General features: G+C 39.8%; 1 protein-coding gene across 1 annotated transcript; it reads left to right on the top strand.

Annotated features, from left to right (window-relative positions):
• Nucleotides 1-33,209: 33,209 nt before the first annotated feature.
• LOC149246652 (chloroplast stem-loop binding protein of 41 kDa b, chloroplastic-like) lies at nt 33,210-110,365 on the top strand. Its single transcript, XM_089457991.1, has 10 exons — nt 33,210-33,494; nt 33,594-33,746; nt 67,372-67,458; nt 67,712-67,802; nt 69,161-69,215; nt 69,317-69,377; nt 69,493-69,714; nt 69,862-69,978; nt 109,665-109,754; nt 109,851-110,365. The coding sequence occupies exons 1-10, from the start codon at nt 33,327-33,329 to the stop codon at nt 110,028-110,030; spliced, it is 1,224 nt and encodes a 407-aa protein (XP_089314117.1). The 5' UTR covers nt 33,210-33,326; the 3' UTR covers nt 110,031-110,365.
• The last annotated feature ends 33,814 nt before the right edge of the window (nt 110,366-144,179 follow it).

The raw sequence follows: 144,179 nt of genomic DNA, 5'->3' as shown, positions 1-144,179 counted from the left end.
GGGTACACTGATACGCTCCACAACTATCGTGTGTATTTGCTAGACAATCGCAAGACTGTTGTGCGATGGGATATCAAATTTTAGGAGGAGAAAGCCATGAAGTGTTCGCTTGAGAGGGAGCCACACTTGCATGCAGATGAGGAGCTATTAGTTCCTAAAGATGAGCTTCAGGATGTGGATCAGCCACAAGATGAAGTTCATGGAGTGGAAGAGACCACTCATTCAGCGCCAACCATCAGAGAGCGAAAGCGCACTACAGAAGCTGAGTGATTGGCTCAAGATGCAGAGAAGGTTGTAGGACCACCTACAGCACAGCGCAGACAGAGACAGTCACATGATCGGTACACTTGATACATGGCTCTTGTGAGCAAATGTGTCATGACTGAGCCATCCTCTTTTGAGGAAGCTGTGGAGGATCTCGCATGGGTAGATGCCATGGTGGAAGAGTATGATTCGATTGTCAGAAACAGTGCATGGGAGATTGTCCCAAGATCGGAGGGGAAATCAGTGGTGGGTTCGAGATGGATCTACAAAGTGAAGTAGGCAGCTGACGGGAGTGTGGAGAAGTACAAGGCAAGATTTGTTGCCCAAGGCTTCTCACAGATAGAGGGGATCGATTATGAGGAGACCTTTGCACCTGTCGCAAGGTATTCTTCCATATGGACGATTCTTGCTCTCTCAGTACAGATAGGGTGGCACATCCATCAGATGGATGTGAAGACTGCGTTCCTCAATGGAGTCATTGAGGAGGAGGTGTACATAGAGCAGCCCGAAGGTTTCGAGATTTTCAGCAGCGAGTCGCATGTGTGTAGGCTCAAGAGAGCGTTGTATGGTTTGAAACAAGCACCTCGTGCTTGGTACACACGAATAGACAGTTATTTCACTGGACTTGGATTCTCCAAGAGTGAGGCGGATCCTAACCTATACTAGATTTTGGTGGAGGGTAAGTTGCTGATCATTGTACTTTATGTAGATGATTTGATTTTGATGGGAGATGAGTTGTCGATACTTTCATGCAAGGAGGATCTTGCTAGAGAGTTTGAGATGAAGGACTTGGGCCTCCTTCATTATTTCCTGGGATTGGAAATTTGGCAGCGCAGTGATGGACTATTTGTTTCTCAAGGTAAGTATGCTCGAGAGATACTGGAGAAGTTCAACATGCATGGTTGTAAGCCTGTCGATACTCCTCTTCCTGGAGGTTGGAGGAAGGAGGATGCTACTTCAGTGGAGGTAGTGGATGCCACTGTTTATCGACAGTTGGTGGGGTCACTTATGTATCTGGTCAATACACGACTCGATATATGTTATGATGTTAACCAGCTTTCACAAGCTATGGTTAAGCCAACCAAGCTCTTCTGGAAGGCAGGCAAGCATGTATTGAGTTAACTCAGAGACACATCGGAATATGGATTGTGGTACAGACAGGAGGATGAGGTGAAGTGTAGAGCCTCTACTTTGCACTTGATTATTCATCATTACCTACAGTTTTCCCTCACTCATCTCTCTCTTTTGCCTCATTTTCCTTGCAAACCAACCCAGATCATTACATTTAATGTCTTTAAGCATGATTAAGGAATTTTGCTAATGTGTGACTGTTTTATTTAGATTTTGACATATTTACAGGAATTCCGCAGCCATCTGATGATTCCGCAGCCATCTGATGATTCCGCAGCCTTTTTGTTAATCTCAAGGTTCCACGTGTCATTTTTCCAAACGAGCCACATGGGCACTTAGGAATCAAGGTGCTCGAGGTTCCTGTGCTATTGGTTCAGCCAGCCACGTCATCTGTACCTCCGGTCAACGAGGGTCAAGTTACGGTCAACAAAGGTAGCTTAATGGTGATGCGTAAGCTGTTGGGTCACGTCAGTTCAAACGGTGATTTGTCCGTCTTACGCAGGCTGTGGGGGACATAATCCAACTCTGGATTCAATGCCCATAACGACCAGAACCTCCAGCTCATCCACGAGGCTTATGACGTGTTATTGAACCTTAATTACGCATGACAGTTAGTTTATTTTTTAAGTTTTAGCTGTACGCATTAGGCCATCTTTCAGATGCCTATAAAAACTAGCGTTTTCATACGCTTAATGTTACTTTTTAGTTGCTGTGTTTTATGAACTTGTTATCATTTTAGTGCATTTCAAGACTCTGTTTTAATAGTGTTGTTCTAGCACTCTTGACTGTAATTTTCTGCACATGGAGTAATAGAAGCAGTGTTGTTCTGAAGTTTTCAATTCCTTGAGTCTTCTTTGGGTATTATGAATGGACGGCCCCTGTTCATGACTGCCCTTGTATAGTATTTCATGTTTATATTCTTGCTATTTCTTTATTTTCCATTCAGCATTTCCTTTTCTTGAAACATGTACAGCTTAATTCACTTTCATTGTTATTTCATTTGCAGCATTCATTTTGACTGATCAGTATTGTTCTTTTGCAGGTTTTTAACCCGGGATTGTTTTTGTGTTTGTGTATTTGCTTAATATCTAGTGGTAGTTTCAGTTGACAGATTCAAAGTTGCTGCCTTTACTTTATTTTCATAGCTGATTTTTAGTTTAATTTCTCAAAGTTGTCTGCTAACATATGAATGGTCTCTTTATTACAAATTGTCTATCTTTTAGAGATCAGAATACTAATAAATTACAGCTGGCTTTGAGTACTTTTTAGACTAATCTTTAACTACTTTCTAATCGTGCTTTACACAGTACTATGTGTTAGAGGCAGAGAGTTAGAGAGAGCTGAATATTATAACTAGTCTTTAAAGTAGATTTTTCTCATTTTTTTATCATTTCTTAGACTTATTTTTAGCTACTTCCTAATCGTGTTTTACACAATACTATGTGTTAGAAGCAGAGAGTTAGGAAGAGATAAACATTATCATTGGTATTTTAAGTGATTTTCTTACCTTTTATTTGTAGCAGCATGAATGGTGTCTAATGCCATTAGAAAGTGGTTCTTTGCTTTCAAGTCATTTCAAGTTATTTATTTCTTTCAAGCTTTTCCTTTTCAGCAAGTAGTTAGAAACCACTAATCACACACTCTCACTCATCTAGAACTCACCTTACACACACTATCACTCATCTGTTTATAAATCACCACTCCATCTTAGGAAGATAAATTAACCACAAACAACACCCCAAACGACAAAAAGCTCTAAGAGGTTGCTTAAGTACATATAGTACACCTTCACTTCATCAGCATACGAGCCCGGGTTGACAATTAATGACATCAATTTAGGAACACTAAATTGACTAAACATTTTGGCGCCGTTGTCGGGGAAGTGAAATTAAGTAGCCATATTCTTAGAAAAAAAAAACATAAAAATTTCAAGGAAAGAAGTTGATAACCTATCAAAGTATGCTCTCCTCTTGCACTGCAAGGTGATCTGGAGGATCAGAAAAGGGAAATTTATTGATTTGGTAGTTTCTTGAGTATGCTCTCTTCTTGCACCTAGAGTGAACTGGAAGATCAGAAAAAGAACTATTAACTTGACTTGAAGAAAATAATAAAAAATGACATGCATAGAGCTAGAGATTCTAGAGGAAGGTTTTTAGCTAGAGCTCGAAGTTCAATTTTTACAAGTCCATCTGCTTCAAGGGATAGACAAGAGACACCCCCCTTATCTCCAACCGAAACTCCTAGTCCTAGAATTCCTGGAATTCAAGAGCCAAGAGTTGACTCTCCTACACCTTCTATTGAGTTTGAGCCAGGAAGAGACTCTTCTCTTTCTCCTACCGAAAGACCAATTGTAATTGAGGAAGTGGAATCATTTGAAGAAGAAGGAGAAATCTCTTCTCATTCACCTTTTGTAGAGGAACCAGAAGATTTTGAAATCCCTAGGAGAATCATCATGGCAGAGGAAGAAGGAGGTGGTAGGGGTAGAGGTAGAGGAGGAGGAGGAAACAACAATAACAATAATGGAGGTAGAGGTCCCCTTGGAGGAGGAAATAGAGATGGGGATAATTCATTTGGGTTTCCCATTGTTAATGAGGATTCCCGAGCCACCATGAAAAACATATCACCATCTGTCCTCCCTAACTTCCATGGGTTAAGGATTGAGGACCCTGAAACATTCTTATTTGAGTTTGAAGTGGTATGTCGAACTTATGACTACCTGGATGACTCCCAGAAACTCAAATTGTTCCCTTCAACACTGAAGGATCAAGCCTTGAAATGGTTCATGGGGTTACTCACTCAATCCATTAGGACTTGGGATGAAATGAAACAGACATTTTTGGATAGGTATTTAGACTATTGTATGCCTACTAATCACAAGGACGAGGTTTTTAAAATGATACAAAAATAAGACGAGAGCTTAGAAGATTTACTTGAAAGACTTCAATATAACTTGAAAAGAGCAAAAATGAGTACCTTGGATGAAGAGACCTTAAAAGCCCTCTTATTAAAAGCCATTAGGGATGAATGGATAGACATATTAAACATGATGGGGAAAGGGGATATTTCTCAACTTTCACTCAATGATATAGCAGAACTCTGTATCCATCTCTCAAGGGGCAAATCAAAAACTCAAAAAGGGCCTAGAGATCCTTCTCTCCTTAGGGCAAATAAATCTGCAACAGGATCAGTGAGTAGGGCTGAAATCGGCAGTATGCTTGATGAATTTAAAACTGACATCTTAGGGAGTCTTAGTGAACAACTTGATACCCTTAAGATTCACAATAAACAAAAAGCAGAAGCTGAGGCTTTGGCTATCTTTTGCCCGAAGTGTAGAAAGAAACATGCTTTAAGGGAATGTCCCTTAGATGCACACGTTGTAGAAACATGTGTAATTTGCTCAGAAACTCATGAGACCAAGGATTGTCCTTCAATTCCTGGCCTCAAAGCAGTCTTTCAAGAGGATCCAGATACACTTGAATCTCTCTGTTTTATTGCAAGGAGACCTTGGCAAGGACAACAGAATCAAGGATTTAACAACTCTATGAATTCTCAATCCCAACCAAATTGGAATCCTTGGCAACAACCTTGGCCTCAACCTCAAAATGCTTTTCAAGCATGGATGCAAAGCATGCAAAATCCTTATGGGAGATTTGCTCAATTCTATCAATATCCTCCATCATTTCAGAATCAACAAGCCACACAACTTCCAAATCAAGGTCAACAACTATCATTGCCATACCCTCAACAACAAAAACCTCCTCCACAAAATCAAAATTCTCAATTATCGCTTCAATCCCAGCAGAAATCAAATCAACTTCCCTCTCAGCCATTACCAAATCCAAATAATAGGAACCCTCAAAATGCTTACATGATGGAAGGTCAACCATTCCCTACCTATATGGTTGTTCCTTTCAATGAAGTACAACTCAGATCAGGTAGAATCTTAGATCAACCTTCTACAAGTGTTCAACAACCAAGCATTTCTGAGGAAGAATCTCTCAAAGTCAATAAAGGTTCTAAAGTATCACTTCAAAACCAAAATATCCAAAAAGAAAAAGAAAAAGAATCAACCTCTACAACTCCCATAGTTGAGAAACCTACACCTTTAGCTACACCTCCTTTTCCTGAAAGATTGCAAATTGACAAAGGAGTGGAAAAGCAGATATGGGTGCCTGACTATAGTTTCCTAGATGAATTGAAGAATGTCTGTATCAAGATCCCCTTGTTACAAGCCATTAAGGAAATTCCCATTCTAGCGAAGACAATAAAGGAGTTGAGTTTGAAGAAAACAGGAAAAAGAACCAGAGATACTAAAAGGATACATCTAGTTGGAAAAATTGCAGACATAATGATGGGTAAGATTACCATGCAAAAGTATGTGGATCCTGGTAGCCCTATTGTCAAAACTCATATTAATGGGGTTGAAATCCCAAATACTTTGATTGACTTAGGAGCCGCTATCAACATCATGAGTAGACAGACCATGGATCAGTTAAAGCTTCCTAACCTTCTCTTTACACCTACTTTACTGCAACTTGCAGATAGATCAATCATTAAACCTGATGGTGTATTGGAAGATATTCCAGTCTCTCTAGATTCTTGGGAATATTCAGTTGATTTTATGATCTTAACTCCCAAGAACAATCTAGGAGGACATCCTCTTATTTTAGGAAGACCTTGGCTGGCCACAGCTGATGCTTTGATAAGTTGTAGGTCTGGGGACATGTATATATCAGATGGTAATTCCACCAAGAAATTCAACTTGTATCCTCCAGCAAAGGCAATAACAGAAATAGGAGAAGATGAGTGGGTTGATGATGAGGATACTATTCAACCTGTTCTAACCATCTCTGAAATCAGTGAGGATAGTCAAATTCTAAATACATTAGAAAATTTTGAAATACCTTTAGAATATGACTCTACACAGTTTCAGTTAGATGCAGACATTGAATATCTCTCCTCTAGACAGATGTCTCTCTTCTCAATGGAAGAGTTTGGTAGTTCTACAGTTGAAATCCTTCCAGGAAAAACATTGAACATTAACAAAAACTTGGGAAGACCACAACAAGAAGAATTAACTAAACTGTTGCAAAAACATTCCACTGCCTTTGCATGGGAATACACTGACATGAAAGGAATCGATCCTAAGACTTGTATTCATCACATTTATATTGAAGAAAACAGCAGACCTATTAGGCAACCACAAAGAAGGATGAAACCAAACCTTAGGGAAATCGTGAAAGAAGAACTCCAGAAATTGCTCAAGGTAAACTTCATTTACCCCATTTCAGATAGCCAATGGGTTTCTCCCTTGGTTATAGTGCCCAAAAAGAATGGTAAATGGAGAGTTTGCATTGATTATCGAGAATTGAACAAGGCAACCTTAAAGGATCATTTCCCTCTACCTTTTATTGATCAGGTACTAGACACTTTAGCAGGTAAAAAGTATTTCTCATTCTTGGATGGTTTTAGTGGGTATAATCAAATTCAGGTAGCACCTGAAGATCAAGACAAAACCACATTTACTTGTCCTTGGGGAACTTTTGCCTACCGAGTACTCCCTTTTGGATTGTGCAATGCACCCGCTACATTTCAAAGGGTTGTACTAGGAATCTTTTCAGATCTGATTCATGATTGTGTAGAGGTATACATGGACGATTTCACAGTTTATGGTAATACATTTGAAGAAGCTTTAGAAAATTTGGAAAAAGTACTGGTAAGATGTAAGGAAACAAATCTTTCTTTAAGTCATGAAAAGTGTTTTATGATGTTTACTGAAGGGATTGTTTTAGGACATCATATTTCAGGAGATGGGATTAAGGTTGATAGATCCAAAGTTGAAGTCATCTCTAAGTTACCTGTTCCAAATTGCCAGAAGGATGTTAGAAGTTTTCTTGGGTTTACTGGGTATTACAGAAGATTTATTGAAAACTTCACTAAGATAGCATCCCCTCTTTTCAAATTGCTTACCAAGGACTGTGAGTTCAAATGGGATCCTGAGTGTCAATCTACCTTTGAAGCTTTAAAGACTAGAATATCTGAAGCACCCGTCTTAAGGGGGGCAAATTGGAAATTCCCTTTCCACATTTCTACTGATGCTTCAGATACAGCTCTAGGAGCTATTTTGGGAAAAAAGGATTTGATCCCTTATGCCATTTATTACACACGTAAGAATTTGACTCCCACTGAGTTAAATTATACTGTTACAGAAAAAGAGTTCTTAGTTGTGGTACATGCAATCAACAAGTTTAGACACTACATAACCGGCTATGAAACCTTTGTCCATACTGATCACTCTGCCATAAGATATTTAATGAACAAACCTGTCACTAATGGTAGAGTTACAAGATGGCTTTTACTTTTACAAGAATTCAACATTACTGTGTTAGATAGACCTGGAAAACAAAACACAGTAGCTGATTTCTTGTCTAGAATCCAAAACACTAATGAAGATTATCCAGTAGAAGATAAGTTTCCAGATGAATACTTATTTGCAGTGACTACCAAGACTCCTTGGTATGCAGATATGGCTAATTATCTTGTTACAGGTAAGCTTCCTCTACACTTATTTCCTAATGAGAAAAGGAAAATCATTCAGGAGAATGCACATTATTCTTGGATTTCTAATGAATTGTTCAAAACAGGGCCAGATTGTATAATCAGAAGGTGTGTTCGGGAAGATGAAATGCCTGACATCCTTAAGGCATGTCATGATGAACCATGCGGCGGGCACTTTGCTGACAAGAGGACAACCTATAAAATCCTTTCTCTAGGATATTATTGGCCTTCTCTCTTTAAAGATGCAAAGCAGTATGTTAGAAGGTGTGACAGCTGCCAAAGAGTTGGGAAACCAACTCCTTCAAATGAAATGCCTCTACAGCCTCAGGTATGCATCGAACCCTTTGAGAAATGGGCTCTAGATTTCGTTGGACCAATTAATCCACCATCAAAGCAAAAGAAGTATATATTGGTTTGTACTGATTATGTTACTAAGTGGGTAGAAGCAAAAGCATTGCCTTCTGCCACTGAAAATTCAGTTGTTCAATTTCTTTTTGAGGATATTTTCACTCGTTTTGGTGTCCCAAGGGAAATTGTGACAGATCAAGGCAGCCAATTTACATCTAAATTGATGGAGAAGCTGATGGAGGAATATAAGATCAAGCACAGAACATCTACTCCATACCATCCACAATCAAATGGCCAAGTGGAATCTACCAATAAAGTTCTTGAAGGCATTATCACCAAGACTGTTCATCTTCGTAGAAGAGATTGGGCGGAAAGGCTCCCTGAAGCCTTATGGGCCTATAGAACTACATGGAAGAACACAACAGAACATTCTCCCTATGAACTTGTTTATGGGAAGGAAGTCCTGCTCCCCATTGAGTTCCAAATCAAGACCTTCAAGATGGCAGTCCAATTGGGAATGAGCCTCTCAGAAGCTCAAAGACACAGAATGGACCAGCTAAATGAGCTAGATGAAATAAGACAAGATGCAATTCTAAGGATCGATGTAGTTCAGCACCAAAGATCTAAATGGCATGATCGTCATATCAAATAAAGAAAGTTTCAGAAAGGAGATTGGGCTCTATTGTTTGATTCAAAGTTCAAAGACTTCAAAGGAAAGTTTCAAACTCATTGGCTTGGGCCATATGAGATTGATCAAGTCTTTAGCAATGGAGCAGTTCGAGTGAAAACTATTGATGAATTTCATACTCCTCTTATTGTGAATGGCCATCGCTTGAAAATCTACCAAAAGCCATTCTCAAAAGAAGAGTTTGTCAAGTTGTTTAAAGAAGATTCTGCAATCAGGTTGGTGGAGAAGGATTCTTCTCCTCCATCAGCCTAATCTTTGGTTTTTGAAAAACAAAAAAAAATAAAAATGTATGAGCCTGAAAACCAATCTCTGATTGGCAGTCTCATGCAGAAAACATGAGGTGAAAATCAGGGTCACCTGACACCTCATGTTTTCCAAAAAAAAAAATCTCTTTCTCTTCCATCTCATTTCACCATTTCATCCACCTCATTCACCATCTCATTCTTTTAATCACTCTCACTTCACCTCATTTCTTTCCATCCATCCATCCATTCATTACATTTCATTCCATCAATAAAGTTTTTTTAGATAACTGAAGTTATTTTGTGCAGCCGGAGGGTACCACTGCAGTTTCCGCAGCTGTCTGGCAATTCTGCAGCCATTCCGCAGCTCTCTGCACCTGCATAAAAAAAAAAACAGTCTGTTTGAAAAGAAATTTACAGTTCAGAAGTCATCAACAATAAGTGGAGAAGAGTCATGCAATAGCAATAAAACAATGAAGGGTTAGTGGAAAATGATCAAAGGCAATCCAAGCGCGAATCTGAGGTATGATCTAAATCCTAAACTTACGGTTATCTCATTTTGCAAAGTTTCAGGGTTATGTTTCTTGCCATTTAATGTAATGATTACCAGTCTTTCCCATCATGCGACCAAAAATCCACGTATCCCCCACACTTATCGGTCATGTTCATCACGATTTTGAAACTCAATTGCGGCTGCTCTTCCATTAAGGTTTTCGTACCTAAGTGACGTAGACTACTGTACTACGTCTCTCTACGTCATAATTCCCGCAGCCAAGTGTAAACCCATGACCGAAGCCTAAGGACCTAACCGTTTCTACCCATCATTTCATAACCCTCATACTCTCGTATCATTCCATTCACGCTGTTTCATTTCCACAGTTCCCTTATTCCGCTGTGCTCACTACGCTGCTACCTCAGCCATACTCTGTTTTACTTCTTCCTCTCTGCTAATTCTGATTATCAGTGACCGTATGTTACGGCTGTTACATTAGAGCCGTAAATTTACTGTGTTAAGGCCACTGTTGAAGCCGTGTAACCTTTTTTTCAAAAAGTTTTAGAACAGAGCCGTAGAGCCAATGGGTAAACTCTTAAGAGTAGAACCAGAGGGTTCAAAATTTCTGGAGGGATATCCTCAAGTTAAGGAGGATTTACAGAAAGCAAACTGGCTCCAATGCATCCAGAAATTCAGAGGTTACCACAAAGAGGTTACGAAGGCCTTTGCACGTTCCTTCAGAGACAAAGACAATCAAGTGGAGATAGGGGACCTGAAGTTTACAGTCACTGAGAGCAGTATAGCACAGGCCACTTCACTCCCACAAACTGGAGAAAGATGGTTTAAAAATAGATCAGTACAAGACCAACAGTGGAAGCAAATCTTAAAGAATCCAGGTATGGATACCAGCATTTTTACAAAAGGGATTCATGTTACTTATGTCAAGGAAGAATGGACAACTTTACTTTTATTAGTGCAAAAATTCTTTACTTGTGAGGGAAGGTTTGGAGTTTTATATGTTTACCATGCCAAAGTCATGATGCATTTCTTAGGAGATGATATTAACCTTCCATATTTTCTACTCTCAAGTCTTAGAAAAATGTGTTCAATTGTCCAAAGGAACCCAAGAAACATTGAATCACATCTGTATCATCATGGTCTTGTTAAGATGCTAGTTGAGGAACAGTTGAAAGCAAAAAGAGATACCTGGGAGAGATTTCTTGTGAGAAACCATTTTGAAGAAGCAGGAGAAACCTCTGTGCCTAGAAAGAGTAGAAGAAAAAGAAAAGAGGCTACCCCTGAAACTGTTGTCCAAGAAGATACTGTCCAAGAACAGATTGAAGAAGAAACTGATGTACATCATTCTGAACATGAAATTGATCCTGAGCCTGCTGTGGACACTGATCAAACAGCTCAAAGAGTCATCACAGAAACCCTTTCAGAACTTGCCCAAGAAGTTGCTCAAAAGAGAAAAGAGAGTAGGAAGAAACAAAAGAAAGATAAAGGCAAAGCTGTAGCCCAAGAAACTTACGCTACTCCTGAGAACTCTAGTGAAGAAGATACTCAGCCCTTAGCACAAAGAATGGCCAAACTCCATGAAACTGCCCTTTCCAAGAAGGTGGAAAAACAAAAGCAAAAGGCACAAAAAGAAAAACAGAACATCACCACCATAAGAAGAAGCAGCAGGTTACAAAGAAAAGTGGGGGCCACAAAGGGTAAAAAGTCACTCATCATTGACTTGAGCACACCTGAAAAGGTTGCTACAAGTCCTGACTTTGAGAAAAGCCCTCCACACGCTGAGTATGTTGAGACCAGTCCTCCACGTGAGGAAAGTCCTTTTGAGCATGAACCTGAATATGAACATGGATCCGAATTTCAGTATGAACCCAGTCCAAAGAAGTCACCTGAGGTTGACCCAGATCAGCAGAAAGTTTATAATTACCTGGAGACGCTCGAACAAGCAGCTGCTAGTCCAAGCACTGCTCAACCTTTGGAGCAGCAAGTCCAATCACTGAAGCAGGAAATATTTGAGCTGGAGGTACTAAATCGCCACATCAAACAAGAAAATGAAAAACTGAAGATACAGAGCAATGTGGACAAGATGGTCCAAGATAACACCATGCTTCATATGGGCCTGTGGAAAAAGGAAAACAAAAAGCTCAAGAAGAGATGCAGGAAATTAAACAGAGCTTTGATCAATCTAAAATTCAGGTGTTTGATGAAAAGACCAAGAGTCAATGTGGCCACACAGAGAAAGAAGAGAAGGCTGGATGTCTTAGCAGAGGCATCTCAACAGGTGGACTGAACAATGTTTTTGATTGCATGAGGACATGCAATGCCCTCATAGTGGGGGTATGTAGAGCCTCTACTTTGCACTTGATTATTCATCATTACCTACAGTTTTCCCTCACTCATCTCTCTCTTTTGCCTCATTTTCCTTGCAAACCAACCCAGATCATTACATTTAATGTCTTTAAGCATGATTAAGGAATTTTGCTAATGTGTGACTGTTTTGTTTAGATTTTGACATATTTACAGGAATTCCGCAGCCATCTGATGATTCCGCAGCCTTTTTGTTAATCTCAAGGTTCCACGTGTCATTTTGCCAAACGAGCCACATGGGCACTTAGGAATCAAGGTGCTCGAGGTTCCTGTGCTATTGGTTCAGCCAGCCACGTCATTTGTACCTCCGGTCAACGAGGGTCAAGTTACAGTCAACAAAGGCAGCTTAACGGTGATGCGTAAGCTGTTGGGTCACGTCAGTTCAAACGGTGATTTGTCCGTCTTACGCAGGCTGTTGGGGACATAATCTAACTCTGGATTCAATGCCCATAACGACCAGAACCTCCAGCTCATCCACGAGGCTTATGACGTGTTATTGAACCTTAATTACGCATGACAGTTAGTTTATTTTTTAAGTTTTAGCTGTACGCATTAGGCCATCTTTCAGATGCCTATAAAAACTAGCGTTTGCATACGCTTAATGTTACTTTTTAGTTGCTGTGTTTTATGAACTTGTTATCATTTTAGTGCATTTCAAGACTCTGTTTTAATAGTGCTGTTCTAGCACTCTTGACTGTAATTTTCTGCACATGGAGTAATAGAAGCAGTGTTGTTCTGAAGTTTTCAATTCCTTGAGTCTTCTTTGGGTATTATGAATGGAGGGCCCCTGTTCATGACTGCCCTTGTATAGTATTTCATGTTTATATTCTTGCTATTTCTTTATTTTCCATTCAGCATTTCCTTTTCTTGAAACATTTACAGCTTAATTCACTTTCATTGTTATTTCATTTGCAGCATTCATTTTGACTGATCAGTATTGTTCTTTTGCAGGTTTTTAACCCGAGATTGTTTTTGTGTTTGTGTATTTGCTTAATATCTAGTGGTAGTTTCAGTTGACAGATTCAAAGTTGCTGCCTTTACTTTATTTTCATAGCTGATTTTTAGTTTAATTTCTCAAAGTTGTCTGCTAACATATGAATGGTCTCTTTATTACAAATTGTCTATCTTTTAGAGATCAGAATACTAATAAATTACAGCTGGCTTTGAGTACTTTTTAGACTAATCTTTAACTACTTTCTAATCGTGCTTTACACAGTACTATGTGTTAGAGGCAGAGAGTTAGAGAGAGCTGAACATTATAACTAGTCTTTAAAGTAGATTTTTCTCATTTTTTTATCATTTCTTAGACTTATCTTTAGCTACTTCCTAATCGTGTTTTACACAGTACTATGTGTTAGAAGCAGAGAGTTAGGAAGATATAAACATTATCATTGGTCTTTTAAGTGATTTTCTTACCTTTTATTTGCAGCAGCATGAATGGTGTCTAATGCCATTAGAAAGTGGTTCTTTGCTTTCAAGTCATTTCAAGTTATTTATTTCTTTCAAGCTTTTCCTTTTCAGCAAGTAGTTAGAAACCACTAATCACACACTCTCACTCATCTAGAACTCACCTTACACACACTATCACTCATCTGTTTATAAATCACCACTCCATCTTAGGAAGATAAATTAACCACAAACAACACCCCAAACGACAAAAAGCTCTAAGAGGTTGCTTAAGTACATATAGTACACCTTCACTTCATCAGCTTACGAGCCCCGGGTTGACAATTAATGACATCAATTTAGGAACACTAAATTGACTAAACATGAAGCTATGTGGCTTCACGGATGTAGATTGGGCAGGGAGCCCAACGGACAGAAAGAGCACATCTGGAGGGATCTTCAGTATCAGGTCAACAACAGTTTCTTGGTACAGCAGGAAGCAGAGATCTGTGGCACTCAGTTCAGCAGAGGCCGAGTATATGGCAGCAAGTTTGACTACATGCGAGGCTATATGGATGAGGAAGATCCTGGTCAGGTTGTTCAGGTCACACTTGGAGCCTACTGTGATTTATTGTGATAACCAGAGTTGCATTAAACTCTCGGCTAATCCAGTATTTCATGATAGATCCAAGCACATCGACATCAGGTACCATCATATCAGAGATTGTGTGCAATGGAGAATCTTGTTACTTTCATACATTCCCACGGAGGATCAGGATGCTGATATCTTGACGAAGGCGCTCACCAGGAGCAAATTCGATTACCACAGAGGCAGGATAGGGGTTGTAGATAATCCATATCTTGTTGAGAGGGAGTGTTGAAAATGCAACAAGATGATGGAGCTTAGTGAAAATAAGTCGCCTTCACTAAGTGGGCCCGCATGCTATTTTTGGCGCAAAGTCTATTTTTAGACATATGGATCATGGTCTATGAGTTGCAGGATGCTATTTATGGATGATTAGTCATGTTGGTAAAAATAGATGGACCTCTATTTTTAGACATATGGGCGGAGTCTATTTTTAGACCGCCAGTCAAAAGATAGAACAGTCGAATATTATTAGCTCTTAATAATATTTGGACTATAAACATTATCTTATCCTCTTGCAGCACTTCAGTTCGAGCTACGGATGTGGCACATGCAACTGCCAGAAGGAAATATGCTTTTCCTATGGGTTAGTTGAGCTATTGTATGATGGACTTCAGTTAGAACTCAAGTGATTGAGTTTGGTGGAGTTTATTGAGGAGTTTATGGAGTTGTGTTCAGTTTGACTTAGTTGAACTAGTTGTATTTAGTCTAACTTCCAAATACACTAGTGATGAGTGATGTGAATTAATTATTAATTAATTCACTAATTATTAACTCATAAAGGAAATAAAGAATACATCAGTTAACTCAGTGCATGGACAGTTCAGTGGAGATAAGTGTTAGAGGTGGGTGAAAGGGTGAGACTACTATCAGTTGTGACTATAGCTGTGCATGAGATTTACACAATCATTGATTGAGATTTCCAATGAGGATTGCATAGTACAAGCAGAAGGGAATTCGAACTTAGATCTGATCTATTCTCAACTTGGATTGCGCAGTAGAAGCAGGCAAACAGTGGAGGAGATTTGAACCCGTGACTTGTTCAGATCTGAGCTAGTTTGTGTGTAGCATGTGGAGATAGTACTGAGTACTTGTGAGGAGTACTGTACTATGTATTGTTACATGTTCTCTATCATTATAATATACAAATAGTTGGGGGTTTTCAGTTGTATGCTTTCCCCATCACATATTGTGTTGATATGTGTGATTGATGTTTCAATGTGCGCATGCGATTTTTATTTTTTTTTAATTCCACAAATTGATGATCAATGGTAAAGGAGGTTATGTATTATACATGCATTCTGCAAATAATGTATAATCAGGATAATCTCTGTGAATAAGTGTTATATTACTCAAATTTCTACATAAAGTGTGATTTTTCCTGCAACATGTTTCTTTTCTTTCTGAAAGTGTGAGCAATGGTTAGGAGTGTGAAAACAAATGGGCTTTGGTTGCTGAGAGTGACATTACAACATTTGGTTTTGAGATTTCATTAGAGCTAGTTGCCATCTATTCCCGCATATACTTTGTATGATAGCCTTGAAGCAAAAAGCCTACCCAAATTGACAATTTATGTGTGACTAGGATTGGTTGTTCTTAATTAAAAAACCAATTGATTTGCCCAACAACTTAGACATCATACAATTTGCAACCTTTATGACTACACCTCTTCATTTGCAACATTGATATTTTCCTAATAGTCACATTTTTTCTTATCTCTTGCAGCACAAATCTTCCCCCTTTATCGTTGAGACATTACATTAACTTGTTGTAGCAATTGACTTTAGTCTTATGGCCTACTAGCCAGTCCATATTGACTAACATGTCATATGAACCTAAACACAATAGGTTCAAGCATGTAGACATGGGCATGTTGTTTATCACTACTAGGCATGACTTCATCACATCTCCATCTTACCTCTTAGTGTTGATTGCTAGCTGAAATAACCACGAAATTTCATGAAATATCTTCTTTAATGCACACTTCTTTCCAACCTATGGACTAATATAATTGGAATTAGAAGTTGGATTAATCAAAATCAAAAGTTGGTTATCGACCATACCTTCCATCTTGATCACTGATACTTGGTGATTGACCTACCTGTTATCCAATGAGACATAGATTTGTGGCACATTCCAAGCCACATCATTCACTATCTCTACTTCTTGCATATTGTACAACCTTGGACCGTTCCATTGTCATTGAGGGCAATGATTTTTCCTGTGGTTTTCTCCAATCCAACATGGTATAGGTCCTCTTCTAAACCCTTCAACTTCCTCTCTTGTAGGCATAGAGAACCAATCTCTATTAGCAGTAGTGGATTTTTTATAAATCTTGCCCTTGACATGAGTGGTAAACTTCACATTCCTTCCTCCTCATTAATCTTATATTTTTTTGCCCCGTCCTCTAAGGTATGGCTTACCACTTACTTTCCAATTAGTTTGAAACTTTTTCTTATGCTAGGACTATTCATAGCAATACTTTGTCTTTCACATGGTGTCCTCCAAGGTTTTTGGCTCATCAAACTCTATTATGTCCCTATAAGCCTGTGGAAATCTAATGAGATACCTCTAGATCTTTACCTTCTCATCCTTGATGTAAGAAAAATACCTCAACAACTCCAAGAATTTGTTGGTGTACTCATTAGTTGTCAGTTTCCCTAATTTGTGCTCATGAAGTTATTTGATATTATTGTCATAGTACCTTTCAGATAAGTACTTCTTTCATAAATATCTCTGAAATCTCCTCCAGGAACACTATTTTTCTCTAATTTCCTTAACATTCATCAGGTCTTCCCACTAGATATCGACCTTACCTTTTAAGTTTAAAATGGCTACTATTGCCTTCATATTCTCAAAGTAATCATGCACCTTGAAATACTTCTTCATCCTCAATAATGGCCTTCTTCACCTCTTCATCAAATGTGGTAGGTTTTTCCTTCTGAAATTCTTCTGACATCAAATCATTCTCTTTCCTTTTCTGCCAAGAATATCTCTTAGTTGCAACACTAGAGTACTTAGTGGATGTCAGTCCAGGAGGTAACTCCACGAATTGAATTGTGCTTTGCATTAAGATGGAACATGGAAATATAGATGGAGAGGGAGACTATTTGGTTTCATCTCCCAATGTCTCTTCGTCATCCAATTCTCTTTATTTTTATATTTACAATATTTACATGGATTTACCTAATCCCAAAGATTAGGTGTCAACATCCCTCCCCCTTAATTTGAATGGATGTTGGTGAGTCCAAGCATCATTCTGAATCTTTCAAACTTTTCTCTTCTAAGTGCTTTGGTGAAGATGTCTACAATCTGCTCATTTGTGGAACAATGGCATAGTTGGATTGTTTTGGCCTCAACATGATGTCGAATCATATGGTATTTTGTATTGATGTGCTTCATTCAATCATGGAACTTTGGGTTCTTGGCCAACTTGATTGCAGAAGTGTTGTTAATCAAAAGAGGAGTTGCATGCACTTGTTTCTCTTGCAAATATTCTAGAATTTTCCTGAGCCACACAATTTCCTTTATTGCTTCATCTGCTACCACATATTCTGCCTCAGTAATGGAATCTGCTGGAACTGATCGTTTGTGTGACCTCCAGGAGTCATCTCTTGATCCAAGACTCATAACATAACCTGAAGTAGATACCCTAGTTTCTTTATCTCCATCGAAGCATGAATTAGAGTACCCAATCAAGCTGTAGTCACCCACCTGTGTATACTTGAGTCCAAAGTCTTGAGTTCCCATCAAGTACTTTACAACTCTTTTTGCAGCAGACCAATGACCCTCACAAGGCTTTTGCATAAACCTAGAGAGGATTCCAATAACAAATGAAATGTCTGGTCTAGTAGTAGTAAAGTAGTTGAGACTTCCTATGAGTTGTCTATACCTCGTTGCATCCTCAAATTATTTTCCTTCAATGGATGTGAGCTTTAAGTTATGTTTAATTGGAGTAGTCAAAGGATTGCACTCAACCATGCCAAACCTATTCAATAGATCTCCAATGTACTTCTTCTGAGAGAGGAATATAAGCTTTGGATGTTGAGTTACTTCAATACCAAGATAGTAGCGAACATAGCCCAAATTCTTCATTTCAAAAACTTTACTCAATTCCTTCTTTATGGATGCAATGCAGCTCTCATTGTTACCTGTCATCAGAATATCATCTACATACACCACAAGATATACAACTATTTTTCCAACTTTTTTGACAAACAAATTTGCATCATCAAGATCATAATGTTTGAAGTTGAGTTTCAGAAGATGCTCAGTTAACTTCTCGTACCAGGCTCGTGGTGCTTGCTTGAGGCCATACAAGGATTTTACAAGCTTGCATACTTTGTGTTCCTGACCCTTCACAACAAATTCTTCTAGTTGGGACATAAAAACATTCTCTTTCATATCTACAATCAAGAAAGCAATTTTGACATCCATTTGGTGAACTTTCCAACCTTTCTGAGTTGTCAAGGCAAAGAATGTCCAGATGGTTGCCCATTTTGTTGTGGGGGAAAAAGTATCCTCATAGTCGACCCCTTCCTTTTATGCAAAAAATTTTTCCACAAGTCTGGATTTGTGCTTGTCAAATGAGAAATCTGCTTTATACTTGTTCTTGAAGACCCACTTGTAGCCTATTGGTTTGGTTCCCAATGGAGGATCAACCAGCTTCCAGGTGCCACTCTTTATCAAAGCATCATATTTTTTATGGATCGCTTCTTTCCATTCATCATGAGAAGCAAATTCTTTGAAGGAATTTGGTTCGAAATCTGTGGAAAAATTCAGTTCACAATCATAGGAAAGATCCATATCAACTGGTGAATCAAGATTGTCTACATCACCTCCATTCTGTATGTTTGAGTTTCTTGTTCTTGTCCTTCCAACCTCATCAAGACGAACACTTTCAAGTGTCTTTGTCAACCATTTTGGAGGACCTTTCTAAGATGGCCCAAACTGCTCAATTGACTTAGTTGGGGCTGAATCAAGATTTAGTCTCCCAATTATGTTAATCACATCACTCAAACTGTCATCTAGATCAATGGCTAGAGGTTCATGCGAGGGGGAGAGTGCTTCAGAAGAAGATTCCATAGATTGATCCAGTATAGGAATCCCCCATTCAAGATGTGGAATCTCATTATCAAACTCTTGAAAAGATTTTGCACGTCTAAATTTATCCAAGCGATCAAACTGTCACTCAACAACATTGTTAGCCTTGGAAGATTCAATAAAGATAACATCTCTAGATATTATAAACTTCTTATTGACTTCATCATAGAGATGATATGCTTTGGAGGTATTTGAATACCCCAAGAAGATACATTTGTGACTCCTTGCACCAAGTTTGTTTCTCTGTTCCTTGAGTATCAAGGCATAACAGGTGGAACCAAAAAACCTTAGATGCCTCATGAAAGGAATGTGGCCATACCACATTTCATATGGAGTCTTGTTTTTTATTACATTAGATGAACACCTATTCTTTATATACACAACACATAGAACTGCATCATCCCAAAACATCAATTTAACATTCTTGGAAAACATCATGGAACGTACCACATTTAAGATTGTCATGTTCATTCTTTCAGCTACTTTGTTATGTTGGGGATTATAAGGCACGATTTTTTGATGTTTGATCCCATGCTGGTGAAGATAATTTTCAAATTTATTTGAAGTGTATTCTTTTCCATTATCAGTGCGAATAGAGCCAATATGAGATTGTGCATCATTTTCAATCCATGCATGAAAGTTATTGAATGTTTCAAAAGCTTCATATTTGTTCTTCAATAAATAAACCCAACACATTCTGGTGTAGTCATCAATAAATGTCATCATATATTTATTACCATTTGCAGAAGGAACAAGCATTGGGCCACATAAATAAGAATGAATGAGTTCAAGTTTTCTATGTGCTCTGGAATGAGAATCATGAAAATACTGTTTGTTGTGCTTTCCTAAGATACAAGCATCACATTGCTTAAGTTTCCTAGGAATAGTAGGAAAACTAGTAACACCATTTTTCTTCAACAAACGAAGGTTGTCATAGTTCAAGTGTCCAAATCTAGCATGCCATAAAAGACTTGATGGAAATGTACCTTCATCATAGTGAGAATTGTATGAAAAATTTTGTGCACGAGAAGAGGTTCCTTACAGCTTCAGAATTCTTTCTTCTTCTATCCCCATCATGACAAGTGAGTGATCTGATGCTTTTCTGACCTCGACCTTGCCATCAAATATATGAATGGAGTGTCCTTGCTGGCGGATGTGGACCAAAGACAACAAGTTTCTCCTCAACTCCAGGAGGTATAGAACATCATGTAGAAGAAAGTCTAGAAGACCAGGCAATTTGAGCCTGATGGTGCCAAGCCCTGATGGCTTGAGTTTTGACTTATCTGCAAAATATACTGCTCCATCAACATTATTAATGAATTCTTCAAAGAAATCTCTCTTGAAAGGCATGTGGAAAGTTGCTCCTGAATCAAGCAACCAATCATCCTTATATGCAACAAGTGAAGCATTGAATAAGTCTTCAGTTACTCCTATGTGCAATGTGACACAACATAATGAGCAAATTCAGGTGCTTTACCTTTCCCCTTGTTAATTGTTTTACCTTTTCCTTCATTTCTTTCCTGATCAATTCAATCTCAAGGCAACTTACAAGTGGAAGCATCATGTCCATCTCTATTGCATCGTATGCAATGAAAATTAGACTTTTCTCCTTGGAACTGTCTGCCCCCTGCCTCTAAAATTATTCCTTCCTCTTCCTCTTCCTCTTCGGCAACCTCTTCCTCTAGAAGAATCTTGTGCATGATTCGTATCCTTTTGTGCAAGGCACAAAACTTCTTCAGTAGACCAAGGAGTTGTCTCCTTCCCAAAAGCCTTCTCTCTTTTAGCAAACTTCTTCTCAAGGGAGTCAAAGCTAATCTCTTTAAGGTTACCACTTTCTTGTAATGACTCAAGATAATCTGAATAGGTGGGATATAGTGCCTTGACATAAGCTATGAGAGGAATATCTATTTCAACACTAATGGCTTTTATGTCATGCATAATCGATCTTAATTTTGATGCTAAGGCAAGAGGGCCATCACTTTTCAATTCAAGACTGAACAACATGATCATCAATTGAACAACTTAAAGTTCATAGTGTGAGTCATACAATTCCTTCAACTTTTTTAAGGCTTCAAAAGCATTTGAAAATGGAGAAATATGGCGACTCACCTCTTCATTTACTGATGCTGCAATCAAGGCATAGGCCTTGTTGTTCTTGTTTTCTCAAATGGCAAGCTCCTTATTTGAAGTGGGATTTTCAGGTGCATTGTCTCCTTCTCCTTCACAAACCCCTTTCCACAACTCATTAAAAATGAGGGTGTGTTTTATCTTCCGGGACCACTCAGGATAGTTCTCTTTGCCAGAGAGAACTACTCCCACAATGGAAATGAGTGAATGCATCATCAAAAGGACTATGTGATTTTGATTTCCAAAATAATTACAACCTTACTTTATGCCTTCTTAGAAACCGATTTAAAAACTCATTGCCAGCTTCACTCTTCACCATACGAAATCAATAATTTAATATAAGTGTATAAACCTCCAATAATCATATATATAGATATATATATATACCTTTCATATACTCCATATGGTAATTTATATGGCTATTAAGAAGAGCTCAATGAATTCATATGTCATTATGGTACATGTAATTTTATACCATATAATATATATGGCCACTAACAAAAAAAACCCAAATGAATTCATTTGATATATATATATATATATATATATATATACCATGACCTCTTTTTTTTTCTTTTTTTCTTTTTTTATGGGCCACATCACGGTATCATGAGATTTAATAGAACCAACACACTTCCATCATATCACAGTCTTAAAAAATATCAACGCACATTCACCCAGACACCATTTCATTAACGATCAAAAAATTATGCATTCACCATATATGCCATCGACCATCAAACTCTTTAATGTATGAGTTGTTAATGGATTTTGGTCATTAAAAAGGACTTACCAAATTCCATAAGCATTTGAACACAGGCGATGCATAATGCACACATTAGTCTCACCATTCAACATGGCCATCAACACACGGGTCCAATGCAACACCTCTAGGTTTCGACCAAGCTTAGAGTCTTCGAAAATTGTTTAACGCACAGGTGGGTTCCATATCTCAACACCACGACTTACACCATACGCAACATACCAGAGTATTTTAATCCACCAACTGAATAGGTGGGATATAGTGCCTTGACATAAGCTATGAGAGGAATCTCTATTTCAACACTAATGGCTTTTATGTCATGCATAATCGATCTTAATTTTGATGCTAAGGCAAGAGGGCCATCACTTTTCAATTCAAGACTGAACAACATGATCATCAATTGAACAACTTAAAGTTCATAGTGTGAGTAATACAATTCCTTCAACTTTTTTAAGGCTTCAAAAGCATTTGAAAATGGAGAAATATGGCGACTCAACTCTTCATTTAATGATGCTGCAATCAAGGCATAGGCCTTGTTGTTCTTGTTTTCTCAAATGGCAAGCTCCTTATTTGAAGTGGGATTTTCAGGTACATTGTCTCCTTCTCCTTCAGAAACCCCTTTCCACAACTCATTAAAAATGAGGGTGTGTTTTATCTTCCGGGACCACTCAGGATAGTTCTCTTTGCGAGAGAGAACTACTCCCACAATGGAAACCAGTGAATGCATCATCAAAAGGACTATGTGATTTTGATTTCCAAAATAATTACATCCTTACTTTATGCCTTCTTAGAAACCGATTTAAAAACTCATTGCCAGCTTCACTCTTCACCATACGAAATCAATAATTTAATATAAGTGTATAAACCTCCAATAATCATATATATAGATATATATATATACCTTTCATATACTCCATATGGTAATTTATATGGCTATTAAGAAGAGCTCAATGAATTCATATGTCATTATGGTACATGTAATTTTATACCATATAATATATATGGCCACTAACAAAAAAAACCCAAATGAATTCATTTGATATATATATATATATATATATATATATATATATATATATATATATATATATATACCATGACCTCTTTTTTTTTCTTTTTTTCTTTTTTTATGGGCCACATCACGGTATCATGAGATTTAATAGAACCAACACACTTCCATCATATCACAGTCTTAAAAAATATCAACGCACATTCACCCAGACACCATTTCATTAACGATCAAAAAATTATGCATTCACCATATATGCCATCGACCATCAAACTCTTTAATGTATGAGTTGTTAATGGATTTTGGTCATTAAAAAGGACTTACCAAATGCCATAAGCATTTGAACACAGGCGATGCATAATGCACACATCAGTCTCACCATTCAACATGGCCATCAACACACGGGTCCAATGCAACACCTCTAGGTTTCGACCAAGCTTAAAGTCTTCGAAAATTGTTTAACGCACAGGTGGGTTCCATCTCTCAACACCACGACTTACACCATACGCAACATACCAGAGTATTTTAACGCACCAACGCTCTCGAGCTCATGACCAGGTGGCATCACCACCAGCACGGGGTCTCGCCTTCCACACCACCGGCACGGGCTCGACAGGTCTCAGTTTCCACATATACTCAAACAATGTACACACTAGACTATTCAAGGCATGAATCAGGGTATGCTCTGTCCATCGCAGGGATTCATGGCAAGAATAGGAGTCAGAAATCTAAGATGGGAACTTGGCTCTGATACCATGTTAGGCTAGGAGGTAATTCCACGAATTGAAGTGTGCTTTGCATTAATATGGAACATGGATATATACATGGAGAGGGAGATATTGAGTTTCATCTCCCAATATATCTTCGTCTTCCAATTTTCTTTATTTTTCTATTTACATGGATTTACCTAATCCCAAAGATTAGGTATCAACAGTGGAATTCCTCTTCTCATTGTATCTTCACTTGCTTGCCTATACCTTTTATTAGATTTGTTTCCATATATACCATCAGTCCTCAATTAATGCTTCCAATGGCCTGATGGACTATGCTTGGATTTATATATTCATAGGTAGTTGGCACCTAACTCATGTTACTTCTGTCCCTGTAAGCATGACAAGCTTTGTAAGATAACTGCATTTACTTCTACTTGATTTTATTCAGCTCTGGAAGTCCTCAGTTTAGCTCTTAAACTTATAATGGTGTCCATCCAATTAGAGGAGTCTTCCTCTCTCCTCTTTCCATTTGACTCTTCTTCTTGACAATGTTGGGATCTATTAGTGTTGTACTATGCCATTCCAATGTTCATCCCTTTACTCTCTTGTTGTTCCTTGGTGTCTTCTTATGTGTTGTTACACACATATAACTATTAACCAACCAAATATACAAGTAAACATATTTACCCATCGCCTTGGCATATTAGCAATAAGCATGTTGATGCGTGGCTATCTGAAACATCAAATCTCAAGTTAGTATGCTAGTTAGGAAGTAGGGTAACATATCAAATCCATCATGCCAATCATTTTATCATTTCACAATTTTGATATCAACACATATATGTGTACCACACACATTCACTAGTCAACATTCTATAATCAACACACATTTGCACACAACAAACAATCATCTTTTAAATACCACATTCTAAGATTTATACCACATTATAACAAAAACCAAATTTTATTTTCCCAAGGGTCCAATATTGAACTTTTGCTCTGATACCACTTTGTAACACTCACTCCCATGCCCTTGTTCTTCCCAAGGCATGAGAGGTGTTACTCTTAACTAAACCCAACCTCCATGATCTCACTATGAAGATGGGGTTACAAAAATCCTTCTTCTTCAAAGCTTGCAAAATTAACTTTGGACAACACATTTATATTCATCTCATCGAGATCTTTTCGATGACATAAACCTTACCTCAATTTGACTCCTAGATCGAAAGATATGCCCATTCTAAGTTTAGCCAATCACATGGCACCATATCAACATTGCATCACAACATGGACTAAGAGCCATAGGTCCCACCAGAACTAACCCCACTGTGCTTTTACATAATTATACATTATATCCAACCTCAAAGGAAAATATGGTGTCCACAATATTTCCCATTTCCTGGATTTCCCAAACTCCATATTTCCTCCTTTACAATACCTACTATGGAGCCCACAATGCTTCCATGTAGCCACCACAACCAACATGGCATCCACCACCTCACAGGTCCCATAACTCCCATGACCTCCTTGCTTTACTTTGTTTCCATGTTATACCTAGACCAAAAGAGATATTCGATGTATACGCAAGTGTGCACCCTTGTTACGCACTCAAATATCTCGTATCCCAAATAAACTATCAGCCCACTTCGACATTCGACTTCGCTAATATTTACAATAAACACAAAGTCTTGGATCCTTTGGATTCCTCACCAATAAAATAACACAAAGCCTTGCCTAAGTGGGGACACCACTGGATATTGTTACCCAAATTAGCCTGACTGTAGAACATCTAGATTATTCTAAATTCAGTGCATTTCTAAAAACGCGCAAAGTTTTCCTAGCCAGATGCTTAGACTCCCAGATACATGCACTAGATTCAAGTGTATCCGTTCATTTTGTATATCCACATGCACCTAAGTTTTGAACCCTAAAAACACATATGGCTTGGATACATTAGCTTCCTAATAATTTATCTGACCCCAGATACAAAATCTGATCTCTGCCATACTTAGATTTATAAAATCTGAGAACTTCAAGGGACTTTTCCAAGATTCTCCTTGAAGCAGGGCATTGCTTAGAACATTAATTTCATAGAGATAAAACCCTTATCCAACCACAAAATGTGCTACTTGTTATATTTAGCCATAATACAATCCATGGACTTATCAACATGCCTAGTATTATGGCTTGAAATAAGCTAAGACATAGCTAACACTAACCTTAAACTCAAATACACCAACATCATGATAAACCACAGAATGGATCCCAAACAACACTATCACATCCACTGATATATCATAGATTGCGTCATTCTTAGTCCTTTGCTAGAATAGATAAACAACATTCTTAAACAAACATAGCCCATGATATTCATAACATATTAGGCAATGGAATTTCACACACTGCAACAGTCTAGCTAAGTGCATCAATTAGTCATTCATGACCATGAAAATAACTCTGCTCTTTATAAACATATCAGTAGAGATAGAGGCCTCCAAACCCCTCATGTCCCTGAGAGTATTCACATGAGCATCTCATCATAGACAAATAGGAATAACACATTCCTCCATTAATAGTGTTGATACATACATTGTCATAACACAACAACATCATTCATGTTTCATAATGCAACATATATACAAGTAAATACATTTACTTAATTAAATTGAATGACTGGCAATTGAGGGAGAGACTTATACTCTCCACCCAATCATAGCCAACTACATTGCAATATTTCTTGCTGCTGACCACCCCTTAGCCAAACTCAGAGTCCGAGGAGTTAAGTACTCAAGGGAATTCACACAATACAAGTCAACCAAATGAGAGAGAGTACATTGTCCAGGTGGTTCACAACTACCTCCAACAGTAAGCACCATAGTGACTCTACTGCCTCTCAAAATAGATCACAAGGATTCACCTTTAGGCATAATGAAGGTATGCTCAGTTTGAGGAGTATGATCTGACACTAAAGTGTCTCCTAGCTAGATTTTCAAGGCAACCACTACAAGAATCCAGAGCACACCTCCTAGGTGGTGCAACTGCCTCCAACAGTAAGCACCCTAGTGTCTCCACCAACTGTGTGGTGCACAGCCTTCCAATAAGCACCCCAATGGTTTATCACCCTTCAACAAATTCTAAGTGGTTCACAACCCCAAGGTAAGCATTGTTGAAAATAACAACAAGAAATGCTAAAAATAGCATTGCTATAAATAGCATTTCAGGATATACTCCAACTCTGTTGGAAATAGCAAAAAATAGATATGCTAAAAATGGCATTGCTATAAATAGCATTTCAGGATATATTCCAATTTTGATTTGTCCTTGAATCAAAATTGAGAATTAAAATTCGAATTTAGTCTCACTAGCTATTTGAAAAATAATTAATTAATTCATCTTGAGTTAATTAGTTGGAGAAATTCAAACATGAAGTCTTTGTGAAGACATGCAATAATTACCCCTTTGATTGAAGTTATCCCTTAATTAAGGAGATAAGGATGAGTTGTAATTAGTTAGCTCAATTAATTGAGTTAAGTCCAGTTAAATTAGTTCCAAACAGTTGGAGGAACTAATTGTGAGTTCAGTCAATTAATGCATGCATGCATGCAACTAGTGTTCTCCAGATAACTGAATATTCTCTCACAAATAACTCATGCATGTCAGTTCAGACAGATACCCAGTTGAGATTAAAGACAGGGACATTGTACTATCAATTGGAGGAATTTTCCTATAAAGGAAACTCATCCATGTAGAAGGAATCAACTCCTTCAAGATTGCACAGTTATTTCAGAGGTCAGTGTTGTGTGTTAGGTGAGAATCACATAGGTGGCAGCTGGAGGACCCATGAGAAACTACACAATGAAATAGGAGGCTTGGAGGACTAAAGGAAGGCATATGTGTTGTCTATTCTGTCTATGAGCAGCAATGAGGGATTGTACTGAGAGCTGGAAAACTTGAGAGCTAAAGCTTTGTGTGATCCTGAGATATTTCCTCTTGTATGATAATACAGATAGTGAGGTTTTCAGCTGGGGCTTTCCCCAGAGTATTCTTTTGTGTTTCATGTGTATTGATTCTTCTTCTATGTTACATGTGTTCTGTTTGATCTTGCTCAAATCGATTAAGTTTCCGCAAGTTTGATTATAGAAGTAGATTAAATATTTTGCTTTAGTACATTGCTTAATCAGATTATTCTACATTTTCTCTACAAGATGTGTAGAGAGCAGAATTTCTACATGGTATCAGAGCGAGGTTTTGTAGAAAAAGTTCTACATGGCATTGGAGCAAAGGTTATCATAGCTATGAACAGTTTACTGAGAAGAATTCGAAGTTTGAAGTTCGGGGTTGCAGGTGCAAACCAAATTCACAAGATGGGACATTATGCAACTAATTGCCCATCGAAGAAGTCCAAGAAGGGATCCTCGAAAGGATCGGAAGGTGAGGCATTAGCCTCTCAATTCGAAATGGACTTTACCCTCTTCGCATGCATGGTGTCATCGATGATGGGTTTTGTTTGGTATATTGATAGTGGAGCCTCATTCCACATGACCGACGATAAAAGTTTATTCAGTACCTTGGAGGAGAAAGACCTCCAGATGCGCATAGAGATGGGTGAGGATGGAAAGTACCATGTTTCAGGTGAAGGTATGGTTGTGTTTCAGAGGGAGCATGGAGCTCACATCACCTTAACAGATGTGAAGTATGTGCTAGGACTGAAGAAAAACTTGGTATCAATTGCGATGTTGGAGGACAAAGGCTACGATGTTGTCTTCAGTAAGGGAAAGGTTTTCCTTAGGCACATCACCACGAGATAGGTGAAGCAGATCGGCTCGCGAGTCAAGAACCTGTATGCTCTTGAGGTTCAAGATGCATGCAAAGCATTGAGGAGCAAGACAACTATTAGAGACTTGGTGGTTGAGAGGGAGAGTACATTACCTCTCAACATGCAACGCTAGAAGAAGTCTCAAACAATTCTGGAGGAGCCACAATTGGTGAAGCAACTTCAGGAGGTTGTGGAGTAGCCAAAACTGGAGAAGCTGAGAGGAGACCGAGTGGAGGCATCCACTCAAGCAGAGACCTCCAGTAGGGGTAAATTTCAAGTCAAGTGGGCAGAGGGATCACATGCAGCCATACTTCCAGGTGTGAGGTGGGGCGATGTGAAGTGATAGTCCCAAGAAGGCTGAAATAGGGGCAGGATCCTTGAGGTACCCAACCTCTTTGATTAGACCTTGCTACGGGAGCCCCGACGAGGAGTAGCAAGACTTGATGAGTGGGTAGAGACAGATGCGGACGGAGCGACAGAGGGAGCTTCGGCATCAGAGGGTGTTTCTAACCCAACAAGGAGGTCAATTGGGAGATCAGTTACTTACTCAGTAACTGAGTTGCAGTGCAGCATTGGGCAGCACGATGCAACATGATGAGAGGAGGTGCAGTGCAGATGCAATGCTGGGAGATAGAACCGGCAGTAGCACGGATGCAACGAGAGGAATCAGTGGGATTGATGCAGTTAGAGATCAAAGTGACAGAGGCTAGAGCAGTCAGATATTGAAGAGCACAAAGGTGCATAGTTTTTAGTCGATAGAGGCAATAGCAGTTAGAGACTTTGATGACAGAGGCATCATTCTGATTCAGGTTGTATATTTTTTTGTTTCTGGAGTTGCTGGAGCAACAACACTTGAGAGAAGTGTTGCATGTAGAACATTCCAAAGGTTCAGGATTGGGTTCAAGTTGAATGCCTTTCTTGTTGAGAGGGAGTGTTTAAAATAGCAACAAGAAATGCTAAAAGTAGAAATGCTAAAAATAGCATTTCTATAAATAACATTTCAGGATATGCTCCAACTCTGTTGGAAATAGAAAAAAATAGAAATGCTAAAAATAACATTGCTATAAATACCATTTCGGGATATATTCCAATTTTGATTTGTCCTTGAATCAAATTTGAGAATTTAAATTCGAATTTAGTCTCACTAGTTGTTTGAAAAATAATTAATTAATTCATCTTAAGTTAATTAGTTGGAGAAATTCAAACATGAAGTCTTTGTGAAGACATGCAACAATTATCCCTTTGATTGAGGAAGTTATCCCTTAATTAAGGAGATAAGGATGAGTTGTATTTGAGTTGTAATTAGTTAGCTCAGTTAACTAAGTTAAGTCCAATTAAATTAGTTCCAAACAGTTGGAGGAACTAATTGTGAGTTCAGTCAATTAATGCAAGCATGCATGCAACTAGTGTTCTCTAGATAACTAGATATTCTCTCATAAATAACTCATGCATGTCAGTTTAGACAGAGACCCAGTTGAGATTAAAGACAGGGGCATTGTACTATCAGTTGGAGGAATTTTCTTATAAAGGAAACTCATCCATGCAAAAGGAATCAACTCCTTCAGGATTGCGTAGTTATTTCAGAGGTCAGTGTTGTGTGTGAGGTGAGAGGCCCAGGAGAAATTGCGCAAGGAAATAGGAGGCTTGGAGGACTGATGGAAGGCATATGTGTTGTCTATTCTGTCTATGAGCAGCAGTTAGGGATTGTACCGAGATCTGGATAGCTTGAGAGCTAAAGCTTTGTGTAATTTTGAGATATTTCCACTTGTATGATAATACAGATAGCAAGCTTTTTAGCTAAGGCTTTCCCTAGAGTATTCTTCTATGTTTCATGTGTATTGATTCTTCTTCTCTGTTATATGTGTTCTGTTTGATCTCACTCAAATCGATTAAGTTTCTGCAAGTTTGATTGTAGAAGTAGAATAAGTATTTTGCTTTAGTAAATTGCATAATCAGATTATTCTACAATTTCTCTACAAGATGTGTAGAGAGCAAGTGAAGTCAAATTCTCCGCTCAGACTTCACTTGCCCATCACAGAACTAATACACATCACTATTCATACACCAGAAATCAAAGGGAACATCACCTTGTTTTCTCTTCTCTTCACAACACACTCCTCTACGTGCTCCTGCATTCGCTACACCTTGTGTTTTCTTTTGCGAGCTATCTCTCCCCATTTTATGTTTGCCCTTCTTTTTTTTTCATGTCCCTCTCTTGCGTGTTGACTTCCAAACACACGCTATGAGAATAGGGACAATATGAGTGCGCCTTTCACTTAGGCAACCCATACACAACTTCAATGGTTAAACCAATGGGGTCATAAATTTGCTAAGGAGATGGGCAATAAAATACATGAAGTGTCTTGGGTTTACACTCAGTGCAAGCAACTCCTCCCCCTCCTCGAATTTCTGAATCTGTGTACACTACTCTAGCCTAATCATGATTTGTATTTCTACATTATTTACATGATTTTGTTAGAAATTAATTAATGGAGCAATGAAATACACAAAATATTGCAGAAACATAAACACATAAAACACATAAAACAAGAGAGACACAGATATACACGGTTCACCCAATTCGAGCTATGTCCACGGAGAAACAACTAGTTCTTCTTTTTATATAATCCCACAAAATGAAGAGATACAACCTACAACATATTTGTTGTGATTTCCTCTTCGCTCTCACACAGTCCCATCTTCCTTTCTCGCTCAGAATAATAATCCACAACCGCAATACAATTCCCTCATATAAACCGAGGGGGTGCCTTCTAGAGAAAAAAACCCTAAATTAACATAACTCCTATCGTTAGATCATCCGCTTAATGAACAACCCAAATTGACTACGAAATTACAATATTTTACAAGGCAACTTTTCATCTATTTTTAGCTTCAGGGGCATTGCCCCCTGACAACGAATAAACGGCTGGCATTGCCACCTTGTTAGGAACAGGGGTCCAACGCGACTAAAATAAAAACCTCTGAACAATTAGGAAGATGATCAGGCCCCACACCCAACATAATTACAATTCATAGTGACATTTACAAGAGGGGTAGCAAAAAGGGTTGTCCCACCCTACACTTTTGGGATGATCTCTCCCTCTTGTGGCTCTTAGATCCATGTGATGCTCGTTTCTACTGACACCCTTCCAACCACTTTGAATCATGGTTGACCACATTCCTTTGTTTAGGATGCAGACATGGATCTGTTTCGCTATCACTACCTTTTTGCCTATCCATCTTTGTCTCTTTCTTAACACACCCCCCCTTGTTCCTGCCTTTTTCCAATCCTTATGTAGTCGCCATGCTGCTACTGAGCTTGGGTTTGTAGGGGCACAATGTAATATCAAGAACGGGCAAGTCGTGGCAACACATGAACTCATCAGAGAGTGGAGGAAGCAATAACTCATTTTCAGGAGCTTACCCCATCCCCCATTCAGGAAGAACTCACTCATGCCGAGCTAAAAGGAACCACCCAGAGGCACCTCCTCTTAGACATTAAGGTACTGGTAGAGTTGGTTTACTAGTTGCCTATTGCAAGGCACACATGTGGGTACTTCAATCAGTATATGCACATGGTGGACCTGTACTAGCACATGAAATTCCTATTGGGCAAGGTTCTCCTGGATCGACATGAGAACAAAGAGGACCTCCTCCTCTGCCTAGAGCATTTACATTGGCACATGACAGACTTGGATCATGGATTGGAGCACATCGAGAAGCACCTTGGCATTCCCCTACTACTCGCTGCTCACCGGGCAACAACAAGGAGCATATCCAAGTTGCAACGACAAATTCAAACCCCTCTCCGTAGTCTCTTTACCCCTGTTATATTTTTGGTTTCTCAGTTTCTTATTTACTTGTTTTTGCTCTCATAGCCTCGAAGGCACGTATATTGACATATGTATGGTATATTTTGAACTTTTGGACAACTTTTTGTCCTCTAACCCTGTTTACATGATGCATTTTTTAATATGGTTGAGTTTCCCTAATGACCAACCAATATAAAACCTTTAATTTTTTCATGTAATCTCTTATTCTCAAAGTAATACAAATTTTATTTAATCTATTTTATCATTTTAATGGTAAATTAACAAAAATAAAAGTCTAAACATTTATTTTTATTTAAGAGTAAAATTGTATTATTTTATTTTAATTATAACTTTTAACGAAATAACATCTAAATATTTAATTTTATTTAAAATTTGAGCGTATGAAAAATGAAATTGTAACTTATATTATGACAATTTTATAACAAATTCCCTATAAGTTCCCACTAAATGCGTGAAAGTAAACATGTATGATAAGGAAGAGGGACGGAAAAAACATCCTTTCTCACTCAAGCGTGATTCCTCAGCGGGATAAACAACGCCTGTATCCATCAGTGTCCACAAGGATTCTACCAACATGCCACTGCAACATAAAGCCGATGAAATTTACCGTTTATGTTAAATGTTTATCTGTGATATAACGACATGGGCAGCCTTATCCTCATCCCTCGTCATCCTCATGTATGTGCCTGTGGCCAAGAACCATCCTCCAGAAGAAGAAACACTTCTTCTTCTACTCCTGCAACTCATGGCTTCATTTCATTTCATTGCACCTCCACTCCCAAAACTACTGACTTGAGGATTATAATATTACAAGCTAAACCAGAATGATGGCCATGAATGCAATGAACCATATCAGTGGCATTGCCATTGCAAATACCATCAATATTAACAGCAACAACGTTAAAGCATTTTTCACAGGTTCAAAACCTGCATTTCTGACTGCATCTTCGTCCCAATTCAATGGCGTACGACTGGATATTCACCCACAACAGGTTATTTTCAATGCCCATTGTCATGCATTTCATGATCAATGTGAGTTCTATGAGACAATCAGAGTTATATTTATCAGTTTCTTCTTTCTCTTTCTGCAGCTTCAGACCAACAAACTATCATACAGGTCCAGGGGACGGATGGAGGTCACTGCTTCGTCATCTGCAGTAGCTCCCAAGAAGATATTGATCATGGGTGGTACACGTTTTATTGGCGTTTACTTTTCGCGCCTGCTAGTAAAAGCAGGCCATGAGGTAAGAAATTTTTATTTTCGGGTTTTTCTCAAGCAGGATTTTGGTATGCAGTACATCGTGTTTGGATGTTTCAATGCCCATGAATGGTTTGGCTGTTTGAAGGTCCATCAAACGTCATTTTACCCATCATTGCAAGTATTGTGAATATTATTTTCCCCATAATTAAAGTCCCCATTAAAATTCTGTTTCTTTAGCAGAGGTTAGCATATTGATTTTAGAGATGATTGATTAGCTATCACAATTTACTGAAGAGAAGCAGTATATTGTCAAATCATTCTCTAATTCCTGGTCTAGACGGTAAAATGCCATCCTTTGCTGCCACCATGAAGACACCAGTCCAGTTATCATGGACTTGTCAATAGTGCTAAACTGCATTGGGGGATGAGTTTATTGGCTGTAGCAATCCACACGTTTATATAGAACAGGGTGCCTGTGATGGAGGGGTATGTAACTTAGTGATAGAGAAGCCCCTCACCTGGGCAGGGTCTGGGTTCAATTCCTAAGGTGTCTAGCATGCCTGAGCCAAAGTATGGCTGGAGAGGGATATTTGAAGTAGTAATCCACACCTTTAGATCAAACCATTAGGGATGCCTGTCTAAAAGAGAATGTACCTCAATGGTATGGCAGCTCATTTGCTGTGAACAAGTCCTGGGTTTGATTACTGGTCTTCTATCATTCAGAGTGGGTAGATGGTTGTGGACCTGAGCCAAAGTGGAGCATGAGGGAGGGTGTTGGAGGTACCAAACCACATCTTTAGATTAAATTGTTAAAGGTGCCCATCATTAAGGCACATGTAGATCGGCGTAGAGCAGTCTGTCAGCCAAAGGCAGGTCTTGGGATTGATTCCTAGCTTGGGATTGAACAAAGTAGGTTTGAGGTGGCTAGTGTTGGAAAATGTAACTAGTTTCGGTCTTCATAATTGTCATTGTACTCATGCCATCATGTATATCTTATGTTACAAGAAAAAGAAGAAAAGAAAAATATTATTTTCAAGCATGGGTTTCATGTTTCTTTTGATTGGTCATCTAGGTTAAGCATGTTCTTCATGCTTCTAGGCTTTTTCATGTCATAATAATTATTGTCATGAGTCAAGAGAGTCAATATCATTTGTATAAGACCCTATTGGGCAAGGTATAAGATGTAAAATATATTAATTTTATGTTTAGAAAGTCAAAAAGACATCCAAGCACAAGTCGGCCTAGAAGAGGCTATTCGACCTCCACAGATGTGTATATATAGAAGCAGTTTCGACCTCATTTGACACACATTTGATCTGCACAAGAGACAAGTTTGATCTGAAGCAAGGAGCAAGAAGGAAGCAAGAGCGAAGGTCAAGGAAGCAAGAAGAAATCAAGAAAAGGAAGAAAGATATGATTTTGAGCCTTATTCTCTCACACGTGCGAAGGAATTAGGGTTTCTGCAGCTATTGCATGGACAAGAGTTGCAGGTCGAGATTGCAGATCCGAGTTAGGGGCTGAAGCTGAGATTTGAAGCAGGTTGAAGGAGGATTGACCCTTGTTGACTTGGTTGATCTTTGACCTATTTGGAAGAGATTCTTGGAGGGTTGACTTGGTGCTTGGAAGAGGTCTTGGTTTTCTCATTGAAGCAGATTCTATAAGAAGAGAAGAGATTTTTTTTTGGGTTTTCCCCTTGGAGGAGTTTTGCTCTTGCTTGGAGCCTACTTCTTGTGTCCGTTGTCTTTATTGCTTTTGCTCTTGATAATTGTTTGATGAAAAGATCTAATAAAGAAACATAAGAAGATTACGAAAGTTCACGAGCAATTATTAAGGTTAAGGAGAACTGGTTTAAATAACTGCCATACTAGATTCTCCAACATGGTACGAGAGCTAAGGTGAAGAAGAGAAGGAAGCTTGGTGAACATCTTGTTGACATAGGAAAGGATAGCTTGTCAAGGAGAATCATTTGCAAAGGGACACAAGGAAAGAAGAAGAAGACCAATTGACCTAGAAGGAAGGTTACTACATCAAACTTTCATTAAATATCTCATCATCTTAAGAAGGATCAAGCTCTTGAAGGAAGGAAGGATAAACTCTTGTTGAAGGCTCTCTAGTGCACTCCATCATCTTGAAGAAAAGGAAGCATCAAAGAATCTTGGGATCATCATCCACTCTTTGAAGTTGTTTGAAGACACTATTGTTGAAGGCATCCTAGAAGTCATCATTCTAGGGCATCTTTGAAGTCTCTTTGAAGGTCTTGAAAGCATCAAGATAGTTGAAGACATCATCAAAAAGGAGGACTCTTGGTTGACAAGTAAGTATCATATTGTCTTCTATGTCTCAACCTATAGATCAAATGGCTACATTTTGCAAGGAAAGCAACAAGCTCATTGGATCAACAAACTTCCTAGCATGGAAGAAGAGGATTGACTTGGTACTCACAAAAAATGAAGTCATGGAATATGTTCTTGGTGAAGTCACTGTACTGGACAAAGAGAAGACTCAAGAGTTAGCAAAATACAAGAAGGGAGAAGTGATGACACAAAGGATCATTATTGAATCCATAAAGGATTATCTTGTTCCCTTTGTTACTGATTTGAAGACATCCAAATCTATGTATGATAAGTTGGTGAAATTGTACTCTATAAGTACATCAGGTCAAAAGATATCCTTAAGGAATCAACTATATAGAATAAGGAAGTCAAAGGATGAAGACATGGCCACTTATCTTACAAAGATCTCACAAAATAAGGGACCTGTTGCAAGGGCTTTGGGAAGGTGTTTGAGATTCAAAAATGACTACTTGTATATTAAATGCCTTGCCATCTAATTGGAGTAGTTTTGCAACTAGTATCTACTCTAGAAAAGATACTACTCCTTTTGATGAGTCATGGGCTCAATGTATCTTGAAAGAAACAAGGATAAAGGAAAAGGATGAAACTAAATCAAATGAGAAGTCTCAAGCTTTTATTGTAAAATCCAAGAAGAAGAAGAAAGGGAAGTTTGGAAATTCCAAAGGAAAACTAGATATGTTCAATATTAAATGCTTTGGATGCAATGAGTATGGACATTTTAAGAGGGATTGTCCAAACAAAAACAACAGAAGGAAGGAAAGGGGTGAAGCTCACATAGTTGAGGAAAAGAGATAACTTGAGAAGAAGCTGAAAGGAGAAGATCCCAAGGATCTTTACTATTGAAGGAAGCTCCATCTTTATCAGGTTCATTATGCAATTTGTCTTTCTTTTATTAGAAAGTAGAAAGTAGAATAGCATGCATTGTTGCATTCTCTAGAAGAGTCTTGGTTTTGTAAAAAGCATGGCATCATAGAAAGAAGCATATGATAGTAGAATTAGAGTCTACATAATCAAGTTGCTTTGAAAGGAATCATCTAGCTTAAAAGAATGAGAAGATTGGGACCATATTGCATATTATAGTTCATCCAAGCATTTTCTAACATAATGTTAGAGGTAGTCATTTTGCAAATAGGATCATTAAAGATCCTCCTATAAGAACCATCATTTAGGAAGGTTCTTGGAAGAAGAATTATGACTGGTATATATTCCATCTAGTATGGAATCTATAGTCTTGAAGGATGAAGGCATGCAAAATGGTCGAATTACAGTTTGAAAGGCAGAATTGAAGTCTTTCTCCTCTTAAAGGAAAGCTTAATCTTCAATAAGGTTGGAAGCAAGCTCATTCAAAGAAAGTATGGCTAGATGGTTGTATGGAAGCAAAGGAATGCATGTTTTTAAATAAATTTTCTTTAAGGTAGGGTTCATATCTACAAGAATCTTACAGAAAGTGAATATGCTCGGTAAGTCTTCCATATGGTTATTCGATGCTTGGAAGAAGAAGTTTGGTATGCTTCGAAATGGCTAAAGATCAAGACTCTCCCGCAAAATAGCATGGCATAAATCAACATCAAGTATGGTCTCCAGAAGAAGGAAAGAGAGTTGATAATGACAACTCCAAGGAAGATATTGTAGCTTGCTAATCAAGTTCGATCCATGGGCACCTTGATTAAAAGTGAATGCATGGGGAAGGATTCTTGCACAATATGAAGATGGACCATACAGAAGGATGTTGATCTCAAAGGATACAAGTAAGCAAATACTTTGATGTAAGGGCCATCATAAGGTAATTCTGATATTAATACTTTGGTATTGGTTATCTGGTTGACATAGTTTTCTACCTGGAAGTATATTGCAAAAGTGCATGATGGCAGTTGAGGCAAGTTCAACTGTTGGTTTTTTGAACTCAATTATATGGTTAAGATGTGTACTTCATCTTGGAATTGAAAGGTAGCAGTACAAGAAGATAGCCTAATGTTCATGATGATCACTTTCATGTTTAGAGGAAGCTTAGCTTCACTTTGGAAGATTCAATATAATGCCTTTATTGATGATGACTAATGGAAAGTGATATGAAAGGTTGATGGCCGGAATCCTGTCACAAGATTAAAGAAAGAAGATGGCTCCATAACATCTAGGAAGAAAGAAGCTCAATATGATGAGATGCAAAGAAAGGAGGAGTCATGCAGCTATTACTTGAAGATCTCCATGAAGAACTAGTAGCTGATACATTTATGAAGACAAGCTAAAGAGCTTGTGGTTAAGACTTCCAAATTAAAAGGAAGTAAGGAATTTCCTCTAAGTTTGAGAGGAAGTAAGAAGTCTCCTTGAATAATTGAAAAAGGAGCAAGGATCAATTCCCTAATCAAAAGGGAATGAGGATCTCCTCTCTAGTTAAGAGGGAGTGATGTTAAGACATCATATTCTCCATGTGTCATGCACTAGACCAGGACTAACCGCCGTAAGTCTTAGTGAAGGCACTAGGAAGGAGAATGGAGGATTGGATAAGCATCTAAGATTAATACTTCTTGAGGATAAAGAATCCAAGATAGGAAGTATTCTTGTTGAACGAAACTCTTTGAGGATTGGATAGGTATCCAAGACAAGAGTGGTCGAAGAAGACCGATATTCTTTGAGGATTGGGAATCCAAGATAGGAATAGTCCTAAAAGGACATACCTAGTGAACATCCGGATGGGGTATGTACCTTGAGAGGTAGTGTGGTATCTCACGTAAAGCCTCCCAACATTATGCTCTCATATAAGAAGAGCTTGTCAGTTAAGGCCTATTGAGAAATTTACGACATTCAATGTTAACAATTTCTCTGCTGGATAATTGCTTGTGATATGTTTTTACTTCTTAACTTATGATCTTTCTTTGTTATCTTCTTAGTGTGTTCGTTTCATCAAGACAATTACCAATAAATAAAGACAAGTGACAGTATATAGGCTTCTCCAGCTAGGGCCAAAACCTCTCACCTCTTAAGAGGAAAACCTGATAAAATTCTTCTTCTAGATCTTCAATTGATAAGTACCAAGACCATGACACAGACCCTTGACTATAGTATCCTCCCAAGAACCTTGTCACCCACCTTGATGTTCTTCCTCTTCCTTCCTTTGCCTTTTCTCCTAGAGAAACTCAGTCTCTATCTCTTATACTGCACCTTCACAACTTCCCTAGAGAATCTCGGTCTCTAGGTCTTCTAGAGAGAACCTCGGTCTCTACTTTGATCACTTAGTAGAGTCTCTCTCTTGCTGCCCCAGAAGAATTTCACTGCCTTAACTTCGCACTGCCCAGAAGAATCTGCTGCCCAGACTTCGCACTTCCCAGAAGAATCTTCACTATACCTAGAAGATGATGTCCCAGAAGAATCTTCACACTTCTCTTTTGCTGCTCCTTCTTCGCTCTCCTTTTAGCCCTCTTTCTTCTGCCTTCTCTTCGCACTTTTCCAGTGAATGCTTGTCCGAATTGTGTGTCTCCAAATGAGGCCGAGTAGGGCTATTTATACCCTTCTTCGCTGCCCTTTAGGCTGACTTGACAACTGGAGTTTAGGCCAACTTGAAGGGGTTTGGTGACAAGTTCTTGGAGGATACTTTACATAGACAATATTGACCTATTACAAAGTGTAACATGACTTCATTTACATGACAATGACTCTTTTATGTCTAGATGAATAAACCCTAAAGACTCTCAATGGGAGTCTTGACTCAAAAACAAAATCCCTTGCTCATGAAACCCATGAAGCAAGTCAACATAATAATTACATTTTTCTTATTTACATCTCTTTACATAAAATCATAATTACATGTCATTATGAAGATCGAACCTAGTTACACTTTTCAACACTCCCTCTTAACTAGGGAGGTATTCATAATGGTACCTTGGACTTTCTTAATCTGAAGAATCTCTCATAAGAAGAATTCGGATTTGTAACTCATTTGTATAGCATCTTACCAACCAACATTTATATAAAAAGGCCTTGACTATCAACTCTATCTCTCTACAAGATCAGAGCAAAATGCTGGCGAGACTAGTGATTTATAGACATACTCATCATTGTTGTAGAAATTTCTGTTTTCCCACCCCGGTTTTCAGTTTCTCCTTATTTCTCCCATGTAGTTAAATGCCCATTCCCATAACCATACATTTAACAGACTGAAAAAAATAAATATTGCTAAAAACATAAATTCTGGAAATTTTTCAGAATGCTGGAAATTGCAGAATTAAAAATCAGCAATAAAAAACAACCATTAAAACACATTAAAACATTGATATTTTTGGTCAACTTGACCCTGGAAAAACCCCCTACAACTCTTGGGGAAAACCAGTTTGAGAGCTCTTCTTTATTTCTGAAAATTGCCTTTTTACAGTGAGAATTATTCAGCAAAAAAATCAGCAAGCAAATTTACAACTTATCTCCTTTCCCGTGCCTCACAGCAATCTGGAAATTACAGCAAACATGACAGCAATAAATGCTGTACGGCCTCCGTTTTGTGTGCAGAAAAATCAGCAAACTGCTCCTCGATTTTTTGTGCAAAAATTTGCCTTTCACTATGTGCTGAATCAGCTGTACAAATCTGCTCAACTGCTGCCTTGGAATGTGTGCCAAGCTGCTGTCTCCTTCTCCTCCCTGCTCATAAATCTCTCTTGCTCTCCTTCTTCCAATCTGCTCATGAAAGAATGAATGACCTTTTCCTCCTTTAATATAACTCCAAGTGACTTTTGGGTGATCCAAGTGACTTTTGGGTGATCTCTAAATCCAATGGCTGAAATAGATTTAGATCAATGGCTGAGATTAAATGCTCATTTAAATCTCACTTTCTATTTTTTAGTTCACCCCACTTTAATAAAGACCCACTTAGTCATTTATTTCCAAAGTCACTTTTCCTTTCTAATTTTTCATTTACTTTATAAAAGTTACTTTAAAATTAGACTTAGTAACTTTATCACTTAAAGTCACTTTTAAATTAGATTTAACTTTATAATAAAGTCACTTTAGAAGAAAAATTAAATTCTTTTGGACACTTTTCCCTAGGCCAAAGATCAAAGCCTAAGGGAACTACTTGTCCTCTGGTACCAAATTTCAACACTCCCTCTTACCGAGGAAGGTGTTCCTCACCACACCCATCTTGTCTCTGAAGTAGACATGCTTGCCCCGTGGTAAGGCTTTGGTAAGAATATCTGCAACCTGCTCATCAGTGGAAATATACTCAAGCTTCACAGCTCCCTTCTGAACATAGTCTCTGATGAAATGATATCTGATACCGATATGCTTTGACCTGTCATGAAATACTGGATTCTCCGTGAGTTTAATGCAACTCTGATTATCACAGTAAATCACTGAAGGTCTCAATGGCTGACCAAATAAGTCAAACAACATCTTGCGAAGCCAGATAGCCTCACAACTAGCTAGACTGGTTGCCATATACTCTGCTTCCGCTGAACTCAGTGCTACTGACTACTGCTTCCGGCTGAACCATGACACTACTGCTGAACCCAACCCAAAACAACACCCCGAAGTGCTCTTCCTATCAGAAGCACAACCTGCCCAATCAGAATCAGTGTATCCTGCCAATCTCACTCCATCTCCCTGCCTGTAGTCCAGACCATAATCCACTGTCCCCTGCAAGTACCGCAAAATGTGTTTTGCAGCCACCCAGTGAACCTTCCTAGGCTCACACATAAACTGACTCATCGTGTTGACTGCAAAACAGATATCTGGTCTAGTGTTGACCAAATACATCAAGGAACCAATCAGCTGCCTGTACAATGTGGGATCCACCAACTCGGAATCTGAAGCATGAAGCTTCTTCCAGTTGGTGATCATCGGTGTCGACATGGGTCTACAATCCTCCATGTGGAATCTGCTAAGGATGTCCACAATATACTTCTCCTGCCCCAGGAAGAAATGCCCCTCCTCCTGCCACACCTCCAAACCCAAAAAGTAATGCATCAAGCCGATGTCCTTCATCTCAAACTCCGCCGCAAGATCTCTCTTGCAGTGCTCTATGAGTCTCTCTGCACCTGTAATGATCAAGTCATCCACATACAACACCAGAATGAGAGGCTCCTCACCAATCACAATAAAGTAAAGGTTCGGATCTGCCTCACTCTTTGTGAAACCCATCCCCTGCAAGTATGCATCTATCCTGGAGTACCAAGCTCTGGGAGCTTGCTTCAGGCCATAAAGGGCCTTCTTCAATTTGCACACATGGGACTCCTTCCCATGCACCTCAAAGCCCTGTGGCTGCTCAATGTACACGTCCTCCTGTATGAAGCCATTGAGAAATGCGGTCTTCACATCCATCTGGTGGATCTTCCAACCCATCTCTGCTGCTATCGATATAATGGAGCGGATCGAAGTATATCGAGCCACGGGAGCGAAGGTCTCCTCATAATCAACTCCCTCTACCTGGGAGAACCCTCTAGCCACAAACCTTGCTTTGAATTTCTTAATGCTGCCATCTGCAGCATGCTTTACCTTGTAAAGCCATCTGGAAGTAACCACGGATTTGCCCTCAGGCCTCGGCACCACCTCCCAAACATCATTCTTCATGATAGAAGAATACTCCTCCTGCATGGCCTCTCTCCAGACCTGCTGGCTAGCTGCCTCCTCATAGCTAGAAGGCTCAGAGTCAAGGATGCTGGTAACCATCGCCATATAGCTACAAAACCTCTCAGGTGGTCTACTCTCTTTGACCGGCCTCTTCGGCTCAGCAACAGATGTGGCATCTCTCAAGGTGTCGTGAAGCCACTTGGGCTTCCTCTTCCCTGAGCGCACTTCTCCCACCGGAGAATGAAACTCCTCCTCCTCATCATCATCAGTAGCCTGAACTCCTGACTGTCTTTCTGCTGTCCTCCTGCCTGCACCTGAACCTGTAGAAGCTGAGGTACCGTGTGAACTGTCCATCAGTGGACTCCCTAGTGAACTGCTCTGCATGCTGCCCGGAGCACCACCCCTCTGGCTCGATGAGCCACTGCTCACTGACGGACTTGACATCCTCATAGATGTACCTCCTGATCCTTCTGATCCCTGCCCACTGGATCCCTGCGACTGACTCAACTGCTGTTGAGGGTCTGGCTGATCCAGATACTCTAACTCCCGTGACCTCCTAAAGGCCCTGTCCTCCTCGAACTTCACATCCCGTCTGACAACAACTCTCCTCTGTGCAGGAATGTAAATCTGAAAGGCCTTTGAGGTCTCACTGTAGCCCACAAAGATACCCTTCTCTGCGGTGGGCTCTAGTTTGGTCCTCTTCTCCTTGGGTATATAGGAGTATGTAATGCATCCAAAGATATGAAGATGACCAATATCAGGCTTCTTCCCAGAGAAAGCCTCCTCCGGAGTCATGTGCCCCAAGGCACGATGCGGACTCCTCTTCTGCAAGTAAACAGCTGTGTTGCAGGCCTCTGCCCACAAGAACAATGGCAACCCCTGATCATGTAACATGGCTTTGGCAGCCCCTATGATGGATCTGTTCTTCCTCTCTGCAACCCCGTTCTGTTGGGGGTTGTAAGGAACAATGAACTCCCTCCTAATGCCTGCCTCCGCACAATAGTCAACAAAATCTCCAAGGGTGTACTCTCCTCCATTGTCCGACCTCAAGGACTTGATCTTTCGACCTGTCTGAGTCTCCACAAGAGCTCTGAACTCCTGAAACCGCTTGAAGACCTCACTCTTGGTCTTCAAAAAATAAATCCAAGTCCTCCTGGAGTGATCATCAATGAATAAAACATAGTACTCATATCCACTCAAGGAAACATGAGACATCCGACCGCTCACATCGGAATGAATCAAATCAAGTATCCCCGTCGCTCTGTTGTCACTGCTGGGAAAAGGGGATTTGGCAAACTTGCCCATCGCACAACCTCTGCAAGTATCAAAGTGATCAGTACTGAAATCTGGCACACCTGTAGTGATCTCCCGCAATGTCCTCAAGGCTCCATGATACATATGTCCCATCCTGCGGTGCCAAATCTCACACAGCTCAGAACTGCTAGCTCTGCTGTCGGTACTACTGCTCAATGCCAAAAGGGGTTGGAATGCAAACTTGTACACCTTTGCATGGCGTACACCTATCACTCTAGCTGAATCAGCTGGAGTGCCCCTGGGATACATCAACACCTGTCCTCCCCTGAACAGTACGTCATATCCTCTGTCCTCCAAAGCTGAGACGGATATGAGGTTCTTCCTCATCCCTGGCACATAAAGAACCTCTAACACCTTCAAGGGAGGTTTGGACTCCCTCTGAAATGTCACTGTCCCCACCCTGACTGCTCTAACAACTCTGTCATCACCGAGTACTACCTCAATATCAGTGCCACTCTCTAAAAGCTCTGAGAAGTACTCACGGACTCCTGTCATGTGGCGTGAAGCCCCACTGTCCACATACCAGATACCTGAAGATGCTCTGCTAATCGAGGGAAAAGCATGCTCCCTCTGAACCTGTGTGGCAGGTGATCCTGCACTAGAGGACTCACACGTAGTGAATGCAAACTCTCGGTCAAAACGACCAGCAAAGTCTTCAATCTCTGCTGAAGCTGCCACGTCCTGGTTCTTCCCCTTCTTCTTCTTCTTCTCCGGACACACAACTGCATAGTGTCCCATCTTTTGACAATTCCAACACTTCACCTTGGAATAGTCCTTCTGTGTGTTCCCCTGTTTACCTTTACCTTTGCCTTTGCCCCCACCACTGCTTGTGGAAGCCTGCTTCTTCCCTTTGCCTTTCTTGCCTCCTGCCACTAGTGCTACATCCTCATCCTGCTCAACTGGTTTGGCTGCCCCAAGCTGTCCTTTCCTGATCTCTGTCTGAATACAATCATCCCAAAACCTCTCCCATGTGGGAAGGGTCTCACGTGCACAAACCCCATCAGCAAAGTTCAACCATGAACGGGGGAGGCCATTCACTGCAATCCGCACCGACTCAGTGGGTGGAATGGCCTCTCCAATCGCTGCCAACTCATCTCTCACATTAGTAATCTTTGTGAGATATCCAGCTGCACTATCATTACCCATCTTAATGTTCTTCAGCTTCTCCTTCAGGACCATCTTCCGGTTCTCATTGGTACTCTGGTAGAGATTGGACAATGCTGTCCACATTTCATGGGCATTGCTCTTTCCTCTCACATGAGGAATGCAATGGTCTTTGATTCTGTCTAGAATCAACCTCTTACCCTTATTGTTCTTCTTTTTATACTCAGCCAACTGAGTAACATCAGTGGGCACAACAACAGGGTTCTGTGCGGTATGCACCATGATATCCCAGACTTCTGCCTCCTTAAATATACTTTGCATTCTCTCCTTCCAAACACTGTAATTTATATGCCCATCCAGCCTATCCTCCACCCTCAATCCCAATGACATTCTGCTGTTCTAAAACTGAAAAATAGCACTGCTATAGTAAAGATAAAACTGCTGTTTATGAAAAAATCAGCTTGCTGGAATTTTCTGAGTGAAAAATCAGCAACTGTAATTTTTCCTTTTGCTTTCCCAAACTGCCCTTCAGCACTCAAGCTCTGATACCATGTAGAAATTTCTGTTTTCCCACACCGGTTTTCAGTTTCTCCTTATTTCTCCCATGTAGTTAAATGCCCATTCCCATAACCATACATTTAACAGACTGAAAAAATAAATATTGCTGAAAACACAAATTCTGGAAATTTTTCAGAATGCTGGAAATTGCAGAATTAAAAATCAGCAATAAAAAACAACCATTAAAACACATTAAAACACTGATATTTTTGGTCAACTTGACCCTGGAAAAACCCCCTACAACTCTTGGGGAAAACCAGTTTGAGAGCTCTTCTTTATTTCTGAAAATTGCCTTTTTACAGTGAGAATTATTCAGCAAAAAAATCAGCAAGCAAATTTACAACTTATCTCCTTTCCCGTGCCTCACAACAATCTGGAAATTACAGCAAACAGGACAGCAATAAATGTTGTACGGCCTCCGTTTTGTGTGCAGAAAAATCAACAAACTGCTCCTCGATTTTTTGTGCAAAAATATGCCTTTCACTATGTGCTGAACCAGCTGTACAAATCTGCTCAACTGCTGCCTTGGAATGTGTGCCAAGCTGCTGTCTCCTTCTCCTCCCTGCTCAGAAATCTCTCTTGCTCTCCTTCTCCCAATCTGCTCATGAAAGAATGAATGACCTTTTCCTCCTTTTCCTCTTTTAATATAACTCCAAGTGACTTTTGGGTGATCTCTAAATCTAATGGCTGAAATAGATTTAGATCAATGGCTGAGATTAAATGCTCATTTAAATCTCACTTTCTATTTTTTAATTCACCCCACTTTAATAAAGACCCACTTAGTCATTTATTTCCAAAGTCACTTTTCCTTTCTAATTTTTCATTTACTTTATAAAAGTTACTTTAAAATTAGACTTAGTAACTTTATCACTTAAAGTCACTTTTAAATTAGATTTAACTTTATAAAATTATAAAGTCACTTTAGGAGAAACATTAAATTCTTTTGGACACTTTTCCCTAGGCCAAAGATCAAAGCCTAAGGGAACCACCTGTCCTCCGGTACCAAATTTCAACAATTGTCTCTCTCAGAACATACCCCACCCGGGTTCTCTCAGGATATGCTCCATAAGGACTATTCTTTTCTTGGACTCCCCAGTCCCCAAAAGAATATCGATCCTCCACAACTACTCTTTCATGGGATTCCCTATCTCATCCCATAAGAGCATCGGATGCCAAATGATTACACAATCCTCCATTCTGTCTTCTTAGGTGAAGCACAGAACAACATGTTTATCGCTCCTTCTTATACTAGGAGGATTTATTCCATTGTACTCATTCCTATCACAGAGGAATGTACCTAAGCTTCCGGCTTAGGAATTTCTGAGTTTCTTCCAAGTAAGAAATTTCTTCTCAGGCTCCCTCTTAACCAGGGACCTATAGCAGCTCTTCATGTGGAGATCCTAAAACAATCAACTGCATGAAGAGCTCCTTTCTTTGATGTCATGAATTTCTTTAAGGAGTCTTCAACTTTTGGGAACTTCTATATATAGGGCACAGATCATCCATCACTTTTATCCATGAGTTAGTCATGTCCTTAACTCATCAGAAAGTGATCTATCAGATTTTCCATCTGGCTTTGCTTCATGTCATTCTACTTTCATGCCATATTTCTCGGAAGGACATTACATCCTTCTATATGGTCTGCTTGGAAGTCATTCACAGATCTTCCCTTTGACAGTCCTACATAAGCCCAACCAGATGTTAGTTCAAAAATAATCACTGAACACTTCAAATCAGATTTACCTTTGTGATGATCTTTCACCATGACATCTTCTTGTAAGTATTAGCATCCTGCATGCAGATTGACACATCTCCCACAGATGTTCAGTGTCAAGGGTCTCTATCTTTTTCCGACTTCCATCAGAGTCTTCACATTCTTCCGGGAGATCTTCTAGTCAAATATTCTTGGACTTCGGATGTTGAATGCCTTCTACCTTCGTTGCATATTATCACGATCTCTTCCTACCTTTTCACACACTTCATTCCCAGGGGCTTCCAATCAGAGTTCCTCAATCGTAGTCAACCACCTCATACTTCATATGAGGACATATTATGTTGATTTCATCTAGTGCGACTCATGCCTTTCGACATTCTTTCATAGGAGGAGATTCCTTTCCTTTGATCATGCTTCTCAAAATAGAAGTAGTGATCCTTGTTACCTGCAACCATACGACATGACTTTATAACATTAAATACAAGCATACATACCTCATTTTACCTTTAGGTCATCTAGGCTTCTTTCAGTAGCTTCCTTGATTGAAAAGATCTTCAACCCCTTGATCTGCTTCATCTCTCATGTCATCATACCATCATCCCATGAACTCCACAAGTTGGAGTTCTTGATGAAACACTTGCTTCCTTTCTAGATTGGTGAATCCTCCAATGAGATTCCATCTCGCATGTCCTTATTCAGCATATGTTTCCTTGATGTATGATGAGACTTGTCCTGGATGACTTCTTCCTTTGATCTTCCAATGAGGTCACCAAGAGCTATATCCTTCAAAGTTGACTACCATAGATTTTGTTCCAGCGGTCCTTCATGTTTCCCTATGGTTATGTCATGAGCTCTTGCTTCTAATGCTTCTCTTCCTTGGACTTCCTTCTTTCAGCTTCCTCCACTTCTTCGGTGAAATGGACTTCTTCTCTATCCTTCTTGATATTGTCCTTCTTAAGCTAAGGACAATATTTCCTGTAATGTTCATAGCAATGAATCTTAGCTATGTTCTTCTTTTCTTTCGACAAAGTGTCTGAATTCTTTCATTTGATTCTTCAACACTTTTGCCCTCAACTTGTCTTCTTGCATAGAAACCACAAGTTGTCGAATGAGGTAACTTTCTTATCCCCATGGATATCTGTTACCTTGATTATCAGTTAGTGCATTATAGATCAATGATGATTATCTTCTTTCCTAGATCTCGTAGATGAGATCTTATGAAGATATCCTTCATCCTTTGATACCTTTGATTTTGTGTAGACCGTATCTTCAGAGAGTATTCCTACTAGATTATCATATACATCTCTTTGATGTCTCCAATATTGCTATATGAAGGGACCTTTAATAAAAATCCCTTTCCATGAATTCAGAGGAGACCTTTCCATTGATATGTTCAATGACTTCAACTTCTTAGAGGACTATATCTATCCTCCTTTTCCATGCAAGGAATTTTGATGACCCATCCAACTTATAGATCTCCTTGCAAACACGAAGTCATTTTACCAAATTGATTAAAGAATGAAAAATACTTACTTGACAAGTGAAGATGAAATCTTCACCTTGATCACTTTGATAATGGTTGAAGAAGATGTATTAGTGATCCCTCTTGGATGATCTTCTTCCAAATGAAGAAGCCTTTCTTCAATAGAAAAGGTTGCTCCTTTTTTATGAGGATGATTTGCTGCTTCCTCGGATGATCTTCTTCTAGGGCAAGGAGAGGATTCTTGCTTGCTTTATAACCTTGAAAATGGTGACAATGCCTTCTTGCCTTTAATATACTTCGACTTCTCTTGTAGTGTAGATCAGAAATGCTTCTAGGGTTTCGACTTTCTCCAAGATGATGTGATCTTCATCTTTAAAGTCCTTCGAGCTATCTTTCCTTGTAGACAACTTGATGAGGGTCTTTGTGGCCTTTTGATGATAACTATAGAAACAAAAGCTCTTGTTGTTGCAGACTACTTCTTCGATCTAGGGTTTGATTCTTAATGTAGATCTTGATCTTTTGATTTGATAACCTTTAAATTGCTTCGATGCCTTCCTTGAAACTTGATCCTTGAATGTCTCTTTGATTAGATGCCCTTTCTTTGACTTCAGCACCTTAGCTCTGATTCCATGTTGAGAAATCTAGGGCATTCAATGTTAACAATTTCTCTACTTGATAATTGCTTGTGATATGTTTTTACTTCTTAACTTATGATCTTTCTTTGTTATCTTCTTAGTGTGTTCTTTTCATCAAGACAATTACCAATAAATAAAGACAAGTGACACAGTATATAGGCTTCTCCAGCCAGGGCCAAAACCTCTCACCTCTTGAGAGGAAAACCCGATAAAATTCTTCTTCTAGATCTTCAATTGATAAGTACCAAGACCATGACATAGACCCTTGACTATAGTATCCTCCCAAGAACCTTGTCACCCACCTTGATGTTCTGCCTCTTCCTTCCTTTGCCTTTCCTCCTAGAGAAACTCGGTCTCTATCTCTTATACTGCACCTTCACAACTTCCCTAGAGAATCTCGATCTCTAGGTCTTCTAGAGAGAACCTTGGTCTCTACTTTGATCACTTAGTAGAGTCTCTCTCTCGCTGCCCTAGAAGAATTTCACTGCCTTAACTTCACATCACCCAGAAGAATTCGCTGCCCAGACTTCGCACTTCCCAAAAGAATCTTTGCTATACCCAGAAGATGATGTCCCAGAAGAATCTTCACACTTCTCTTTTGCTGCTCCTTCTTCGCTCTCCTTTTAGCCCTCTTTCTTCTGCCTTCTCTTCGCACTTTTCCAGTGAATGCTTGTTCGAATTATGAGTCTCCAAATGAGGCCGAGTAGGGCTATTTATACCCTTCTTCGCTGCCCTTTAGACGTCTGAACTCGATTAAATATAGTTTAACTATTATTTTTGTTGTAGTAATATTATTATTTTCACTACACTCACCCATCTAACACTCACTCATCTAACACTTACACATATAACATATCACACTTAACGCTCACCCATCTAACGCTCACCCATATAACGCTCGCACATCTAACGCTCACACATCTAATGCTCTGACATCCACCCTAAACTGGGTTGTAGAGCACCTCTCGGTGCAATAACATAAACCAATCTTAACTCAAGAAAAGTTCACTCAGTCTATCTTGCACAAGCATTCTAGGAGATAGCCTGCATTTAAGAACTTACCTCCTAGCATAATCTAGGTTGATAGACTCCTAGGGAAACCCTTTTCCAATTAGCTTGAGGGATTCAACTCTTCTTAGTGGTTAACACAGTGACCTTGTAGTCGTCAGAGCCACAGTCTCTGCAGCGCCGGAGGCACTGGGTGGGTGGAACACAGGGGGAGATATCGTTAATCATGCCACTGCCTGCTTCCTGGTTGCTTCCATTTCAGAACCTACTCTGAGGATTGTTTCTCAAAACAGCTAAGGGAGAGGTTCTATTTAGACCAGACATTTAATCTAAAATTTACCAACATCCTTGCATCACACATAGATTCTAGGATTTGCCCATCATATAGGTTAGTCGATCATTCAAGCAACGGGTGTCCATCCAATTACTTGACATTAATTTATAATAAGCAATAATTGTGACTCCATAAGGCACTGATCTCATTTTAAAATCTAATCTAATCATTAATCTTGCTAAATTCTACCAAGTAGTTAGGCCACTCATCCGTGTCTCCCAAACAAGTTGGCTCATGACTTGTTTTCCTTCACCTCATTTCCATAGGGACTACCCCCCATAACCTGCTATTGGGAGACAGCTAGAACGGAGTGGGCAGGGATCAAAGTGACAGCCCCCGCCCTGAGCAGTTGTCGTGGTCCTTGTACAATCCGGGCGACAACAATTTCTTGCGCCATTGTCGGGGATATATTTTTCTATCCTTGGTCCTCACGACATCCTTTCTTATCATTTCATTTTTCATCCTTCATTCATTGTCCTGTGAATGCCACAACATTTTTTGGCATCGTTGCGGGGACAATTTTTTTGGACCTTGGCTTTACGACAATTTCTCATAATCTTCTAATCACCTTCCATCTCTCATCATTCTTCATCTTCTCATCACCTTATCCTTTTTCCTCTCACTAATATTCTCATCTTGTTCATTCACACCATTAGCACCTAGACATTTAGGTTGGTTTCCTATTTGGGTGGCAACTCCACTTATTCATCCATTCACAAGAATGTACTCTAGAAGGAATCCTGGTAGCTTGGTTAAACCCGCTCCCGATACTGAAAAGGTTCTAACTCTAAGAGCCTGATTAAACAAGTTACACTCTAGAGATCGTTTAAATTTTCTCGGACAAGAAACTCTCCTTGATATCCATTTGCTTTTCATCAACTATCCTATAAATCCAGATATCATGGGTGACTTTTATAGGCCTTGCAACTTCACCAACATCCAGGAGTATTCGCATGACTTGCCAAATGAATCTACCATGAGCAAGATACCGCTCTTCCAAGGGAATAATGCCATCAACGCTGAAGCACATATTAAGAAATTCAACTGCTTCATCTAGAGATTTGCTCATACTGCAGCTTACAATCATGAAGATGTCAGAATGAAGCTTTTATCCTTTCCTTAGAAGATGATGCTTTTGATTGGTTTCAAGATAAGGCTGATAATGCCTTTGATTCTTTGAGGACTCTCCTTGATGCTTTCAAAGATAAATATGGGGACAAAAGAGAAGGAAAATATTTGGTTAAAGAATTCAACACTATTAAGAAAAGAGAAAATGAAACGGTGGAAGAATTTAACCAGAGATTCAATAAACTTCTAAGGGATATGACTCAAGACTACAAGCCTCCTGACAAGACTATTCTAGAACAATATCTTGAGGCTTATCCTGTAGAAACCTAGTATGAAATCAGACGTGCTCATCCCAACACTCTAACAATTTCCCAAAGCACGGTTGAGGAATTGGAGAAGGATAAGAAAGCCTTAGGGAAATCAGAAATCCCTGGTTTTGAAAGAATCCAAATTAAGTCTAAGGGAAAATAAGTTAAAGAAGAGGAATTTGAGACTGTTAAGGAGTTAACCCGATTGGTAAAAGAAATGAAGATTGAACATGCCAGACAAATAGGTGAAATGCAGAATCAATTAATACAGATAGAAAGAATGCGAATGCAGAATATGCCACCCAGGAATAACAATAATAACAAGGGTAATAATAATAATCCATGGCCAAGAAGGAATCCCCCGAATGATCAGAGGCCCCCTACACCACTTGAGTCTGCCAACATGATTGATGAGCCTGTTCCTTTCTGCAGACCTTGTGAGAGTTTCCATGAAGAAAGTACATGTGCATTTGCTAGAAGGATCTTGGAAGAAAGTAAGAATCAACAGGATAACAAAGAAAATCAAGATAACTCTAAGGAAAGTCGATGTGCAGACATGATTTCTTCAGCCTTCACCATTAATACCTTTAATGAAGAAAAGGACCCCATTACTTAGGCATATGGTGAAAAACCATCGCAGGAACAAATTCTAGAACTTGCCAAAAGTAAAGGTTACACTTATCAAAGAAAAGGTAAAGGTCAAAGTCAAGATAAGCAAGTTCCTTCTGAAAGGTATAAATCTGCTTTAAAGGTGGATTGGGCAGCATGGATAAATAACATCAAGATGTCTGTTCCAGTGCTTGAATTGTTAAAAATTCCTTCTCAAAGGGCATCTTTCTTCAGGGCTTTGGGTATGCTTCAGCAAAGTGATGATGAAAATAATCATAAGGACGAAGAAATTAAGTTAAAGGATATTAACTGTTATATGACTAATCAAGATCATCAGTCATTCTTTCTTACTTTGGACATAAATGATAGATTACTTCACAATTGCATGCTAGATTCTGGTGCATCTACGAATGTTATGACCAAGAAGGTCATGGAGCAATTAAACTTAAGGATTTCTAGACCATACCATAACATTTGTTCAATGGACTCTAGAAAGGTTGAAGTCCTTGGTGTGGTTAAAGATTTACAGGTTGCCTTAGCCGATTATCCATACAGAATCATTACCATGGATATAGCAGTCATTGATGTGCCAAATGTATGGGGAATGCTTCTCTCCAGGAAGTTTGCAGCCGATCTGGGTGGTTATATTCAGATGGATCTATCTTATGCTACTATTCTAACAGCAGCAGGTGGCATGGTTAGATTGTATAAAGAAGTGGAGAGAAGGTATCATGTGGAAGTCCCGAAGAGATTAGAAAATGGTGAACAGGTTATGCCACAAGAGCATCTGTCGCATTTCAAGTTAGAGTTTATTTAGCCAGTCTGCCACTTTTCTTCATTCTACCACCCGTCCCCTCCTTCGAGTAGAAAGAGAAGCAGGTTTCAGTTTGACATGCAGCACAGTGATGAGCAATTGCACCGACTTAAGAGGGTCAAATTTCAGCACGGGACATCTGAGAAGCAACCCATTGATTTACCAGTCAGCGGACAGATGCTCGAGATTGTACCTCATCGATGATGTCTGATGCCATAGGGCATCGTTTCGTATAGTATCTCTAACCCTACACCTTTTCATTTCATGTCATTAAATAGTTTTATTTCACGCATTTTAGTATGTCTTTTATATTTCAGTTTGTTAGAGTAGATTTTTCTATTTCAGCGATATTTTCTATATATGCATGATGATTTCGATTTTGAATGGATATCTATTTGATGGACTTCTGTTTTCTTGGATGCAGTATTCTGGGATTTTCACGTTACTTCATGGAAGAAACATGTCCCCATATGGAGCCAGATGTTGCACTCAATTTGTCAAAGTTCCAAGGAAGCGGAAGTACCAAATTTTTTGGACAAAATTGTGTCATATATCAGTAGTTCATGTGTCATTGTAAACCCATTCTGCAAGTTATGTAATGTAAATGATTCTAGTAAGACCGTGAATGTATGTAACAACCTAGGATAGCCTATTATTTTGGCGAGAGTTTCATCCTAGGAGGTTTTTCGTCTCATTGATTTATTTGTGTTTCTAAACACGGATGGTCAACAGAGTTTTTCCCTCCAACCTCACCCCAAAGATAGGGTGAAATTCTTTGTCAAAGTCTTAGGTAAATCCTAGTGTTCTAGTCAAGTCTAATGTAAAAGCGATTTGGGAATAATTTAAGCTATTTGGCTAAATTATTTTATTACAAATCACTTGGTCTACGAGTTCATATTGTGTCGCAGATAAGGGGATATGTGTCTTGAGAGTCTAAGCCAAATGTGTATTCCCTCCTTTGAGGGTTGTAAATGTAAAAATATTATGTATTAGAAGGTGGAAAAAATATTAAATCCCCTCATCTGTAAATTAATTAATTTTTCTGACAAAATAAAATTAAATCCTAAGCCAAAAAATTAATTAATTAGATTCAATTTAAGTTGTCTTAGGAAAATTAATTCTCCATGTGGAAAAATTCGTGGATCTTAAAGGAATCAATTTGTAAAGTTCCTCCACCAAGGGAATATTGTATATTTCAAGAAAATTTTGTTAAAATTGGCAACTAGGGCCAAACCCCATGTGGGTCATCTTATTCATGGCTGATAATATTTTTATTAGATTCCTCTCGTCGAGAGGTGTAGGATTGATCTAAAGATCATCCGATTCCGATAAGTATTTATGGAGATATGAATTTATTTTGATTATGGAATAATTATCAAGCCAACCAACAACTCATGTAGGCTCAGAAGCCCAACAGACGCATCTATTCATCATCAACATTTGTATATAAATACAGGAGGCTTTTTCCTCATTTGGACACTCATCTCATCACATCTCTCTCTCTCTCCTGCGCAGAAAAGAGGCTCTTCTCTACTGCGCAGAAAAGAGACTCTCTCTCACACATGTGGAAGGAAGGACCAAAGTTTGACCAGCGTTGACCAAAAGACTCCCTCCTCAGAACTGCGCTGTAGGTCCATTTGGATCTCCTCTGAAGGCCGCATTTTTTGGTGGTGGAATCAAGCCGATCCGACAGTCAGTTTGCAAGATATTGTCTGCCCTAGTTGAGGGCTGATCTGGGGTTTGCTGCTGCTGATGTAAATCAGATTTATGTACTATTTCTCTCTGCTGAATTATTGAAGATAAAATAAGATTTGATCAAAGGGTTTCCCCATATTGGAGTTTGTCCCTGGCTAGCCGCCACATCTTGTGTCTCTTGTCTTGGCTTGTTTTCTGTCGATCGTTTAATGTTCTATCTGCACTTTACTTTATGTACATGTGATTGCTAATCTGTGGATAATAATAAGAAAGATAAGTAAACTGTTATAAGCATATAACATAGCATAACTTAACATGGTATCAGAGCTGAGGTGAAGACAAAGCTCGAGCAAGAGCAAGAGCAATCATCAAAGAGAACATTGGCAAGGCTATTCTAAAAGAACTATGGGGTCCTCAACACTCTTCCCTACCAAAGACAAGCTCCGTGAGAAGTCTGACTATCACGGATGGAAGATGTCTCTCGATCTAACTTTAGAAGATCAAGGAGTGTTGGACCATGTGAGAGGCAATATTGTTGAGCCTCCATCAAATGCACCCGCTGCTGCCAGGAACAAATGGAAAACCGGTGAAGTCAAAACAAAGAAGATCATCCGGGACTCTATCGACAAGTGCTTGGTGGCCTATGTTTCTGAGCTGAACACCTCCAAGGAAATCTACGATAGACTGGTGAGTTTATTTAAAGTTAATGATGCAAATCAAGTTTTGTTTCTTAGAAATAAGCTGAAGGAAATTAAGAAGGGCAAAGATGAGAGCATGCAAGCATATTTCTTAAGAATCACCGAGATCAAGAACGATCTCCTATCTATTGGGGAGATTATTACTGATAGGGAAATGGCACTCACGACTCTTGGAGGATTACCATCCGAATGGTACGTGTTCAGGACTACTCTTCTCAACAATAACGTAATTCTTGGTTTCGAGGAATTAATGGCAAGATGCATTCAAGAAGAAACAAGGATAGAAGAGCAAGAAATGCCCATGCCTAAAGGTCCTCTTGCTGCCTTTTCTTCTCATGCTAAGAAAAGAAATAATTCTGGGACTAAATAAAAAAGAAAGGCTAGACCTAAGGGTGGAAGAAAAGGATGATGTTACATTTGCGATAAAGCAGGTCACTATGCAAGAGAATGCCCTGATAGAAGGGACTCACACCGGGACGATGATCAAAATCCCTCTCATGGCAATCAAAGGAATGGAAAATCTAATAGCAGAGGTAAAAGGAGTGCTGGAAATCAAGGAAGAGGACAACCATTCAAGAAGGCTAGAAATTCCAGGTATGAATCCAACATTGTTGAAAATAAGCAGGATGAATATTATCTACCAGCTGCTCTATCTACCTCTGCTCTTTCGGACTCAATGGGAATTTGGCTCATTGATAGTGGTACCTCAAGGCACTTCACTGGTTACAAAGATGTTCTCTATAATCTGATAGAGAAAGAAACTAACCTGGAAATTGTCCTTGGAGATAATATGAAATATCTCGTGAAAGGTGTAGGTAATGTCTCTCTCAAATTGAATCAAGGTAATACGATCCACTTACAGGATGTATTATATGTACCTGACCTCAAAAAGAACCTGGTGTCCATCTCGGCAATGGAAGACAAAGGCTACAAGGTAACCTTTAGCGATGGCAAGGTATGTATATGGAAAAATAATGTTAAAGATGCCTTCACTCTTGGGTTTCGAGTTGATTCATTATATCAGGTTGGTGGAAGTCCGCTGGGTGTCATGTCTTGTGACACATCTCTTCAGTCCGAACTTTGGCATTGGAGGTTTGCCCACCTTCATTACAAAGCTCTACCCGATGTAAGACAAATGGTAACAGGGATGCCCGAATTCCGAGTAGAGAAAGAAGGTGTATGTCCAGGATGTGCCGAAGGAAAGCTCAAAAGGGGACCATTCCCCTCAAGCCAAAGCAAGACCTCCGATATATTACAACTGGTTCACTCAGACATATCTGGTATGATGCCTGTGAACTCCTTGGGAGGATATTCATATTACCTTACTTTTACAGATGACTATTCTCGAAAGATGTGGATATACTTCTTGAAAAAGAAGGATGAAGTGTTCTCTTGGTTTCGACACTTCAAAGCCTTGATTGAGAATCAAACCGAAAAGAAGATCAAAATCTTAAGGACTGATAATGGGACTGAATATGAATCTAATGAGTTCCATGATTTTTGTAAAGAGGTTGGCATCAAGAGGGAGACTACTACACCATATACTCCTGAACAGAATGATATGGCGGAAAGGAAGAACCGTACGATTGTGGAAGCTGTCTGTGCCATGCTCCATGATCAAAGACTTCCGAAGTTTCTATGGGCAGAAGCTGCAAACACTGCCGTATATGTACAAAACCAATGCCCTCATCAAGCATTGGGTTCCAAGAAACCTAACGTATCTCATTTTAGAATTTTTTGGAAGCCCTGTATATTTTCATGTGCCGAAAGAGAAAAGGAACAAATTGGGTGCATTTGGAAAGAAAGGAATCTTCGTGGGCTATGGTGAAAATACTAAGGGCTATAGAATCTATGTAGCCGGTCAAAGGGAAGTCGTGATTAGTCATGATGTCACCTTTGACGAAGATATGGCCCTCAACAAGGTGGACAATCTTCCGACTTTGAGGAGCTCTCAAGAAGCCGACACCAGGGAACTGAAAGAAAAGTATGATGAAACAATGCCTGATGTGGAAGAGCCCATGGATCCTATTGATCCACTTGAGCCCTCCTCTTCTAGGAAGAGGCCCTCTTGGCTTAGGGGGCTACTCGATGATGTTGAACGACACACTGCACCCCGAGGAACCTTCCGTGAAAGTAAGAAACCCAACAGGCATCAGGGATACCTGACCATCATGAGCACGATCATACAAAATGAGCCTTCATCATTCTTAGATGTCGTCAAGCATCAAGTATGGAAGGATGCTATCACCGAAGAATATGAGTCTATTATGAAGAATGATGTCTGGAAAATACTTCCCAGACCCCAGGACAAGACAGTTGTCACTTCTACATGGCTTTACAAGATAAAGCATGTAGCAGAAGGAAGTACGGAAAAATATACGGCTTGTTTTGTCGCTCGTGGCTTCTTCGAGAAGGAAGGTATAGACTATGACGAGATATTTGCACTTATTGCCAGATATACCACCATCCGCTCGATCATAGCCCTTGCTGCTTCACAAGGATGGAACCTACATCAGATTGATGTCAAGACCGCGTTCTTGCATGGTTTGATCAAAGAAGAGGTCTACATGGAGCAACCCAAAGGATTTGAGATTTATGATAAAAAATCTCATGTATGCAGGTTGAAGAAGGCTCTCTATGGGCTGAAGCAAGCACCCCGAGCATGGTATGAGAGGATCGATAGCTACTTGATGAAGCTGGGATTCACTAGGAGTGAAGCCGATCCTAACCTTTACTTTAAGGTTGAAGATGACAAACCTCTCATATTGGTGTTGTATGTGGATGACCTCTTTCTAACAGGTGCAGACCCTCTCATTCACAAATGTAAGAGGGAGTTGGCTTCTGAATTTGAAATGAAGGACCTAGGACTGATGCACTATTTCCTAGGACTTGAAGTCTAGCAGAAGCCAAGGGAAATTTTCCTATCTCAAGGAAAATATGTGGTGAAGATATTGGAAAGATTCGGTATGGTAGACTGCAAGCCTGTAACTACCCCAATGGAGCTTGACTTCAAGAAGTTAAGCGGTAGTACTGCTGGACCTGTTTTACAAAATGCCACCGAGTATCGGCAACTTGTCAGAGCATTAATGTTCTTAGTGAACTCCTGTCCAGATATATGCTTTGCAATCAACACGTTAAGTCAACATATGGTTGAACCTCACCACATACATTAGATTGGTTCCAAGAATCTGTTAAAAGCACTTGAATTATAAATCATCTTGGTGATAAGTCTCTTGGGCATATTGGTATCTTGTGAATCCGGTTGAGTTTCTCTTAATAAATTGACATTGAGTAATAAGATCACACATAATCTTGTTTGGAAACATCTTTGGTAATTGTGATTGGCATCTTAATTGATAAGTGGATAGGTTGATCTAATTGGTTAAACATTTTGTGGAATATTGTTGAAGCTTGCACTTGTGTCTCTAAGCATTTATCTTGTTTAAGATTGTCATATCATCATTGTTAAGTACTCTTGCTATAAGATAATTCACAATAAGTACTTAAATAACATAAACCAATCTTAACTCAAGATAAGTTCACTCAATCTATCTTGCACAAGCATTCTAGGATCTAGCCTGCATTTAAGAACTTACCTCCTAGCATAAGCTAGGTTGATAGACTCCTAGGGAAACCCTTTTCCAATTAGCTTGAGGGATTCAACTCTTCTTAGTGGTTAACACAGTGACCTTGCAGTCATCAGAGCCACAGTCTTTGCAGCGTCGAAGACACTAGGTGGGTGGAACACAGGGGGAGGTATCGTTAATCAGGTCACTGCCTGCTTCCCGTTGGCTTCCATTTCACAACCTACTCTGAGGATTGTTTCTCAAAACAGTTAAGGGAAAGGTTCTATTTAGACTAGGTATTTAATCTAAAATTTACCAACATCCTTGCATCACATAGATTCTAGGATTTGCACATCATATAGGTTAGTCGATCATTCAAGTAGTGGGTGTCCATCCGATTACTTGACATTAATTTATAATAAGCAAGAATTGTGACTCCATAAGGCACAGGTCTCATCTTAAAATCTAATGTAATTATTAATCTTGCTAAATTTTACCAAGTAGCTAGACCACTCATTCGTGTCTCCCAAACAAGTTGGTTCCCGACTTGTTTTCCTTCACCTCATTTCCATAGGGACTACCCCCCATAACCTATTGTTGCGAGACAACTAGAATGGATTGGGCGAGGATCAGAGTGACAGTCGCCGCCCTGAGTTGTTGTCATGGTGCCTGTATAATCCAGGGGACAACAGATACAATATTAATTGAATTTTTACAGAAAACTAGAGAAGCTTGTGATTGAAAGAGAAGATGACTGATCTAGGGCAATATCTTGTAGCAAGAAGTCAAGAAGTTCTGATATCGTTGTATCGACAACTGATTGGTTCGATCCAATTGACAGTACTGATGTTGATAAAGATACTACTAATGATTAGAAGCTGATATAAAAAGGCATTAAAGCAAAATTCTATTACGAAGAAAGAAGATGTGAAGGTTTGTGCAATCAACTGTGAAGAAGTTTGGCTCCATGAGGTGTTTGACTACTTGATGACATGTTGGATTCAAAGCTGCATGAAGATTGTTAGAGAACGACGAAGGTCAATTTTTTTTATGATTCAAGAGTATGATGCAGATAGGAGCCGAGAAGCTACAATAGATCTCCACGGAAGAATAGGTAGCTGATGTATTGATGAGTATTTTTGAGACAAGCTTAGGTGTGTGGTTGTTCCTCCCTGTTTGAGAGGGAGTGGGGATCTCCTCCTTTGTTGAGAGGGAGTAAGGGTAGACACGGTATTCTCCATGTGTCATGCATTATGGTCATGACTAACAACTATAAGCCTAGTGAAGGCATTGGTAGAGAGAATGGTGTGAAAATTTGAAGACCCAAATCCCTACTGTAGGGAACTGATATTACTTCTCCTACTTATTAATTCATGCAAGTTATTTATTGTGTTACATTGTAAATATCGAAGTAAATAGCCTTCACTAATTAAATTATATGTGGAAACAAGCACTGATCAAGAAGGAATAACACACACACAAGTGACACCGTTGTTTTTGGAAAAATGTCCTCGGAAAAACCCAATGCGGGAAAACCGGTGCAGCAGCTGAGGGTTTGTATTATTATGCAGTAGTTTCTAAATACAATCTTTGGATGCCTTACTGGCTATCCAATACAGAGAATCTAACTAGTAGAGAAATTAGTGAGAAATACCTCACACTATCACTGGAGATTCAATACTGATCCAAGCTCTGGATGGCAAGCCCCACACTGCCTTTGCGTCAGCCTACGCAATTCAGCGTCACAACTACTAGGCTCTGCGTCACCCTTCTTGCTGGTCGATTTGCCTCTGGAACTTCGACTCTCTGCCCTTCTAGTCTCACACCCTGACTTCTGGCTCTAGAACTCGACTCTCTAGCAAATTTTGAATCTCCTCTCAGGCTTTGCACTGCCTCAACGTGGCTCTACGTTGCCCAGCGTGCCTGTGCGATGCCTCAATGTGGCTCTACGTTGCCCAACGTGCCTGTGCGCTGCCTCAACGTGGCTCTACATTGCCCAGCGTGCCTGTGCGTTGCCTCAACGTGGCTCTACGTTGCCCAGCTTGCCTATGTGCTGCCTCTTCTAGATCTCTCTCTGTCTCCTCTGCAATATATCCTCGGACCAGGAAACTCTCCAACCAGAAAACTATCCCTGCCCCTCACTGCAAGAAATCTCCTCGATGACCTCTCCGACAACTGCTGTGCTGTTCTCTTGATAAAATCGATCTCTGATCTCTCACTTAATGTGTTTCTCCAAATGCCCATTAAGCCTCTTCTTATAATCTTCTCCTTGATCAATCAACTGCCCATATTAGATTCTATTCAATGGCTCAGATCATTTTGACTTGATCGTCGTCTTCTTCTAGAAGTTTCACACCCAGTTTAATTAATACCTTTTAACTATTTTAATTTCCTACGTTTAGACTTAGGCATCCATTAAAAATAATTGATTATTTTAATAAAACTGTCTTCGGGTAGAATTTTCCAAAACGATTTATGGGTCTTCTGGAATACATGTGTCCTAGCATCCCTGCAAATTTTGAGGCTTAGAGCACATCTGATGCTATCAAAAATCAACAAATGGTGGATTGGATAAGCATCTGGGACCGATATTCTTTGAGGATTTGTATCCAAGATAAGAATAGTCCTGAGGATCGATATTCTTTGAGGATGGGTATCCAAGATAAGAATAGTCCTATGAGGACATACCTGGTGAACATCTGAATGGGGTATGTGCCTAGAGAGGTGGTGGGTGTCCAAATTTATGCCTCCCAACATTGTGCTCTGATCTAGTGGAGAGATAGAGCTTGTTAGTCAAGGCCTTGCTATGTTTGACAATGCTAGTTATGTTGATGCTTATCAATCTGAATCCCTTCTTATGAGAATATTTCAATTTGAGAGTATCCTGTTGTGTCATTATGAATACCTCCCTAGTTAAGAGGGAGTGTTGAAAATGTAACTAGTGTCGGTCTTCATAATGTAATAAAATGAAATTTTTATCATTGACATATTTATTATCATTTATTCTTGGTTAAAGCATGTTCTTCATGCTTATAAGAGTCAAAAGAAAATTATTTTGAGTCAAAGAAATTGTACTTGAGTCAAGTCCCATTTGGACTTTTGTAAAGAAATAAAAACAATTTCTTATTGAGTCAAAGTCCACCAAAACTGTCAAGTCGTCCCTCCCTGGGAATAAGTTGGTCTGGGCTCTAAGAGCCACCTATTCGATCTCCTGGCAAGATATATATATATATAGAGGATTGTTCGATCACTTTGGAGCACATTCATTCATCATCAACATACATATCCTTGCACCTAACTAATGGAGAAAAAGACAAATAAGAAGGAAGGAAGAGCTCACACATGTGGAAAAAAGAAGCCGAAGTTCTGATCTTATTGCACCCCAAAATTTCAGGGCCCAAAAATTCAGGAAGACTAGATTTGACTTATGTTGACTTTTGACTTTGGAGATGACTTGGAGGAGGGCTGGACTTGGAGTTTTGGTGGCAATTTGGGGTCTTGGTCTTGGTCTTGGATATCTCATTTTGATTTGATTCTATAAGAGAGTGATTATTGTTGGCTTTTCCCCCTTGTGGGGTTTTGCCCTAGCTTGGAGCCTAATTTCTGGTGTCTCTTGTCTACTGTGCACTATGATCTCTATTTTTTGTTTTTGAATGGTAATTGCTTGATGAATAAGAAAGGAAAGATAAAAGAAGAACACTAAATAATTTCACAAGTAATTATCATGTTAAGAAATTCCTCACTATATTGGAATTTCAACATGGACTAGCCCCTACATTGGTGATCACCCTTACAAATTGATGGCTCCTCTAAGCCAGGAGACCCAATGAGATCTATCCAAAGCTATCCTATACAAAACAAAAGGACTAGGGACCTAGCCCAAAGGAAAGGGCCATAGCCGACCATATCAGGCATAGGATACCATAATACAAGGCCTCCACATGGGTTATAAGGATTTTGATTCGAATTCGTTCAATTTACTATGGAATTGCTAAAAATGAAGTGTGTATGTACCCTTGCTGAAATGAGGGGTAACAGGTCCTAAATTTGTCTCCTATCTTAGTATTTGAGCAAGTAGGCTCGAGGTTGAATAATAGGCCTATACCAAAGTGTGGCTTTGGGGAGCACGTTAGAAGTAGCAATAACACCTTTAGATCGAACTATTAAAGGTGGCCATTATGAAGGACATGTAGTTTAGTAGTAAAGCAACATGTGGACCATGGCAAGACTTGGGTTTGATTTCTAGTTTGTTATCGAAGTGGGAAGGCTTGAGATGGCTAGGATACCTGAACCAAAGTGTGCATTGAGAGGGGTGGGGAATGTGAAAATTTCATCTATTGCAGCAACTGGAAATTATTCTTCTAATTGTTAATTTAATTTAACAATTTATTTGCCCATACAAACAATGAATAATTCTCTACTACAATTTTCACAAATAAACTGCGGAAGAAAATAGCGCTGGAAACTGAGAAAATTCTAGCACACACACATATAAAATTGACACAGTTATTTTTGGACAAATGTCCCCAGAAAAACCTAACTTGGGAAAACTGGTGCTGCAGATGAGGGTTTTATTATTATGCAGCAGTGAATTTTGAGTACAATCTATGGATGCTCAACTGGCAAATCAAACAACAAGAACTGAAAAATTATGTAAGGGAATTACCCTTCTTCCACAAGCAACCCAGGCACAACTTTCCTTTAGAAACTCATCCTCCTGGACCCTTTGCGTCAGCTTCTGCGCAGACCCTGGGACGTCTAAGCCTGAAACTGCCTTTGATGAAGTCGTTTTCCTTGTCTATGTTGAGGAAACTGATTCTCCGGTCCTTTGGAAGACTTTCTCAGCCCTTGGAAGCTGAATCGATTTTTCCTCTAGCCAAATCGAATTGCTCTTCTGAAGCAACTGCGCAGTCCTCTGCATTGCCTCACTGGGAGTAATTTGGCCCCTTGCTGCTGCCTCTCTGGATCTGGAAAACTTCCTTCGGATCACTGTCTTTGCCCCTCACTAACTCTACTTCAATTTTTGGCTCTCCGGCGACTGCTGCTACTCTCTAGAAATTGATCTGCTGAGGAAATCAAATTGTTGAAGTGTATTCTCCATCACCACATCGATCCCTTCTTATATCTTCCTGTTGGGACTCCAACGATCAAGATTAAATCTTAATCGATGGATCAGATCATTTTTGGATCGATCCGTGTGAGTTTCTAGAGAATTCTCACCTTGTCTTAATTAATTGTGATTAATTAACCAATTTTCCTAAGTTTAGACTTAGGAAATATTAAAAAATAGGCTAATAATCTAATTGAGTCATCACTAGGTAGAATTTCCAGAAACGATTTATGGGTTTTGGAGATCTCATGCATTCTAGTCTCTCCACCAAATTTTGTGGCTAGAATACATCCGATGCTACCGAAACTAACATTCCCTCTTAGCGAGAACTATGTTCTCTCTAGTGCTTCGCATCCTGCCACAACACCCTATATTTGTATTACCTCCTGTCACATTGCTAAGTCTAGCCATACTGCCCACCAACCACTGTGTTGCTGCTGACACTGCCAAACTACTGCCAACGTTGCATCTGCACTGCAACTACCTCTCATTTGTTGTTGTTGTAACTGCAACTACTGTAACTGAGAAGCATCCAAAATACTGAATCATTTGTGTTCAGTATGATGCATCTGTCTCTTGAGTCTTTGACTGCTACTAGCATCTGCACTGTCACTGAAGACTCTGCGCTGCTGCCAACTCTGCACTGAGTCACCTGCTCTACTGTTAACATTGCACTGCGCTCCTCAACATCTGACTGCTACTAGTCTGCAATTGTCACTTTGGTACTGACTGCATCAACTGCCACTGATCCATCCTACTATTGAATATTGTGGGCCCCTTGTAGCAAGGTAATGATCCATGAGGTGAGCTCTTCAAGGACCCTGCCCAATCTTTGTAACTCTTTGGGGTTACAACACCAAGTCTCCCCACCTCACTCTTGGAGGTATATCTGCGAACATTGCAAAATATTCCTCCAACCTAGAGGATAGCCTATCTATCTCAGCATGTGCTGCCGCCTGGTCCTACTTGTCCTTCTTCCTGAGAGGAGACTGTGTACTCTAGTGGCCAAACTCGCCACACCTGAAGCTCTTGACCTTAGATAGGTTCTTCTTCTTCTTCTTTTGTTCCCCTTGCCCTTGATTGGGACTCTTAGATGCTAGGGCCACATTCTCCTCCTTCACACCCTTCGATCCGCTCCTACTGCTACCCCTGATGGAGCTCTTTAATAAAGCTCGCCTCAACTCCTCCTGTTGCAAATCGGCCCACATCCTGTCCTATCTTGGCAAAGTGTCTCTGTCCAATATACTTTGGACAAACACTTGCCAATTCTCCAAGACACTGTTTAGAGCCAATCACACTAGCTCTGATGGTTGAGGGGTTTCTCCAACAACTGCAAGTTGATCTCAGACCTCCTGAATCTTGGTGAGGAAGGGATCTATGCCTTTTCTTGTCTACATCCTTATGCATCTTAGCTTTTCTTCCAAGAACGTCTTCCGCTGCTCAGAAGTACCTTGATATAGCGTAGAGAGAGCTACCCACATCTCTCTGGTTGTACCTTTGTCTGCCACATGTGAGACTATATGATCTCAGACTCCATCCAAGATAAACTGTTTCTTCATTGGGAATAATTCGACCCTTTGTTGTTGCCTCTCCGAATCTGGAAAACTTCCTCCGGATCACTCTCTCTGTCCCTCACTAACTCTGCTTCGATCTTTGGCTCTCCAGCAACTGCTGCTGCTCTCTGGAAATCGATTTGTGAAGGAAATCAAATTGCTGAAGTGTATTCTCCATCGCCACATTGATCCCTTCTTATATCTTCCTGTTGGGACTCCAACGACCAAAATTAAATCTTAATCAATGACTCAGATCATTCCTAGATCGATCCATGTGAGTTTCTAAAGAATTCTCACCTTGACTTAATTAATTCTGATTAATTAATCAGTTTTCCTAAGTTTAGACTTAGGAAACATTAAAAAATAGGCTAATAATCTAATTAAGTCACCTTTAGGTGGAATTTCCATAAACGATTTCTGGATTTTGGAGATCTCATGTATTCTAGCCTCTCCACCAAATTTCGTGGCTAGAAGACATCCGATGCTACAAAAACTAACAGTGAAGGTGTTTGGGGTAGCAATCCACACTTTTAGATCAAATTGTTAAGGGTTCCCATCGTGCAAGGAGCATGTAGCTCAATTGTAATGCAGCTCATTGGCGAGGAGCAAGTATGTTTTGGTTCCTGCACTATTATTTCTGCAAGTAGGCTTGAGGTGGTTAGGAGGCCTCAGCTAAAGTGTGTTGTGATGGGAGAGGGGTGTTGGAGGTAGGAATCTACACATTTAGATCAAACCACGATGGTTCCCATCACGAAAGGAACATGTAACTCAATGGTAGAGCAGCTCATCGGCCCAGAGCATATCCTATGTTTGATTCCTAGCCTGGTATTAGAGCTAGGTAGGTTCAAGGTGGCTAGAAGGCTTGAGCCAAAGTGTGGGTTGAGGTGCAGGGGAATTTGTCAGAGGTAGCAATCCACAAATTTTAGATCAAACTGTTAAGGGAACCCATTGTGAAAAGGCATGGATTTTAGTGGTACTGTGGTAGAGCATCCTGTTAGCTGGAAGTAGGTCTCTGGTTTGATTCCCAGTCTGTCTTTTTTCAAACAAAACTCCTCTAGGAACAAGGCCCTTTATAGGTGGATTGATAGTACTCAGGCTTCTCACTTTTTTAACACGCAAAAGTTTTCTTTCATTATTTCAAGATTGAGTTTGGAGTTGGAAGGAGTTAACTTTGGTGGTATGGATTAACAGGTAACTTTATTTACCCGAGGTAAATCACCAGTGACACAAAAGCTTGCAGAGGAGTCAGATCAGGAATATGCAGAATTTTCATCAAAGGTATGAGTATGAATTCGGTTGTTTTTTGTCGTTTCTTTTACATTTTGGAGGTATTGTATTGACAGAGTAATTATAGCAACCATTGTACTAACAAATTATTGATAGTGGAGTTTCAATAACAAATAAGAGGATTTTTATATAATTTGAAAAATAACTCTATAGTGCTTAAGTCTTTGGAATAAATGATTACTAGTCTACTTGAACCTTGAGGTGACCTCACAGCATGGTGTCCATGTGCTGTGTCTCTGTTTAGGTATTGCACATTAAAGGTGATAGGCAGGACTTTGAGTTTGTGAAGACCAAGCTTTCGGCTTCTGGTTTTGACGTTGTCTATGACATAAATGGTAAGGTCTTCCGTTGACCAGGTTATTTCTATTTATTAAGAATTTTAGGTATTTTTTTCTATTGTGAGCTTCATCTTAATTCCTGTGGTAGTAGTAAGTACCAGTTTAGTATCTTGGTCAAAAATCAACCAGGTTTAACTGCTAAAATTACATGAAACTGGGGAAGTCTGCATGGTATTTACAAGTTACCTATTTCTGTACTGAGGCACAAGCTCATATTTTAACTTCTATTCCTTGTCTTCAGAGAGTGTTCAAAGATTGTTAGATTTTCTCTGTAGCTCTTGCATCCATTTTCCTTAAAATGTGTTTTCCATGTTCTATTTTCAGCGATTTGTGTACTGAGGCACAAGCTCATATCTTAACTTCTATTCCTCATCTTCAGAGAGTATTCAAAGATTGTTGTGATTTTCTGTGCATCTGTTGCATCCATTTGCATTAAAATGTGTTTTCCATGTTCTATTTTCATCTCTCTCAAATTTAAGCAGAATATTCCCAACAATCTTGCACTATTCGCTAGTGACACACAAACTATAGAAATAGATATTTGAGTTTCATTTAGTCCTTAGGTTTTCATTTGTTTGAATTTGTCCCACTCTGATTTATTCAATTAGATTTTAGCAAAGAGAAGTTATTAATACATTACATTAATTCTTAAAAATCTGAAGATATTAATTATTCAAATAATAGTCCATTATATCAACCTACACATAAATTTAAAATTAATATAAGATAAATATATAAGTTTAAATTTCATTAATTTTTAACTATCATTAATACAATAATATATTTTTAAATATCATTAATTTTTAAATTTATTAAATATTACCATAATACATAATTATATACCCCAACCCCTCATTTAATATATTCCTATTAATAATATTATTTTAATACATTCAGTTTTAAAAATCTGAATATATTAGTTATTTAAATGATATTCCATAACATCAACCTAGAAATTAATATAAGATATCCCTAACCCCTCAATTAAAAATAATTTAAATTAATAGTATTAATTTGAATACATTACAATAATTTCTGAAAAAATATCTAAATATATTAATCATTTAATAAAACTCCAATACAATTATAAATCTTAGTAATAAAACACTTTATTCATTTAATCTCTAATTAATTACATACTTCATTGTCGGCCATTTTTCTCAAACCCTATCGCCAGTTCCCTATTTATAAATACTAAGGTTGATCAGTTTCCTATATACTTTCATCCTGATGATGAACCTCAGTTGCAGGTCAGAAATGTCGATCTGAAAAGTAAAATGAATGGGATCGATCCGGAAAATTTATTAAAAGAGAAGTTTCCACTTAACAGATCTTCTGAGTTTGTTTTTGGACAGGAAGAGAGGCGGTTGAAGTTGAACCGATCTTGGATGCCTTACCAAACATTGAGCAGTACATCCATTTCCCAACCTTTCATTTCTGTACTTTTTCTTGATGTTTACTTCCAACATTATTTGGTGATGTCTCATTTTCTCCAACATTGTTGACTATAGGTACATCTACTGTTCTTCTGCTGGGGTTTATCTCAAGTCTGATATACTTCCACATTTTGAGGTGCCTTACTAATAACTATACATATGTTCTCTAAACTTTGTGATGTGAGATGATTGTTCAGTATGTGTCTTGACAATGATTGACTCATTGCCATCTTTGTAAATGTTCCTGAAAGACTGATGCAGTTGACCCCAAAAGTAGGCACAAGGGAAAGCTTGACACTGAGAATCTGCTTACCAGAAGAGGCATCAACTTTACATCTTTACGGCCAGTCTACATTTATGGACCCCTCAACTACAATCCAGTGGAGGAATGGTTCTTTCACCGTCTTAAGGCAGGGCGGCCTATTCCAATTCCCAATTCTGGTCTTCAAATGACTCAACTTGGCCATGTGAAGGTCTGCAATTCATCATGGAATGTCTTTTCCCTTTTAGATATATCTAAACAAAGTAACTGTCTGAAGCTAAGTATGAGAAGGCATTTATTAGAATATGGATTGCCTGGGCTCTGTTTGTGAAAAGTAGATTTTTGTTTGTCTCTGAAGGATTTGGCCAGGGCTTTCCTGATGGTTCTCGGTAATGAGAAAGCAAGTAAGCAAGTCTACAATATATCTGGAGCGAAATATGTTACATTTACTGGTTTAGCAAAAGCATGTGCAAAGGTATCTTCTGCCATGCTTGGTCATCAATTTCATTTTAAAATTTCAAGTTGGCACCATTGATTTAAACAGACTGAAGCATATATGCTTGTTTTGTGTTTGGCAAGTACATACTGTTGAAATTTCTGAAACCATGCTAAGCAGATTCTGCACTCAAAGAATAACTAAATCCTAGGTAACTTCAAAATCAAAACCCTATCAAAACAGCAATCTTCAAATACACTATCCTACAAACACGTGCTGCTGGAAATACTAACAGAAACTACAAATAAAACAAAGCTCTGAAATCTGCATCAATGCTTTATTAAATTTTGAAAACAGTAAAATTTAATGCTATAGCTCAAAACATCAAAAACTGGCCAACTAAACAGTGGTGCACGCAGCATCTTTCATTACAGAAGGAGAAGATGAGGGAAGATACTATGTATCTAGTCACATGTTTTAAGCACTAAATAGGTGCTTAGTCAGATCCTATGGGGCACCTCAGAAAGCGGATTCGCTCTTAGAGGGCCATGTGTCTGAATCCGTCAAATTGATACTATTTGACCTAAATCGTGTCTGATTTGGACACGATCGAATCCGGATCGTGTCCTGATCAGACACATCATGTCACGAAATCCAGACACGAATCCGGCAAATTGGGACTTGCACAGCCATAAAAGGGCAGAAATGTGTTAATTTTAGGTATGTTCTATGCTTAGAGCAATTTATTTCAATTTTCATAGTTAGCTCAATATTTTTTCCAGATTAGCAATCACATCAGCATTAAAGTAAACTGCAGATAGAACATAAACATAAATCGCAGAAGACAAGCGAAGACAAGAGGACACAAGATGTGGCACTAGCCAAGGACAAACCCCAATGTGGGGAAACCCTTGATCAATTCTTCTTATATGTTCTTCAATAATTCAGCAGAGAGAGAGAGAGATAGTACATTTACAACAGAAGTCAACACTTTGACTTATCTAGATAAGAGCATAGATCATCTCTAAGAAGATGATACATGAGATCAGTTGAAGACATGTTGCTTCAACTGATTCTCCAAGGTGACTCCTTCACCTATCATTGTGTTGCATCTCGTCATCATGTTGCACCTCACCATGTTGCACCCATCATCATAATGCTGGATCTCATGATCATGTTGTACACATCATACTGCTACACCTTGCTTGCCATGCTGTCCATGCTTGCTGCTGTCCCATGTGCCTTTGCTGCCATGTCACAGCTGCTATCCCACTTTACCTTGCCATACCTTGCTGCTGTCCCATACGTCTTAGCATACCTTGTTGCTGTCCATGTGTCTTAGCAGCACTATGTACCTTGCTATCCCATTCATCTTTGCTGCACTAGTGTGCTAGTTGCCTTGTTGTCCCATGCATTGTGCTGTCCCAACCTGTTGTTCATGACTGATCTGGTTAGGGCACTAGGCAGCCCTAACTCCACCTAACAGTCATCAAACAAGTCCCTTGATGACTACCGCCCACCTTGGCAAGCTTCTTCCATAGCTACAATGCTTCCTTAGGATGCATATCAGCCTTTCACAGATCCGTTGTCACCTACAACAGTTATTCCTACCACAGCCCTCCACGTTGCTCCTTATGCTTTCCCACATTGTCCCTTTGAGATGACTGCAACCTGGTTAGGAGGGCCTTTCTAGGCCTCTCGGCCATCTAAACTTCACCTCCCAATTGCTGCTGTAGCAGTTCCTCACCGTGGCCCTATAAATAAAAATATACACCCAAAACCATGCACAAAACAATCATTAAACTTACCTATAGTTTGCGGCCTGATTTGCAAGGTGAGGCTGCTCCAACGTGTCGCAAAACTGCCCTCTTCTTGCCTCCTGCAATCTAGATTGCGTAGATACCAACGTTATGGCTTCCTCTTTGATAGCATTAGGGCTTTTCACTTGACTGCTTTAGGGCTTCTCACTCCATGACTGCGTTTTAGGGCATCATCTCCATTAGGGCAGCATTGTCTTCTTAGGATCTCTCCTCCCACCAAAACCCAAGACAAGTGGAGAGGAAGAGATCACTAGAAGTGTGTGTAAGAAATGACTCTCAAGTCATCTCCTTTTATACTATAACGTTGAGCACATGTGGGGTTTATTTGGTTGCTAGCTGACCTTGACGAATTGTCTTACAACACAAATAAATTCATAACTCCATGAATACTTATCGGAATCAGTTGGTCTTTAGATCAATCCTACACCTCTCGATGAGAGGGATCCAAGAAAAATATCAGCTGCCATAAATAAGATGACCCACATGGAGTTTGGCCCTAGTTGCCAATTTTAACAAAATGCCTCTCATTTGTATCATTTTTTTGTCATTTCTTTTGCAATAGATGAGCTGTGGGTTTGCTGTGAGGAGTTTGGAGCAAGGAGCCAAGGGTTTGGAGCGTTTTCAAGGAGATCCAAGTAACAGGTAAGTGCATTTCCTCTCTATTTTTTTGCATTTGTATTACAACAGTTTGTATATGCATTTATTTTACAAATTTGTGCATGTTTTGTTTATTTTTATACATTATTCATGGCTCAATCAAGGGCAGCAAGTAGGGTGCAAAGGAAGGGGAAGAATGTCCCTATTGGAAATGCTGCAAGTATTCCTTCTATTGCAAGTAATGTTGAAGGAATACTTCCTCCTAAAGGTAACATTGAGAAATATCCCTTCTGGAAATATTTCACAAGAGAGGATGGGCCAAGCAGCAAGGTGAAGGGAGGAGGCAATGTGAATTAGAGATGCAACTTTTGCCATAGTACTTTCACAAGCACATATTTTCATGTGAAAGGCCATTTGTTGGCTTTACCAAGCTGTGGAGTTGGAACTTGTACACAAGTTCCTTTACAAAAGAGGAAATAAATGGAAAGGGAGTTCACTGTTGGTATGGCAAATGTGGCTGCAAAATAAATAAATAAAAACCAAGAATGATGGCCCCCCCCACCCTTCCATTTTTGAGGAAAGGTAACAACAAATTTCCATTTGAGAGTTCTAGTGGGGGACAAGCAGCAAAAAGAAAGGCAATTTCACTTGGTCCAATGGACAAGATTTTTCAAAAAGAGAAACGGGAAGAGCTTGATCTCACCATTGCCTTTTTTCTACCTGTTGTCGCGCGGATTGACACGACAACGCTCAGACCGGGGGCTGTCACTCTGATCCCCGATCCCTCCGTTTAAGCCTGTCTCCCGCGGCTAAGGGGGGTAGTCCCTGTGAGATGATGAGACCAACTGTCGACCAGTTGGTTGAGAGACACGAGACACGATCAAGATAAGCATTAAAATGATTTAATTAATTGAGCAGACCAGTGCCTTAGGAGATTGCGGTTAAAACGATTACTTGAAAAAATACGGACCATGAACAACAATCATCTATCATCAGCCAAATCACAATGCTCTTAAAATGACCAAAACGATATCCAACAATTGAAATTTAAAAAAAAAAAATGAATGCTTTAAACCACCATGAATCATAACCATTAATCAGATATCAATTTCGCATCTCGACTCGAAAAAATTCAGATCTCAGCATGAAAGATATAACATGAAAAACCACTGAAACTGGCAAAACCAATTTTCCACAAAATTTTAATATTTTTTCAAAAAAAAATTTAAATCTTTTTTCGATTTTTATTTTTCAACATTATAAAAATGAAAATTAAAAATCCTAAAAAATTAAAATCTATTCTAAAACTAAATTATATCAAAACTAAACTATACAAAAAAAAAAAAAACTTTTTACTATTTTTTATTTTTTATTTTAAAACCAAAATAAACAAGATTTAAAATCTAAAGTTAAATCTAAAACATAAAATCTATATATATAAAAAAAACAAAACTATACAAATTTTAGACCTAAATTTAAAATCTAAATTACAAAACTACACTAAAACTACGCTAAAATGAAACTATACAAAACCTTTTAAATACATTAAATCTAATCCTAAAGAAAAAAGAACCAACACTAACCTACGCTGATGATCCTTATAACATCTAACAAAAAAAATGATATTCGAAATGACCAAACCCTAAAGCTACGCGTATAACCACATAACTTCAATACAAATTCGATTTACCTGCATATGCTCATAACGTAGGCCCAAACCGCTGAAAGATTAAACCACCGCAAATATTCATACCATAAAATCAAAATCGAAAGTGCGTCTAAGCTATACGGTGATATCTAAACTATCGGGAAGAGAAAACGTAATTCGTAACCCTGAGATTGAACGCGTAGAGCATCGATGTGATAGCAGAATAAAAGCACAGGTCATTAAATTTTTTTACCTGAGGGTTTGCATGTTTTTTCTTGCAGGTTAATATGCGGTTTCGAAAACGATACCTGGGCGATACGTTTACCTGAATCCTGAATGACTGAGATGCGTGGATCAGGATGCTTCAATGGCGTGATTGAGGGTGCGTCAATGACTAAAGCATAACCTGGCTTGTATGAAGAAATCGAAACGATTTTGAGATCTGATCTTCGTATTGTGACTGTCGGCAGCTGGAAATAACTTATACATTCAGTGCAGAGCCGCAATGATTTATCCACAAATGATTCTCTGCTAGCGATGGCGACAAACGAAAATTCTGAGGGCTTTTCGACGGCAAGAAAGGGGTCACGGTTTTCCAGCCGACAACTGATATTTCCTTACAGCTTCGATCCCTCACACACACGATGACATCGATCCGCAGACATTTTGCAGGCTCAATCAGTGTTTAAGTGAAACGCGTGGGTATCCAAATCGTTGTGATTGTGAATCAATTTTGGAATGCAGATGAACCAACTGAGAATCACGCTGATGACCAAATCCAGGGCCACAAGCCCAAAAGATTGGCAGTCGATTTACCAGATATTGCTTAGCCAGTTCTGCGTTGAATGAGTCGGATAACTTCGATGGACAAAAGCTTGCAAGTGCGGGTTCATCTGAATTGTAACAACTGCGCAGACTTTCGAGTTTTCTTGTCTTCTAGCAGCTCAGATTTAAGACGGCTTTGGTGACGGCAGAATCAATTTGCAGTTTTTTTTTTAAGGCAAGTAGACCATGGGTAATTCGAACTGTGACCTGAAAACAATGAAACAGGCAACCAGGACTTAGAAACAATAAAAATAAATGAAACCCTAATAAAAACTGCATAAAGCAAAATCTAAAACCCTAATGAAAAAATTTGAAACTCTAAGACAGCTAATAAATTTACAGATTTGGCCCCTTAACAACCAGATTTCAGCAATAGGCACAAAAATATTTTAAAGAAATAAAGATTCTCAGATTTTCACTGTGAAGAACTTCAGAAAATCCCTCATGCAAATCTAAAAAATAAACCGAATGATAGACCCAGGATCAAATCCAACTGGGCTCAACACAAAATGCTTGCGGGAATTGGCTGGTTCAGCCGAGAACTTCCCCGAACGCCCACAAAATTTCCTTCAATGATGTTTTCTGCACAGCTCAAAACAACTGTCAATAAGGAGGGCAAAAATGCTGCTAGATCTCAGGAAGTAATGGAGATACCTGCCATTACTTCAGAAACCCTAACAGCACCCAAACCCCAGCAAGTGAACAAGATACCTGTGCTCACAATACTCTACAAAAATCTATTATTAACGGCTGAAAATAACATATGCAGAAAATGAAACAATCTCACAGCATTTTAAGAGAGTAACACCAGCAAGATATGGACCCCAAAGTCTTCTTTTATTAACCAGAAACAGATTTACAAGAGAGCTTCTTCAGTCTTAGACTCACAGATCGAATGATCTAAAATGACTCCTAGCACCCTATTTAAAGGAAATGATCCAACGGCTAGTTCGATTGATCCATGTAGAAATGATCTCGACCGTTGATGAGGATCAAGACATCTCTTGATCTCATCCGTCGATTTATTCACTTAAAATATTATTATTTTATTAGTTAGGGTTTTTTGCTTTATTTTTTTTATTTTTTATTATTTTTTATTTATTTTATTTTTTAATTTTTATTTATTTTATTATTTTTATTTATTTTTTTAATTTCTTAATTCATTTTAAAATGGATCATCGAACTAAGCTTTCGGGATCATTTCCTAGGACCTAGGACTTAAGACTCATGAGGGGATTCAAAACATTTTCAACCCTCAAAACACATTTCATGATGACTTTTTACAATTTACATCTCAAGGGGACGAACCCATTTAATACAGACCCTCACAAATCACCCAGTTCTGCGACACACTTATAATCTAGCAGATTAACACACTAGGATTCTCCTAAAGTTCTAATGACAAAATGCATCCCGGCTTTGGGGTCAGGTTTGAAGGAAAACTCTGCCGATCATAGATCGGTGAGACAAAAAACCTTCCGGGACATAGATTATCATAGAAAGTTAGGTCCACCTAGGCAATTTTACATACATGACTCTGATCTGCTTAGATTATTTACAATTCATACATGCAGACTGGGTTTACAATTGAAATGATCAAGCTGCTGATGACTGTAGGCTGGCACGGACACGTCGTTCAGGTGCTGCTCCTTTCTGTCAAGAAAAAGGGGGTGCACTGCATGGGTAGTTGACCAGTAGAGGTCAACATCTGGCTCTACTTGGGGACACTTTGCTGCTTGCAGGAATGTGAGAATCCAGAATCTGCATCCATACAACACAAAAAATAAGTAGCGTCCATCCAAAAATCAGCATATATGTTAAGCACAATAAAGATAAAAGCTCTTCATTTATTAACTATCTAAAGCAGAAACAAAAATGCGGAAAAAACAAGGAGTAGGGTTAGAAATACGATACAAAGGATGCCCTACGGCATCAGATGTGTTCAATATAGTGCATACTGAGCATTTGCCTGCTTTCAGGCAAATCTGTGGGCTGCTTGTCGGATGTGCCATGTCCAATTTTGCATATGGTAGGACTTTTTCCTATCCGAAAATCAAGCTGCTCACGGCCATCTGATGTATCATATCTTCGTCTTATCTTCTTTCTCTTGCGCTTTTTCTTTCTGGCTGGTTGAATTACTGATGACCTGGTACTTTCTGTTTCAAAGCTATCAGATGAAGTATGTAAGATATGCGTGCTATGTCTTTCTTCATCTTGCATCTGATCTTTATCATTCTTAAGTCTGTCTGGATCACCCTCAATCAACCATCTTTCAATCGAATCAACAACCTCCCAATAATAAGATGAATCTTGTTGCAGCAAATGAGAAGACTCCTGATCTGTTGATGTTTGCTGGTTTCTCTTATCCTCTGCCAGTTGCTGAAACCTTTGAATTTGTATTTTAATGGCATCCATCTGACTAGAGTGTTCAACCTTTGTAGCACTGATTTGTCTGGCATGGTGTTCTTGCATGTCTTTTATTACTTTAACATTCTTTTCCTTTATGTCCATCAAGCAATGCTGCATAAAATTTATTTCTTCTTTATGATTCGCTTGCATGTCAGCCACTTGATTATTATGATTGAACGTCATGATAGTCATTTCCTCATCCATAGTTAATAACTTGTTTTGCATAGAGTCAATTTCCTTATCATGATCAGCTTTCATGGTCACCATATTTTCCTCTAAGACTGACAACCTGCTTTGCATGATTCTAATTTCTGTTTCATAATTAGTTTTTATGGCCTCAATTTCTTTAGCATGGTGACTTTGCGTGACCTCAATCTCCCTGTTACGTTTTTCCAGATGGGTGCATAAAGTTTTCACATCATTGACATAATTAGTTTGATTGATTTCCATATTTCTCACCAGCATCATTAGGTCTCGTATAATTTGCTTTTGCTCTTCTTTTTCATTGTCATTTGTCCCTGATTTTTCACTATCATGAACTTGATCTGCAATATTTCCAGTGGATGACACATTCTGACATGATGAATCGTCTTGGGATCTTTCAGCTGGACCTCTTATCAAATTACTTTCATTCTGTTGCACAATTTTAGAGGCAGAAGGCAAGCTGTTTGGATAACCATATCTATTTTTAAAAGCATTGACAATGTCTTCTAAAGAAGTGAAAGATTCCTTTGGAAAATTGTTAAACCAATTCAAAGCATCATCTTTTAAAGAAAGGACAAATAGACGCATTTTGATATCTTCATGATTAAACTGAGGGGATCTACAGTATATGGTCATGATGCGAGTAAACAAGACTATATGCCTTCTAACAGCGATTGGATCACCATCCGAGAAAATAGGTAACTTAGGAATGGCATCTTCCGGAAAATCATGGAGACGTTCAGTAAAACGACATGGCTTAAATGAATAATCCATGATGAATGATAAGGGATTAAAAGGATGATAGAACTAGATACCTGCTCAAGAAAATCAAGAGATGAAAACAGTGGAGTCGCCACTTGAACAATGAATCTGATTCTAGGATCCAAAAGGTAACCACAAGAAAATATGAGGAAAGCTTCTTGTCTGGGAAAAATGAGAAAGTGGAGTCGCCACCCAAACAAGAAACAAATCCAAGAGATGCTGTTGATATGGGATGAAAAGATGTCAATAATATTGAATTTGCCAGCTCAACTGAGAGATGAGAGATGAGAAGATAAATGTCGATGAAACTCCGAGAAAACAATTTCCCCGGCAACGGCGCCAAAAATGTTTGCGTTGCCGGCTCAAACGAATGATAGACAGATGAACGATGAATGATGAAAAGATGTTGAAATGCCGAGAAAACAAATTCCCCGGCAACGGCGCCAAAAAATGTTGTTGCGCGGATTGACACGACAACGCTTAGACCGGGGGCTGTCACTCTGATCCCCGATCCCTCCGTTTAAGCCTGTCTCCCGCGGCTAAGGGGGGTAGTCCCTGTGAGATGATGAGACCAACTGTCGACCAGTTGGTTGAGAGACACGAGACATGATCAAGATAAGCACTAAAATGATTTAATTAATTGAGCAGACCAGTGCCTTAGGAGATTGCGGTTAAAACGATTACTTGAAAAAATACGGACCATGAACAGCAATCATCTATCATCAGCCAAATCACAATGCTCTTAAAATGACCAAAACGATATCCAGCAATTGAATTTTTTTTTTTTTTAAATGAATGCTTTAAACCACCATGAATCATAACCATTAACCAGATATCAATTTCGCATCTCGAGTCGAAAAAATTCAGATCTCAGCATGAAAGATATAACATGAAAAACCACTGAAACTGGCAAAACCAATTTTCCACAAAATTATAATATTTTTTCAAAAAAAAATTTAAATCTTTTTTCGATTTTTTATTTTTCAATATTATAAAAAAAGAAAATTAAAAATCTAAAAAAAAATTAAAATCTATTCTAAAACTAAATTATATTAAAACTAAACTATACAAAAATAAAAAAAAAATAAAAAACTTTTTACTATTTTTTATTTTTTATTTTAAAACCAAAATAAACAAGATTCAAAATCTAACTAAAGTTAAATCTAAAACATAAAATCTATATATATAAAAAAAACAAAACTAGACAAATTTTAGACCTAAATTTAAAATCTAAATTACAAAACTACGCTAAAACTACCCTAAAATGAAACTATACAAAACCTTTTAAATACATTAAATCTAATCCTAAAGAAAAAAGAACCAACACTAACCTACGCTGATGATCCTTATAACATCTAACAAAAAAAATGATATTCGAAATGACCAAACCCTAAAGCTACGCGTATAACCACAGAACTTCAATACAAATTCGATTTACCTGCATATGCTCATAACGTAGGCCCAAACCACTGAAAGATTAAACCACTGCAAATATTCATACCATAAAATCAAAATCGAAAGTGCGTCTAAGCTATACGGTGATATCTAAACTATCTAGAAGAGAAAACGTAATTCGTAACCCTGAGATTGAACGCGTAGAGCATCGATGTGATAGCAGAAAAAAAGCACGGGTCATTAAAATTTTTTACCTGAGGGTTTGCGTGTTTTCTCTTGCAGGTTAATATGCGGTTTCGAAAACGATACCTGGGCGATACGTTTACCTGAATCCTGAATGACTGAGATGCGTGGATCAGGATGCTTCAATGGCGTGATTGAGGGTGCGTCAATGACTAAAGCATAACCTGGCTTGTATGAAGAAATCGAAACGATTTTGAGATCTGATCTTCGTATTGTGACTGTCGGCAGCTGGAAATCACTTATACATTCGGTGCAGAACCGCAATGATTTATCCACAAATGATTCTCTGCTAGTGATGGCGACAAACGAAAATTCTGAGGGCTTTTCGACGGCAAGAAAGGGGTCACGGTTTTCCAGCCGACAACTGATATTTCCTTACAGCTTCGATCCCTCACACGCACGATGACATCGATCCGCAGACATTTTGCAGGCTCAATCAGTGTTTAAGTGAAACGCGTGGGTATCCAAATCGTGGTGATTGTGAATCAATTTTGGAATGCAGATGAACCAACTGAGAATCACGCTGATGACCAAATCCAGGGCCACAAGCCCAAAAGACTGGCAGTCGATTTACCAGATATTGCTTAGCCAGTTCTGCGTTGAATGAGTCGGATAACTTCGATGGACAAAAGCTTGCAAGTGCGGGTTCATCCGAATTGTAACAACTGCGCAGACTTTCGAGTTTTCTTGTCTTCTGGCAGCTCAGATTTAAGACGGCTTTGGTGACGGCAGAATCAATTTGCAGTTTTTTTTTTAAGGCAAGTAGACCATGGGTAATTCGAACTGTGACCTGAAAACAATGAAACAGGCAACCAGGACCTAGAAACAATAAAAATAAATGAAACCCTAATAAAAACTGCATAAAGCAAAATCTAAAACCCTAATGAAAAAATTTGAAACTCTAAGACAGCTAATAAATTTACAGATTTGGCCCCTTAACAGCCAGATTTCAGCAATAGGCACAGAAATATTTTAAAGAAATAAAGATTCTCAGATTTTCACTGTGAAGAATTTCAGAAAATCCCTCATGCAAATCTAAAAAATAAATCGAATGATAGACCCAGGATCAAATCCAACTAGGCTCAACACAAAATGCTTGCGGGAGTTGGCTGGTTCAGCCGAGAACTTCCCCGAACGCCCACAAAATTTCCTTCAATGATGTTTTCTGCACAGCTCAAAACCACTGTCAATAAGGAGGGAAAAAATGCTGCTAGATCTCAGGAAGTAATGGAGATACCTGCCATTACTTCAGAAACCCTAACAACACCCAAACCCCAGCAAGTGAACAAGATACCTGTGCTCACAATACTCTACAAAAAGCTATTATTAACGGCTGAAAATAACATATGCAGAAAATGAAACAATCTCACAACATTTTAAGAGAGTAACACCAGCAAGATATGGACCCCAAAGTCTTCTTTTATTAACCAGAAACAGATTTACAAGAGAGCTTCTTCAGTCTTAGACTCACAAATCGAATGATCTAAAATGACTCCTAGCACCCTATTTAAAGGAAATGATCCAACGGCTAGTTCGATTGATCCATGTAGAAATGATCTCGACCGCTGATGAGGATCAAGACATCTCTTGATCTCATCCGTCGATTTATTCACTTAAAATATTATTATTTTATTAGTTAGGGTTTTTGCTTTATTTTTTTTATTTTTTATTTATTTCATTTTTTAATTTTTATTTATTTTATTATTTTTATTCATTTTTTTAATTTCTTAATTCATTTTAAAATGGATCATCGAACTAAGCCTTCGGGATCATTTCCTAGGACCTAGGACTTAAGACTCATGAGGGGATTCAAAACATTTTCAACCCTCAAAACACATTTCATGATGACTTTTTACAATTTACATCTCAAGGGGACAAACCCATTTAATACAGACCCTCACAAATCACCCAGTTCTGCGACACACTTATAATCTAGCAGATTAACACACTAAGATTCTCCTAAAGTTCTAATGACAAAATGCATCACGGCTTTGGGGTCAGGTTTGAAAGAAAACTCTGCCGATCATAGATCGGTGAGACAAAAAACCTTCCGGGACTAGATTATCATAGAAAGTTAGGTCCACCTAGGAAATTTTACATACATGACTCTGATCTGCTTAGATTATTTACAATTCATACATGCAGACTGGGTTTACAATTGAAATGATCAAGCTGCTGATGACTGTAGGTTGGCACGGACACGTCGTTCAGGTGCTGCTCCTTTCTGAAAGGAAAAAGGGGGTGCACTGCATGGGTAGTTGACCAGTAGAGGTCAACACTACCAAAACTTCATATCTTTTAATTTTGCACGCTCACCTCTATTTATTGAGATGTGCCGAGCTCTAACTCATGAGGCTCCATCATGGTATGTGCCTCTTGGTTCAGAGAAGCTTAGAACCACATTGTTGACAAAGGCAAAAAAAGAGGTGCAAAAAATGCTTGAGCCTATTAAAGCATCATGGCCAACATCTGTGGTTAGCATTGTTTCTGATGGATGGACAGATCCATCACAGTACCCACTCATCAACTTCATGGTGTCTTCCTTGAATGGTCCAGTTTTCTTGAAAGCAGTGGATACACTTGGAGAATACAAGGATGCACAATATATGGGTGAGCTGTTTATTAAAGTTATTGAAGATGTAGGTGTTGATTCTTGTGTGCAAATCATTACAAATAATGCACCTGTTTGCAAGGTTGCTAGCATGATTGTGGAAGCTAAATATCCACAAGTGTTTTGGACACCTTACATTGTCCATTCATTGAACTTAGCACTGAAGTCCATTGCTTCTGATGTGCTTTGGATTGGTAACATTATTGAGGATGCACGGCATATCTGTAACTTTGTACAAAATCATACAAATGCCCTCACTATCTACAAGGAATACAACAATCTATCATTGTTGAAGATTGCAGATACACGGTTTGCCTCTTCATTCATCATATTGAAGAGGTTGAGGGAGGTCAAGACAGCTCTTGGGGCCATGGTTATTTCATAGTTTTGGTCTTTTTGGAGAAAGACAGATCAAGTAGCCTCTAAACGAGTGAAGGACACAGTGCTAGATGATGCTTGGTGGGAGACGGTAGATCTAATTATTCAGATCATGGACCCTATCATTTCTTTGCTTTGATTTGATATAGTCAAACCCATCCTAGGAGAGGTTTATGAAGGATGGGATTCCATGATTGAGTCTGTGAGAAGCATTATTCTACAGATTGAGTGCCCTGCGTATGAGACATCACCAGACCTTCTGTGGTACTATATAGGATATTCTTGTCAGCAGATGGGACAAGAATTACACACCTTTACATTAGTGATGATAATATCGGCGAGATATAGCCGATAATCGAAAATATCGCGATATTTTCGAGATATCACCGATATCTCGGCAAAATATCACGAAACAATAGAAAATATCGTTGGGCATGTTATGCCATGGCTAGAAAAATGGAAAATCATTTTTTTTCTTCATTTCTGTTTCTAAGTGTTGGAGAAGGAAGGGGAAGAGTTTTGTGGTGGTTGTCAAGGAGGGATTCAGGATCAAACAACAATTATCATTACCAAGTAAGATTTTTTTGTGGATCAAAGATTGAAGAATAGTGAGACAAATTTCATTTCTTCTATCAACAGGTATGTTCTTAAAAACCCTTATGTTAATGATTTTTCATAGATTTAGGGTTATGCTTGCTTGTCTCTTTGCCTACCAACATTTTGTTTCTTTGTTTTTTTCCATTTACTATGATTTTCATGCCCATGAGCCAATGCAAGGGTTTTCTCCATATTTGGACAGCAAGTTTCATTTTTTTTTCAACTTTCTTATGCTCCCTCTTATTGCCATTTTTCATTTTTTAACTAAGGTGGTTATTACTTATTATTTTTTGTGTTGGGGGGTTTAATGCCAATTTTTTGTTTTTTTTTGTGCCTTAGGTTTGAATTAGTTCACTACAAATGTCAAATATGCCAAAAGCCTTGGACCCATTTTGGGAATATGGGGAGGTTGTTGGTGGGGCAAATCGGGCATATATATCATGCAAATTGTGTGGGACCAAGATGTCAGGAGGGGTTACGCGATTGAAATACCATCTGGCTAGACTCCCTGCACATGATGCAGATGTAATGCCTTGTATGGCTTCTAGTGTGGAGGTTATACAAAAATCTCTTGAAGCAATTGCTAAACAAGACAGAAAGAAAGCTGCGAGGGAGAGGCCACTGGTCTCAAATAGATCGATGCTAGTTTTATTTGTTTTGCTACATATAAGTTTGTAACTCATGATGATGAAATAATTCTAAAGTTTTATATATGTGATGTTATTTTGTTTGAGTCCTTGATTAGACAATTATCAGGGCTTGGCAAGATATGTGATGTAATGCCTTGTATGGCTTCTAGTGTGGAGGTTATACAAAAATCTCTTGAAGCAATTGCTAAACAAGACAGAAAGAAAGCTGCGAGGGAGAGGCCACTGGTCTCAAATAGATCGATGCTAGTTTTATTTGTTTTGCTACATATAAGTTTGTAACTCATGATGATGAAATAATTCTAAAGTTTTATATATGTGATGTTATTTTGTTTGAGTCCTTGATTAGACAATTATCAGGGCTTGGCAAGATATGTGATGTTATTTTGTTTGAGTTTGTGATTGGACAATTATCAGGGATCAGCAGGATTTGGAATCGCCTTTGAAGTTTGATGTATCATTTCTATTTGACATCATATATATCAGTGCTTTCTTCATATTTATGTGCCAATGTGTTTAGTTCATGTTGTTATTGCTTTTATATGTTTAAAAATCTGAAAAAAAAAAAGAAAAAAAAAGAAGTAAAATAAATAAATAAAATATATATATATATATATATATATATATAATTCATTTTTTATGCTTGCCGATATTTGCTGATATTGCCAATAAGATGTTTCCTGGACCCTTGCCGATATTTTTCCGATACCGATATTTTCAACACTGCTTTACATTGTTTGGGTCACTTCATTGAACCCAAAATACTACAACCATGAGTGGCTGAATGGTGGACCTTCCCACAGATTCTCTCTTCACATGGATGGTGAAATCTCACAGGGGAGGAAAGATGCATTCAGGCGGGTTTTTCAGGATAGAGCATTGCTTGATGAGGTGGAGGATGCCTTTGTAGAGTTTTCCACTAACACTAGTCAATTTGTAGGATATGATATGATTAGAGATAGGGGGGCTAAGAAGCCCTATTCTTGGTGGGAAAATCATGGGGCAACAAGCCCTCCTCTACAGCAGTTAGCCATGAGGCTCCTCTCTCAGGTGACTTCATCCTCTTGTTGCGAGAGGAAATGGAGCACATATGGGAATTTGTATAGTGTTAAGAAGAGCAGGCTTGAGCAGTCTAGGGCAGAGACAATGGTGTATGTGCACACCAACCTTCGTCTTATTTACAGTGAGAGGGAAGAGTGGTTGAAGGGAAAGACAGAGATGTGGGATGTTTTTCTTGATGATATGGGTCTAGACAATAGTGTTGAGTTGGCATTGGCCAACATGGATCTCAATGATCCAGTGCTATATCCTGTTAGATTTGATGATGGTGATACTGTAGACGGGTCATCCTCCACACCAGCAAATGCAAAGATGACTTTGGATACGGAGGAGGAGGAGGATGCCAAGGAGAGTAGTGGTGACCATGATGATGAGGACAATGATGTTGATTTTGATGATGACTATGAGGATTGATGGCTCATGAGTCATGAGCTACCTACTGCCTTGAGGCTTGTATACTTGTAGTTGTTTTGTATTTTCTATTTTTATTTTCCATTGGCATTGCATACCTATGTAACACATTTTGATTTTGATGACTTAATGAGAAAACTACAGTTGTCAGTGTCTTTATCTTACTATCTTGTCTTTCTCCAATTGGATCATTGATGAATTGAATATGTATTATGATTTATCATTTATGAATTTAGAATTTATGATTCATTGATTTACCATTTATGTGACACGTATTTGAATTTTGTATGTACTATGCATGCTATAATGTTACTAACATACTTTGTAAACAGTAAAACTTACATCTAGATGAAGATCTATGTTTGAAATCAATGAATTTGTATCATGAATGAGAATTTGTGTAAGAAATATCAAATATATATATATATAAAATAATATATAACGTATCCGAACATGTACTGTTTTGGGGGGTCAACCTGTCTGAATCTAACACTCAAATCCCCGTATTCGACGAATCTCGAATCCACGTGTCAGGTTACTCAACGGGGCACATATATGCACACGTATATGCTTTTCTCCTAAAGGAAAGGCACATATATACATACCTGTTCGTAATAAAAACAACTTGTGCACATGCTACAATAAATAAATTTGAAATCTGACATAAAAAATTGCTCTTTGGGCAGAATGTTGATTACATGGAGAGAAAGAGAGCATGACGACATGGACAATGAAGTGCTAAATGAGCCAGAGGCACTAAATGCCCTTTGTGATTGTGGCCTTTTGAAGTTTTTAAGAATGACCAACATGCATCTACCAAAGAGCCTCCTGCAAACTTTGATTGGCTATTGGAGCCTTGACCATGATGCTTTCATGCTGGATGACCAACCCCTCAAGCTGGAAGTTGAGGATATTTATTTATTTCATAACAGGCCTTGTTACCCACCCAAAAGTGGGTAACCCGATAGGAGGACGTTTTTCTCCTTTGGACAACAAACAACTCTACATTTCTCAGTACATGATGATATGCCATGATCCTCCACCATTTGCACCGGTCATACACCTCTCACCATTTGGCATTCCTCTCGAAGGAAGGTGGATCATCACTTGGCAAATACTTTAACCATTTTGCAATAATGTGCTTTTACTTAATGTTTTGGGCTTTCTAACATGAATTAAGGGATGATCTGAATGATTGAAAGATCTTGACTATAAACCTATTCTCGCACTTTACCATGGAGGTTAGTTTTTGACCCTAGTTCAGTGGGATCTCCTTTAAGGCCTTCGAGTTTGTTGCTGCAAAATCTAGCAGGCCTTGGAGAGCGAAACCTACAAAGCATAAGCTAGGCCAAGAAGCAACAATGGGTTAGTGGTCGGTTACTACAAAATCTAGCAGGCTGGAGAGGGAAACCCTACAAGGTGTAAACTAGACCAAGAAGCAACAATGGGGTAGTGGCTCATTGTCACCATAGCCAAAACCCCCTACTCTTTACGGACTTTCACTAATGGGAGGAGACTCGGTAATAAAGAGATCAATTATAATAGGTATTCCAGGGTTAATATGTGAAATGATCTCGCTTGGAGGTCTTCAAGAAAGACACAATTTAGGTTCAAGCAATGTTGCACAAAGCGGAGACGTTTTTTGGAAGCGGATATGCGGACGCATCATTTCCCAAAAATCTAGGAAGCGAAGCGTCTACTATATATATATATTTATTTATTTATTTATTTTGCATTTATATTAAAAAAAACATCCAAAATACCAATTTAGTTGTGGAAGATATGAAAACATGCATATGTGTACATAAATCAAGATAGATATGGCATCCATTGTACATCAATGATATATTATTCGAGCATCAACCGTCTAGAATCTAGATTCTTCTCTTCTTGTCTTGCCTTTTCCTCTACCTCATTGTCTAGGGATATTAGTCAACATTCCCCAATTTTGATCAAACTACTTAATCCAAGCCTTAAAATATGGTGGAAAAAGCTTAACATGCTTGATCAATGATTTTGACTTGATTGAAAGGTAATTTTTTGCCAAGGCCATGACAAAGGAGTTCAAAAATTAACACCACCAACACTAGGGTACATGATCACATATAGGGCTTGGTGCTCTTGATTAAATGTCAATCACATACCCTCATATATGATATAATCTAATGAAATGCCACAATCTCATTGATCTTGAATTCCTAAAAACTATTAAGTTTATTGAACTTTGAATAGGATATGAAATTCTATTTTCTCCATATGAAGTCTGATGAGGTTGGAACCAGTCTCAAACATCCCGAGCCATTTCATGGAAATGTTAAAAATTTAAGTAAAAAGGATGAAAATGAAAGAGAAAGGAGAATGTCACTTTTACTTTAAGAATTTAACATTACCATGAGGGATCATCTAGGAAGCATCTAAGGAGCATCAAGGGAGCACCTTGGGAGTGTCCGAGAAGCCCCTACCCAACTTAAGTCAAAGGAAAAATTAAAAAAAAAAATTAGAACCCCGTGGAACCGCCCATCTCCCTCTAGATCCCCTAGCGATCTGCGTGGATCCGTGCCCGAACCTCCACGGATCCGTGATGGATCCTTTTCCAGATCCATGGATCGGGAATCCAGAACCACGGATTGGGCTCGTGTGGTTCCAGATTTCTAGGAATGGTCTCAAAATGATGGAACCACGGATCTGATTTTTGGATCTGCGGTTCAGGCCTTGGATCCTTGTGGGGGGGGGGGGGGAGGATCGTGAAACATTGGGTTCAAGGTTTCACAAGGAAGCAATTCACTTTCAATGAAGAGTCCTAGAAACAAGGGCACAAGACTTAGGATTTGGTAGATATGACGAGTGTTGGAGCTACTCAAGGTCAAGGCAAGGATAAAAGGTTTCTTACGATGTATGTTAGCTAAACCAAGGCTCATGAAACTTTTAATGTAGTCCTCAAGTTGAGGGAAGAAAAACTAGGGTTTCTCTCTTAGGGCAAACACCTAGGGCAAAAACATTTATGGATGAAATTGGAGTGGATGCCCACCAAATTGGTAGTTTTTGTGGGGAACCCTACCCTCTTGGTGTTTAGGCTTTCCAACCACCAAAATCCTTCCTTCCTAGAAATTCGCACCAAGCCCTAACTCTCTTCTCTAGCCTTGAAGGGACTGAAATTTAAGAGAGAAAAAATGGATAAAAAATAATACTGATCACCAACCTATTAGACCAATTCCTTGCTCATTGGGAGAATGAAGTCTAGGATGATTTAGGTAGCTAAAATTATTTCTAAGGAGGCCGAAATTTGATGCCCTAGCAAAGCAAATTTCTAGCATTTACCCTCTGAATGGACAAATGGATTTTTATGGGAGATCTTCAAAGAGTTCACCACTAGGACTATTCATCACATGTTATACATGAATAATGTATGCAATATTCATTTAGATAGTAATTCAATTAATACTCAACAAATTAGGGCATAATTTACCATGATCTTGCATCAATAATTTCATACATTAGACATAGAAAAATAGATATTCAACAATAAAGCACACTTACAAGAAAACATACAATAATTCCTTCCATTATGCCAAAGAATAGCTCCAAGAAATATCCAAGAATAAACTCCAAATGTCAAAATGCATCCAATAGATCCAAAACATCCATAAGAGAACAAGTTTGATTCCTCTAGAGAGGCTGAATTCCTCAATGAGGCCGAATTTTCAAGAGTGATGATGATGAGAGATCACAAATGATTGATCTCCATTATATACATGTGCTACTAACTCCTATTTTAGCCTACAAAGCCCTCAAATCGTGTAAAATAATGGGAAAACTACAATCAAGGTCATAAGTCAACCTTGTAGCTAATGTGAAACATAATAAAATCTCCAACAAGAGGGCCGAAATGTTGATGTCATGCTGTCATAAGACCTTTTAGGGCATGCGTTGAGCTCCTCTGGTGCCATGACATGTGTAGAGGGCAAGTAATGATTCCATGTCATGTGTAGTTGTCACTGTGAGTCCCTAGTTGTTAGTCTAGAAGTTGTTGATTCCTATGTTATGAGTTGGAGTCGAGTCATGTCTGAGTCATAATTTGTTGGAGTCGATGATCAAATTCTTATATATGTAAATGTCTTATGTGATCAATAAAATCAGAATGTGTTTTGGTGTTGTGTGTAATCACTCTCTCTGATCTCTCTCATTTCTAATATGGTATCAGAGCCAATGAGGATCAAGATCTTGGATTTGTGTGGAGTGATAAATTAAACAACATGTGCATGGTTTGTTGTGCTAAGATCTGTTTTTTGGAACAACCATTGATTGGTTAAACGTTGAATCTAAGTGTTGTGAGGAGCCGATGCAATGGTGCAAAGTTGTTCCTGTTAAAAGTCGCAAATCTACTTATAGCTGTCACCCTAACATAAAAAGGACCAAGATCTGCATGGTTAAGGTGGCGTTCCACGGGTGGAAGAGCTCACATTCATCAGATCAAATCAATTGAGGGAAATATTCATATGTTGCAAGCTAAATTGCAGTAAGAGTCAAGTTGTTTAAAGTAGCATGGGAAAATCCACATGCTCAGCCTCAATGGCAGAGTCTCACTCATGAGCAGAATCTTCTATTGCTGCAACGCCCAAGGCAGTCGTGATTAAATCTCCCACAACGTCTCCATCAGCTTCTTCCCCTCTGGATGTTGCCAAAACTCTTTCATTCTGTGGCACTTATTACAACCACAATTTTCCACGTTTAAGCAACAGTGCTTCCTATTATCTCTGTCTCATTAGAAGTACACGAGGTGATGGGTATTGCATCAATAAGTTCGATCACTATTGGATGGAAGCCATTGGTACAACAATAGAGGACAGAGGATGGATGTCACTTAATGAATTATTTGATTGTGAATTTTCTGGGTTCTTGAAAATTTCCAACAATTTGGGGAGAGTTTGAGTTTAGTGGAGAATGGTTAACTGGTTTTGCTGTCAAGAGCGTTGTAGGTTTTCTTTTGGGTTGTGTGTTTGTTCGTGTGTGCAAGATTGTAGTGAGAGGATATATTTGTATATAAATAAAGTAGGGTTATTATTATTAAAAATAAAAATAAAAAGTGTGAGAGATGGTTTTGGTGTTTATGTTTTTTATTGGTTATAAAAAGGATTGATGGTTCTTAAACTAGAAGCCCCGGTTTCCTTAACGTCATTTCTTGTGTGTTAGTAATTTTGGTTATAAAAAGGGATGGTGGTTCTTAAACTGGAAGCCCCGGTGTTCGAAACATCAATTCTTGTCTAAGGTCAAGTTGTTTCATCAACTTTTGAGCACATTCAGTATCCAGACCTCAATCCTATCAATTGATGGATAACCGAAAGAGAATATCTGACAAATGGTGGTTGGTGCATAGGATGGTTCATTACTTGATGGCTCTTATCGCGAAAGCCCCTACGAGCCGAGCTGTCAATATTGTTGATCATGCAAAGTTCGTCAATGATGGTCAAAGGCGGTTACATTTTAAATGGAGGTTAAGTAACAACTCGAAGATGTGGTGGTGAAAGAGAAATGTTTGCGAGATTCCAAAATGGATGTGGGTGCTGATGAAGACTAGTTAGACAAAGATTTATTTGTTGTTGTAATATGTGTTTTCAGTGTTTTCCATGTAAGCATTAAGGGAGGATGTTGGAAGTAATGCTTCCATGTCATGTGTAGTTGTCACTATGAGTCCCTAGGCGTTATTCTAGAAGTTGTTGATTCCTATGTTATGAGTTGGAGTCGAGTCATGTCTGAGTCATAATTTGTTGGAGTCAGTGATCAAATTCTTATATATGTAAATGTCTTATGTAATCAATAAAATCATAATGAGTTTTGGTGTTGTGTGTAATCACTTTCTCTGATCTCTCTCATTTCTAATTGTCATAAGCCCTTTTAGGGCATCCGTTGAGTTCCTCTGGTGCCATGACATGTGTAGAGGGCTCCGAAAATCAAGGTCTAGGGGTTGGCCCCTAGATCCCTTTGCAAATCAGCCTATGGCCCCCAAATGTGGGTTTGGGGCACAAAACTGGGCCTCATGGGTCTCTAAGTGATGAATAAGCCCGATTTCGCTCCAACATTGAGGGCACTGGAGATGGTGTTATCCCTCCCATGTCTCAAGGCATGGGACAAACCTGATATGGGCCTTGGATCAACTGCCACATCATGTAATTACTGCTAAGCCGACTGGGGGCATACTGGTCGAAGTGCATCATCCCATGAATAATGAAGAAAATGCAGGAACGTTGTGGGTGTTGAAGGTGCCCATGGCTATGAATGATGCTCTATAACTATCTGAAGTCCCATGGCTCTCAACGCATCACCTATGGGTGTCAATATGTCCCTCTAGAGGACCTGGACCCCAGTTAAGTTGCCCAGACCTATAGATGGAACCACCTGCCAATTACACACAATATCCAGTGCTGCAACTTTCACCATCAGGTACATTAATCATTATTGCATCTAAGTGAACCAAGCTTGAAAGAAATGGCCAATATAGCACTTCATATGAGGCTTTTCTTCCAAAATTGGGACCTTGGTCACGTAATGGTGTCACCTCCCTAGGTAGTAGGGGTTTAATAGATGACCCTAGTTGGTGTTCTCAACCCCAAAAGGGAAGTGACATGTCCTTAGTCCATCGTTTAGTCGATAGGTGCCATGTGAATAATAATGGAATGGAGGGGAAGGAACTCTGTGGCCAAGTGTCATGGCCAAAGGACCGGCTATGACAAAATACCTCATCTTGGGTGTATAGATGTGAGGGGGGAGCAATCGTGGATACATGAGTTACCTTGGCCTTTGTTTTTCCACCCCTGTATATTTCCTTTTACTTTTTCTTGATCTTTTCCTTGTATTACTGCTCATAGCTCAAGGAATGAGAACTTGCTTTGTATGATGTATAGTAGTTATTACCCCCTTTGGGATGGGGCAATTCATCACCCATCAAGGGTTGAAACACGAAAGGGTTCCTTGTCTTCTATGAGGTAGGGAAACATTGGCCTAGGAACAGGGTGATGGCCATATGATAGAGTTAGAGCTCATGTTTGGCTTTTGCCCACATGCTAATTTGTAAGTCTCAACCATCTTTTTCATTTTGATTCAGTTTTTGTTTTTCTTGTGTCCATCATATGCCCTTTCTTTTTCTTTTAGCTGCATCAACCTCCCAGGGTGCATTTCTAGGCCCTATCTAGGTATAAGGATGTGTGGGTGCCAAATCCCTGAGAACCAATGGTCAATTCACCCGAAGACTAGAGGTGGAGTAGGGGCTCATAATGTAAGATGAAAAGTGGTAAGTATGGAATAGGGAGAGATGGGGCTACACTATCTCAATCATGGTTTACCAAGTAGTGCCCCTTCCTAAATCCATGAGCCATTAGGAGAGGTCCCACTTGTAGAAAATTATATATTACAGAGCAATGGAACACATAAAATATATTGCAGAAATATAAACACAAAAAACACATAAAACAAGAGAGACATAGATATATGTGGTTCACCCAATTTGGGCTACGTCCACGGGAAACAACTAGTCCTTCCTTTTATATTATCTAGCAAATTGAAGAGATACAAACTACAGTAGATCCGCTGTAATTCCCTCTTCGTTTTCACACAATCTCCTCTCTCTTTCTCACGCAGAATACAGATCTACATAGACGCAATACAATTCCTTCATATATAGCGAGGGGTTGCCTTCTAGGGCAAAAATTCCTAAATTAAACATAACTTCTACCGTCAAATCTCCGCCTAATGAATGGCCCAGATTGACTACGAAATTACAACATTTTACAAGGCAATTTTACATCTATTTTTAACTTCAAGGGGGCTCCCAAAGATAGCAGCTAACCCCCCTGGACCCCCCTTGCAGCACAAATTTTATGGGCGGCGTTGCCTCCACATTACGAACTGGGGCCCAATGCGGTGATACCTCTGAATAAAGAAGATAATCAGGGTCTACACCCAACACCACTAGACTAGAATTGAGAATTAAACCCCCATTTAAGGTGAGGGAACAAGATTACGACCAAGAAACTTCTTTCTTCCAACTTACCCTGTAATCCATGCCAAAATGCCCAAATACAAACAGGCATAAGAACCTGCTAACAAAATGAATAAAGTACCTTTTGATCAAAAGCCCACCTTCCAACATGTGCTCTTGACAAATGGGCGAGGAGACATATGAGTGATGCAGGTGGTGGAGATATGAATGACACATCACATCAACTACAAAGTGGCTCTCAAGGGCTACTAGCTATTGGTTGGAAGAGATGAATAGGAGAAAAATTCTCATAGGAGTCACCCACTTTGGGTGGGTAACATGGCCTACTGACCCTGCCGCCTACACCTACCTACAAGTCAGTGAGAAAAGCCTTCAACCCCACAAGGTGTGGTTGGTGGTAGGGAACTCAGAGAAGGGGTTGTCACACTAATCTCGACTCTCTCCGTTTAAGTTATCTCCTAAGTTAGCCAAGGGGGGTGGTACCTAATGAAAAGTTAATTTAAAAAGGATGTGAGTTTCTAGGAGAATTGTTAGAGTTAAATAGATTATCTCTTAAAGATTTATAAGCAAAAAATTGACATGAGAAATAGCCTTCATAAGATAAGCATCAAATACATAAACAACCAGTGCCTTCCAAGTATTTGCTCTTTAAGAAATGAAATTGTATTTTGCTTAAAATGAAGTGAAATGCTTTCAAATGGAAAGCCAAAATAAACCTGAAAAGTGAAACACTAAATTGTTAGCACAAGATATTATAAATGCTTTCAAGATGAATAAGTTTACAAATCAAAGCATGGAAACTATCTTTCTCAAAAGGATACAAAAATAACTCAAATGTTAGACCAAGATGACAACAAAGTACGTTATAAAAATAATCTACAAGAGGCTAGGCCTAAGAGTATGAGCAAGCTCTCCTCTTTGACTAGCCATGACTTAGCTCTTTGAAATAGTCAGATATTGATAAATGAAGTACAATAAAAATAATTTTTTTCAAGTTTGATATTTTGATGCAAGAAATAAAAGCTTTAAGAAACTTGAAAGAATCCCTACAAGACACATATAAGATATAGATGAGACTTTGGAATTCAAAACATGCGGGTTTTCCTTGAATATTTTTCAAAAATGGGTTGATTCCTCCGAGAACTGCCCCACGCTTGAAAAGCTTGACCAAATAATGATTCATCTACAAAACTTCACCACAAATCATTAAATCGACATGAAATTGAAAAAGTGCAGTGAAAATAATTCCTAGAGATACATTTATTATCTACTAGAATATTTCTTTTCCTAAAACAAATAATTAATTCTTATGCTAATATGAGATAGCTGCATACTAACATAACTTGAAACAAGCATGAAAGAAATAATGACATGAGGAAATAAATAGAAGCATAACAAGAAGTCAAGAATTTACCACACATGCAAGGAGAAGAACACCATCACGCTTTACCGCAAAGACTGTTGTATTATATTGCAAATAGTGAATACAATCCCGCAGAGTCTCCTCAAGCACAATAGCTCGTATTACATTGTACAATGTGAGAGCCCATGGCTCTATTATAAAGAGAGTTGGGAGCAAATCTGTTAAGTTTAGGTATGTTCTATGCTAGAGCAATTTATTTAAAATTTCACAGTTAGCAATCACATCAGCATTACGATAAACTGCAGATAGAACATAAATATAATATGCAGAAGACAAGCCAAGACAAGAGGACACAAGATATGGCGCGAGCCAGGGACAAACCCCACAATGTGTGGGGAAACCCTTTGATCAAATCTTCTTTTATCTTCAAAGTTCAGCAGAGAAAGAGAGAGAGAGAGAGTACAATTACAACAGAAGTCAACACTTTGACTTGTCTAGATCTAAGCATAGATCATCTTCTATAACGATGAGATCAGTTGAAGACATTCTGCTTCAACTGATCCTCCAAGGTGACTCCTTCACCTATCATCATTCTGCATCTCGTCCATTTGCTGCACCTGACCGTATAGCACCATCATGTTGTATCATCATGCTGCTCATGATCACTGTGCTGTCCACACATCATGTTGTCCATGACCTCATACATCATGCTGCCCATGTGTTGTGCTGCTGCATGATTCTATCATGTTGCCCATTCATTATGTAGTGTTGCTTCCAGAAATTATTGAGTTGTTCTCAATCATCATGGATCTGCACCTCAATGACTGTAATGTTGCTCTCATTATACAGCATCACATTGCTACCCCAAATCAACAAGAATGACAGATCTGGTCTTTTCATTGTAATATACTCCTAGTGGAGATTCATATCTTCTTTGCTGTCTGTGCATCATCACGCTGCATGCTACCCATGCTGCCTTTGCATCATCATGTTGCAACACTACAACACTGTCAGATCTGCACTAATGAAGGCTTACGATCACCCAATCAAGCCTCCAAATTTGCTCCCACAGGTTGCCCAACCATCTGATCCAAAACTGATCAACTTCCTTGACCCAACACAAGGCATAAATTGTTGTTCCAATCTGTTTTCGCTGCTGCTCCGAATTGTGACTGGTTAGGGCATCCATATGCTGCAACAGCCCTTAACAAAGTCACCAAACAGCCTTCAAAAACTACGTGCTACCCTTGTATAAGTCCTCTGCATCCACGTTGTTGATTAGGGCTCAATCTAGCCCCAAAACAGTCCCACGCAATGCCTTTTCAGTGGGGTAAGGGCCTGCGGCCTACCACAGGTGGCTTCCTGTACCCACGGCCTGCTGAAACAGAGTTTCCAGCCCACACATAATATTCAAATCAACCCAGAATTTTGTCTCCTTTATTGAGGCCTTTCTGCTGGTTAATTTTCACTCCAAAACAGTCATAGGAGTGACCTAAACGTCCCCTCTTCCTTCACTGGAAATGCCCTTACCTGCACCCAATAAAACAGAGATTTAGGGCCCAATATACTGCAGATTTAGGGCACCTATTCTTAGCGTGTAAGGGCCTCTTGGGACAGCGTATAAGGGCTCTTTAGAACTGCGGATTCAGGCCTTCACATACTGCTGGTTCAGGCCTTTCCAACTGCGGCTTAGATAACCTTTATGACTGCGGCTAGATCTCGTTTAGGGTTTCTTTTGACAGCGTTCAAGTCTCCCTTTACTACATTATGGAATCCTCCTTGATTGCGTAGATTAGGGCTGCTGATTGACCTGCAGCTAGGGCACTTGAGCTCCAATCAGACTGCGATTATGCCTTCTTTGACTGCAACTAGGGTAAGGCTAGATCAGCCTTTAGAATAACGTATTCTCCTCTAGATCTCTCTGTCCACAAAACCCAAACACGTGGAGAGAGATCACAAGAGATGTGTGTAAAATGTCTTCAAGTTCTCTTCTATTTATACTAAAAACTTAGAGGTTGAATAGACACGTCGGTTGGGCTTCTAGAGCCTACATAAGAGCTGGTCGGCTTGGCAATAATTACATAAACAAAATAAATTCATATCTCCATAAATACTTATCGGAATCGGATGATCTTTGGATCAATCCTACACCTCTCGACGAGAGGGATCCAATAAAATTATCAGCTGCCATAAATAAGCTGACCCACATGGAGTTTGGCCCTAGTTGCCAATTTAACACTCCCTCTCAACTAGGGAGAACTCCATCCATTGATCCATAAGTCTGACTGTACCATCTCTGCCATCAGTGCCCTGCACTGCTCTGCCTAGCTCTGCTCAGCTCTGCTGGCTCTGCTCTACTCTGCTCAGCTTTGCTCGTCTCAGCGCTGCTAGCTCTGCTCTGCTCAGCTCTTCACTCTGCTCTGCTCTACTCAGCTCAGCTCTGTTAGCTCTGCTCTGCTCTGCTCAGCTCAGCTCTGCTCTGCTGGCTTTGCTCTGCTCTGCTCATCTCCGCTGAACTATGAAGAAGAAGAATTGATCGAGAATGTCTCATACCATTCTCCACTGACCCGAAGTCAGACTCAGAGTGCGTACCACTAGTCCCAGACCAGTCTCAACTGACCCGAAGTCAGCTTCATAGTAAGTACCACTCCTACCACTGGTCCCAGACCAGTCTCAACCGACCCGAAGTCAGTGTCATAGTATGTACCACTCTCACTGGTCCCAGACCAGTACTACACTGACACGAAGTCAGTCTCAGAGTATGTACCACTGGTCCCAGACCAGTACTACACTGACACGAAGTCAGTCTCGGAGTATGTACCACTGGTCCCATACCAGTCTGAGCCGACCCGAAGTCAGCGTCATAGCATGTACAACTCCTACCACTGGTCCCAGACCAGTATCATTGATCCCAGATCAATGGAGGACATCCTAGCGTAGGGAGTACGGTAGATACAACGATGCGTCCATCGGTATTACTATGGTCCCTAACTTCATTTCCCTGCTCATTGATCAGATGAGAGGTACTTCCCATGAGTCCCAGACTGCATGGGTAGGAAGCCTCGACAGGAGAACTTAATCAATCCTGTCCTCACAGGAGAACACATCAATCCTGCTACAATCGCCATGGAGAACACATCAATCCAGGCTGCCATGGAGAACACATCAATCCAGGCCTCACAGGAGAACACATCAATCCTGCTACAATCGCCATGGAGAACACATCAATCCAGGCCTCACAGGAGAACTAATCATCCTGCTACACAAGAGAGCGAATCATCTTGTCCCACAAGAGAGCGAATCATCTTGTTTCAGTGCGCACCACCAGGGGAGGGTGAGTCACCCTGTGGTCGTATGTTGCTCCAATAGAACTGCAAGCCCCCCAAAGCTCCTAGAGCTCAATGTATGCAGCATGCAGGACCCTTTTACAAAGGTCTCTCGACGACTCCTAGTCGTTCGGGAAAATCACAAATTTGATCTTTCCTTAGGGCTCTGTCCTGTACATCATCTCAGTGTGATGGAGCCTCCTTGATCATCGACTTACCATATCCCAGATAAGGCAGTAATTGATGTCTATCTGCTGGAGCAATTGTCAAATACGGGATTCCTCAATAATCGAATCCCATCTCTGGTTGTCACAGAGATTCACAGTGGTATTCATCATGTGTACAAACAGCTCACTGAAGAGCTTCAGCAACCAGACTGCCTCACAGAAGGCCATACTATCAGCAATGTATTCTGCCTTGGTGGTGCTCAGAGTCACTGACTTCTGCTTCCTACTCATCCAAGATATCAAGGCAGATTCCAAACAGCACTGAGAAGTGCTCTAGTGATCCTCCATACTTCCTGCCCACTCATCGTTCGAATAATCATGTGGTTGCATATTTCCGGCAGTGTATCTCAATTCATGAGAGATTGTGCCCCTGAAGATATCTTAGAAGATTCTTGGCACCAATCTAGTGAGGCTCAACCAAATATGAGCTCACCATGCTAACTGCAACACAGATGTCCGGACGGAGGTTCTCCAAGAACATCAACGCGAATGAGTTTAAGAAACTCAGAGGCATTTCCCAAATCTGGTCCGACATCATTACCATATAACTTCTGAAAGTTAAGATCCTTGAGGCAGTCACAAGCTTGCATCTTATCTTTCCACATTCAGAATCCAACTCCCTCTGTCTCCTATAAATGAGAGGGTCTGCACCTGTCAGACATAGGTGCCGGTACGAGAGGTTTATCATCCACAACCTTCGAGTAATGGTTTGGATCGGTTTCACTCCTAGTGAATCTCAGCTGCATTAGACAGCTATCAATCCTCTCATATTATGCCGGAGGTGTTTTTCTTCAAGCCATAGAGGGCTTTCTTCCACCTGTATACATGAGATTCCTTGATCATGATTCTCAAACTCCTTGGGTTGTTCCAAACCTGTGAACCTGCTGCATGAGAGGAATGGTACCCTTATAATATTTTCCTTTGGTACATTTTAGACATGTACCTTCATGCTTCCTTTTGAATTCAGGAATCCTAGTCACCATTTGACTCACAGGCCTCTAGAGCTGAGTCAATGGACATGGTCCTCAGTGGACTTCCTGCAACTTGATACAACCCTGAACTCAAAAACATCTTTAAGAGATCTATTTTCAAACACGTACCTTTCCATCGATAAGTGCCACCTTGCAACCTTTGACTTCCATTTGCGAGATGGACATCAGGTTTGATCAGGTACATAAAAGAGATTTTGGGGTTCCTTGCTTTCGTGGAAGAGTCGACCATTTCCTTGATGACCTACATTACCAGTCATTCTTTTGATCATTGAAGATGTCCCAAGAATGATTGTTATCTTCATCAAGAGATGTGTCTCTGTCATTCGAACACTCCTTCGCATAACGACCAAACTTATTTCAACAAGGCATCTGCCTTTCCTTCCACCCTTAGATCCGAACTTCCCAATGAAGTGATCTTAAGATGAACCATCAAAATCTTCCGTTGCGCCATTCTGATAACATTCTTTGCTTTGAATTCACCCTCGGTGAATTATGAGGAACCCATTGATCCTTCTGTCTTGTCCCAACTGTCTTCGGTGATTGCTATTTCACTCTTGCTTGGGCATTGTCTTCACCTCAGCTCTGATACCATGTTAAGTTTAGGTATGTTCTATGCTAGAGCAATTTATTTAAAATTTCACAGTTAGCAATCACATCAGCGTTACGATAAACTGCAGATAGAACATAAATATAATATGCAGAAGACAAGCCAAGACAAGAGGACACAAGATATGGCGCGAGCCAGGGACAAACCCCACAATGTGTGGGGAAACCCTTTGATCAAATCTTCTTTTATCTTCAAAGTTCAGCAGAGAAAGAGAGAGAGAGAGAGTACAATTACAACAGAAGTCAACACTTTGACTTGTCTAGATCTAAGCATAGATCATCTTCTATAACGATGAGATCAGTTGAAGACATTCTGCTTCAACTGATCCTCCAAGGTGACTCCTTCACCTATCATCATTCTGCATCTCGTCCATTTGCTGCACCTGACCGTATAGCACCATCATGTTGTATCATCATGCTGCTCATGATCACTGTGCTGTCCACACATCATGTTGTCCATGACCTCATACATCATGCTGCCCATGTGTTGTGCTGCTGCATGATTCTATCATGTTGCCCATTCATTATGTAGTGTTGCTTCCAGAAATTATTGAGTTGTTCTCAATCATCATGGATCTGCACCTCAATGACTGTAATGTTGCTCTCATTATACAGCATCACATTGCTACCCCAAATCAACAAGAATGACAGATCTGGTCTTTTCATTGTAATATACTCCTAGTGGAGATTCATATCTTCTTTGTTGTCTGTGCATCATCACGCTGCATGCTACCCATGCTGCCTTTGCATCATCACGTTGCAACACTACAACACTGTCAGATCTGCACTAATGAAGGCTTACGATCACCCAATCAAGCCTCCAAATTTGCTCCCACAGGTTGCCCAACCATCTGATCCAAAACTGATCAACTTCCTTGACCCAACACAAGGCATAAATTGTTGTTCCAATCTGTTTTCGTTGCTGCTCCTAATTGTGACTGGTTAGGGCATCCATATGCTGCAACAGCCCTTAACAAAGTCACCAAACAGCCTTCAAAAACTACGTGCTACCCTTGTATAAGTCCTCTGCATCCACGTTGTTGATTAGGGCTCAATCTAGCCCCAAAACAGTCCCACGCAATGCCTTTTCAGTGGGGTAAGGGCCTGCGGCCTACCACAGGTGGCTTCCTGTACCCACGGCCTGCTGAAACAGAGTTTCCAGCCCACACATAATATTCAAATCAACCTAGAATTTTGTCTCCTTTATTGAGGCCTTTCTGCTGGTTAATTTTCACTCCAAAACAGTCATAGGAGTGACCTAAACGTCCCCTCTTCCTTCACTGGAAATGCCCTTACCTGCACCCAATAAAACAGAGATTTAGGGCCCAATATACTGCAGATTTAGGGCACCTATTCTTAGCGTGTAAGGGCCTCTTGGGACAGCGTATAAGGGCTCTTTAGAACTGCGGATTCAGGCCTTCACATACTGCTGGTTCAGGCCTTTCCAACTGCGGCTTAGATAACCTTTATGACTGCGGCTAGATCTCGTTTAGGGTTTCTTTTGACAGCGTTCAAGTCTCCCTTTACTACATTATGGAATCCTCCTTGACTGCGTAGATTAGGGCTGCTGATTGACCTGCGGCTAGGGCACTTGAGCTCCAATCAGACTGCGATTATGCCTTCTTTGACTGCAACTAGGGTAAGGCTAGATCAGCCTTTAGAATAACGTATTCTCCTCTAGATCTCTCTGTCCACAAAACCCAAACACGTGGAGAGAGATCACAAAAGATGTGTGTAAAATGTCTTCAAGTTCTCTTCTATTTATACTAAAAACTTAGAGGTTGAATAGACACGTCGGTTGGGCTTCTAGAGCCTACATAAGAGCTGGTCGGCTTGGTAATAATTACATAAACAAAATAAATTCATATCTCCATAAATACTTATCGGAATCGGATGATCTTTGGATCAATCCTACACCTCTCGACGAGAGGGATCCAATAAAATTATCAGCTGCCATAAATAAGCTGACCCACATGGAGTTTGGCCCTAGTTGCCAATTTAACAAAATCCCAATGAAGAATGACAATGACAAATGGCATTGGAGCCAATCCCAATGTAGAAGTGATTAAACAAGTGGCATGAGGTGACAATCCCAAAGAGAAATTCGAATTTGTTAGATGGAGCTCCAATGCCAAGTGTAAAAATCGAATTTTGGCAAGTGGACATCATTTTTTTCTTCCCTTATGTGCCAAATTCGAATTTTATGATAGAATGACAAGTGTATATGGGTTGTAACCCATGTGGGAACAATTCCCCACAAAAATATCCACCAAATATTCTCCCAAAACCTCCCAAATGTGCATTAACTTCACAAATTCGAATTTCCAAGTAAGCAGCGTTCTCCTTTAATGCTAGAAATTCGATTTTATTTGAGCACGTCCTTTCCTTGATTTTAGGAGTCCACATCACCTTGGGACGTCACTTTAACTCCCCCATAATTTTCCACCTCATTTCCACAACATTTAGCATGTGTGGATATTTATTTTTTTCCATTTATTTAATTTCTGGCTTAATTGATTGCCAGATTTCCCACGAAACTTAGGAAAAGTTGGTTTTGAGGATTCAAAACACATTTTTAACCCATCAAAATGTGTCATAGTAAAAAGTTGAGGGTGAGAGGTGTAAATTTCATTACTCATACCCGATACAACTTCTCTAGACATCACTTATTACATTACAAGTACAATTTTATTTGCAATTTTTGACCTGTGGGAAATCTAAATAATTAAAAAATGACTACCTAGACTTAACCAAATTCCACGAAATTTTTTGTGTTATCTAGTATGATAATATACATCAATTCTAGACACTAAGATGTGTTAGGGGCTCAACTTTCAAACCGTCACCCCGACTTAAGGTAAAAAGTGTGTGAAAAAACCCAGAAAATTATCCACCTCTGAAAAAAATGATAATTAACCAAATTAAAAAAAAATCCAAGGTGTACTCATTTGATGATCGAGTCCCAACATCTTAGGCCTGTTACATACTCAAAACTCATCATTACTAGTATCACTTATTACAATTCCCCGCAGAGTGTGGAATCTGGGTACAAGAAAGATGATGAGAAAATAGAAGTAGAGTTAAAAAACATTGTTGACTGATGATATTTGATGGTACAAGTGTCATCTGGATCATCCTTTGGCATGGAGTCTTCATATAATCATCAGGTGCCACTCCAGTGGTCAACATGGCCCACTGTCACCACAACCAAAACCCCCTACTTCTTATGGATTTTCACCAATGGGAGGAGTTTAAGTAGGAGAGAGATCACTTAGGATGGATATTTTATGGTTAATGTGTGAAATGATCTCGCTAGGAGCTCTTCAAGAAAGACACAACTTAGGTCCAAGGTTTCACAAGGAAGCAATTCACTTTCTATGATGAGACCTAGAAAAGAGGGCACAAGACCTAGGGTTTGATAAATTTGATGAGTGTTGGAGTAACCAAAGGTCAAGGCTAGGAGAAAAGGTTTCTTACAATGTATACCAGCTATGCCAAGGCTCATGAAACCTTCAAGGAAGCCCTTAAGTTGAAGGAAGGAGAACTAGGGTTTCCCTCTTAGACAAACTAGGGCAAGGAAATTTATGGATGAAATTGAAGTGGATGCCCACCAAAAGGATAGATTTTGTGGCAAATACTATCCTCTTGATGTTTAGTCTCTCCAGCCAGTAAAATTCCTCTTTCTTAGGGATTCGCACCAAGCCCTAATTTCCTAACCTAGCCTTGAAAGGGCTGAATTATGGGAGAGAAAATATAGATAAAATTTGAGAATGATCACCAATTGATTGGACTAGTGCCTTGTCCCTTGGGAATATGGAGTCAAGGATGTCAAATATTAGCTAAAATTGTTCCTAAGGAGGCCGAAATTTGATGCCCTAGCAATCAATTTCAAGCATTTATCCACTCAATGGAAAAATGGAATTTTATGGGAGAGCTACTAGGAGTTTACCACTACGACAATTCGTCACATGTTATGTATGAGTAATGCATGCAACATTCATCTCGATGACATTCAAAATTGATTTTTAACAAATTATGGCACAATTTAGCATAACCTAGAATCAATAATTCCATACATTAGACATTCAAGAAATATATATTCAACAATAAAATTCACTTACAAGATAACATGCAAGATTTCCATCCATTATACCAAAGAATTGCAACAAAGAATATCCAAGATCAGCTCCAAACATCAAAATGCATCCAAAGATCTCCAAAAATCCACAAGAAAGCAAGTGCGAGTTCCTCTAAGGAGGCCAAAATTCCAATGATGATGAGTGATCGCAATAATATGTTCTCTAATTTATGTGTCCTACTACAACCTATTCTAGCTTACAAGCCCCTAAAATAATAAAATAATGGGAAAACTACAAGCAAGGTCACAAGCCGACCATGTAGCTCTCATAGAAACATAAATATCTCCACACGTGTGAGCCGAAGTGAAGTAATTTCTTACGTCATGCTAGCGGATTTCCCTTCTAAGGCTTGTGTTGGGGTCCTTGATTGCCATGACAAGTGTAGAAGCCCTCCCATGTCTCAAAGCATGAGACAAACCTCATTTGGGCCCTTGGATCAACTGCCTTACCTTGTAATATTGTTATGCTGACTGGGGGCATGTTGGTTCGGGTGCATCATCCCATAAATGTTATAAGGCAAAGTGCAGGAACTCTGTGGGTGTTGAAGGTGCCCATGGATACGAATGATGCTCTACAAATTTTTGGAGTCCCATGGCTCTCAACGCATCACCTGTGGGTGTCAATATGTCCCTTTGGAACTTGGATCCCAGTTAAGTTGCCCAGACCTATAGAAGGAACCACCTACCAATTACACACAATATCCAGCACTGGAACTTTCACCATTGGGTACATTAATCATTATTGCATCCAAGTGAACCAAGCTTGAATGAAATGGGCAAATCAACACTTCACATAAGACTTCTCTTCCAAAATGGGGGCCTTAGTCATGTAATGGTGTTACCCCCGTAGGTAGGAGTGGTTAATAGACAATCCTATTAGGTGTTTTTAACCCCCAAGGGGAAGTGATATGTCCTTCGTCCACCCTTCAATCAATAGGTGCCATGTGAATAATTATGGAATGAAGGGGAAAAGACTTCATGGCCCAGTACCATGGCCAAGGGTACCGACTATGATGGAGTACCTCATTCTGGGTGTATAGATGTGAGGAGGGAGAAATCGTGAATACATGAGTAACCTCGGCATTCGTTTTTCCACCCCTCCAAACGCCTTTTACCTTTTCTTGATTCTTCTTTGTATTACTGCTTGTAGCTCAAGGAATGAGAGCTTTCTTTGTCTGATATATAGCAGTTATTACCCCCTTAAGGATGTAGTTCATCACCCATCAAAGTTTGGGACATGATCAGGGGCTCATTAGAGAAATTTTGAGGTCTAAATGAACCTCCTAAGGAATATTATAAAATAATAGTGGAAATAATAAAATAAGATTAGATTACCTCATCAAGTTTTGGAAGGAAAAAAGAAAAAACTACTTTTTCAACTTATATCCCATGATTTTACTTAAATTTCGAGTGGGAGCACTCGTTGGATGCAAATTTAATTTTTCATCCAAGGAGTACCTATGTTGCATACTTTTGATAGACCCTACTACACGAAAAATGTGGAATACATGAAAAAACATGATTGCAATCATGTGTTTTCATGTAGTAGGTGTTGAAATTCCAATGCAAGAGAGAATTTCTAAACAAGGTAATTACTTGTGACTCTTTCTATATATATATATATATATATATATATCGTGTATTTAGTTTTTACTTCATTCATTAGGTCATCAAGCAATTACACAAATACAATGCACAAAAGAGACAAGAGGCACCAAAGATTAGGCCAGAGGCCAAGGCTAAACCCACAAGGGGAAAAACCCATCAATCCTTTCTTTATAGATTCTTCGTCAAGAAGAGATATCCAAGTCAAACCAACTAGTCATCAAAGTGCCAAGTCAACCCTCGAAACCCTGCCATGATTTGTCCAAAAGATAGTTAATCAATTCTGCCATATGCATGCCCTTAGATGTCTTTGTACCTCTAAAACTCGTATTATCATAGAAGACTACCCCTCTGAAACTTGAATCATCAAGTATCTCTGAAATTCGCATCATCACAGGAAACTGTCCTCGCATCATCATGTGTATTAGACTAGCTTGTATCCATAGAAAATATAGCCTCAAATTATCTCGGATTGCACAAAAATTATAGTCTCAAACTAGCTCGCATTACACAGAGAAAGGTGCTTCAGATTTTCGCTTTATTTCAAAATAATGTGCTTTAGATTCCACGGCATAAATCCGAGTTATCTATTGCAGAGGAGAGATCGAAATTAATTGCCAAACTGTGGAGGATTGATGCTAATATATAGTTGTTCGAGCATATGAGGAGACACATCCTTTGGGCAGGCCAACTTGTCTTCCAGGAGGGCCGACTTGGCAACTTGGACAAACCAATGACACTTACAAAATTTAAATTTTTCTTCTTTTCATAAGGTTGCGAAGAACATGGCCTTTGTCTTTTTCTTTTGACCAAAATAAAGCATTAAGAACATGCTTGATGATAATAATAATTTTTCTTCTTTTTGTTTTTACATATTGACACAAGTACAATGACAATTATGAAGACCGAACCTAGTTACAATTCCAACACTCCCTCTTAACTAGGGAGGTATTCATAATGACTTATCAAGATATTCTCAAGTTGAGAACTTCTATAAGAAAGGATCTGGATTGATAAGCATCAATGATGATAACATCATCATAACCAACCTTGTCACAATACCAAGGCCTTGACAGGTACGTTCTATCTCTCCACAAGATCAGAGCACAATGCTAGGAGGCATTCCATAGGACACCACATTGCCTCTCCGAGGCACATACTCCACCTAGGATCACCAGAGTATGTCCTCCATTAGACCATTTCCCTCAAGGAAATGTCTGTCCATTGGACCATTCTTATCCAAGTCCATGTACTTGACTTAGGGTTTTAATCCTAATCTATCATAGTACATGACTCAAGAATGTCTGTCCAAGATGTTTATCCAATCCACCATTCTCTTTATCCATGTCCATGTACTTGACTTAGGGTGTTAATCCTAATCCGTCACAATACATGACACAAGGAGAACCATGTGTCCAACCTCACTCCCTCTCAACCTGGGAGGAAAAATCCATCCTCACTCCCTCTCAAACAGGGAGGAGATATCTACAAGCCCAAGCTTGTAATGGAAGTACTCATGCTTCCCTTACATCAGCTACCTGTTCTTCCGTGGAGATCTGTTGGAGCCTCTCGGTCCCTTATCAGCACCATGCTCTTTGAATCTTCCATGAAAAACTGGGTTCTCGACAATCATCTCATGGTTGAATGTAGCATGTCATCAAATAGTCCATTTGAACAATTTATGGAGCCAAAACTGCTTCTCATCTAACAGTACAAACTGCTAGATCTTTTGTCTCTCTTCTACTTTGAAAAAGACCAGACTTAGGAGTCAGGACTTGGAGGCTGCCCTCTTATCACTGAAGATAACCTCTCTGCAACTCAATGAACTAGGGCTTGATAACTAGCCCACTTGACTGCTCCTTTGCTTCCCCAAAGAGTCAATCCTTAGGCTTTACAAGTCTGCCCATACACAGTGACAAATCTGCCTTTTGTCCATTGTTCTAGGGCTTCCAAACAGCCACTAACAGTCCTCCACAATCATTGTACTTTGGCTGCCCAACACCTGCCCAAACTGGACCTATATCACCTTGCAAAACAACAATTTGGAAGGACAACACAACATACCTTTGAGGGAAGTCAATCTGCCTTCAAGAACTTGACCTTGTGCACACTTCTTCCTGAGGTTTTTGGACCTCTGTTAGGGCTTCCTGTGGCAGCCACGTCAGCCCTAATTCTGTGGCCTAATCTCCTCAAAACTCTGCATCAAACCCTTCCTCTCAAGCCCTCATCTCCAGCACATTTTTCTGAGGTAATGCGGCCTTCTTTTGCTGCTTCAACAGAGATAAGACTACTGTACAGCCCCTAACTAAAGCTCAGCCCTCCTCCAAAACACAGGTTTGTAACTCAGCCTATTCACAAGGTTATGCCACAGAAAACACTTGCACAGAGCTTCCCTCCAACTCGGCCTGTTAGCTGCCTAACCTCAGCCCAATCCAAACACACAGAAGATGCAAAGAAACTCATCCTTTCCTTGGATTTGCTCCTATAGGCTGCGGCCAGATCAGATGTTCTTCTCTTACAATGAGATGTACTGGGATACGAAATACTGCTTTTAGATGGTACTAACATTTTCGAGCTTCAGAGATCGTAGTTATGACAAGCTTCATATTTTATGTCATATTGATCCACAGAGCTTGCTATTGATGTTTAGAGAGCTGCAACAGGACTCAGTCTCTGAAGGAATTCAGGTCTTTCAGGTCTTTCTACAGAGGTAACTTCAGACCACCTCTAAAGGAGCAGCAGACTTTGGAACTTCTATTTCAGTAGCCACAAAACTTGAGTATAGAAATCATGTTGTATCACAGACTTGTTCATCTCGACATACTTGGACTAGATATCAGTCTTTGGATGATGTTTAAGAGGTGCGGATTTAGATTGAACAGATTTTGTTAGTGCTCAGGTCCTATTCCACAGAGAGCTTGGTCTTCTCTATCATTATGTAATTTCAGACATGGAAAACTTGCACTCGCACTAGTTCATAAAACTTGATCTCCTTGTATTGGATCATATTAAAAATATGTGTGCATAAGAACTCCGACCATAAAGAACCATAAACTCGGTCTTTTGATGTTTCTATTGATAGAACTTAGGACTTGTATGTTTTCCAGAACTTCAGATAATATATCATTTGGATCATATAGTTTTCGAGAAGGACTCGTAACTTCCATAGAGATGTAACTTCCATAGGGATATAACTTCCATTACTGTTTTATTAGATCTGGAAAACAGGAAGTTCTAATGCTATAGCTCAAAAATTGCCAACCAGACAGTGTGTACCCTGCATCTTCTTTATAGAATAAGATGAGCGAAGATACAATGTATCTGGTCACATGCTTGAAGTGCTAAAGGTGATTTAATCAAAGCTTAACCCTAGTATAATGACCTAGTGTGCCCCGGCTGCATGGATAAGTGTGCCTCAACTGGATGAATAAGTGAAGCATACATTCCCTTGATAACTGCACCCTTTTCTTAAGCCGGAACTACCATGTAAGAGTGCTCTAATAGACTACAGATCTGCACCCCTCTTAATAAACCATGCATGCAGGACTATAACTGAACTGAACAGCAAGTTGGACTGAAGACTAACAAAAGCAACACTCTGATTATAGACTAACTCCATCTAAACTGGAACTGCTAATTCTGAACTGGACATAAATTAACTGTAGATGGTACATGCATGCATGTGCTCTCTACCAAACAGCAGAGTCTATATCTCTGTCTAACTGCATCCTCATTAACCCTGTTCATTACCGCTGTAAGGAAAGGCTGAAAGCACTGTCTGTGTTGTCTTTTTTGGTTGTGCAATCACTGAAAGAATCACTGACTGAGCAACATGTTAGAATTCTAACACATGTTTTTCTTTTCATCAGGCTGCTGGATTTCCTGAGCCTGAGATTGTTTATTACAACCCAAAGGAATTTGATTTTGGAAAGAAAAAGTCTTTTCCCCTTCGAGATCAGGTCAGAATGCATGTTATATAATATTTATTGTTATTTCCTGGCCATTTTGTTGACAGTTTTGTTCTCCATGGGCTGAACACACATATCTGTTTGCAGCATTTTTTTACATCCATCGAGAAAGCTCAATCAGATCTTGGCTGGAAGCCAGAGTTTGATCTTGTCAATGGTCTTGCTGATTCCTACAATCTAGACTTTGGCCGAGGTACATTCAGAAAGGCGCCTGACTTTTCAGTCGACGATATGATACTTAATAGAACTCTGGTGCTGCAAAGCTAGTCACCTTACAGTTCAAGGCTGGCAAAGAGCAAGATAGGTCCTATCATGGTTGCAACAATTCGATCAGATTTGTTTACTTTCTGTTCATTTTCATTGTAGCTCCATAGACTACTATAAAGTGAAGCAGCTGGGACCAATTGAAATCGAAATCTGTACTAATCTCCACTGAAGACCAAAATAGATAAAAAAGACGAATGATTAACAGCAGTTGTTTATCAATGCTGAAAATTCCGTATTTGTTAAGTTTTATCAAGCTTTTTAGCATTTGCCACTGCCAATTTCAATTTGATACATAACTAAATTAGAACTGAACATTGTCCGGAAGGGATCTTTAATTTTCAATTGATCATATAGTTTTCAGCTGCAATTAACTTCATGTAGACTGTAATTCTTCTGTTTATTTTCTTTTAGTGCAAAGAGTATGCCGAAATAAATCCCATCATGAGAAACTCGTCTTACCTTTCTTTGGGAAACACATAGTGCCTTCGCCTTTTAAAACCATTCTGGAAATAGTTTTTTTTTAGTGGACAAGCCAATTCAAATGAAAATATCCATATACCATTTTTGTTAAATGCGTCTAGACAATTCAATATTTGCATACAGAGCTTTTTTGACAAACAGAAGGGTTAGTATCAAGCACACACAGAAAGCGTTAAAAGCCTAATTTCAATAAAACTTCCCTAGATCATGCCTAAACCAGGTAAGTGCCATATGGTGTACCAAAAATTAATAGTATCCAAAGTTCAAAGTTTAACTCTATAAAAGCAGGTACATCAAAGAAACTGAAATATCAAAGAGAGGGATCATACGTAATGTGATTGAAGGAAAAAGTAACATGCTACTGCAATGAACAGCAAATTGGTCTAGACATATGTTGGAAGTAAGCTGAAAGTGACATAAATGAAGTTTAAAATGTTTCAACAATGATTCACCATATACAAATAAATATAAGGTTGGTGACCCCTGTACACTTAAAAGTGGATTGTTTCTGCAAATCCAATAATTAAAGGAATTCTAATTATCTTTATCTAGAGTTGAAAATGGTTTTGATTGATAATGGATGGAATGATTACAAAGATAGGGGAAATCCCTAGTTATAAAAGAGAAAGTGAAGCTCTAACTCAAGGTTGGATCAGAACAGGCTGGCCTGGAGCAGTGCACACCAGAGGGGAGCTAAAGCAGCTTTTGAACTGGACCTGACACTAGTTCTGTCCTGAATCCGAGGGTTCTATACCAGTTGGCAAATCAGATTGGACATTTGTTCTATCTTAAACTGGCTAAACCTCTGGTTTCATTGATTCTGATCTGGATCAACCCTCAATGAAACTAGATTCACAAGTGCTATCATGGCCATAAAACAAGAAAAAAAGATGAAAAAGTGGGGAAAAAACTGTTATTATGCTATATTCATGGTTATATCCTATATACATAAGATAACTTTGCATATTTGGTGTCTAATGGTTTGGATATAGAGCAATGTGTGTGTGTATATAAAATTAAAATATGGGATCAACACAGGTAAAGTGTTAAATTGTGACTAGACCAAACATTTTCAAAAAAGGGGTTTAAGAACCAATTGACTAAAATGCACATAACAATGTTGACCCTAGTGTTAGTTTTGGTTCCAATAACATTGATTTTTATGGGGTTTGTTACCATACAAACTAGCACCTTTGCTAAAAGTCCCAAAAATGGGTGCTAACCTTGTGGAACTCAAGAGATTGGCCACTACCACCTCACCAACTCTCCCCTACACTTTCAATTCGGGAAAAGTTTCCTAGTCAAGGGGGGTTTCCGTATGGCTTAACTAGGCTCACTTCCTATAGTAGGAGGGGGAGTAAAGAGAACCTAGCCACTAATGTAATGGAAAATTGATGTAAATGTAAAACATGGGCTTGGGGTGATGATTGAAAGGGAGATTAGTGCCTACCTTGCTTGGGCTATGGGGTACACTTAATCCAATATTAAGTGATATTCTTGTATCTTTAGTACTTGAAGTCACCATCACCATGAAGGATTGCTTAATGAGCTTCAAGCATAGATACTTATGCAATACGAGATTTTAGGAGAGACTAATTGTATGAAGACTTAGCCTAGGTACTACAACATGAAATTTAACTAAGCATAAAGTCGGAGAATAGAACCATAATAATTCTATGTCCTATACAATAATTTAAGCTTAGATTTTCACAAAAGATAAGAGATAGGAGACATACATTACCCCCAATGCATTTGCTTGATGTTGTAGTAGTTTCTTAACCTACACAATCAAGTATTCTGTATTGTAACTCTAGAACATATACTTAAATTTGAGGCAAGTCTCACACAAAAGCTTTTGTATGGAAAGAAAGTTCATTCAAATGATTTCCAATTAATCCAATCCCCATTAACAAATAGAGTGAGCAAATCCTTAAAATTTTAGGTCAACTCTTCCTTACAAAAAATATTATTTTCCCAAGAAAAATTAAAATATTTACCACTAACTAGTGGGGCGAATTAGGTGAAACGACCATGGAAAAATCTGTGGATACAATGTTCTAGATGATTGTGTTGCCACGTGTCTCCTTATCCCATCCTTATCTTCATGTAAAGGCAAAATCTAGGTGCCATTTGTCCTCCAAATGTGCAAAAATAATAAGAAGAGGATTGGTCAAAATAGGTAGGGTGAATTTCCAATAGGTGCGCATGAATGGCAAGTATAAAAGTTCATGATGAAGACATTTACCTAGAGACAACCACCTTCAAACAATAATATTATTTGAGAAGGGTGAATTTCCAAGAAAATGAGTGGATTTCCATGTGTATGCTTCATTTATGAGGGCATTCTTCTATAAATGTATGCAAATGCCAAGTGTAAGGCTTAAGTGCTCTTTCCAGAGGCCCTTTGACCAAGAAAACTTTAAAATAATCCTTTAGCAAGTGCACCCTTCAAACTTGTGCCTTGTGGACCACTTTGACTGAAATAAATACATAGAATTATGCATTGTGTTCAAATTTAAACCTTCACCATTCATGAATTCATCCTAAAGAGAGAAAATGAGTGTCCTTGAATAATATGAATTTGTGCCCACTTTGACCAAATCAACCTTGAAATTCTCACCCTAGAAGGGCCTTGATGCTTGTGCAAATATGTCTTCAAATCCATGAGATCTCCTCAAAATGTGTGCATATAAGTGCCTTTTGACCAAGCAAAACCATCACATGTGTGCAATGTATGAACAAAATTGAATAATAAGTGGATATATGCTCTTAGTGGAGTGCACCACCTAGGGATGTGTGCATGAGTGGATGAGGTGTATGGATGAGATGGAAGGTAAAAACCCTAGGGCACATGGGTATTGGTCTTCTCTAGTCAACCCAAGGCTTAACTATCTCCTCAAACCTTGTTATAATGGTTAAGGATAAAGCATGAATGAGGTTTAGCACATTGAGCAATGCTAAATTAAGGCCAAAGCGAATTGGTTTTGTTCTTATTTTGCCTCAACATAAGTGCCAAGGGGGGAGTTCCTAGTGTAATGTGTATCACATGGGCTTTAAGTTATAACCAATAGTGACCAATTAGCAAGTAAAACGTAGGAGAAAATGCCTCAATAAATGATTAGAATAATAAAGTACTAATAGCTAATATTAGGCACTTAACCTACAGTTTAGTGTTTAAAATTTTAAATGAAATATCCTAATCTAGTTAGGTGTGTGTTCACACTCTAAAACATGGAAATATGAGATTTTAAGCCTTAATATCGTTTAAAATGTTGATTTCTGGTAGCATCGGATGTGCTCTAAGTCTCAAATTTTGCAGGGAGGCTTGGGCACATGTATTCCAAAGAACCTGTTGTAGCGGCTGCAACACCCTCCAAAATTTTGGCCTGCATCCAATTTCAAAGCCTTCCTTGGTTTTTTCCTTGATGTTTGCAAACACTCGGGCTCATCCCATGAGCTCGTGTCGAGTCTTTGCACCCTCCTCACTTGACCATTCACCGGACATCTTTTAGCATGTTGGTCACAATGTCATGCTTGCAGTCATGTTCTGGCTATGTCAAGGTCTGTCTTTGTGTGTACAATTTGTATTCGCTATGTAAGCATATGTCGCACTCACACATGAAGTTGTATGCAATGTCGCGCAAGTGTCATCGCTATCGTTCAACAATCTATCATAAGTGTCGCGCTTGTCGCTCACACCCTTTGGTTAGTCACACTGAGCATATGTTGTCTTGTTGGTTTGAGGTGCCTTGTCGTCAAGTCATGTTGAGTGTGTTTTCACAAGGTCATGCACGCATGAGTTCACCCGCTCACACACTTAGTCATTTTGCCAAAGATCTGTCGACCAAACCACCCTCCATCAGTCGGACCTCCATTGAGCTGCACTGCGCAGTCTCAACCCTTAGTGATCATGTACTATTTCCCAGAATTGTGTAGAGCTTTACGCTGCTTCCCAGGCAGTCTGCACTGCGCTATCCTGGAATCGACTTGGCTGACTGTCACCTAGAACAACGCAGAAGTTGCCCAAGAAGCCATCTCAATCTGCGCTGCCTCCAAGCCAATCTATCAAGCCTCCCGCTGGTCAATTGGAGAGTTTGACCCGACAATGACCCTGGGCTTTGCTCCTCTGAAAAATTGCGTATAAGTTGTCAACATCCCCACCTCCGCTGACTAAAGAATTTCCGCAAACATGAGGGACAAGCACCTGCTGTCGCGGCACTGTCTTTGAAAATTGCGCAGTTCTGTCAGCTAGTCCCCTTGTCAGCCGACTTGCTGCTCTTCCTGAAAACTGCGCAGTTTTCTTGGACTGTCCTCTAGCTGCCCGACACCCAGCTCAGCCTAGAAACTGCGCAGAATATGTCTAGCATGCCTACCTCCCAGTTATGCGCAGTTTTTATCGACAAGTTCCTGCTCCCAGCCTCCATTGAGAATCTGCGCAGTTTTCATTGCCAGTGTCCTCCCTGCTGCCCACACTTCCTCCCTAAAAAAATTATGCAGTTTTGCCTCCCCGCTGAGCCAGATCCCGCAGAATGTCATTGTTGTTCCGGACTACTCATCCCAGCCTCACAATGACCTCTGCGCAATTTTTCTTGACAGTGCCCCAGAGCCCCACATCCTGGCCTGAAATGTGCTCTGCACAGTTTTAGAGCCTTGTCCTCTCTCCTGGTCACCTGCACCCAAAAACAAAAGATGATGCATCATGGTAGACTAGGATATTTCTGGATTTGATGTCATCTCGTCATGAGTGATTGCAGATATAGGTACATGAATGAGACATGGCGCAACGACGATTGGGATGAACAAGGAACGCATGTTAGGAGACTTGTTCATGAACGGATGAACACATGAAGCATGCAAAGTACCAGCGAAATGGATACATGTACGTGCAACATCAAGTGAACACCAAGACCATCGAAGACTCCGCACAACTTGCCATGCAGAGGTAAAGCTATGATACACCAAGAGCACACTCATCACTCAGCAGCACTGCAACTAGACATGGGCACCATCATCAGCATGAACATACCAACACTGTCATGTTGAGTCATGTCATGAGTCATTTTGGCCACATCACCATTGTGGGCCATACTGTTGTAATCAATGTAACATAACATGGAAGTCCAAGAGACCCACATACAAAGTTGAAAAGTCATGTAAGTCAAACAATCATGAGGGAAGTCAAAGAGTCGCAAGGGTCAAGTTCACCCTTGGCTATATATACCCCTCATTTGTACATGCAAAGGACTTTTTCACCTTTGCTCCTCCCACATAGCCTTGAGAGTCTGTAGTCTTTTCTTTGAGGAGCGAGCAGTGGCTCCAACGCCCCGCTATCGAGGTTAGTGATGTAATGGTGTACGGATGTGTCTTGGAACTTTCGCTTAATTCAGAAGCCTGTTAACAGGCCAACACGTTTTCACACATGTATTGTATTTGTTTGTAAGACTATTCTTTGGACGCTTGTAATGCATGTTGCTTTAACCTGTATTAAGACAATTGAACTATTTCAATTTTTCTAGTACATATGCTATTGGAAATGTGTTGTATCAGTTGTTAAGTTGTCTCGCCAGTGTGGACTATTCCACCGAACACCCAACAGATTCATTTTCGTAAACTTGTTATAACGACCGTCGCACTCATGTGGACTATTCCTCTGGGTGTTGTATGTGCTATCTGTTCACCTTGTGTTTTGTGACTGCCGCATTTGTGTGGACTACTCCGCTGGAAGCTGCGCATGTCTTGTCGTGTTGTGTGTCTCTAACAGAGTTGGGACTATTCCCTTTCGACTTGAGACTCACTCTCACCCTCTCCCTCCGCAGTGAAAGTACCTTGACACAAGCGACACTAAGCACTCACTAGACACACGAACCTTGTTGTTCGAAGACAAAGTAAACCACTCTCATTTGTTGACAAGCAAGAGCTAAGGCAAATCTTTAAGATAATGGCAACCGGGCCATCGTACCGGATGGGACTTCTACACCAAACGATGTGAGGTCTAGTTGGGACTTCATATCGAGGAGATCCCCTGAATGTTGGCGGGTCCAACACCGTCAACATTTCTGGTGCTAGAAGGAGGGCCGCCAGTTGTTTATGGTTGAATGTCCTCTCACCCCCACTCATCAATCATCTGGTCAAGGTAGTAACTCACACTCCCTCTCACCTACGCATAAATCTGAAGTTGGTTACTCCTCACCTCCTAGACGTGAACATGAAATTTTGTATCAGCACCTCCGCTATGTCCGTCCCATCACCCGTCAGTTCACCAAAGTAGTTGGATTGTTCCCAGGAATACAAGATCTTCCATACGCATCAAAGAAGCAAAAGACCACTCCCACGGGAATTGTTGTATCATCAGTGGAAGAAGTAGTTCTTGCCACGCTTGAAGGTTTGGCAGAAGCTGTTGAGAACGAAGAGGAACCTCTAGTCTTCCGACAAGGAGAATAGGACACCCTCGTGATCTTGGGCTCAGGCTCCGGTACAGGAGACGGAGGGGAAGGCAACGGACGAGGCAGAGGCGGAGGCAAACCAACAGACTCAGAGCTGGAATCGTCAGATTTTGAAGAAGAGGAGGACGAAGAAGAAGAAGACATGGCTGACCAAAACTTGGAACAGATGACTCAGGGACCATTGGCTTTCCCAGGTGCTTTGCATGGGATGCCAAAGCGTTCGAAGAGGATGTTGACAAAGTATGACCCTGACAGAACAGTGAAGGCAGAAGACCACATGGACAACTTCTACCTGCAACTACAAACACTCGAGGTACGACACAATGACATTACATGCAGATTGTTTCTGTGTACCTTGGATGGTCAAGTAGCAGTATGGTATCACAGAGTTCCTGTCAATTCCATCCATAACTGGGGTATGTTCAAAAGAATGTTTTTGGAAAAATTTGTTGATGACAAGACCCCTACCATGTTGCTCAATCAGTTGGGCAGTCTGAATATGGAGTCAAAAGAGAAAGTGAAAGATTTTAATCAGAGGTTTTTGTGCATATTGAACAAATTTGCACCAGACACAAAACCTCATGACTCCATCACTATCAACTATTATACGTCTGCACTGCCAACCAATATTGCGCACTTCGTCAAGCGAGCTGCAAAACCAAGGTTACTTGAGAACTGCGAAGAGGCAAACATTGTGGAAAAAGACCTGCACGTGATTGGAGTCATCAAGGATGATGAACCAACAGAAGACTCCATAGATGCGAGTAGGAAGCCCCAAGTTGCGGCGAGCAAGGGTAAAGACATGGAAGCAAGTGATATTGAAACCCTTACTCGTCTCATCAAGAACTTGACAACAGAGGTCTCTAAGCTAAAACAACGAACGATCAAGACATATGTGAGCAGTCGGCCTCCCAAACAACAGAAGGGGAGCATGTCATCATGCAGTACCCCTTTCCTGGCTAAAACTACGCAGAGCTCCAGCGCAGTGTTCTAGACAGAACTGTGCGCGAACAAATATTTTTTCTCATTCCATCTTGATCGTCACCCGAAACTCGAAAGGAACCTATCCAAAATGGAAACGAGTTGCGGACTTAGTATGCAACCATCTGCCAAACGCGGTAAACAATGTGCAATGTCAATCAAGAGACGAAGATGATGAGGAAGATGATGCATCTGATGAGGCACCCAGCACTAGGCAAGTGATCAACATGTATCAATGCTCGCAAGCACCATAGAAAACGAACACTGAGAAGCAGCCCCCAAAGCGAAGTGGTCGATACAATCTCAAAACTCAAGGGGCTCTCCCTACGATTGGGGAGATGCTAGAAAAGATTAAACTGTTGAGGAGGGTTGATCCACTAGCCGTCCCAAAGCAGAAAGCACAAAGAAAGCCAGGGAAGACAGTTGCAAACAAGAGTACGTCCATGAGCAGTAAAATTCATAACACTCCCCTGAACAGTATGAACATGAGTCTAACCTCGGACATCTTGGTGAGTTTAATACACTCTTGATTACAAGAAGATATGAAGAAAAATCGTGCAAACATCTCTTTGTTCAAGTTAGCTAAGATCCAGGGTCAGAGGGATATTATGTTGCGCACAATGGGGCAAACATCCACAGACAGCACAGCCTCTACTAGCAAGGGAGCAAGCACATCTCCCGGTTCACTCACAATTGTGCTCAACACACTCCAGATGGAAGAAGCAAACTCTGTTTGCCCTCCATTCTTGCTTTCATTTGAAATTTTTAATTGCAATGTGCACAGTTGTTTGGAAGATTCTGGCTCATCAGCGAACGTCATGCCACTCTCCATTGCCAAGTAGATCAATGCACAATGGAGCAAGACATCTACACAAATCATCCAACTAGATCGAACATGCGTACCAACCATTGGTGAACTTCGGGATGTGATCATCCGATTATCTCATGATGGCCGAGTTCACCAGTGCATCAACATTGTCATTGTGGACATATCAGAAGCGTATGGCTTATTGCTTAGCAAAGATTGGTCCAACAAGTTGAATGGGTACTTTGCTACAGATTGGTCACACTTATGGCTTCCGTACTAGGGCAAAAGCAATTACATCCGAGTGTTATCCGAGAGATACATGAAACACAATGTCACTCCCATCAATGGTGAGAACGAACTGTTGGCTTTCACGGAACTCATGTTCAGCAATTGCCTCTTGGAAACACAGCTAGGGTGTTATCTCACACAGCCAGCTCCAACCCCACCAGACATGCAGTTGGTTCTCCTTCCTTGGCCAACTGATGGAAATTAAACTTGTACAGTACATTGTAACACTAGTAGCAATAGTAGTAGCAATAGAAGCAGTAGTACTGGCGTGGCAAGCGGTCCGTGTACAGACGAGTTATGGACCATGTATTTTGATGGATCAAGACACAGGATGTCTCTGAAGCGGGGTGTGCCTTGATAGACCTGAAGCACAGGAAACATTTGATCTCAAGCCGCTTGGAGTTCGAGTGCACGAACAACACTGTTGAATATGAAGCACTCGTATTGGGCTTGCACAAAGCCATCAGCCTCAATGTTGTTGCACTCAAAGTGGTAGGTGATTTAAAAATCATGGTACGACAGGTACGTAACACCATACACTATTTATCACCTCATCTCAAAAGTTACTAACAAAAGGTATGGCGACTAATCTCTAACTTTCAAGCTTTCAATATCATTGTTGTGCCCAGAATGCGTAATACAGTTGTTGATGCCTTAGCAAATGCAATGTTGATTTGGGGTAGCAACAGATGTGCTCTAGCCACAAAAAATGGTGTATATGCTAAGGCGCATTAGATCTCCAATATGCAGAAAGGGTTTGGGCAGATTCTAAACAGTTTGGGAGATATTAAAATAATTAATATTTTTAATAGAGTCCCTAAGTCTAAACTTAGGGAAAATAAAATATTAATGTAAATTAATATAAAACTGTGTTAGAATGGTCCAAAAGTCATGGATCAAGCTAGATCTAATATTAACCGCTGATTAGGGACTTAATCTCGGTCATTGATTTGTCAACGAGAAAAGTATAAGAGGAGGCTTGAGGGTCACTTGGAGAACACACCAAGAGATCTAGATTTCGACTTTCTGGGGTTGCGTTTGCTGAGAAAGTTGAGAGAGTGATCAGAGTTGCAGCTGAGGGGTAGTGAATACAAAAGTAGAGAGGTAGAGATAGCACTAGGAGGATCAGCGCAGTAGCTAGGGAGAGGGACACAGAAGCAGCCAAGGGTTCACACAGAGCCAGCCAGGAGTTGCGCAGTGCCTCGAGGGCCAGCGTGGGTGACATAGAGGACCAGAGGACTGACGCAGTGCCTCTAGAGGCTGATGCAGGCCAAGCCAAAGTGACGTTGGGCTAACGCTAGGCCAGAGAGAGGTTGACGTTGGGGTTTCGTGGGGCAGATTGGAGTTGTGGAGCTGTTGGAGTGTTTATCCGGGGTTTCAACCAGAATATCTACTTCCGAGTAGAGAGGTACTACTGCTGAGATTTTTCTCTGTTGGGTGACTCGGATTTGGCACCCAAATTGTATTATGAAACTGCTTAATAAATCAAAACCTTAGATAGTTGCACTAGTTTTCCTGCATTGGGTTTTTCCGGGGACATTAGTCCAAAAACAACGGTGTCACTTGTGTGCTTGTTTCTATTTCCTTCAGTTGATGATTTGTAATGTGTTGAGCATGTACTTGTATTTATTTCTAGTATTTACATGGTAAATAACTTGTTAATTAACAGAACAAGTAGGTAGGAATAAATCAGTAAAGTGCATGAAGGGTTTCTAACGTGTCAGACTTAGAAATTCCAATATGCAGCTGCCAGGATGTCACCGCTTAGGGATATATTTACTGTTGAAATTTTGTACAAGACTTTTATCCCTGATAACATAACTAATCTACGCATTTTTTATGATGATCGACAGATACTGCATTTCATGGCCAATGTTGATGTCTTCAAGGACACAGTGATTGACGAAGATGAGCATGTGTAGTCTCTTCAAGCTGCAGTTGATGACAAGAAAGGCAACCTCATCCCCAAGGGTGTGGTATCTCTCGAAAAGCTCTATGACTTGCAAAACCGCTTTCAAGGGCCAAGGAACAACAAAACCCACAGTTCCACCATGATGTACGAACAAATTAACTTGGGGACGGAACAAGATCTGAAGTTCGTCAATCTCGGTACATGTTGCACACAACAGGAGCGGCAAGCCTTTGTCTGCTTGTTCAAATAGTACCAGGATGTGTTCGCGTGGACATACGATGATCTGAAAACATACGACACGTGAATAATCCAACATGTGATTCCAATCAAAGAAGGGTCAATCCATTTCAGCAGAAGCTGAGAAAAGTACATTCGTCACTTGAACCCCTCATACAGAAAGAGTTGACTAAGTTATTGGATGCATGAATCATTTATAGAGTTCGTCATTCCACGTGGGTTTCTAACTTAGTTCCTATACGAAATAAGTTTGGGGAGATCTGCTTGTGCGTTGATTTCTGAAACTTGAACCACGCCTCGGACAAAGACAACTACCTCGTGTCGTCAATGGAGCATATTTTACAGACAGTATCTGGGGCAGAAATGTTTTCCTTGCTCGATGGTTTTTCGGGATATAACCAGGTTCTGGTAGCAAAACTTGATAGACTAAAGACTATGTTCTGTACCAAGTGGGGTACGTTCGCATACAGGAGAATGTCATTTGGGCTCGTGAATGCAGGCGCAACCTTTTAGCGCGCCATGGACATCACCTTCTATGGACTCATCAGACAGAGCGTAGTGGTGTACCTTGATGACGTGACTGTCTTTTCCAGAAAATGGTCAGACCACATACACCATTTGAAGAATATATTCGAGTGATGCCGAAAATACAGGATTTCCTTGAATCCCAAAAAGAGTGTATTTGCAATGTCTGAGGGGAACCTCCTTGGGCACATCATTGCCAGAAGTGGGATCAAGGTTGATCCAGACTGAGTTCGGATGATTACACAGATTCCTCACCTAGCCAACAAGAAAGCAATGCAGTCCTTCTTGGGAAAGATAAACTTCCTCTGGAAGTTCATCTTAGATTATGCACAGATAGTGAAACCTATGCAAGACATGATCAAGAAGGATGCAGTCTACAGTTGGGGTAAGAAGGAAAATAATGCATTCACCCGTATCAAGCAGGCTATAGCAGATGCGCCTACACTTTACAACCCAGATTTTAACAAAGATTTATTGTTATACACCTTCACCTCCGACAACTCGCTTGTTGCAGTACTCACTCAGAAGGATGAGTTGAACGACGAACGCCCCATCTCCTTCATGAGTGCAATCATGCAGGGACCTGAACTCAACTACCCCGCCATTGACAAACAAGCATATGCAGTATACAAGGCGGTGAAACACTTCAGACCCTACTTGTTGAAGAACCATTTCATAGTCTTTGTGCCACACCTAGCAGTCAGATCACTACTTGTACAACAAGAGTTGGGTGAAATACATGTGAACTAGATGACAGGCTTGCAAGAGTATGATCTTGACATCAAGCCAGTTCACACTGTCAAGGGTCATGGTCTCTACAGACTTGCAACTGAAGCAGTCCATGCACAGGAGGAAGAAGAAGAGCTCGCTGGTTGGGAGCAAGAAATCGAGATGTACGATGTAGAGCGAGCACCACCCACTTCATGCGAAAACTCTTGGTACGAAGATGTGCGCCAGTACCTTGAGCATGGCACCATGCCCTCTCACTTCTCCATGAGACAAAAGAGGTCACTTCACCTCAAAGCTTTACCTTATTAGTTGGTGCACAGAGTGCTTTACAGAAAGCACAGTAACGAAATTTTTCTCAGGTGTCTAGAGGCACATGATTCAAAGAAGGTTTTGCATGATCTGCATGACAGACCAGTCGGGGGCCACTTTGTGGGAAATACCATTGCGCGCAAAGTTATGTGAGCCTGTTTCTACTGGCCCACATTATTCAAGGAAGCGCACGCTTACACATGCACGTGCCTGGTCTGTTAGCGATGCGCCGACAGAACACGAAGGTCAGCGGCCTCGCTACACCCTGTTGCAGTGACTGAACCATTCCAACAGTGGGGCATGGACATCATTGGGTAAATCTTCCCACATTCATCAAAATAGCACCGCTACATCTTGATAGCTACAAATTACTTCACGCAGTGGACAGAAGCAATTTCGCTTAAGCAAGTGAATGACCAAGAAGTCATTAGCTTCCTCCAACAGAACATCATCTCACGATTTGGCATTCCAGTATCACTTGTGTTTGATAATGCAACTTACTTTTCGTCTTTAAAGCTTTATGATTTTGCATTGCAATATGGTATCATGCTTAAACACTCATCTAACTACTACCCGCAGGGAAATGGTCTCGCAGAATCCACAAATAAAAACCTTATCTGCATTATCAAGAAGACCATTTACTTTGAACAACATAACTGGCACTCCGCTTTGACGAATGCTTTATGGGCTAACCGCGTAACACCCAAACCCTCTCTGAACACTTCGCCATACTTCCTAGTTTATGGGAAAGAATCCATCCTTCCGCCAAACATCTACTTGCCTGCACTCCAATTGTCCCAAGAATCCCAAGGCAAGCCTTGTTTGCTAGTTCAGCGTAGGATGGATACACTTCACAAGTTGCAAGAAGAAAGGATGAAAGCAAAAGAAAAATTCACACTCCACCGGAACCTTATCAAGAGATGGTTCAACAAGAAGTCTACAAGGAACGGTAACTTCGATATGGGTGACTTAGTCTTGAAGTGGGACAAACCCCATGAAGACAAAGGAAAACATACGAAGTTCCAGTCCCTATGGATTGGTCTGTATATTGTTCAGGAGAAGCTTGGCCCACACATGTACCATTTGCAATCACTTGACGGGAGGATTGAAAACCTTCTTGTCAACGACCAAGATCTCAAACACTACTTTCAGTAAGTCGGGGTCGCGCCCCGCGCCATGTACATAGTTTGTTTACTGCTTGTTGTATTTTCGCTTTGCTTTACTATTTTTGTTCTGTTTTGTTTTGTTTTCTTAGTATCATGCTATTTTTGGTTTTGTCAATAAGTGTTTCCCTCTACTGAGTTCTGGATTTTGAATGAGTATGTGGCTGAGATCCAAAGAGTCTTGTGACACTGTAGCATTTGGCCAACCCTGTGTTCATCTTCTTTGTGCTTGGTTATAACCTTCGGCTGATGAAGTCTTAACGGAAAATACGAGTCGTCTGCAAGGGAAGCTCTAGTCCAACAATGAACCTATGTCCACACTAGGAAACCCCACGCCTGTACTCTACTATGTGTCCCCAAGCTCATCCAACTAGTAGAAATGGAGAAAGGGAAAATCTAAACGAGCAAACCTATACAATAGATCTTACATGCTTCTCTGAAGGAACAACCTCTTCTGCTCTCAATACGGTGGGATCCCTCTTCTGCCCCAAAAATAAATAAGTGCCTATGCAAAATCCTCTTTTAAAATACAAAGGCGAAAGAAAAGAAAGGCTTCCTGCGTAGAGAGGTGAAGCATGCAACTCCACTAGGGTACTAACCAGGCTCGTTGGTAGTGGAGCAATGTGTGTGTTCTTGCATGACTTTGTGGAGGTACTGTCTAGGCATGCTGGCAACGGAGCAACACCAGAGATGAAAACTTATACTCTGAAAATTTTAAACTCACAAGCCAAACTACCCTTCCCGATTTCGAAACGTTGTGATCAAGTTGAAACTTCTTGTTGTGTTTGACTGAGTTGGTAAAAGGTGAACCATGTCTGTCCATGGGGTAAGTGGGAAAGCCAAAGTAACCCGCACAACAATTCAATACTGCCTGATAGACCAAGGCCCTGTGATGTTAATGGAATGAAAGAAAGAAGCTCGTATTCAACCGGTGTGTCGCTAAGTGTTGTAGCGGTTGCAACACCCTCCAAAATTTTTGGCCTGCATCCAATTTCAGAGCCTTTCTTGGTTTTTTCCTTGATGTTTGCAAACACTTGAGCTGATCCCATGATCTCGTGTTGAGTCTTTGCACCCTCCTCGCTTGACCGTTCACTGGACATCTTTTAGCATGTTGGTCACAATGTCATGCTTATAGTCATGTTCTGGCTATGTTAAACGTTCATCTTTGTGTGTACAAGTTGTATTTGCTATGTAAGCATATGTCGCACTTACACACAAAGTTGTATGCAATGTCGCGCAAGTGTCGTCACAGTCATTCAACAATCTATCACAAGTGTCGCACTTATCGCTCACACCCTTTGGTCAGTCACACTGATCATATGTTGTCTTGTTGGTTTGACATGCCTTGTCGTCAAGTCATGTTGAGTGTCTGTTAGCAAGGTCATGCACCATGATTTCACTCGCTCACACAGTTAGTCATTTTGCCGAAGATCTGTCGACCAGACCACCCTCCATTAGCCAGACCTCCACTGAGCTGCGTTGTGCAGTCTCAGCCCTCAATGGTCATGTAATGCTGCCCAGAATTGTGAAAAGCTTAACGTTGCCTCCCAGACAGTCTGCACTGTGCTATCCTGGAATCGACCTAGCTGAATGTCACCCAGAACAGCGCAAAAGTTTCCTAAGAAGCCATCTCAATCTGTGCTGCCTGCAAGCCAATCTATCAAGCCTCCATCTGGTCAACCAGAAAGTTTGACCAAGCAGTGACCCCGGGCTTCATTCCAAAAAATTGCGCAGAAGTTGTTAGCATGCTCGCCTCCACTGATGAAAGAAATTGCACAGACATGAGGGACAGGTATCCGCTGCCTTTCGCTGCACTGTCCCCAAAAATTGTGCAGTTTTGTCAACCGATCCCCTTGTTAACCGACTTGTTGCTCCTTATGAAAACTACGCAGTTTTCTTGGGACTTCCTTCCAGCTACCTAACACCTCGCTCAGCCTGGAAACTGTGCAGAAATCTCCAGCATGCCTGACTCCCAGTTCTACACAGTATTGGTTGGCAAGCTCCTACAGCCCACTCCCAGCCTCCCCTGGAATCTGCACAGTTTTCACAGCGAATGTCCTCCTTGCTGCCCGCACTGCCTCCCTGAAAACATTGCGTAGTTCTGCCTCCCAGCTGAGCCAAATCCCGCAGAATGTCAATGTTGTTCTGGACTTCTCATCCCAGCCTCCTAGTGACCTCTGCACAATTTTCCTTGATAATGCCCCGAAGCCTTGTATCCCGGCCTGAATGTGCTCTGCACAGTTTCAAAGACTTGTCCTCTCTCCCGGTCACCTACACCCGAAAACGAAAGATGATGCATCATGGTAGACTAGGATATTTCTAGATTTGATGTTGTTTCTTCATGAGTGATTGCAAATACAGGTACATGAATGAGACATGGCGTGATGACGAACGGAATGAACAAGGAGCGCATGCTAGGAGACTTGTTCACAAACGGATGAACACATGAAGCATTCCAAGTACCAGCAAAGGGGATACATGCACGTGCAACATCAAGCGAACACTAATACCATCGAAGACTATGCACACCTTGCCATGCAAAAGGTGAAGCTATGATACACCAAGAGCATACTCATCACTCATTAGCATTGCAGCTTGACATGGGCACCATCATCAGCATGAACATACAAGCCCTGTTATGTCAAGTCATGTCATGAGTCATCTCGGCCACATCACCACGGTGGACCATACTATTGTAATCAATGTAATGTAACATGGAAGTCCAAGAGACCCACATACAAAGTTGAAGAGTCATGTAAGTCAAACAGTCATGAGGGAAGTCGAAGAGTCGCAAGGGTCAATTTCACCCTTGTCTATATATACCCCTCATTTGTACATGTAAAGGACTTTTTCACCTTGGCTCCTCCCACATATCCTTGAGAGTCTGTAGTCTTTTCTCCAACACCCCGCTATCGGGATTAGTGATGTAATGGTGTATGAATGTGTCTTGGAACTTTCACTTAATTCAGAAGCTTGTTAACAGGCCAGCACATTTTCGCACATGTATTGTATTTGTTTGTAAGACTATTCTTTGGACGCTTGTAATGCATGTTGCTTTAACATGTATTAAGATAGTTGAACTATTTCAGTTGTTCTAGTACATATGCTATTGGAAATGTGTTGTATCAGTTTTTAACGTTGTCTCGCTCGTGTGGACTATTCCGCCGGACACCTGACAAATTCATTTTCGTAAACTTGTTATAACTATCGTCGCACTCGTGTGGACTATTCTGTTGGGTGTTGTACGTGTTATCTGTTCACCTTGTGTTTTGTGATTATCGCATTCGTGTGGACTACTCCACCAGAAGCTATGCATGTCCTTATGTGTTGTGTGTCTCTAACATTGTTGGGACTATTCCCTTTCGACTTGAGACTCACTCTCATCCTCTCCCTCCGCAGTGAAAGAATCTTGACACAAGCGACATTAAGCACTCACTAGTCATGCAAACCTCATTTTTCAAAGACAAAGTAAACCACTCTCATGTGCTGACAAGCAAGAGCTAAGGCAAATCTTTAAGATAATGGTAATCGGGCTGTCGTACCGGATGGGACTCCTACAGCAAACGATGTGAGGTCTAGTTGGGACTTCATATTTGGGATATCCCCTGAATGTTGGCAGGTCTAGCACCGTCAACAAAACCCAGAAAGAGTTTTGGGAAATTCCACTCGGATATAGTGTTATTAAAATAATTAATTATTTTTAATGGGATCCCAAGTCTAAACTTAGGAAATTAAAATCATTAATGGGTATTAATCTAAACTATGGGTGTAACTTCTAGAAGAAGACGAGGATCAAGCAGAAATGATCTTAGCCATTGATTAGCTTCTAATATGGGTCATTGAATGTCAACAAGAAGATTATTTAAGGAGGCTTGATGGTCATTTGGAAGACACACATAGACTTGATCAGTCAGATCGAATTACTAAAGCTAGGGCAACGCAGTGATTTCGTAGTGATCACGCAGAGAGGGGAAAAGAGAGATTTGTTTGGAGTATCTTCGCCGAAGCCAAGAATACTCAGTAGAGAGGCAGAGAGACATGAAGAGGAGGCAGCGCAGTGCCCAGAGAGGGTGACGCAAAGCCAGGAAGGGTTCACGTGGAGCAGCGCACCCAGAAGTCTGATATTTGCTCAGGGTTTGACGTTCTGAGCCGGGAGGGTTGGAGTCAACTCCTGAGAGCAAATTGATCCAAAAAAGAGGTGGCATGAGGCCTTAGAGGTTGTGATGCAAGCCCACACAGTGACTGCGTTGGGGCAGCGCAAAAGCAGTCGGGGACTTGTTGGTTCATTTGCCGAATCAGCTACGACTTGCAGTGTAGAGTGAGGTGATCTCATTAATTTCTTCTGTCGAGTGATATTCTATGTACTGGATTGCTTGCAAGGCATCCAAAGTTTGTATTCATAAATAACTTTTGCTTAATAATAAAACCCTCATATTTGTTGCACTGGTTTTCCCGCATTGGGTTTTTCTAGGGATGTTTGTCCAAAAACAATTGTGTCATTTGTGTTGTTACTAAAGGAACCAAGCTCTGATACCAATTGTTGGAAACACTGAGAGGGGGGGTGAATCAGTATTCCTCAACAATTAGCACTTTTAAATCTTTTCAGAGCATTAGTTAATCTTCAATTATTATTAATGCTTATGCAGTAATAACAGTAAATAAAAGAACACAGTAGACGCAAGAATTTTAGGTGGAAAACCCCCTCCAGGTCAAAAACCACCGAACGCTTTTGTAATAAATTCTTTAATCTTCATCCCCAACATAAATGAAAGCAACATCTTCCTAGAATTCTAGAAAAGCATTCTTCTCCATCTACCACTGGAAGGATGCCCCAACGCCTTGATTTCTTCAGTAGTCACCTGAATGGATGCCCCAACATCCTAGACCAACCTACCACCCTAAAGTGTTCATAAGCTCCAACTTGTAGGTGACTTCATGCACTAGCCTAGCACCTCCCTGCCACCTTATAATGACAAAAATGAGACAAGAGTGTGGACTCCTGTACCAGGGACAACAATCCACGATACAATATGATTTACAATAATTTTGACCGAACACCCAATCACACTATGACCTGCAACGCAACCATGACATCATCCTAACAAAGACTCCTATACCTCCCAATAATGCCTTTTCGACTCTAGGCATATTGACTCTTTTACAATAATGACTCTTCCAATTATGACACTTTTACAAATGACTCTTTTACAACTTTACAATGACTCTTGGCCTGGACACTTCTTCACAATATACAGATGGTTTTCATGTCGTCAAAGGATGTCACACTGCAATGCTTCCTTTGATTTGATACTTCTGCTCTTGAATTCTTGCTTGAAGTTGTACTTGAATCTTCTTCTACCTGCATGCAAAATTTGCCCGATGAAACCAATCCCAAAACGAAACAAAATACCCTTCAACTTACCTCTGCCTGCAAAACACATGTAAGTGCATAATAATGAATAAATACAATGCATACCTGAATTGTGCTTGTCACTTTTGTTGTTGACTTGTTGCAGCAGTAGACAAAGACTCCCACTCTTGATATAGGCCTGGACTCTATGCAAGACTATATCCAAAACTCACCTAAAGATATATACAATAAAAATTGATGGCAGACCCTAGACTTGTGATGGACTAAGTTCTAAGTACAACAACAGAGACCATTCTATCAACTATGAAAAGACAATTAACATGAAATTACAACATCATATAGATTTAGCAGACTTGTTGTAGTATCAAGAATATGTAGCATCAAATGTGTAGTATCAAGAATAGGACATCTAAAATGTGGTATCAAAACTAATTGTGACATATAGAGACATAGAGATATAACCGAGACCCTGTATATACTTGCGTTGTCCTGCAAGAACATATGTCAGAGATGATACTTATATTTCAAATGTAAACGTTAATCATACAGACCTTGTTGTAGGAGACTTACCCTTGACTGTTGATGTGTGGTCCTTACTGTAGTAATCCTTGAATGCATGCTTTTTCTTTCCTTCTAGGAGCTCGATATTGAATCTGTTGTATCTATGTAATTTCGGATCTCCAGGGTCTAAAGTTTCATCCTATGGTAGCCCTTTGAGTCATCTTTCCAACCCCATAGGTCTAATCAAGATTGGATTCTTTAAGAAAGAGTTATTCCCAATCTCCCATGATGACCTGATTATAGACTAGTTCAGTAGAGCGAACTTGTACGACGTGCCACGTGTCACTGTTTCGACCTTAGTCCCTGAAAACGCTACTCAAAAAACTACAGTCCATCCTCTTTCTGTGACTATTTACGAAATTTAAATCCAACGCTCAGAGAGAAAGTTATGACGATTTTCCCAACGTCACCTGTTTGACATGGAATTCGAGAGCCTGCAAAACCCTAACTTCCTTAGATCATATCTCTGAAAATATAGTGAACCAAGATCTGAAATCGGTCATGAGGTTCATCAAGATTTCTTCTCAAATGGGTTTTAATTCTAGCTTCTGAAGCTTCGCTAAAAAAAATAAAAAATAAAAAATAAAAATTATAGCAAAAATGCCACGATGACTTTTTTGAAGCCACAAAATCCCTACTAGAGGAGGATATGAGGGTCACTATTTATATGAATGTTTGGAGTTGAGAGGGTCCTCAACAAGTGAATGTTGGAGGGATTTTAGGAGCAATTTTTTTATTGTTAATTATTGACTATTCAATGACCACAACCAATTATGAGTCCCATGCCACAACCCCATAGGGTTTTATCCCACTAACTGGGGTTACTAACTTCAATCACGAATATCTCTCAAACCGTGAATAATTTTGTGGCGTGCCATATATCAATGGAAAACTATCGACGAGCAGAATCCATCTAGAAGATCCTTGACTCAGAATAGAGTAAGTTGTCAAGTCAAAATGCCCATGCAAGATCGGGCTAGCCCCTGGTGCTAGTTGGGTTGACATTAATGACAACCATTGATCAATAATCTCCCCCTTTGGAATTGATGGCAACACAAGTACTCCCCTTGCGATCATGACACCTATTCCTACTGCCTTATCTCCCCCTTTGTCATCAATGGCAAAGGGTGACTCCCCGTGACAAATATCCATCCTGTGGACCTATACACAGCTCCACTACCCCTTTCTAATCAAGTAGATAAGAGAAAGAGTCTAATGAAAACTTTGGAAAATCCCAAGCTTTTGGCGAAGATTCTCAAACGCTTCACGGAGTAATGGTTTGGTAAAGATGTCAGCAATTTGTTCCTTTGTGCCAACATATTCAAGCTTGATATTCTTTTTAGCAACCTACTCTCTAAAAAAATGATATTTAATCAGAATGTGCTTCATTTTGGAATGCATCACATGATTCTTGGAGATACTGATGGCACTGGTGTTATCGCAAAAAATGGGAATAGGCTCATTAAACTTGACTTGAAGATCTTCCAAAGTTTGCTTCATCCAAAGAACTCGAGTACAACAAGCTATTGTCTTGACATATTCTGCTTCTGTTGTGGATAACGAGATTGAAGATTGCTTTTTACTTAACCATGAAACAAGACAACCACATAGATAGAATGTTTCTCCATTGGTACTCTTACGATCATCAACACTTCTTGCCCAATCTGCATCTGTATAAGCTTGGATGACCAGATCATTCCCTTTGGGATATCATAGACCATATTCTGTTGTGCCCTTAAGATACCGAAGAATTCTTTTGACGACAATAATATGAGATTCTTTTCGTGCTGCTTGGAATCTTGCTACTTTTTCCACTGCCTACATCACATCAGGCCAGGAGGTTGTCACATATAAGAGACTACCAATCATGGATCTATACAACCTTTGGTCCATATCCTTTGTCCAATTTTCTAAGTTTAACTTGCAACATGTTACAATGGGGGTAAGGACTGGCTTCAAATCTTCCATCTGGAATTTCTTGAGCATTTCTTTGATGTACTTGGTTTGATATATGAATATTCCTTTATCTTGCTGACAAATCTAAAGCCCTAAAAAGTATTTCAGAATGCCAATCATAGACATTTCAAACTCACTTTGCATTTTTGTGGCAAAATCTTTACTTAATCTGTCATCATTGCTTCCAAAGATTATATCATCCACATATACTTCGATAATTGTTAGGTTATCTCGATCCACTTTCACATAAAGATCGGTGTCAACCTTCCTTTCTTGAATCCCTGTTGATGTAGATATCTGTCAAGACAAGCATAACAAGCCCTAGGAGCTTGCTTGAGACCATATAGATCCTTCTTTAATCTATAGAGGGAATCTTCTTTGTTAGAGAGCAGAAAACCTTCAGGTTGTTCAATGTAAACTTCTTCCTCCAATTCACCATTTAGAAAAGCTAACTTAACATCCATTTGGTAGACCTTGATTTTTCTCGAGCAAGCATAAGCGAGAAACATCCTGATAACTTCCATTCTGGTAACGGGAGCAAATGTTTCTTCAAAATCGATTCCTTCAACCTATGCATATCCTTTGCATACTAATCTTGCCTTGTTCCTGGTAACCTGTAATCCTTCAACTGTTTTGCTCCCCCTAAACCTGTAATGGAACTGCCATCTTGTTCAAACTACCTTTCTGTCAATCGTAGACTTGTGCCATAGACTGCTACATAGACTCCTCCTCTACAAACATTAAGGAGTCAACAAGCCAGATTGTTAAAAATAGTGAGTCACCTAATGGGCCATCTTGACTTGAGTCATTATCTGAAGCAATTGCTAATTCCTCATGAACTTTTGCTTTTACAAATCCTAAAAGCATAACTGTTGAAACCTTGTTATTTGCTTTGTCTTCTTGTACCTGTTTCCTTTTCCAGACCTTCTTATTCTTGTAATCTCGAGCCATGTGCCCATAGTTATGACACTTGAAGCATTCAATGTTGTCCATAGGTGATTCCATCTGATATCTGCAACCGCAAGCGCTATAGCCATAGTTATGGCATTTGAAACATTCAATGTTTGGCCCATATAGCACGTATTTTCTTCTAACAAAATCATCGTGGAACTTTTCTCGTGATCCTGCAAACTTGCTTCTAGGGTTTTGCAGATAATGATTGTGCCTTTCAAAAACTTCACAATCCCTAGCTATATGTCCATTGTTAGCACATAAAAAGCAATAATTGTTAAATAAACCAACATACCTGGAAGATTTTTCATTCTTCTTTGGAGGTGGTGTTGTAGTATATTGTGGTCCTTCGTTCTTGATTGCTTTGGTCTTGTTCTTTGGAGTTGCAACATTCTTCTTTGGCTTTTCACGTTGACAACTTCCTTCTTAGAATCACCCTGCAAAGATGTGGAGCTTGTACCTTCATCAACTAGAGATTTACCATCTTTAATTGCCTTTATTTTTGCTTCTTCATCTGTCTTATCTTGTAAGTGTTTTTTTTGCGATCCCTTGAGTTTGTTGATCTCATCACGGGTTGCATCAAGTTCTTCTTGCTTTTGAGCAAGATCTTCTTGAAACCATCTTTTCAAGATCTTCCTTCTTTTTTCTGCCTCCTCAACCTGTAGCTTGAGAAGAGTGATCTTCTCTACTTCTCTGTTGAGAACCTATATATGTTCCTTCTGCTTCTCATTTTCAATCTTGAGCCTACTCATTTCTACTGAAGATGTTTCAAATTCATTTTTCTTTTGGTCAATAGCGGATATGTATCTTTGATCAGAGCCTTCCTTTCAATTTCTGCTTCCTGCATCTGTTGTGTGATCCTGCTAATCTATGCAAACGTTGTGTCGAGTTCTTGTTGCTTATGTTGGACTTCTCTCTTGAGGTCTCATGTCGTTGTATTCTTTATTTCTTCCAATTGAGTTCTAAGACAACTAATCATCTTCTCAGACACTTCGTTTTCTTTAATGAGTTCTTTGTTGTCTTCAATTATGCTTCTAAAAGTCTTGTCTTTTCCTTTTGACTCTTGAGTTCCTTTATCACCTTGATCACTTCATTTTGAAACTTTGTTTAACTCATTTCTCCCATTTCTTCATCATAATCAGAAGGATCCAAATTTTCAATAACATCTTGACCTGATTGCTTTGTTGAATAGAGATTATGAAGCTTTTCCCAAAGAGCTTTAGTTGTTGAACATTGACCAACTTTTGTTTTCACAAAATTTGGCAAAACATTCAAAATTACATTCATGGCCTTTGAATTTTACCTTTTAGCTTCGTCGGTAGATGTGTCTCCAAAAACAATTGATTCCCATACTCCATGTGCCTGCAAATGTACTTCCATCCTGGATTCCCATATCCAGTAATTATCTACATCAAAATCAGGGGTTGGTACACAATACTCACTTTCTTCAGATTTTGTTGTACCTCTAACTTCTTTTGAAATCCTTGTAACCTGCTTCTTTGACTTTCCCATCTCTATGCTCTGAAAACTGACTTCCAGCGTTAAGTTGTTACTGAAGGAACCAAGCTCTTATACCAATTGTTGGAAATATTGAGGGGGGGTGAATCAGTATTCCTTAGCAATTAGCACTTTTAAATATTTTCAGAGCATTAGTTAATCTTCAATTATTAATAATGCTTATGTGGTAATATAAATAAATAAAAGGACACAGTAGACACAATATTTTTAGGTGGAAAACCCCCTCCAGGTCAAAAACCATCGAACACTTTTCTAATAAACTCTTTAATCTTCAGCCCCAACATAAATGAAAGCAACAACTTCCTAGAATTCTAGAAAAGCATTCTTCTCCAGCTCCCACTAGAAGGACGCCCCAACGCCCTGGTTTCTTTAGTAGTCACCTAAATGGATGCCCCAACATCCTAGACCAACCTACCACCCTAAAGTGTTCACAGGCTCCAATCTGTAGGCGACTTCATGCACCAGCCTAGCACCTCCCTGCCACCCTATAATGACAGAAATGTGACAAGAGTGTGGATTCTCGTACCAGGGACAACAATCAACGATACAATATGATTTACAATGATTTTGACCAAACACCCAATCACACTATGACTTGTAACCCAACCATGACATCATCCTAACAAAGACTCCATACCTCCCAATAATGTCTTTTTGACTCTAGGAAGATTGACTCTTCCAATGATGACACTTTTACAAATGACTCTTTTACAACTTTACAATGATGACTCTTGGCCTTGACACTTCTTCACAATATACGGATGGTTGTCATGTCTTCAAAATATGTCACACTGCAATGCTTCCTTTGATTTGATACTTCTTCTCTTGAATTCTTGCTTGAAGTTGTACTTGAATCTTCTTCTACCTGCATGCAAAATTTTCCCGGCGAAACCAATCCCAAAACAAAACAAAATACCCTTCAACTTACCTCTGCCTGCAAAACACATGTAAGTGCATAATAATGAATAAATACAAATTAAAAATACAATGCGTACCTGAAGTGTGCTTGTCACTTTTGTTGTTGACTTGTTGTAGCAGTAGACAAAGACTCCCACTCTTGATATAGGCCTGGACTCTATGCAAGACTATATCCAAAACTGACCTAAAGATATATACAATAAAAATTGATGACAGACCCTAGACTTGTGATGGACCAAGTTCTAAGTACAACAACAGAGACCATTCTATCAACTATGAAAATACAAGTAACATGAACTTACAACATCATATAGATTTAGTAGACTTGGTGTAGCATCAAGAATATGTAGCATCAAATGTGTAGTATCAAGAATAGGACATCCGAAATGTGGTATCAAAACTAACTGTGACATATAGAGACATAGAGATATAACCAAGACCCTGTATATACTTACGTTGTCCTACAAAAACATATGTTAGAGATGATACTCATATTTCAAATGTAAACACTAATCATACATACCTTGTTGTAGGAGACTTACCCTTGACTGTTGATGTGTGGTCCTTACTGTAGTGATCCTTGAATGCATGCTTTTTCTTTCCTTCTAGGAGCTCGATATTGAATTTGTTGTATCTATGTAATTTTGAATCTCTGGGGTATGAAATTTCATCTTGTGGTATCCCTCTGAGTCATCTTTCCAACCCCACAGGTCTAATCAAGATTGGATTCTTCAAGAAAGAGTTATGCCCAACTTCCCACGATGACCTTATTATAGACTGGTTCAGTAGAGCGAACTTGTATGACGTGCCACGTGTCACTATTGCGACCTTCGGCCTTGAAAACGCTACTCAACAAACTACAACCCATCCTCTTTCTGTGACTACTTACAAAATTTAAATCCAATGCTTAGAGAGAAAGTTATGACAAGTTTCCCAATGTCACCTATTTGACATGAAATTCGGGAGCCTGTAAAAACCCTAACGTCCTCAGATCATATCTTCGAAAATATATCGAACCAAGATATGAAATTCAGTCACGAGGTTCATCAAGATTTCAGCTCAAATGGGTTTTAATTTCAGCTTCTGAAGCTTCGCAAAAAAAAAAATTTAATAAATAAATAAAATTATAGCGAAAATTCCATGATGACTTGTTTGAAGCCACAAAATCCCTACTAGAGGAGGATATGAGGGTCACTATTTATATGAATGTTTTGAGTTGAGAGGGTCCTCAACAAGTGAATGTTGGAGGGATTTTATGAGAATTTTTTTTGTTAATTATTGACTATTCAATGACCACAACCAATTATGAGTGCCATGCCATGACCCCATAGGGTTGTAGCCCATTAACTGGGTTTACTAACTTCAATCACGAATATCTCTCAAACCGTGAAGAATTTTGTGGCGTGCCATATATCAACGGAAAAATATCGATGAGTAGAATCCATCTAGAAGATCCTTGACTCAGAATAGAGTAAGTTGTTAAGTCAAAATTCCCATGCAAGATTGGGGTAGCCCTTGGTGTTACTTTGGTTGACATCAATGACAACCATTGATCAACAACGCAGTGGATTCCGAAGGCTAGCGTGGGACTAGCAACAATCATATCTTCAGCATCGATATGCATCTATGTTGAACACTTGTCTAGTAATTTTGGATTTGTATCCATTGTTGATGCAGTATCAGCAGCAGTTTATAGTGTAGGGGCAGTTGGCAACGGCAATGCCAACCGCAGCACGAATGCATAAATTTAGAGGGAGATGTAGTACGGATGCAGCATTGATAGTGGGAGTCTCAGTAGTAGTACAGTTGTAGCAGCAGCGCAGTAGTTGGTGGACACCGTGTCAGACATTAGCAGCACAGGAGGATGATGTTATGAAGTCGGGGTGATACTTCAATGGGAGGCGTGTGGGAGGCATTGCTAGAGCACATTCCTCGCTAAGAGGGAGTGTTGATTTCTGGTCGCATCATATGTGCTCTAAGTCTCAAATTTTGCAGGGAGGCTTGGGAACATGTATTTCAAATAGCTCAGAATGCATTTTGGGAAATTCCACCCGGAGACAGTTTTATTAAAATAATTAATTATTTTTAATGGGACCCTAACTCTAAACTTAGGAAATTAAAATAATTAATGGGTATTAATCTAAATTGGAGGTGTAACTTCTAAAAGACAAGGGTCAAGTAAAAATGATCTTATTCATTGATTAGCTTCTAATCCGGGTCGTTGAATGTCAACAAAAATATTCTGTAAGGAGGCTTGAGGATCATTTGGAAGAGACACAGAGAGTTGATCAGTGAGATCGAATTACTAAAGCTAGAGCAGCGCAATGATTTCGTAGTGATCACGCAGAGAGGGGCATAGAGAGTTTTGGTTGGAGTATCTTCTCCTAAGCCAAGAATACTCAGCAGACAGGTAGAGAGACACGCAGAGGAGGCAGCGCAGTGCCTAGAGAGGGTGACACAAATCTAGGAAGGGCTCACGCAGAGCAGCGCAGAGCCTTCACGCAGAAGTCTGAGATTTGTTGGGGGTTTGACGTTCTAAGATGAGAGGGTTGGAGTCACCTCCTGAGAGAAAATCGATCCAGCAAAGAGGTGACATAGGGCCTTAGAGGTTGTGATGCAGGCCCACGCAATGACTGCATAAGGGCAACGCAGAAGCAGTGGGGGACACGTTGGTTTAGTTGCTCGATCAACCATGACTTGTAGTGTAGAGTGAAGTAATCTCACTAATTTCTTCTTCCGAGTGATATTCTCTATACTGGATTGCCTACAAGGCATCCAAAGGTTGTATTGAGAAATAACTTATGCTTAATAATAAAACCCTCGATATGCACTGGCTTTCTCGCATTGGGTTTTTTCGGGGATGTTTGTAAAAAAAACTGTGTCATTTGTGTTGTATCTTTCTATTTTTTAGTTTCTTGTTTCGGCAATTATTTTAAATGGTGTAGGTTGCAGTGTATGTATTTCAATGTTTGTCATAGGAAACTGCAAATAACTTGTTCATGTAAATTAACAAGTATGAGAAATATTATCAGTTGCTGCAATAGGAATTAGGGTCACCGAATTTTCACATGGTATTAGAGCAGTGCAGGTGAAACAAGAAGAGCAGAGCCAGAGAACCTAGCATTGAGCAGAGAAGGAGGTCGAAGAACTGTAGGAGGTAGTAATTTGAATCCTTAGAGGGATTGCGTAGTCCAAGCCATGAGGGATGAATTTTTGAGGAAAGCTTCTCTCTAAGTGAGTCGACAGAAATGAAGGGCTTCTAGCTCGAAATCTTGTCATGCCAGAGGGAACAACGCAAAGCCACAGCGTAAGGAAGAGCTAGTGGGACTTAGTTTTTTAGCAAGGAGATTGTTGGGTTGAAAGATGTCAGAAGAGAGACAAGAAGCACAATGAGGGAATTTTTCCTCAATAGACTTCTCGCCAAGAAGTTTGTTTTCTTATTGACTGAGTAGCAACAGAGAGGAGTAATTCGACATTTTCGTGGTAGAGATGGCAACCAGTGAGTTGATAGATCGAGACAGGTTAGATGGGGCATCCAACTATGTCATCTGGAAGGTAAGGATGTCGTCCCTTCTAGATGAGCATTCTCTCAAGACCTATCTCGACAACATGATGATTGAGCCTGTAGATGTAGATCTGCTGAAGAAGTACAAGGAAGAAATGGCGAAGGCAAAGAGGATGATCATCATGTGGTTTGCCACATCGCTAATAGAGGGACCGCTAAGGAGATGTGGGAAACCTTGGCAATGTTGTATCAAGGATCTTTTGAGTAGCGAAAGATGTACTTAGAGCAGAAACTGAGATCTACATAGATGCAGAAGGGGGAGTGATCGCATAGATTCATTACTCATGAAGCTTCAGGAGACCCGGGACGAGTTAGCAGCAGTCAGATCTACACATCAAGGTTCCGAGATGGTGAGACTGGCCCTAAACTCAGCCTCAGAAGAGTGGCAAGTCTTTGTCCAAAGAATCCTGGGCAGGGAAGCCTTACTAGACTGGGATAGTATGTGGGCAGCTTTCAAGCAGGAATAGCTGAGGAAATATCTATTCAAGTGTAATCTTGACAGAAGCAGCAGCAGTGGGTCGAAGCCCAAGGAGGAGGATGAGAATTCAGCCCTTGCATCCAAGGGGCAACAGGAGCAGTGAAGGTGGAAGAAGAACGTCTTGAAGATCAAATGCTTCAGGTGTGGTGAAATGGGTCACTACGCAACACAGTGTCCTCTCAGGAAGAAGGACAAAGATGAGAAGCACGATCTGAAGGTTGCACCTGCAAAGATCGAGGAGGAGGAGTTTGCCATGACAGTCTAGATACCTCCAGGAGGGAGGTGGATTGATTTAGAGTTGTAGTTCAAAAGAGTTATAGATGGGAAAGATCCTTGAGGAGCCCATATCTCGGATCAATTCCTTACTATGGGAGCCCAAATCAGTAGTAACAAGATGGAGTAAGTGTCAGATGGTGTAGAGGAGTGTTGGAGCGACAGATGCAGTGGCTAGAATTCCAAATCTGAGTAGCGTTGCGCAGAGTTGCAGCAGTGCAAGGAGGCACAATGTAGTAGCAGCAACAGCACAGTGGCTTCAAAAGGATAGCATGGGACTAGCAGCAGTCAGATCTACAACATCAAGATGCATCTATGTTGAACACTTGTTCAGTAATTTTGGATGTTTTTCCGTTGTTGATGCAGTAGTAGTAGCAATTTGCAGTGCAGGGACAGTTGACAGTGGTAGTACAAATGCATAAATTCAGAGGGAGTTGTAGTACGGATACAATGTCTACAGTGACAATATCAGCAGCAGTACAGTTGCAGCAGCAGCACAGTAGTTGGTGGACAACGTTTCGGACATCAGGAGCATAGAGGACGATGTTATGAAGTCGGGATGTTGCTTCAGTGGGAGGCATTGCTAGAGCACATTCCTCGCTAAGAGGGAGTGTTGATTTCTGGTAGCATCGAATGTGCTCTAAGTCTCAAATCTTGTAGGGAGGCTTGGGCACATGTATTATAAAGAACCCAAAAAGATTTTTGGGAAATTTCACTCGGGGACAATTTTATTAAAATAATTAATTATTTTTAATGGGACCCTAAGTATAAACTTGTTGGGTTGTGTTATATTCTTTCCACGTAGTTAATAGGGGGTTTGAAGGGCACCCGTAACCCCACTTTATGGGGTCCGGGGTAGCGCCCCGGAAAATTTTGGTTTTGGACCATATGTTAGGTTGGGCGGACCCACCTATGGTTTTGTGCATGATTTTCGCACATGTTTTTTGGACGCGATGGTTTTCGGTCCATGGTATTGGACGCGATGGTTTTCGGTCCATGGTATTGGACGCGATGGTTTTCGGTCCATGGTATTGGATGCTTCGGCATGTATAAATATGTATTGTAACATTGAAAGGAACATAATGAAAAATCAAGCTGGTAGTCCCGATTTTGGGATCCAGGGAAAAATCTCTGTGCATATGTGTTTTATGGGTTATGCTCTCGCATTGTTTATTTTCTTTGTTTAAGAATTCGTATGCAAGTAATTTCTGTATAGGGTTAAAACCTACATTTGGTATCGGAGCTGTTTTGGCTTCAAGGGGACGCCTTTGCTGCTGAGGGGTTTCGCTCGGGCCTGTGGTAGACCCTGTTCAGTGGGAGATCTGCGAGATCGATTCTGGTGGTGAAAGAAGATGGCGAGCAGTGGAAAGATAGAGATTGAGAAGTTCAATGGTCAGAATTTTGAGTTGTGGAAACTCAAGATGGAGGATCTGTTGGTGGATAAAGATCAGTGGATCGCGGTAGATCCAGGTACTAAACCATCGGGAGTGACCGATGAAGAATGGAAGAAGTTGGATCGGAAGGCAAAGAGCACAATACGATTGTGTGTCTCGGATTCAGTATTGCTGAATGTATCAGGGGAAGCTACGGCAAAGGCTTTGTGGGTCAAGTTAGGGACTTTGTACCAATCTAAGTCTCTGGTGAATAAATTGTTCCTGCGGAAAAAGCTGTATAACCTGAGGATGAAAGATGGAGACTCGGTGACAGAGCATTTGAATGTGTTTAATACTGTGGTAAGTCAGTTATTATCTGTTGATATTAAAATTTCAAATGAAGATAAGTGCATCAGTCTGTTGTGTTCTCTACCAAATTCGTGGGATAATCTGGTTATTGCAATAGGTAGCAATGCAACTGCTTTGCAGTTTGATGAAATAGTCTCAGCCTTGCTGACGGAGGAGATGAGACGGAAAAATATGGACAACGAGAATGGTGATGCCTTGTCTGTATGAGGATGGTCCCAGAACAGAAACAAAAATAAGTCATCGAGTGGGAGATCTAAATCTAGAGGGAGATCTAAATCTCCAGGAAAACCTACAAAGGTGGTGTGTTGGAAATGCGGAAAGGAAGGGCACTTCAGAAGGGATTGTAAATCTAAAGCTCCTGATAAAGGAAAGGGATCTGATGATGCTCCTTCTGCAGAGGCGAAAACCACCTCAGATGAAGGTGGGGATGTGTACTTGGCTTCTTCAAGTACACATGTAGATCATGAGGCATGGTTGATTGACTCAGGTGCATCCTTTCACTTCACTCCCCATAGAGAGTGGTTCTGCGAGTATGAGAAATACGATGGTGGTGATGTCTTCTTAGGAGATGATAGGAAGGCTAGAATCATTGGTCGGGGAAAAGTAAAGTTGAAGTTGCAAGGTGGAAGGGTTAGAACACTTCCGGGTGTTCTACATATTCCTGCATTGGCCAGAAATCTGATTTCTGTAAGCAAGTTGGATGATGCAGGTGTAAAGACGGTGTTCAAGAAAGATACCTGCAAGATGGTTCGAGGAGCACTGATATTAATGCGGGGAGTTCGGATTGGAACTCTGTACAAGCTGCAAGGTAGCACTGTTGTTGATGGGTGCAATAGTTCTATGGTTCCTGAAAATGGAGTAGAGAATCTAGTGGTCTCTGGAGAGAAGACCATGTTGTAGCATCAAAGGCTTGGACATATTGGAGAGAAGGGCCTTCGAATACTTCATGGTAAAGGTATGGTAGAAGGTATGAATAATAGCTCTCTGGATTTTGATTTCTGTGAAAATTGTGTATATGGGAAGCAGAATCGGGTGAGTTTCCCCTCTGGTGGTAAGAGGACGAAACAGATATTAGAGCTTGTGCACAGTGATGTGTTTGGACCTATGAAGGTTTCATCACTGGGTAAGTATGTGTACTATGTATCATTCATAGATAACTTCTCAAGGAATACATGGATATATTTTCTTAAGAAGAAATATGAAGTCTTTGACAGGTTTAAAGAATTTAAGGCTCTGGTGGAAAATCAGACAGAGAAGAAGATAAAGGTGCTGAGGACAGATAATGGTGGAGAATTTTGCAGCAAGGAATTTGAAGAATTTTATAAGAAGTGTGGTATAGCATGGCAGAAGACTACTCCATATACACCTCAGCAAAATGGAGTCGTAGAAAGAATGAACAAGACGTTGATGGAAAGGGCAAGAAGCATGCTCAGTGGTGCCGGGTTAGGACAGGAATTCTAGGCAGAGGCTGTGGATACTGCATGTTACCTGATCAACAGATCACCTTCATTAGCGTTGGAGGATAAGACTCCACAAGAAGTATGGACTGGTAAGAAACCCTCTCTTTCACATCTAAGGGTATTTGGATGTGCTGCATATGTACATGTTCCAAAGGAGAAACGAACCAAGTTGGATAGAAATCTGAAAAGTGCATCTTTATTGGGTATAAGGATGGTTTAAAGGGTTATAAGCTTTGGAACCCAGTCACACGGAAGGTTGTGTACAACCGATATGTGTTGTTCAGAGAGGTAAAAGATGTTATTCAACATGAAGTCCAACCAAAGGAACCTGAGAAGATAGAGTTTGAGCCAAAGGAGGAAGAATCAGACTCTGCATCAGAGGAGGAATCAGAAGATGAAGAGCCACAAACTCCGGCTGTGAGAATATCAGTTCGAGAAAGAAGGCAGCCAGAAAGGTATAGTCCATCTGCTTTCAGTTCAAATTTTGCTTTGTCTGTTACTGATAATGATCCCAGAACTATGAAGGAAGCAGTGGATTCAGAGGATGGAAAACTCTGGAAAGAGGCCATGGTCGATGAAATGGCATCTTTGCACAAAAATGAGGCTTGGGGTCTGGTGGAGTTGCCGTCTGGAAGGAAACCCATTGGCAGCAAATGGGTGTTCAAGAAGAAGACAAATGCAGAAGGAAAGGTGGAGAAATACAAAGCTCGGTTGGTAGCAAAAGGTTATTCCCAGGTGCCGGGAATTGATTTTGGTGATATTTTTTCTCCTGTTGCCAAGGTAACTTCTATTAGATTACTTTTATCTGTTGCTGCTGCTTTTGATTTTGAGGTAGAACAGATGGATGTGAAGACAACATTTCTTCACGGGGATTTGGAAGAGGAAATCTACATGAAGCAACCTGAAGGCTTTGCAGTGAAGGGTAAGAAAGAACTGGTATGCAAGTTAAAGAAGTCTCTGTATGGGTTAAAACAATCACCAAGGATGTGGTATCAGAAATTTGATACATTTATACGGGGACTTGGCTTCACCAGAAGCAAAGAAGATCATTGTGTGTATTTTAAATTAATTGGTGACCGTATTATTTATCTGGTCTTGTATGTGGATGATATGTTGCTGGTTGGAAATGACAAAGAAATTATCCAAGATTTGAAGACCCAATTGTCCTCCAAATTCGACATGAAAGATCTTGGTGCTGCAAACTATATTTTGGGCATGCAAATTAAAAGAGATCGGTCAAAGAGGAAGCTCTGGTTAAACCAGAGGAAGTATGTCGAGACAATACTCCAGAGGTTTAATATGCAGGATAGTAACCCGGTGAAGGTTCCTATTCCTGTAGGTGTGAGGTTATCTGCTGAACAGTGTCCCAAGACACAAGAAGAGGAAGAGGACATGTCCCGTGTTCCATATGCAAGTGCAGTGGGTAGCCTGATGTATGCAATGGTCTGCACTAGACCAGACATTGCACATATAGTGGGAGT

This window comes from Pinus tabuliformis, chromosome 7, assembly GCF_031772625.1.
Source record: "Pinus tabuliformis cultivar Carrire ecotype Pingquan chromosome 7, CPIR1, whole genome shotgun sequence".
NCBI classification, from domain to species: domain Eukaryota; kingdom Viridiplantae; phylum Streptophyta; class Pinopsida; order Pinales; family Pinaceae; genus Pinus; species Pinus tabuliformis.
The sequence above is the reverse complement of the archived record's forward strand: the minus strand, read 5'-3'. Positions and strand labels throughout refer to the sequence as shown.

Excerpts from the sequence above, each read along its gene's own strand:
- LOC149246652 (XM_089457991.1), top strand. The coding sequence starts at position 33,327 with ATGATGGCCATGAATGCAATGAACCATATCAGTGGCATTGCCATTGCA. Across the intron at positions 33,495-33,593 it reads TGGATATTCACCCACAACAG|CTTCAGACCAACAAACTATC; the intron begins GTTATTTTCAAT and ends CTCTTTCTGCAG. Across the intron at positions 67,459-67,711 it reads ATGCAGAATTTTCATCAAAG|GTATTGCACATTAAAGGTGA; the intron begins GTATGAGTATGA and ends GTCTCTGTTTAG.